The sequence below is a fragment of the Pinus tabuliformis genome, chromosome 2_2, assembly GCF_031772625.1.
Source record: "Pinus tabuliformis cultivar Carrire ecotype Pingquan chromosome 2_2, CPIR1, whole genome shotgun sequence".
Lineage (NCBI taxonomy): Eukaryota > Viridiplantae > Streptophyta > Pinopsida > Pinales > Pinaceae > Pinus > Pinus tabuliformis.
In genome coordinates, this window is record NC_142300.1 from 313,858,358 (window position 1) to 314,002,536 (window position 144,179).

Below are 144,179 nucleotides of genomic sequence, written 5' to 3' on the forward strand. Positions count from 1 at the left end.
TGAACGAAGTGTGACTCGTGTGGAGGCGCTCGTGTGTGGCGACTTGGTTACGACGAGGTGCACCCAACTTGGGCAAACAACACGATCGTGCAACGAGGTGAACAAAGGGTTGGTGAGTCGTGCGGCGTCCGTGCAGAAGCGCCGACGAGCTGGGCAACCAAGTTTGCCGAAAGTTGAAAATTGACTAAGTGTAAATTTGGGGTTTCCCAAGATTTAACTTGTACTTATAAAAAAGATTATATATATTGATTCGAGCAGACTCATATTGCAAGGAGTTGCCCCTCCCTTTACACTGTTGTGCATTTCTATTGTATAATGTTGTTTATGTGAATATTATGGGTTTTCATTGTATAAAGGACAAAGATAACACTTGGTAATGAAAAAATAAACTAAGTATGGAATGTTACGCGTAGTCTACAATCGTAAGTATTGATGAAAAAGAAAACAGTTGGTAGTGCCGCACCTCGCTATAATGCGACTGGAAGAATACCACTAGTGTAGAAGCGTGACAATTTAGACGATACAAGGATTTGAAACGAACCATGGTAAATCGGGCTTGGCCCTTGTAATAACTCAATCTGTAAGTCATCGTTGCAATGGTAATATGTCATATGTCATTGGTGAATAAATGGTTCAATTGTAACATGTAACTCAGGTGGACGTAGCCCTAATATCATTGGTATGTAAGACTTAGAACTTCGCAAAACAATTAGTTCCTTGGTAGAACTTCGCAAAACTCTACCATAAAGCTTGTTAAATTAGCTTCTCAAAGAGTTGATTGAGAAGGTTGTCCTCGTAAGTGTTTAGATTGTACAAGGATTTGAGACGAACCATGGTAAATCAATAGGGCTTGGCCCTGGTAATAACTCAATCTATCATTTTAAACGAGTTTCAGTAGTAACTTAATATTTAGAAAATTGTATGGCAAAAGACTTAGGAACATTTATTATTCATGTAATACAACATGTATTGCACAGATCAAATAAATGTTGCAATAGTGTGTATTGCATGAAAAATATGTTTGTCATTGTAAATTAAGAATTTCAAGACTTAATTGATTTTTTAAAAGAATGGAGAGAATTTTTCATCACACGAAAATATATCTTATTCTGACGATGAACCACACTGGATGGTTCAAAACGCGTCGACAAAACTCTGATGATGTGATTTTTACCGAAAGTTTTCTTACTATTCATTACAGAAGCCTAAATTCAAAGAGATCTTATGTAGCAATATATCACACCAAAATATTGCTAACTCAGTGATTTCTATTGTGATTGATTACAATATCTCAATAGAGTGGCTCCGGCCGAGGAAACATTAGAAGTAGAGAAAAACAATTCTGCAAACATGACACACGCAGCTTAACAAACTTTAGAAGCAAGTTCTGCTAACATGTAAGCTCTCAACCAGAAGCTCACACATTTTCCTTCAGTTCTAATGACCTCTAGATGGTTTTCCTTCTTGTGATTGTAAAATATTTGCGGAAGGTGAAATATTTTACCATTTGCCTGAAACATTGCTTCTTAAATGCTCCTGCTAATGGGATAGAGGGGATATGATTTGAAATTTTGAAGAATTGTTTTATACATCTATGGATGACAGAGATGTGTAAACTCAGATCACTGGGGGGCATTGTTCACCAGTGCTTATTTGACAGAATTTTTAACTGCATTAAAACAAGAACAGAAAACAATGTCCACTAAATCTTGAAAATGCTTTCTTATTAGATGAATAGAGCTAAAAGCTTCAGATTTCCATGAGGAATACTTGAAGAGGCCAAGAGATGTTAACAAACAAAGAATAACAGATAATTTCAAATTAAATATTTACATAATTTATCATTAGCCGTGAGGAGCGATTCTGAGAATCCTATTACTTAAAGCACCATATAGCTTTACGTATTTCTATATTTCTTTCTCCTAAGAGAACACGGAGACAACATTATGATGCCTGGTTCTTTAAAACGGCAAGATGGATTTTGCTTCAATCAACATTTTGACAATTTTATTTCTATTGTACAGCAGGGAAAAACCATACTAAACAAGGACAACATTTCTCCAGGCTATTTTGATTTTTTCTCTTTTTTAGCAGCTTTTGCTGCTTCTTTTGCTGCAGACTTTGCCAACGTTGTGGCCTTCACTGCATTCTTTGGATTTAGAGCATTTCTAAGCTTAGAAATGGTCCAGGCCGTACCAACCACATGGCCTGCAGCAACAAGCCCCTCATTTGTTAACTTGCCAGCCTGCTCTCCAAACCTGTGACAGAAAAATATGTCAGATAATAACAAAATGCAAATATAAATTTGTGACATCCAGCTATTATTTCTCACTTGAAGTGAAACACACAGAAGATGGGAGCAGTATATACTTATGAGAGACGACTTCCGTAGTCACAACAGAAGAAGTTGACAACACACTCTTTCCAGCAACTTCAACAGCATCAAAAATCCTTCCTGTTCACAAGCACGGTAGACATTTCCACTCAATATATACTCTATAATATATTCCCATTTCTCCAAAAATCCTCCATTTAAATCCAATCAATAGGTCTTTAAAGCCAAGGCCTAGATTAAACACCGCAAATAACAGCATTTTACATATAACAGCCCTAGTCATTAAAGAAATGCCATTGCAGAACAATAAGCCAAACTTGAAACGTTTTGCAAGGCTCAAAGACAATTTTGCATTTTTCAAGTTTTCATAAGAAACTACAAATGGCTTGAGGATACATAATATTGCTTTTTTTTGGTGACAGCTTCGGAATGCCTAGTATAGTGTATGAAAAAGTGTTTTGCTACTTTTTCTACTTTAGAATCTCCATAAACAGAGCCACTCTCTTCTATTCCTCCAATATTGCCCAAGATATTGTTAATCCCTGCCTATATCAGAGGACTATAGTACTCTAATTTCAAGCTTATATTAAGTGGACTCCTGGGCATTAATTTTTCTCATATAAGTTCTCCTGAGGTCCTGTAATCTCTACCTATATAAATTTTAATTGTTAATGCTGTCTTCATTGTCATTTCCGGCAACGTAGATCTCTCAGATTTTGCAGTTATTCTTTATTATGTGGCACTTTATGTAAATAAAGACCTCATTTCACTTTTAACTTCACATTTTGTGAATTTAAGTGTATCAAATTTCTTTTGAAGCGTACATACAGTGACTACATTTGTTTTTTCAAATTTTAATTATCGGTTAATACTCAAAGGATTTATATTTGCGTATAGAGATCCAACATTGTGTACTCTGTATAGTGTACTTAAAATGAATATTGGTCGTATAATCCTCACCTATGCTACTGGAATGAGGAAATGGGAACAGGTTTTGGATTTGGCATTTTAAAAAATTTCAGAAACGGGAAAAGAGTGCATGAGTACACACACCAGCAGGCATAAATGTACATATACGTATTTTACTTTAAAAAGTTAAAAAAACAAGAAAGAGAGTGCTATCTTTAAACCAAAGCACTGGTTGGCAATACCCATTACCAATTTATGTACAGTGATAAGCAGATATTTTATTGATGAAAGACCAATGTTCAGCAGTGCTTTGGCCTGGAAATTCTACATACATTGTAGAAATTCCCACCTGTAGATCACCTGATAATGCGATATACTAAAACAAAATACTAGATCTACTTCTACAACCAATTCAACGGAAGCTTAATCGAACATGAGCAACATCAATTGAACACATATAACTGATATGGAGAAATCAATCACACATAACACAGAAGATATAACCAAGGAAAAGCCTCAGCGTAAAACCCCAACTCTATATTATCATACAAGTGGAAATATAGCCAGTATTACAAAAAGAATCTACTCAAAAGCTATCCTGCTCTCTCTGCAATACCTCTGCTGTTCATAGACAATCCGCTTCTATCCAACCTCTAGTCTGCCCTCCAAGCCTCCTATTTCATTGCGCAATTTTGATTGGAGTCTAGTGTAGCCACTTGTGTGAATTGGCCTCTTCACACACTCACTAACCTCTTATCCAACTACGCAGTCTTGAAAGAGATAAATCCTCATCATGGATGAGCTTCCTTTATAGGAAAAATATTCATCCAACTGATAATATATTGTCCCTTCTTTGATCTCAACTAAGTCTCTGTCTAAACTGACATGCATGAGTTATTCATGAGAGAATCTTCAGTTATCTGAAGTGCAGCAGTTATATGCAAGCATGCATTAACTAACTGAACTTACTTAATTTAAACACACTGTTTAAATCAATTATAACGGGATTTGACTCAGTTAACTAAGCCAACTAATTACTACTCAATATAGAACTCATCCTTATCTCTTTAACTGATGGATAAATTCCTCAATTAATAGATAAACTGTTGCATGTCCTCACATAGACTTCATGTTTGATTTTTCACAACTAATTAACTAATGGAGAATTAATTAATTTATTTTCAAACAGCTGTCAATTTCAAATTCGAATTCTACTTCCTATTTCTAGTCCAAGGACTAACTAAAAATAGAAATAAACAGCTGTCAAGTTCAAATTTGAATTCTACTTCTTATTTCTAGTCCAAGGACTGACTAAAACTAGGAATCCATCCTAAACTGCTAAAAATAGAATGCTATTTTTAGCACTTCCATTTTTCATTCCTTGTTGCTCAATCTAACACTGGTACCCAAACTTCTATTTTTAGCACTTCTATTTTTAGCATTTCTTGTTGCCATTTTCAACATACATCAGATAAAATATTTCTACGAATGCCAAAACAAGAAGAAAACTGTGACAAGCAGTTAGAGAAACTGTTCAATCTATCTTTTATTTATTTCATCATCCACGAGTTTCTGGATTAACCACCTCATCTGACCGCTGAGCTGGGATGTTTGTAGGTTCGTAGCTTTGGCTGGCATAAGGCATCCATTATTCCATGGGGTCATAGGAGGGAGGGTCTGAATTCCGAATGTGTGGAAGGATCAGAATCATTTGGAGGAGAGAGCCTCCCTAACCTTTCTAGCGCTCTATGCACTAGAGATAGGCTTCAACTGATAAAGACACATCGCTTGCTACCATTTGTTGAAACTTGAACATCAGTAATCCCTTGAAGTGCTGCCTGGATGGCTTCTGCATGGGATACCAGGGCTTTCCCCTACTCAACCAATATAGCCTCATAGTTTCTTCTGGGCTGATTCAGCATCAAACTTCTTCTACCTCTCTCTGACTGCAACAAGTTGACCTCTGAGTTCCCTTTGATATTGAAGATCTGGGACTGGAGGCAGGCCTTAGCTTGTTCCATTCATCCACATGGACATGCACACAATCCCTTAAAATTTTAAGACTACTTAACTATCCCAAACTGCTTGTTTTTGGGAAAAAAGAGTAAAACAAATGTCTGCCTATACATATTCAAAGACCCACACCTCAGTACATGTCCTGATACACATTAATGCCATAATTATGTTGGTGGGTGTTTCCAGATCTACACAATATAGGACACTTAATATCTCCTGCTTCAAGGTCTCTTAGATCGAATGAGTGTCCTAGGGTGACACTTTTCTATCCCGGAGTAGTACTTTTACCTCCACATTGACACCTCCTAGGCATCTGATGTGAATGAAGTATGCATCTATTAGAAGTGACTGCTAGCTCCCCAGGAAGCAAGGGGTCCATTTCAGTTTTGATATAGACAAAGGAATGGTCCCCGTTTCCCCAACATTCAGTTTGTTTCCCTTTACTTTGTACCTAATTACTCCCTCTGTGATCATTAATGCTCGGTTAGCTTTTCTATCTGCAATGAAGTTGTTTCCTTGGGGGACATGGAAGAAGTTTACCTCTTTAAAGGAATTGAAGTTGACATCTACTACTACTTAAACTCTGGAGATTGACATCTTTGTAGGGAACAACTCTTCTCATTGATCCAATAACCAGGAATATATATTAACCTAGAGAGAAGTCAACTCTTGCCTTGTTATAAGTGAATAAAATCAGGGCCAAAAAAGTTCTGGAACTTCTGCCTTTTCAGAACAAAAATTTTAAGGAGCCAATGATGTATCGGGGTTCCATCTAAAAGCAAATGATTGCTCCTTTAAGGACTGGCTTTGGCTTTTTAAAACAATTGAAAAGAAAATACATGTGTGATGTAACAGTTGGATTTCCATATGTGGAACATTGACCTTGATCAAGATTCAAGATCAAGAGCACGATTGAAGCAATGGCCGTATTGTCGATGTCCATTGCTTATATCCCTAAAGGGATATTGGAAAAAAGCAGAAAGGTTTGCTTCAGATATCGCTGAGCAGGGAAGAAGGACAAAAGTGGTACTCCCTTTGTAACATGGAAGAGAATTCTAAACCCAAAAAATGGGGGAAAATGGGGGAGCTGGAGACTGAAATTACCTATTTTCTCCCAGGCGTTAGCTGCAAAAGGAGTATGGACAATTCCGTCTTCAGCAGGATTTTGGTATTCAGTGATGAATAGATAAATAGAGACCCTAAGTCTGGAAGAGTGGATGCACAGCCCTAGAAGGACAGTTGCAATAGATTCTTTGAATTGGAAAGCTTTGATAACATGGAGGTTCCTAGGCTCTCCAACCACTTAATGGAACATTTATATGCCGAAAATCTCTTTCATTTAGAAGGATATATGACAGAGGACATGAAAATTGGTGGTCAAAAGGATGACAACAACTGAATGTTTTAGGAACCCCATATTATTTGAAAGTGGAATGGGATCATTAATCAGTACATGCATTAAATAAAGTAGGCATAAAACTACGTAATCAGCCCAATAGTATTGTTCAGGCAGCCAACAAAGGAGGAGAGAATAAGGACAGAGGTGGTATTCCCCTTGTAAAATGGGAAAAGATTTCTAAACCCATAAAATGGGGGGCTGGGATCTGGACTGGAGAAGTTCCCTATTTTCTTCATGGCATTGGCTGCAAGCCTGCAAAGGGAGTATGAAGAATTCTGTCTTCAGAGGGATCGTGGCAATCAATAATGAAGAATAAATATATAGAGCCCCAAGTCTCAAAGAGTGGATGCACAGCCCTAGAAAACCAGTTGCAGGAAATTCAATGATTTGGAAAGCTTTGATCACAGCATATCTCTTATAGTTGAATACCGCCTGGCTTGGTAAGCTGGGAATGAACAAAAGGTGCACAATGAAAATGATCTGTGGATCAGGGGATTGGAGATTCGTTGGTTCTCAAACCAATCAATGGAATATTTACATGCCAAAAATCTCATTCATTTACAAGACACAACCGAGGACATGAAAATTGGTAGACAGCAAGATGAAAATAAGTGAATGATTTAGAAATCCCAAATGATTTGACAGTGAAATCAAATCAGTATATTAATGCATTAAATCAAGCAGCCATAAAACTACATAATCAGCCCACTAGTTTGGGCAGGCAATAAGGAAGGAGAGCGGGAGGAAAAAGGTGGTATTGTGGCAATCAGAGATGAAGAATAAATATATATAGCTCCTAAGTCTGGGAAAGTGAATGCACAGCCCTAGAAAAACAGTTGCAGAGAATTCAGTGAGTTGCAAAGCCTTGATGACAGTGTATCACTTGATTGGAGACCACCTAGATTGGTAAGTTGGGAATGGACATAAGGTGTGCAATAAAACTTGTAATCTGCAGGTCAGATGACTGGAGGTTCCGAAACTCTCCAACCAGTTAATGGAATGTTTACATGCCAAAAACCTTTCATCTAGAAGACATATAACCGAGGACTTGAAAATTGTGGACAGAATAATGATAACAAAGAATATTTTAGGAATCCCAAATGATTTGACAGCAGAATGGAAACAGTATATAAATGCATTAAATCAAGCAGCCATAAGACTACATAATCATCCCTGGTATTGTTTGATGAATCATGGAAAAGAATTATGAATTCTTGTGGGGCTGAGAAGATCTTCGTCATTTCTAAAAACCCTAACACATTTGAATGTGGCCCCGGTCAAGGCACAAATAACTCCACAGATATCTAAGCACATACAATTCTTATGGCATTGCCCAGGAAGACAGTATAAATATTTTGAATATCTATTAGGGTTCAACAAATGTGGTGGAAAAGGAAGAGGCAAAGAATCTTGGGATTGGAAGGCAGCCTGCAATTAGCCAAGAAGATAAGAGACACCTTCAAAGACGTACATTTCACCACATATCGTGATCGTAATAAAGAGGAAGATCACTGATCAAAACTGGTTTGAAATAGAGCTCTGGGCACTCTTATCTTTCAGGGTATATTGAAATAAGGATGACAAGATCCTCCAATTGAGATCCATTGGGGTATAATTGATTGGATTTGGGACATGACAGTAGCAAGCAAAATGCATCAAATTCCGGTTTATTCAATTGATGAAGCATTTACAGAAAGGTGAAGAAAGGATTCTCTCCTTTCAGGATGATAAGCTTGTCCAAAGGTGTATGGTATGTCTTGAGCAGATATGTATAGATGCTGGTTAGCATGTTTGTATAGATATAACTCCTTATTTGTATGGATCTCTAGTAACTGGCAAAAGCTTTTTTTGGCTTTATTTGTTCACACAAATGTTACTAGACTCAGAATTGGCATAAATCAGCGAGGCAAAAGAGCGAAGAGTTTTAATCAGATCGGGAAAAAATCGGTGAATTCAATAAATTAAAATATACACATATTGAATTAAAAAACATTTTTCATTGATATTCAATAAAGCAATGTCCAAACAATGTGTAATATCAATAGATGTCCAAAATATCATGAATGAATAACTATCTCATATATGTTATGAGTCCAAACATGATCCAAAGTACTGAGTCCTGACTCCTAACCAGTGACTACATATAACCAGAAGCATCTGCTTCTAAAAGTTTATAAAATACTGCATACTAACAATAAAAAAGCAGTAACTGAAATCTCTTGATTGCTGCTGAAATGATATGATAATGGTTTGCTACTGAAATATCCGACAGAGCACACGCTGACGCGAACGCTGAAGCACACTGCACACTACGACTATATTATGCGGAGTAAACTGAAACTGAAACCATGCCTCTATTACCTTCTTGGCATATGAGTTGTCGAGCCTGAGCAGCTAGTTACAGACCAGCGTAAGTTTTAACCTAACTAAACCACACAACGAACAATGCGACAACCCTAAAAGTGAAAACCCGTGCTGACCGAGTTGAGGGCTAAAAATCATCTCAGTGGCCTAAATCACAATTAATCGGTGGGTCGCGAATCATACTCGCATTGACCACAAGTCAAACTCGGTCAACGGGAGTTTGACTTGCCCAGAGTTGAATCAGATTGTTTGAGGGAAGAGCAGAGTTTGACTCGTGATTAATCGCAAGTAATCAAAGATTCATGTTTCCCTGATTCACACCCATTTGGGTTGTAGGTAATGGCTCTTATGTAGCCTTTTATTTTTCTTAATGCATGACCTTTTTTTTAAACAATATAATATCATGAAGTGAATGAAAATTTGAAATAACAACACTTGAGAACCCTAGATCCATCTTTTTGGAAGTCACATGAGCATCCTAATTATCCAATAAATAGTTTACTGTCATGGGCTCTTTCCTTTCCCAAAGCATAAATTGATGCAATTAGAACCCACCCCTCATCGATACTAACAGCGCAATACGACCGCTCTAGTTCTAGGGCATCATTCACCCCCATAATAAAAGAGGGATCATATGACAAATAGAAATAGTTCCCCCACCCCTCATTGTTGCTCAGTAACTTTTCATCCTCCACGCGGATAGTGGGATCCTATAACAAATTAGGGATGGCTCCTCTTCTTCCTGAGCCTAACTAGATTTTCTTACTTCCTATGTAGCCAAGGCAAGTGACCCAGATGTCGTTGAGAATTTTGGGTTTAAGTCTCATGCACATACCTATCCCACATTATATTGGAAGCAATAAAACCCGTGTGATAAGTACCTATTTCACAATCAAGAAGTCCATATAACTAGAAGGGACCTTGTTATTACAATCAATGTCTGGATGCATGCCGCACTTGATTACCAACCTATTTCATATGAATCTATAGCTCGTGATAGGCATGCATAAGTAAGCATTTTTCCACAACAAAGTGTTAAAGCAAGAACTAATAGCCCAATTTACCAAAACGTTAGATTAGAGCAATCAAACAGGAATGGAAAACAAAGAGAAGTGGTAGCAATTATCTACAATTTAAAAAGTGGTCACAAAAGTATTCATATTTGTCCCTCCAAAGGAATAAAGATGACAAAATGTAAAAGAAATTATTATATAATCAATTTCTTAACCTTTAATCACCATCCCAACATTAGCTGAAGTAGATGTCTAAAAATAGTCAAAGTTTGTAATGTATTAGGGCAATTTTTTTTGTAATATGCTAGGGTTTTACCAAATTTTCCCAATACACAATAATTCTAAGCCATTAGTAGAATCTACACTCAACCTTCTTATTGATGCAACAATCTGAACAAATTCTTAAACAAGCGACAAATATGGCAAACAATAAATATAATTCTTTGTTCCCAAAGCAAAAATCCCACATTAATGTAGCACAGTGATTTCAAAACAACATACTAACCCACACTAATAAAGGTATCACAAATAATTCAAAACACAAATATAATTCAATGCCCAACAAGAACTCGTGACCACGAGTCGCTCTAAATGGATGCCAATGGTTTCGCTACAGAAAATCCTCACGGCTTCAAACTTAGTTACCACGAATTTGCTCAGCTCCTCGAGGAACTTCCACGATGAGTTTGACTATGGAAACGAAGGTTTCTGCTAGTGCAATCCTTCTTCGACTTCCACGTTGAGTTTGTCTCTCGAAACAAGGGTTTCTATTGGTGTAGCCCTTCTCGAGTCACAGCGAGAAATCCTACCACTTTTGAATCATATTCAATACCTGCGTCCAACTCTGCGCTCGATCTTAAAGCTGACCATGTCTTTGTTGATTATAAAATTCTAGATCAACCCGACAACCACAGTAGTCTCATTGTCAATTACGGGTCGATATAATCTGTGACCTTTCTTCTAGATAAAATCTTTGCATGTTTTTCGGGACATGAAAGCACTACCTTTTTGCATTCGATCTGTTCAAAGAAAACCCTCAATGATTTCATAGTGAACTCTACTACTTCAGGAGTTAACCGCAAGCCATAAACAGTGACGTTCCAAATAACCTCGTTGCCCCTGTTGTTTTCGTTTTCAGGCTTACGAGCCACCTTAAATGCAAGGAGTTCACTGCCTTGGATATTTTTGTGCCAAAACCAACGAACCAGTCTTAGACCAAGCACTCGTTTTAGAAAATGATATTGTGCCCAAACAAAACCACAAACAATTCACTATCTCCATAATGATCTCCTGTGCCCATAATAGAATAAGAGAAATGCAAACACTGTCAACTAGGGTGGAATCTTTCACCACCGAAATTGACAAGAAGAAAGGGGTCTTAAAACCCTCAAAGCTAATGCTCAAAATAAGATGAAATGATCCTCACTTGATGATCCAAATGAATTAAATCCTCCTTTATTTATAGACTTCCTTGAAGGGCTTCATCTTCTTAATTGGTTGAGTGCATCTTACTCAAAACCCCAGTTTTGGGTTTTTTTGCCCAGTTAACCCAAAACTTGCCCAACAATGGGTATTTTGGGTTTGTATCCCCTTTATAAAGCACTATAGCCTACGAGGACAGATAGGCTACTAAGTCCATTCGTCCTCAATTTGTAGAGGACATTATAGTTCCCCTGCCCAAAATTGCTTGCCATCAAACAATTGCAAATTTGGGTGCTGCAAAATTCTTTCTCCTTCCCATGTTGCATCCTCCTCTAGTAAATTCTTCCATCTGATGAGGTATTCCGGAATTACTCTTCCCCTTAACTTCTTTTCCCGCACTGCCATGATCGTCTCTGGAATCAATTCCAGTTATCCCTCTTCATCTAATGGTGGCAATTCAATCGAGGTGGTGACCTATTGACCCATAGCCTTCTTTAGGCATGATACATGGAATACATTGTGGATTTTGTTGTCACTAGGTAGCTCCAACTCATTGGCCACTTCACCAATCCTTTGGAGAACTTTGTAGGGCCCATAAAACCTCAGCTTCAGTTTTTCTGCATCGCTCTTCTTGAGTGTAGATTGTCTACATCGCAAGAAAACGAGATATCATACCTCAAAGATGTGTTCTGTTCGATGCTAGTCTACGTACAACTTCTGTCGATTCTGAGAAACCTATATATTTTCCTTGAGTACCCTGAGAATGTCCAGACTCACCTGTATCCAGTCTTTGGTAAGAGGTGCCTTGCTATCACCAAAAACTTTGTCGATGAAGGACGGTGCATCATATCCATACAGAGCTTTGAAGGGTGGCATCCCAAAAGATAAGTGGTAGGTGATGTTGTAACAATGTTCCCCAAGGTACAACCACTTAATGAGTGCCTTCTGCTGACTTGTCACATAGTTGCGCATATACCCTTCAATCCACTTATTCACAATCTATGTCTAACCGTCGGTTTGCGGGTGATAACTAGTGCTAGGGGTCAATTCGATTCCCACTAACTTGAAAAGCTCCTACCAAAATGTTCCCATAAATCTACTATCGTGATTGTTGATTCTATTCTTTGGTAGCCCATGAACATCTTGGAAGAACAGTTTTGCCACTTGTTTGGCCAAGTAATCAGCTGAGATGGCAAAGAAGTGTGTGAATTTAGTCAACCTGTCTACCATTGTTTATATGCAATCCTTTCCTTGGGCTTTAGGTAATCCTGTGATGAAGTCCATCAAGATGCTTTCCTATTTCTATTCTAGAATTGGTATCGATTGGAGGAGACCTGCAGGATATGTACACTCAACCTTATTTTGTTGACATGTCATGCATTTCTTGATGTATTTCATCACATCTTCCTTGACCCCTTTCCACAAGTATCATTCCCGAATCTGGCGATATGTCTTGAAGAATCCTTGATGCCTAGCTGAAAGAATATCATGTGTAACCTTCAATATTTTTTCCTTAAGTGTAGATTCAGGAACCAAATATATCTTGTTTTTATAATAAATGATTTCATCAATTATTTTGTACCTGTCATCTTGAATGATCTTGTCGATTAGGGCGCAAGCAAACTGGTTGTTGACATATTCTGCTGAGAGGTCTGCCTTCCAGTTTTCTACAATTTTCATGAGAGCACATGCAACTGGTTTCAAGGAGAGTGCATCAGCCACAACAATCTTCTTCCCTTTCACATACTCAATGTCAAAGTTGTAGGCTTGGATTTTGCTTACCCATTTCTATTGCCATTCGTTCAGGTCCTTTTGACTCATGAAATGGCGTATAGATTGTTGTGGTATGTCCTGACTACGAATCTGTTGCCCACCAAATACTATCTGAACTTTGCCAATGCGTGCATGATATCTAGCATCTCCTTGTCATATATGGAGTAGAGACTTTCTGAATCTTCTAGTTTTCGGCCTTCGAATGCCATGGGATGGCCCTTTTGCATAAGGAACCCCTATTCCTTCTCTTGACACATCACACTCCAATATGAATGGTTGACCAAAGACAAGAAGAGCTAGTACCAGACATGAGCTCATTTTTTCTTTGAGCTTGTTGAATTCCCTATCAGATTCCTCTGTCCACCTTAATGCTCCCTTATATGAAAATTTCACTACTGAAATTCTATTGCAACAACTAGAATTAGTTCTTCTACCTATAATTAATTATGCAGTTTATTGCTACGGCAATAATGAATTAATCACACTGCAATCTTCACAAATAAAAATATTGAGGAAGATAAGATAAAAACTGAGAAAATATTGGCACACACAAAAATATATAACACCATTATTTTTGAATCAAAGTCCCCAGAAAAACTCAACTTGGGAAAACCAGTGCAACAGCTGAGGGTTTTTATTATTAAGCAACAATGATAAAATTCTAAGTACAATAAATGTCACCAAACTGGCGAATTTATTCAACAGAAATACTAACAAAAATTTACCGAGGGATTTTATCCTCACTCCAAGCAGTCTTGGCACTATCTAACCTCTGAAAGGCTAGTCGTCCAAGTGGTCTATGCAAGCCATGCATCACCCTAGCATTGCCTGCCACACGCACTACCTGAAATAACTGCCAATCTAGTTGTCCTACCTGCTGCTCACTGGAAAATGCTTCTCTGACCCTCTGGAAAATCTTCCAGACTTCTAGAACTGAAAACGTATTCCTCTTCAGCGAAGTCGAATTGCTAACTTGAGGCTCTGCACTGCATCTATGCAACCTCCTAGAGAAAATTTTCGGCCTCCTCTTTCTGACTCTCTGAAACTGGAAAATTTCCTCTGGACTCACTGTCTGTGCCTCTCTTTGTCTCTGCTTCACTTCTTTAGCTCGAACTCTTCTAGCAGAATGTTGTTGCTCTCTGGAAAAATCAAACTACCCAAGGAAATCGATCTCAAGTGGCCTACTCCATCTACCCATTGACTTTTTCTAATAATCTCACTGTGGGACTCCAACGGCCAAGATTAAAACTTAATCAATTGCTGAGATTATTTCCTAGTCGATCCGTGTGAGTTTCTAGAGAAATCTCACCTTCCTCAATTAATTCCTATTAAATAATCATTTTCCCTAAGTTAGACTTGGGAAAAAATCAATTATTGATTAATTAACTTAATTAAAGCATTTCTAGGTGGATTTTCCTTAAACCTTTTTTGGGTTATGGAGTCCTAGTGTTTCTTAGCCTCTCTGACAACTGTCGAGACTAGAACATCATCTGATGCTACAAAAAACTAACACCTTCCCGATTAAGCTCATCATCGGTGCACTTAACTGGGAGAACTCTTTAACGAACCTTCAGTAGTAGCTACAGATCCCAAGGAACCTTCATAATTATGTTAGGGTTTTGGGTGGAGGCCAATCTACTATTGCCTAGATCTTCTCTTAATGAACTTGTACCCCCTTTTCTCTAGTCGTATGTCCCAAATAATGGATTTTGTCAATCTGAACTTGAACTTTGACTCATTATCATAAAGGGATTGTTCTTGCATGATGCTCAAGATTTGATCCAAATGCCCCAAGTGATCATCCCATGTCTTGTTGTAGATGAGAAGATCGTCAAAGAATACCAATAAAAACTTCCTTAGTTACTTGTTGAAGATATTGTTCATGCATGATTGGAAAGTGGCGGGGGTGTTGGTTAGACCAAACGGCATGGCCAAAAAATTCAAAGTGTCTGTAGTTACATCTGAACGTTGCCTTTGGCACTTCTTCCTCTCAAACTCATATTTGATGATACCTAGATCGTAAATCGATCTTCGAAAAGTACATTGCCGCATGGAGTTCATCCAACAATTCATCGATCCTGGGAATGGGGTACCTGTTTTTGATGATTTTTCTTGTTGAGAGCTCGATAATCAATACACATTCTCCACATGCCATCCTCCTTTTTCACCAAGACTACGAATGATGTTGATCTAGGAGGATTCCGTTGATTCAATTGCACAGGTGTTCAAGTGTCGTCGTCAGTGTTCAATGTCGTCATCAATTCAGTTCAGCGTCGACAGTTCGACAGTGTTGGTTATAGATCAGGTTGTTCAGGTAATGCTTATGGTTTTCATGGCCATCAGTTGAGATGGTTTAAGCGCCTGGTTGTCAACATGAGTTCATCGACAGTTCCGCCAGAATTGGTCGACGACATGTGTCTTGTCGTTCGACTCACAAGATTTGGTGTCAACATGGTTATGTCGTCTGTTGCAGAGGTTCAATGTGTCGACATAAGTGTCGTCCATTGCAAAGGTTCGATATGGTTCGCCTTCTCAGGATTTAGGGTGTCGTCGTAAATGCTCTTGTGTCGACGATATGCATGTGGGTTATTGTCGCATTGTGACAAAAGTGATATAAAAACCTCCACTATGTATTGTGAACCCTAAGACTTAATGCACATAAACCTAGAACCTAAATGCAACATACAAAATGAAATCCAAATGCATTATCAACCATAATTCTAAGTCTAAGCCATAAAGCTATAAAATATGCAATGTTAAAAACCATGTATTAATCCTAAGCGTAAGTTCTAACCCACTCTCGGCATATAAACAATAGAACATATAAAACTGTTAACACAGTCCCTAACCGCGGAGGAGACCGCAACAGAACCTTTGTTCATGTGAACAAGCGGAGATCAACCTTGACCACAGCACCCTGACCGCGGGCCTTAACCACGCGGGTATGGAAACCATAGCAGCAGACATGTGACAGAGTTCAACCATCGGGGTTTATAAACAGTCCCCTAACCGCAGCGGTTAGCCGCGTCGGAACCGCGGGTATGTGAACAAGATTTCACCGGGCGGAGGTTAACGTGATAGTCAGGCTATTAAACCGTCGGAGGGATATACAGTGGATGCATGTGAGCACGTTTACCACACCGTCAATTAACCATCGCGGTTACCGCGTTGTTGCCGAAACCGCCGGGGAGATGTGCTGTCACATGGCACGTCGTAGACCACTAGCCGAAACCACCAGGAAATCAGCGTCGGGTGTCAAACTGCGGTTAGACCGCGGCTGGTCACATGTTGACAGTCACCTATTCCGTCGGTTAGCAAATCACCTGCAATCTGCGCTTATCCTATGGTTTTATTATGGGCTTTATTGCACTTTTGGTGCAATAACTAATGCGATGACCATGCACATGAACCCTAAGGTGGCAAATCACAACAAGACCAAGTTTGTAAACCTAATCTGGTACAACCAAATGCATCTACAAACCAGCCCAAGGTGGTTTCATGAACCTGGAGGCCTTTAAAAGGCGAATTTTCCTTCATTAAGGAGAAGGAGTGGTTTTTGACTTTTGCTTGCAGATTCTGGAGGTCATAGGCAATTTTGTTTTCAGTGTTACGAGAGCATCCGGGGTCGGAATTAGAATCCGTAAGAAGTGTTGGAAAGTTGTTTCAGAGGGTTATCTGATGACAGTGATCAAAAGTGCCTACGTGCAAATTCAGACTGATCAAATCTCTGTGTAATCAACTCCTTATTTTCATTCCTAATAAAAATGGTCGCCCATCTTGAAAGCGGACCCCGTAGACGTAGTCCATCAGGAACGAACTCCGTCATCAATCCCGTTGTCTAGTATCGCTGTGTTTTTACTGTTTTCGCTTCTGTTATGCATCTTTATTATGTTTAATCAGCTGTCGTAAAGTCTTCTTCTCACGCAGTTTTCCTCGATTTCCGTGCTTTGAACTAACATTCAAATCATAAATGGCTAATCACTTCTACATCAGTATTAGTTTATGATCATTTCAGATCATATAATTTGGTATCAGAGTAGGTTGCATTTGTAGAATTTTCCATTGAATGTTAACCAGGTCAAAGTCGCAACGAGGAGAAGGAATCCTTGAGAAGATTGATCCAGAGATTGGAAAGCGACGAATCAATCATAAATCGACCATGTAAGGACCTGATGCAGGTGAAAACACCGAAACTAAGATGAGTGAAAAACAGTTTTAGCAAGCATTCTTGACTATGCAACAGATGTTGGGAGAATTGTACGAAGACAAGAAGGCGAGAGATGCAGCTTCTTCTTCAAAGGCATCGAAGAAGGACAAAGGTAAAGGGAAGACTAGCAAACCACCTTCACCTCCATCATCTCCATCATCATCTTCTTCTTCTTCTTCCAATGCAAAATCTGAAACAGAAAAGAAACCTAAGAAAACATCTCTTTTGAAACTTGATGTTAAATTTAAGTTACTTGTTTATGATGGCGAAATGAATAGTGAAAAGTTAGATAACTGGATAAAGCAGTTAGAAGTGTATTGTCGCATTCAGAACATTTCTAGCGATAAATCTAAAATTCAATTAACTACACTTAGAATGGGGGGAACAACTTTAATCTGATGGGAAAGTAAAACTCAGCGAGATGTAAAGCGTAAAGAAAAAGTCATCTCTTCATAGTCTAAGTTTTTAAAAGCTCTTAGGAAACAATTCTATCCTTTAGGATACATGCAGCAAGTTGTTATTGATTGGCAACATCTGAGGCAAGGTAAAGGGCAAAGTGTTCAGGAGTTCAGAAAGAAAGCATTGGCGCTTGATATTTCATTGGATACACGTGAAACTTTGTTAAAATACATCGGCAGTTTACATTCATATTTGCAGCATACTTTATTGATATTTAATCCTGATGATTTTGATGAGGTGTATGTTCAAGCCATACATATTGAATCAAGTGGCAGACCATTCAAGATTTCATCGCAGTCATCCAAAGAGTTGGAAACCAAAGATTCCAGTGATAGTAAGGGGAAGAACAATTCGAAGAGAAAGAAATCAACGATCATTCAGAAGGAAAGACCTACTTGTTCTCATTGCTAGAGAATCGGTCATGATGAATCAAAGTGTTGGAAACTTCATCTAGAACTTAAGCCCAAAAAGTTCCTTAAGGAGAAGGATGAAAAGAAGGCCATTGCAGCAATCCAGCAAGATCTAGGTTCAGATTCAGGTGATGAAAGGAGGATAACCGCCATGGTTACGACAGGTAAAACTTCTGACACTGGTTCAAGTTCGAAAATTATTGCATCTTCATCAAACATAAATCCTTCACATGAGAATAAAAGAATTGAATTGTTCAACATAAGGATAACTTCTAAGCATACAAAGATAGATACAATGTTTGACAATGGATCACAGGCAAATTTAATCTCTGAATATTTAGTTAAAGTTTTGGGTTTGTTAACACGAAATCATCCAAGACCTTACCCATTAGGATGGTTAAATAAATCAACTCAGATAAAAGTCACCAAACAGTGTCGATTAAGATTTGCCATTACAGCTAATTACATTGATGAAGTGGAATTAGATGTGGTTCCAGTAGACATATGTGGAGTTGTCTTAGGGAGTCCTTATCTTTATGACCATGATACAATATTTTACAGGAGAGAGCATAAATATCACCTTAAGAAAGACGTGGTTGAATTTATTGTTATGGCACATCAAAGTAAAAATCACTTGAATTCAATTAATGTTAATCAGATGAAGCGATTAATAAGTTCAAACAAGCGGTTTGTAATCATGTGTGTAAAGGATCAACATAACAATCAACAAGATTCTTGTTTAAGTTATGCAACTCAGCTTAAAGATGGTTTGATTAAAGAGATAGAAACTTGTTCAGTTCTATGTAAAACCAAACATCTTATTCATAAGCAGGGATTACAACATGAATTGCAGTTTGTGCCTAAAGATCCTCTTCCTAATGCCAGAATGAATCAATTCAGTTTAAGTTTGGAACTTGACAGTTGCAGGGATACAGGTCAGTATTGGGGAAAGTCAATGTTCAACTTCTCTTGTATTGTGTCACCATGTCATGTCTCAAACAGTTTGGAAAACTCTTTTCAAGTGGAGAGGAAATCTATTCGTTTTCATATCAAAGCCTTTTCTAAAGCAGTATCAAAGTGTCTAATGGAAACTTATGCATCAGAAGAAAGTGCTAATCAATGGAAATCATTTAAATAAAGGAAAAGCGATTCAAACAAATCAACAACTAAGTCAATACTTTCAACGAAAAACTAAGTCGCAGCAAATTTCACCTTACAGTTGGATAGGTTCAATGCAGCGAGTTCACTTAGTAATCAGGTATCAAGAAAGTATGTTAAAAGAAGTAGTTGGTTTGATGTCCAAAGTATCTTTAATTGTCTCTGTTATTCCACAAAATAGATTGTTTATACATGTTGATGGTATTAAACAACATCCAATAGAGACTGTTTTCAAAGATTATGAATCACTAACTCATGGTTCTTCATGGAAAGGAATCAATTGCCATGTTGATAACAAGTTGTTTGCCCATCATCGCAAGTTGTTTATACTGCAGATGGATGGAACAGGTCACCGACTCAAAAATTACCATGGTCAGCATCATCAAGGTCGTCACTTGCAGGTGATTGATCAAATGTATTGGTATATCATCAGGTCAAGGTGGAAAGAGAGGGAGTTCTACCCTCATCGACTATTTGTTTAGTAAAACTTTTGTGGTCCAAAAGCTTTCAAGTGGAGAGGAATGATCTAGGAGGATTCCGTTGATTCAGTTGCACAGGTGTTCAAGTGTCGTTGTCAGTGCTCAGTGTCGTCGTCAATTCGGTTCAGCTTTGACAGTTCGACAGTGTTGGTTATGGATCAGGTTGTTCAAGTAATGTTTATGGTTTTCATGGCATTCAGTTGAGATGGTTTAAGCGCCTGGTTGTCAACATGAATTCATCGACAGTTTCGCCAGGATTGGTCGACGACATGTGTCTTGTCGTTCGACTCGCAAGATTTGTTATCAACATGGTTATGTCGTCCGTTGCAGAGGTTCGATGTGTCGACATGGGTGTCGTCTGTTGCAAAGGTTCGATATGGTTCACCTTCTTAGGATTTAGGGTGTCGTCGTAAATGCTCGTGTCGACGATATGCATGTGGGTTATTGTCGCATTGTGACAAAAGTGATATAAAAACCTACACTATGTATTGTGAACCCTAAAACCTAATGCACATAAAACTAGAACCTAAATGCAACATACAAAATGAAATCCAAATGCATTATCAACCATAATCCTAACTCTAAGCCATAAAACTATAAAATATGCAATGCTAAAAACCATGTATTAACCCTAAGCCTAAGTTCTAACCCACTCTCGACATATAAACAATAAAACATATAAAATTGTTAACACAATCCCTAACCACGGAGGAGACCGCAGCGGAACCTTTGTTCATGTGAACAAGCAGAGATCAACCATGACTGCAATCCCCTGATCGCGGGCCTTAACCGTGCGAGTATGGAAACCATAGCAATAGACATGTGACAGAGTTCAACCGTCGACGTTTATAAACAGTCCCCTAACCGCAACGGTTAGCCGCGTCGGAACCGCGGGTATGTGAACAAGAGTTCACCGGGCGGAGGTTAACGTGACAGTCAAGCTATTAAATCGTCGGTGGGATATACAGTGGATGCATGTGAGCACATTTACCGCACCGTCAATTAACCATCGCGGTTACTGCATTGTTGCTGAAACCGCCAAGGAGATGTGCTGTCACATGGCACATCACAGACCGCTAGCCGAAACCGCCAAGAAATCAACGTCAAGTGTCAACGTGCGATTAGACCACGGCTAGTCACATGTTGACAGTCACCTATTCCATCGGTTAGCAAACCGCCTGTAGTCTGTGCTTATCCTATGGTTTTATTATGGGTTTTATTGCAGTTTTGGTGCAACGACTGATGCGATGACCATGCACATGAACCCTAAGGTGGCAAATCACAACAAGACCGAGTTTGTAAACCTAATCTGGTACAACCAAATGCATCTACAAACCAGCCCAAGGTGGTTTCATGAACCTGGAGGCCTTCAGAAGGCGAATTTTCCTTCATTAAGCAGAAGGAGTGGTTTTTGACTTTTGCTTGCAGATTCTGGAGGTCATAGGCAATTTTGTTTTCAGTGTCACGGGAGCATCCAGAGTTGGAATTGGAATCTGTAAGTAGCATTGGAAAGCTAGTTCAAAGGGCTATCTGATGACAGTGATCAGAAGTGCCTGCGTGCACATTCAGACTGATCAAATCTCTGTGTAATCAACTCCTTTTCATTCCTAATAAAAACGGTCGCCCATTTTGAAAGCGAACCTAGAGACATAATCCATCAGGGACGAACTCCGTCATCAATCTCATTGTCTGGTATCGTTGTGTTTTTACTGTTTTCGCTTCTGTTATGCATCTTTATTATGTTTAATCAGTTGTTGTAAAGTCTTCTTCTCAAGCAGTTTTCCTCGATTTCCATGCTTTGAGCTAACATTCAAATCATAAATGGCTAATCACTTCTACATCAGTTTTAGTTTATGATCATTTCAGATCAGATGCAAACGAGCTTGAGTCGGGTCTGATATGGCCCATGGCTAACAATTCTTGGATGGTTTTTTCTATCTCATTCTTGAACTTCTTCGGATGTCAGTACGGTGTGGTGATCACAATCCTAGCTCCTTCTTCCAATTTGATAGTATGCTCAAATCCTCTTTTAGGAGGCAATCCTGGAGGAATGTCACCAAACATTGAAGCATGCTTGTCCAGTACTTGTTGAATATCTATCCTGTATTGTGGTTTGTCATTGTTGGTAGTTTTTTGGGTCATGAACTTACATTCTGCCACATATGCTATATCCCCATGCCTAAATAGGGCTTCCATCCTCCTAGCTGACACGACCTGTGGGCCGCCATTTGACATGCCTCTTAATACAACCTTACTGCCATTTGGTGCTCTAAATTCCATTTCCAACGCTTGGTAGTCCATTGTGTGCTTGCCCAACAAATACAACCATTGAACCCCCAATACCATGTTGAGGTCTGCAAGATCTATTACATAGAAATCACTAGTAAAAGTATAGATATCGAGAGTCACACTCAAACCCGGAATCATTCGCGTGCAATCCAAGTTGTACCCATCCGCAACTATCACATCCAATCCCTCGAATTCTTCGGTGGGAAGCCCCCTTTTAGCAACTAGTGTTGCATCAATGAAGTTGTGCATGGATCCACCATCAATTAGGGTTGTGATGTGTTGTCCCTTGATGACTCCCTTAACCCTGAAGGTGTAATACTTGGGCATGCCTGGAAGGGTTGCAATCTTAACCTATGGTCGTGTTTTCTTTTCTTCGCTAGTTATTTCTTCATGTGGCAATTCTTCCTTAGGGTTAGGATTTTCTTCTTCCTTTGCTTCCTTCTGTGGTAGCTCTTCATTGGTACTCAGAGTGGCCTCTTCTTCTTCTTCGTCGTCAGAAAGCACTTCGATGTAATGAATCTTCCCCTTTCCTAAACAGCGATGTCCAGGTTCCCATGGTTCCATGCATGTAAAACATAGCTTTTTCTCCTTAGTTCGCTTCAAGTTTCCTCATCTAGTCTGTCATTCTTGGGCCCATCATGTTGGACAGACTTCTTCTCCTTATCTTTTGGAAGAATGAAAGGCTTGGATGGAGCCTTAGCTTTAGCGGTTGCATTTCCCATGTCTAGAGTCTTCTTGATGGCTTCTTGAAGAGTGGCAAGATTAAATGCCTTTACCCATCCTTATAGGGGCTCAGCTAATGCTTCGGTGAAAAGCATAACTAATCGCTCTTCAAATATATCTGGTACCATAACTCCTGTATGTTCAAATTCTACAATAAACTCTTCTTGCGACTATTATGAATATAATTCATATAAAAATAATAAATTAATGTAAACAACAATAATCATAATGAGGTTAAACTAAATAGTCATTAGTAATGAAAAGAAATGTCTTAAAAAATGTGTCCATTCGTGAGGAGGCACCTCCCTAGGGTATATAAGCAGGCCCTCATATTCATTTACAGTTACCTATCCTACAATGGATGTTTACGTCTCCCAAGTGTTTTGAAGATTATCCCACTGCGTATACGAATTTTGTTCGTTACATTGGTATAAGAGCATATAGTTGAAGTATAGGAACCTTGTTAGTTACATTAGTATCAGAGGCACGATGGCAGATCCCAGCCTTTAGCCATCAACTCCTTGTCAACCTTCTTGTCGTGTCATTGAAGCGTTTCGCTTCACAGTTATTGGGGGTTCTCCAATTTACCCATTAGGCCTTTGGCCATTTAAAAAATAAATAAAAAGAAAGATAGTCATAAAAAAATTTATTAGGAAAGAACGGAGCTAGGAAAAAAAAAATTGAAAAGAAAAGAACCAAAAAAAAAGAAAAAAAAAACAAACAAATTATATTAAAAAAAAAAAGAAAAAAATAATTAATAAACATATATAAAGGATTGAAAAAAAAAGATTATTAAAAATTTATTAAAAAAAATAATTTAAAAATAAAAAATTAATAATTATAAAAAAATAAATACAACTTACCTACAGTCGTCCTATGCTACATTTGAAGAAAACTTATATTAAAAAATAGTAATATAAAACAAACAAAAAAAACATAATACGCGCGACCAACCATTACCTGACATTAGTCGCTAACCCCCGCACAGTGTAGTCATCGTACTTCCTCGCTGAGACCCTGAACAATGCAGTTGTCAACGTCCCTCATTGTTTGTTTCTATACGCTCAACACTACTTGTTTTGCCTCTGCTGCAGCAAGGTATTCTATCACTGCCACTATCTGACGTTGTGCATTTCCCTACCACGAATTATCTCCACAAACAACGTCGTTGCAACCAAGCTACTCACGGCCATTGTCGGCCTGCTCAAGGCTACCTCGTCCAGCCGTTGTGATTGTTATTTGCACCTATCAGTCACTGCTTGCCTCTGTTGCCCCCGTCTTGTGCTCGTTCGCCTTTCTTTCTCCTGGCCAGCCATTTTGCCCTTCATCTGGTGTAATTACCATGCATTTGTGACCATTCGACGAGCCACGATTTGTTCGCTGCCATCCGAGTTCCGTTGACCGTCACCTCTTCAACATTTACACAAACGCTGATAGAAAGATTTCCAGTTTCCTGACCTTGTTTGTTTAAGTAGTGCCAGTTCTTTGAAGTGGATTTCTGGGTTCTTTTTATTAAATATTTCTATCAGCCTTTGTGTAAATTCTAATGAAGAAGTGATGTTGGCATGTCCCAGAGTCACTAGACCATGATACCACCACTCATGTGCTTCCCCTTCTAAATGTAATGTAGCAAATTGGATTGCATTTGCTTCAACCATAGGACTTCGCCTGAAGTAGGTGTCCAATTTTTGCACCTGAGCCCGTGTTGTACATTTAGATGATCCATCAAATGAGGGTAAAGGAAGTTTACTCACCTTGCGAGCTAATTCTCCATTAAGTTGTCCCCGGGGTCTATTCTTGTATCGGAAGTTGCTATACTCATTGAAGGTCATAGTTGCTCAAGTATTTTCTTCCAATCTTGCATAATCCTGAACATAATTGTTAAGAAGTTGATTTGGCTCAACTGCTTCTTGGGCTGCTGGCACATGATTATCTGTGAATTGTGGTAGAAGTGGTTGACTGCTCTTTTTGTTGTTTGCTTGGTTGTTTGGCAGACTAGGATTGTGCTTTCCACTTCCCTCTATGGTAGTTCTATTGGTGGCAACGACATTTGGCTATCCGGTGAGGTGAGGAATCAACAATGCGATTTGTCACTGCCCTTAGGTCAATACCTATGCTATCTGTTGTTGCCCTTGATGATGCAGTTGTTGATGCATCTACTATTATCCATGTATCAATTCCTGAAGTAGAATACTAAGGTCGTGTTCCCCTTGACCAATTCTGTCTCCCATGGCAAAACGGTGGTTATTCCTTTTTTCCTTATAGTGGCATTGCTTATATTCGCATGAAGCATACAAAGCTCATGTACTCACAACTAGCAGGATGTTTTGCGCTCTAATACCACTGTAATGTACTAGGGCAATTTTTTTTTGTAATATGCTAGGGTTTTACCAAATTTTTCCCAACACACAGTAATTCTATGCCATTAGTAGAATCTACACTCAACCTTCTTATTGATGCGACAATCTAAACAAATTCTTAAACAACTGACAAAATATGGCAAACAATAAATATAATTCTTTGTTCACAATGCAAAAATCCCACACTAATATAACACAGCTACTTCAAAGCAACATATTGAACAACACTAATAAAGGTATCACAAATAATTCAAAACACAATTATAATTCAACATCTAACAAGAACTCGTGACCACAAGTTGCTCTAGATTGATGCCAACAATTCTGATACAAAAAATCCTCACAGCTTCAAACTTAGTTGCCACGAATTTACTCGCTTCCTTGAAGGACTTCCACAATGAGTTTGACTTTGGAAACGAAGGTTTTTGCTGGTGCGTTCCTTCTTCGACTTCCATGTTGACTTTGTCTCTAGAAACAAGGGTTTCCACTGGTGCAGCCCGTCTCGAGTCACGGCGAGAAATCCTACCTCTTCTGAATCGTACTCAATACGTACATCCAATTTTTCTCTCGATCTTAAACATGACCCCGTCTTCGTTGATTATAAAATTCCAAATCAAGTCGACAACCACAGTAGTCTTGCTGTCAATTACGGGTCGATATAATTTGCGACCTTTCTTCAAGTTAAAATCTTTGCGTGTTTTTCAGGAAATAACAGAGCTACATTTCTGTGTTCGATCTGTTCAAAGAAAACCCTAGATGATTTCAAAGTTAACCGCAGGCCATAAACCGTGACGTTCTAGATAACCTCCCTACCCCTGTTGTTTCCCGTTTTCAGGCTTACAAGCCACCTTAAACGCAAGGAGTTCATTGCCTTGAACACTTTTGTGCCCAAACCCATGAACCAATCTTAGACCAAGCACTCGTTGTTTTAGAAAATGATCTTGTGCCCAAACAAAACCACAAATAATTCAATGTCTCCATAATGCTCTTGTGCCCTGAACAAAATAAGAGAAATGCAAACGTTGTCAACTAGGGTGGAATCTTTCACCACCGAAATTGACATGAAGAAAGGGGTCTTAAAATACTCAGAGCTAATGCTCAAAATCAGATGAAATGATCCTCACTTGATGATCCAAATGAATTCAATCCTCCTTTATTTATAGACTTCATTAAGGGGCTTCATCTTCTTAATTGGTTGAGTGTATCTTACTCAAAACCCCAATTTTGGGTTTTTTTGCCTAGTTGCCCCAAAACTTGCCCAACAATGCGTACTTTGGGTTCTTCTCCCCTTTATAAAGAACTATAGCCTACAGGGACAGATAGGCTACTAAGTCCATTCGTCCTCAATTTGTAGAGGACATTACAAAGTTGTATAATTTAGTAGAAAGGCCAAAATCGAATTCTATTTATACCACTACTTGAATCTCTTTAATGTTCACTTCACCCCAAAATCATATGTGATATGTGTTGTGGCACATTGACATTAACCACTGTTTAGAAGGACTGTTATTTATAAGATATGGTATATTTATTAATGTCCAACAAATGACCACAATTTATATTTCTAGAAGTTGTTGTCATGTAGGATGACATGTGGCAATGACTGGACAATGACTAGGGAGTGACATGGCTATGACATGGCACCCAGAACGCGCTTCCTTATCCTTATCATCCTACACAAGTGCACACTTCCCTTCCTATTATTGAAGATAACCTTATGCATTTATTTTATCCTCTTATCCTTTTGTTCTTGAAAACCTTATCTCTTGAGATTTAGTCCTATTTTTGGAGTTTTGTGGTCTTTTTGGAGTTAGGAGTGGCATGTGTGAGTTTTTTCTTCAGTTCTCACTTATTTATGGCTGATCGTATCCTTAGTCAACTCTATTATGACTCCAACTCCATTTTTGGTCTAGTTAACTGAAACTAAGGGGGAGTTGTTTTTTTCTTTTTGTATATGGACTAAGGAACTTGAACCTAGTGTGCATTGATCCTCTCTTCTAGAGAGTGTTATAAATATGTACTCATGGCATTCGGTGTAATAACATGAATTCGAGTTGATCCCTTTGGTCTTTCAAGCTTCACTCTATTTTCTATCTCTTATCTCTGTTGTCTCTAGTTGAATTAGTCTCTTATTTTCTCTCTTCTTTCTAATTTGTCTCAAGCTTGCAAGCAGTATTATTGTTTATTTTCCACAACTAGATTCTTGTGTGCTTGTGATCAAAACGTAACATGGTACCAGAGCTTTTCAGATATTCAAAAATCTAACAATGTGATGCACTTTCCACCTCAAACGCACAAGTTATAAATGCTCAAAGCTTCAAGCTAAAAAAACTAATCATTTTAAGGATGTTTCTGCTGATTGGGATTTGTCAATGTAGAAGAAAAATTTAAAAATGATGCAGAATCCCAAGTTTCTTATGGGGTAAGATGATTGCTACTATAAGGAAAGGCAAATGAATTATAAAACCAAGTTTAGGATCAGCTTCAGCAAGCATGGTGTAAGTGGACCATTTTATTGCATTACATCAAGTAGCCAATGAATTGCAATCATTGCTCTAAGTATAAGAAGATTAGAAGGAAAGAGATTTCAGGATTAGGGAGTCTATGCAATGCACGGCAGATAGAGATGAACCTTGTAAATTCTATTTCCAGCATCTACACAGAAAACACAAATCAAAGCAGATATTGGTTCCATGAGATCCTCGTGGAAACGTTATAAAGGATGAAATGTAAATCAGACAAATTTTTCAAGAACACTTCCAAAGAATCTTCACTTAAGTGGGGGTGATATCCACTGCATGGTGCATGCATGGAGCTTGTTAAACAGGCTGTCCTCCAAAAGATTGAAACCCATGAGAGGGATTACCTTTCTAGAGGAAGGGAACTAGAATTATACAAATTGAAGGCAGCTATGAAAAAGCTCTAGAATGACAATCATCAGGCCCCAATAGTCTGCCAGTGGAATTTTACAAGAGGATGTGGGTTTTGGTTAGTCCAGCATATTTGAAGAAGTGTTAGTGATTGATCAACAGTGATAACATGGGGGAACTTGTCAATGCAGGTCGTATCAAGCTTATCCCTAAAGGTGCTACAAGGGATTTTGTAGAAGGTTGGTATCCCTTCAATGTTTCTTACAGAATCTTTGAAAATGCACTGTTCAAGGACTACGTTGTTGATTGCCCGGATAGCCCAGAAGGAGAAAAGTAGTTTTTTATTAAGGTACATTTATTCATACTAATCTTATCACTACCTAGGAAGGGTTTGTGTGGACCTAGGAAGGTTTTGGGTGGACCTAGGAGACTAGTCAAAAGGCACTAATTTTGACAAGGCCTATGAGAAGATCGAATGATACTCCATCATTCAATGGAGACTCTTCTCTTGGGCCCCGACAAGGATGAGTGTGAATGGTGTACTTTTCAATCATATTCTTCTACAGCAGTTTATTCAGCTAGGTTTCCCTCTGTTCCTTATTTGTATGTGATTACAGTAGATGCTCTAGGTTAGCTATTGGAGGCTACTAGAGTACAAGGGAAAATCAAAAGGTATTTCTTTCGCTAATGGCAACCAACTTCTCAATTTTCATTTCACAGATGACTTGGCTTTTACCGCTGAATTGACTGAGCATTCTGTGGAGGGTACTATTATTTGCCTGGACACATAGCAAAAGTTGTTAAGAGTGGCTTTTGGTGAGGATGAAACAAAGATTTTCCTTACTGGTCAAGACGAACCCCCTAGTTGGTTGAATCATAAACAGAATATTATAAATTCTGGAGGGATCATTCATTATTTGGGCATCCCCTTTTGTACATAACTCTCTCTTGTTGATCATAGGAAGTGGATAATGGCCCAGTTGAATAAATACTTCAAGCTTGGAGGTAGCTCGATATTTTGTTTGCTGAGTAAGGTTGCAGTCACTAATAGAGTACATGCAACAGGAACATTTATTATTCCTCATCTTTTCCCTTCTCAAGCAACCTATAAAATACTAGAGAAAGTCCCTAGAATTGTTCGTCTTTTCCCTTCTCAAGCAACCTATAAAATGCTAGAGAAGGTCCTTAGAATTAGAAGTTTTATTTGGTGCAAACACAGGGAGGTCAAAGGAGTTCCTCTAGTGGCTTGGGATATTTGAATTTTGCACTTTGCCAAATGATCAAAGGGGATTGAGCTTTCTTAACATAAGAGCTCAAGCCAATAAATGGTTAGTATGAGCAGCAGAGAGGGATGCCCCTTGGCAATCCTTATGCCATGATTGAATTCAAAGTACTCAGCAAATTCAAGGTATTATAGACTCCTTTCAATTGCATGACATAATTGGTCAGCAACACTTCAAAAGATGTGAGTTGCATGGAAAATAGTACCAGACAGTTCCCAAGCATAAAAACTTGCATTGCTTGCATATTTCAGGATCTGTGATTTGTAGCTTATCATTCTCTTTACTCAGGCTTGGAGAATCAGTGCCATAAATAACTACCAAAAATACATGCCTCATTAATCTTCTTCCAGGTTTCATTTTCCTCCAGCAGCTGATGACAAGTGCAATTCACAAAAGACCAAAGTCATGAATAACTACCAAAAATACACGCCTCATCAATCTTCTTCCAAGTTTCATTTTCCTCCAGCTGCTGATGACAAGTGCACGAAAGACCAAAGTCATAAATAACTACCAAAAATACACACCTCATCAATCTTCGTCCAAGTTTCATTTTCCTCCAGCTGCTGATGACAAGTGCAATTTAGAAAAGAGTAGTTCCCAAAGTCACTTTAGCTAACACTTAATATCTTAGCCTTCTTCAAACTTGATTAGTTCATTAATTTCATTACCACCAAGGAAAACAGAGTCTATTTGAGTGCAAACAAAGTCATATTTCTTATAGCTGCTCCAGATTTCTTTTACCATCTATTGGCTACTTCCATTGCATCTGCAAATTGATAGAACTCTCTGTGTGACACGAAGTTTATTTTAGCTCTGACTTAACTCAGACTAAATTTTAATAAATCTAAACTAGAGACTTAGGTGGTCTTTGATCCTGGGTCAAAATTTTACAAGTTGTAAGGAATAAGACCTGGTTGAAGTACCCTAACAGCATGTCATTTCATTTCCATTTTCGAGTGCCACACCATCTCCTTAAGTTCAAGCTCCCTATAAGACTGCATTCTTAGAATAAAAAACCAAACTGCTACACTCTACATGTACGAAGGATTAAATCTATAAAATGATGTGAATAGCTTACAATGGTGAAATTGGAAAGGTCAAAGAAGAGTCTCACATTGATATTGTTCTGCATTCTTTTAGCATATTTCATCTTGATCTTAACCTCTTCCTAGGACCTAGATATTACTTGATTTAAAAAACTATTTTACAGATCAAGACATCAACAAAGAGAGAGGGCGGAATTAAAAGAAACAGTAGATTGTTTCCACCTACCACACATGACAAGAAAGGATAAAAATTGTAACCCACAAGATTCCCTAGGTTGCACAACTAACATGAAAGAATATGAAATTCTAAAAAGTATAATTCAAACTTACCAAAAGCATCAAGTGAAGCAAGAAGTACTTCCCCTGGCAGAAGGCTGAAAAATTTCTTGCCTGCCTTTGAATTGACTACTGACCCTGTTATATACCCTGTTAATTTGACCACTCCAGACAAAATACCCGCAGCTACATTCTCCGACATCCTTGAAACTCTTTTTGCCCTACACCCAATAAGCATATGTGAGTTCAATTTTCATGACCACTCTAAAAAGTTGGAGAAATTTTGAATCTAAAAGAAATTAACCTACAGAGGAACAACATCACAAATATATTTGTAACTCTCTACTACAGCCTAGAAAACATACTTTAACGAAAAATAGCTTGCAGATTGATCCACTATAAAAAGTTGGAGAAATTTTGAATCTAAAAGAAATTAACCTACAGAGGAACAACATCACAAATATATTTATAACTCTCTACTACAGCCTAGAAAACATACTTTAACGAAAAATACCTTGCAGATTGATCCATAACGATAACCCAAAAATCAAACAAGCTAATGTGGCTTGAATGCAAGAATAAAAAGAGGAAATGTCTTACACATATATCCCTCTAACAAACCTATGAATTTAGTCTCACCGAAGTGAGAAAATTGCCTGACAGATGATACCACGCTTAATAAAGCCAAAATGCTAGTGCAGATTTTTTAAATTTTAAAATAATCCCAGATGAAACGCATGCATCACTGATAGATTTACAACTCGTTAATTGATAAAGTTAAAGTGGCCTAGAAAAACACCCAGATGAGACGCATGATGTTAGGAATCCATAAGAGTAATCTTATGCGACATGGAAGCTTTCTTAGATGAGAAAAATAATGAACAGACGCAGATATTGCAGTATAAAGCAGATAGGTTAATCTGATCACAAAATAGAGGAGGATAAGAAACGTGCTTGACAAACAGATCCATAACACATTATGAAAGCAATCTCACATGGCTTTACAGACAAATTGAAATGACCAACAGACAGCGCAGATTGCTTCATCTGCCTATTCTGCATATCACATATGTTCACCTACAAATTGAACCAGATGACTAATGACTTCAAACATTGATTCAAACAAAAGAAGAAAATTCATCCCTGATGCACCCATGACTCAAGCCAAGTTACCATACTTGTACTTGACCCATACTCGCTGAGGCAGGTGACCTGGCATAGATGGCAGTGTGTAAAAACAGGGAAAAAAAAATTTAATGCATAAAACATTACTTACAAGTGCAACGAGAACTGACTCGGGGTACTCAACATAATCAACAAGTAATTGCCAATACTCATGGCAAGCATTATGTACCAAGGGGTGCAGCATTCAGTGCACTATCACTAACTGTGCACATCCCTCAACATATAGTAAATTTAATGCTGCACTCAGTGCATATTGAACACCCATACTCATAAGCATAGAGAGTATTGACCGGTCAATAGGGGTCAGCCATGTATTAAGCCGAGTCCCAAGTACTCATCCTAGGGTCATACTTGCTAACTCGCAACTACTTGCAGTTATACTAGAGAATATGGCAACAATGAATCGAAACACCTAAATCTTGAGAATTGTCAAAATGAAAGATAACTGATTAAAAACAAAGACCTTATCTAAAAAATTGGACTGCACCTTTTCATCCTTCTCATTGCTTGAGGAGATACCTCACTGGGATTATCATTAGGCTGAAGCCGTTTCTTTAAGAAAGAATTCCCCCATCTCAGCTGCTCAACAGTAACATCTCCACACCACAAAATCCCCCTGATTAACTGCCCCGAGCCTGCAGCAATGGCACGCGCAGCACTACTGCTGTAATCCTCAACATTGGGTGCCAATGTTGTCCAATATGCAGCAGATCTCTCTTCAATAAGTTGTTTCTTCTCATCAGAACTAAGCTCAGTCGGAGCAGTCTCTCGAGCCAGATTATCGTCCAACACACTTGATCCAAGAAGAGACCCACTAGAGATATGGGAAACCTTCTGCTGTGAAAAAGAACTATAAATTTCTAGATGCTTATCCAGCTCTTGCAGAGCAGCAGCCTGACCACGGGCTGCAAAAGTAACACCATAGTTGAGTATGTTATCTGCAATATCAGATGATGTTGCTAAGTTCGAATTATCCTCATCACTGGAACCCCCCTCAAACGCTTCATTGGGTACACTAAGAGAGAAGAAATAATGGCAAGCATCAAGCTTTACAGCTGCTTCGTCCTTGGCTAATGGCCACTGAATATCACCCCCAACCCTGGCAAATACTGCAACGGCATTGCCTCCTTGAACCAATCTCACGAGCATGAAATCACCACTAGCCAACTCCATACTGTCCTGTTTATCTATCAAATGAACTAGAGCTCCTGGGATTCTGATCAGAATCTCCTCTGTGGCCTCATTGGGGGCACTTGGTGAAGGAGATTCAACATTACACTCTTCAATGTTTATTTTATTTGGGATTTCAGGATACAGTCTGTACCCTTCATGCCTGTTGTGCCGCTCGATTTTTCCATGGGTTTCTGATGAGAAAACAGTTGGGTTCTCTACTAGATCACCCATATGCACAGTGGGATATATAGATACAGTTGGGTGGTGCTGTTCAGAGTGAATATCTGGGTATAGAGAGTTTTGCTGTTCAGAGTGAATATCTGGGTATAGAGAGTTTTGCTTTATGGGCTCTGAGAAAACAGAGTCACGGGCAGGATTGGTATCAATTACTGTAGGATACAAGCTCTCTCCAGATTTAGGTTTTGATTTAGTATACTGTTCGTCATGGAATCCAAAACCAGTTTCTAGGGTGGGATAGTTACCTATAGATTCTCCCCCTGATTGAGCGGAGCTGTGAGATGCCGAGCCTCTGTCGGATCTGAGAATAAACGTCGACTTTCCACTGTCTACATCGTTATCTTTTCTTAACGAGTCCATCGTTACAAAGATATTAGAAAACGCTTATGAATCCACAACACTTTGGAGGACGCGTTTGCCAGTGGATATATATAGCTCAGGGCCTCCCGCGTTCAAATCGTGTATATGATTACTTGCAGCGTAGTACATTCAGGTGGGTACAACCAGATTGATACGTGGCAACTTTCTGTTTTCGTGGAACGATGTGATGCGTTAGGAACGTACTTAGTTTTATATTAAATGCAATACCTATACCGACACATTACGCATTTATGTTTAGGAAGTAATTTTTTAAGATTTCTTAGTTAAATTTGACAGGTAACGAGATTGGTTGGAATCACAGGATTGAGTCGTGAACTTTTGGGATGTCAGTGTGTCAGTGTTAAATCTATCCATATCTATCCATATAGGTTCTACAAAAACAAATTTTAGAAAACAAAAAATCAAAATTTTATCTCAAAAATTGTTTCCTCGATTTCCATATAAAAATTTTAAAACCTCTCAGAAAACACAACAGATTTTAACTTAAAAAATCATTAAAAATATTAAAATAGGATTATTGTAATATTTTATTTGTTACTCATATTTTTTATATGAAAATGTTTTTTAAAATATTAAAATATTTCAACGATGAAACATTTTATTTGTTACTCTCTTTTCTATATTAAAATGTTTTTGTTTTTTTAATATGTTTTTATAGATGTCTTATTATGCTGCTATATAGCTTAGATTTTTTATTAATTTATCTTTCACCAAAAATTAAACTAAAATATTTAAGGCTTATTTTATAAAACTTAAATAATTTAATTTTTTAAATATATTAATCTTATTTATTAAATATTTGATTGATTTTTTTAGATTCTCTTACTAGGTAATGATGTTTTTTAGCCGCCATTCGTACCACATATATGACTTACAATAATTAAGGCTCTTGTACGTGTCTTTCAGGTATATTCCGTGGACTTTCAATTAATTTATCCTTTGACCAAAAATTAAACTAAAATACCTAATGTTTACATTATAAAACTTTAATAATTCATTTTCTTAAATATATTAATTTTATTTATTAAATATTTGATTGGTTCGTCTTTAAACCCTCGTATTAGGTAATGATGTCTTTTAGCCGCCATTCGTACGACTTATGACTTACAATAATTAAGGCTCATGTACCCATCATCATGTTTATTAGTTGTAAAACGGCGATTTCTATTTGTTACCCTATAGGAATTTTAATGCGGCCTGACATGGGGCCGCATTAAGGGGATACAACACGCTGCTGTTTTTATTTTCTCTCTCATCACCTAGCGGCGTGTTGTATCGCCTTAATGCGGCCCCATGTCAGGCCGCATTAAAATTCCTATAGGGTAAAAAATAGGAATTGCCGTTGTAAAACACCATTTTCAACACTTATGACTGTATAATAATTACATTATGAATCACCTTTGAAAATGGTGATAAGCTTTTTCTTTAAGTATGGCTCGAGCACCATGATTAAAGCAGAAGCGTTCTCATCTGATTGGTTCGAATATACTTTGATTAAAGTAAAAGCTAGAGACTTAGAATAGTGAAAGCATACGTGTTCTCATCTTATTAGTTCGAATAGACCTTCACCAAAGTAAAGGTTATAATAGTTAAAAACTCAGTCAAGATTTGTTAAGTCGTGAAAATAAATTGCGAAAATACAATTAGATATGTTATCTTATTGGTTTGAAAAGACTTTCATTAAAGTAAAGAGTATAGTAGTTAGAAACTCAGTCAAGATCTGCTTATTTTTAAAAGTCTTGAAAATACAATTATGTAAGTTTATGAATGTGGGTTCTTATCTGGTTATCAATTCATGTGGCACATCAATCTCAATCATAAAGGAAAAAAATATTTATGGCATATTGATTTCCACTCATAAAGAAAAAAATCAGGAGAGCACCAATGTCATTGCGTCGAAATCTAAGCTACATGCTGCCTTTCGCTTTGCCCAACCCACCACTTGTTATTTACAAATAATCCAAAAAAAATCAATGAGAAAAATTTATGTACCAGGATATATTTATTTTAAATACCGTATCAGTCAAGCTTTGTGAATTTTTAAAGGTAGTGAAAATACAGTTAATCAGTTAGTTATGCATGTTAATTTTTAAAATTCATGTAAAGACTGTAGAGGAAGATGAGGCGGCAATCAGATAAGACGAGGAACTAAGCAAAGCATCTGGATCTTGCTATCGCTAAATTCAATCCACTTTTCTCAACGATTCAAACACAGCATCTGCTCTGTAGCCTTTCGTGTCGAAGCTGTAGAATGATATTCCGGTTCTTTAGTTGTTGTTGAGTGTTCAAGGAAAAGATGTTCATCTCTGTGTCATATGTGGTCTTCTACAAGAATCGCTCCATTGGTCTCAGAAAGGAAGAAACTATTTAATAAATTAGTAACTGTAAAATGAAATATAAGGGTATTTTGCCATATTCGCCCTCTGTTTGAGGATGAGGGTGTACCAGCAATAGAATTTCCTGATGATTTTACGATACGTATAAATCTTGGTGGTGATCATGTTACAAGTTCTAAAAAGGATTTTGAATTTGACAGAGTTTATGGACCTCATGTTGGCCAAGGGGATTTCTTTCAAGATGTTCAGCCTTTAGCACGGTCTGCTTTTGATGGATACAACGTCTCTGTATTTGCTTATAGCCAAATGGGCTCTAGGAAAACATATACAATGGAAGGTTCAAGCCATGATCGCGGACTTTATTTTGGGGCATTTGAGGAGCTATTCAATTTTTCTAATGCTAACACATATTCTTCTAAATTCGACTTCCATGTTACAATGTTTGAGCTCCACAATGAGGAGGTTCATGATTTGCTTTTCAACACCAGTGGAAATCCCTCAAAAATATGTATGGGTCCAACAGAGTTTTCTGTTGAACTTGTACAGGAAAAGTTGAAAATCCAACTGACTTTTGAGTGTGCTAAAATTGGGAATACAAAACCGAGGAATGGATGCCATGAATGTTTGAAGAATGCAACTATTCTCATTCGGTTGTTACAATTCATATACAATTGTCTAGCAGCCTCACTGGGGAGTGACAATATAGCAAGCTTTCACTGGTTGATTTAGCTAGAATTGGGTGTTTGCCTAAGGAGGAAGCTAATGGGGACTGCCTCAAAGAGTTGTTGCATGCACATAAATCATTGTCTACATTGGGGGATGTTTTATTTGTTTTGACATCAAAGAAGGACCGCGTCCCTTACGACAACTCAAGGCTCACTCAAACACTCTCAGATTCTCTAAGTGATGATTCCAAGACTTTGATTATTGTTAACATGAGTCCCAGCCATGCAGAAGTACAGGAGACAATATCGTCTCTAAATTTTGCTGCAAGAGCTCGAAATGTTGAACTAAGTCTCTCAAATCATGATACCATGAAATGGAGAGATGTGGCAAATGAAGCTCACAAGGAGATATATGAAAGAAAAGGAATTTTCAGAGGCAAGGCAAGAGGTTATGTGTTTAGAGAAAGCGCTGAAAGAGGTAGATGATCAATCTCTTCTCTTATTCAACGAAGTAAAAAAAAAACTTGGAAAGTTGCATTTGCATTGCAGGTAGATCTAAAAACAAAGAGTGTAATGCTACAAGAGAAACAGAAATATGAAGAAGAACAGAATGCACAACTAAGAATCAAGCAGCACATATTATGAAGGTTGAATAGGAACATAAGATCCAGTTGCCAGAACACACAACTGTGATTCAAATTCTCGAGACCAAAGTTAAAGAACTGGAAAATAAGCTTGCTAAAGCTCAGGCTACTAAGACATTTGGAGGTGTTGATGGTCACTGGAAGGGTGATTCAGCAAAAAAAAAAACAAATGGTAATTCGGAGACCGAAAATTTTGAGATTGGCAACATTTGTTACAGAACCAAACACAAGTCAAGTTGGAGTTGTTCGCAATGGGTCCATTTGGCCATTGGAACAAGTGGTAAACCTATCGGCTAACATTGATACATCTCATATTAACGATATGATAGATGTCATCAATCATTGGGACTTTCTTCACAGTTGTATAAAGCTTGAAGGGCCAGGTATCCCAATAGAAGATGTGAAATTGCTTGCTCCTATGCCTATGCTTTCTGGAGCGATAACGTGTATTGGTAAAAATTATGCTGACCATGTTAAAGAAATTGATACATGGAAAACGACTCCTTCTCCTAATATACCAAAGTATCCCATCGTCAATCAATTATTGGACCAGGAGCTGCAATAAAATATCCTCACTCCATAACAACCCAGGTGGACTATGAAACTGAGCTTGCAGTGCCATATGCGCTAGTTGAATATCCAGATTGAATGTTATAGGCAGTCAACATTGTAACTATTATCGTTTAAAATGGAACGAGTCTTTTCTAAATAATTGATTTTGTTTGAATTGGTAGTTAAGGATAGCAGACCGTGAGAAGCCAATGCATTGAATATATTGAAACAATGACTTATTGAGAGTAAGGTGGAGAAATCATTTCCACATACCTTTTCTTTTTTTTAATTTAGTGGAGATTCGTGTCTAGTGGGTCTTGGGTCTAGATTTCGAACCTGCTCTGATACCACGTGTAAGGTCCCCTCTTAGGGTCCTTTACTAGATCTATATTTTCTAATTTTATATGCAATAAAAGGGCAATTATTTATTTTCTGACAAGACATTTAACGATGATAATTTCCCATTTAAAATTTAATTCCTACAATTTAAATAATGAACATTTTAATTCCATCACTTACATGAATAATCTATGCATAGAGGAATACTTGTACCGATAGCTCGGTGGAGATGCCCTTGAGTTGCTGCTCCTGTTGGAAAGCTCCCCTTGACTACTGATTGGATTTACCTCCCAGCCAACTAGGAAATATTTCCTAGCCCAGGAAACCTCCACAGGTTCCCTAGCCCTCTGAGCCCAAGTCCAACTAGATGTAGTGTGTCCAAGATGAATAATACTCCTCTCCTCTCTCTCAAACAATTCCTCCAAAACCATAGTCAAACCAAAACCAAAAGCAAGACCAAGCATCCCCCTTCCTTCCCTCAGCTCCCCCTTTTATGCCCCATTCTCTTCTCCACCTCAACCACCTCTCATTAATGCCATAACTTCTCCCTCATCCTTACATTTGACTTCTCTTATCCCAAGTAAACATGAGAGGACATTTGAGAATGTGAAATGAATATAAAATTGGGTAATTAATTGGACAGGACCATGTCTTCTCCCAAGTAAATATTTTGGGGATGAGAGATGAATATATAAATTGGTAATTAATTGGAGAGGGCCATGTCTTCTCCCAAGTAAATGTGAGAGGACATTTTGGGGATGAGAGATGAATATATAAATTGATAATTAATTGGAGAGGACCATGTCTTCTCCCAAGTAAATCTGAGAGGACATTTGGGAATGTGATATGAATATAAAATTGGGTAATTAATTGGAGAGGACCATGTCTTCTCCCAAGTAAATGTGAGAGGACATTTTGGGAATGAGAGATGAATATATAAATTGGTAATTAATTGGAGAAGACCATGTCTTCTCCCAAGTAAATCGAGAGGAAATTTTGGAAATGAGGTATGAATATATATATAATTTGGTAATGAATTAGAGAGGACTATGTCTTCTCAAAATTTAAAAATTTGGGGAGGTAAATAACAAAATCTATATCAGTACCAAATTTACAGTTTCACCAATGTAGGTATGTACCAATATTTCTTGATAATTATATGTCCATATTTTAAGGAAATTTAAACACTTAGTAAAATTTACAGGATAAGATTAAATAGGTTATTACATACACTCCTCCTTCAGAAAACTTCGTCCGGAAGTTAGAGTGTAAAAGATACAAGAGTTCGAAGCAATTTGGCAATAAGGCATAACAAATGGAGAGAGAGTTATAGTAGTAAAATTTGATAAGTCAGACAATGACATTCCTTCCCATCAAGAGTCTCCAACTAATTTATATCCTCCTATCCCTCCTGACCTACTTCCGTTCCCACCCTATCCATCCTCTGTTGTTATATACTATGGCATCGACTATACCAATCTAACCACTGATAAAACCAATATGGCGGAAGTGTCGACTATATCGACCTAACTTCCCCAGCAGGCAACTGATAATCGTCATCACACGTCTAGGGGAGCGTGTTCACCACTTCCCTCCCACGATTCCAGGTTTGGAGGTTACACGGTGGGAAATACCTCCACCCCTCCTTACAACTAGGGTCAACACCAACTAGTAATCGTCATCACACGTTTAGGGGAGCATGTACATCATTGCCCTCCCACGATTCCAGGTTTGGAGGTTACATAGTGGGAAGTACCTCCACCCCTCCTTACAACTAGGGTCAAAACCCTAATATGGACCACACTACAACTAAGGTCATCGAATAATCCAGTCAGGTAGTCTTACCACCTGTCATTTACATTTTATCCATGTCATAAGAGTGCATATCAAGTAGATACCATATGTAATAGAACAATGTACTTCATACCTTTCCTCATTGGATGTCTCGACCTTCCCCAATGGAATAGTAGATCTTAGTTATCATACGATTCTTTCCAATCTGCAGGTTAGTTCTCATTCATGCATATATATAACAACAAAATATATATATATATACGTGATATTAAACATCATGTTATTAAGTCTAGTACCCATGTATCAATTTTGTAGTTCATACTGAAAATAAATCTTACATAAGATAAATCATAATTTCACTAAGTCATTCATTAGATAAATCATATCCACTTAAGCCATACATGAAACACAATAACTCTAATAAGTTATGCACTAGATAATCATAACCAAGCAAGTCATACAGTAGGTCATACATCAAACATTTCCATCATCAATACCTAATCCATCTAATGATTTATATAAGTGGTTTCACCTGTCCAACTAAATGCATCAATATTACCTAGCATTCATAAATAAATAACATGGAACTGCAAAATAGAGCCTTAGCATAAGTATTTATCTAAAAAATGGACATCATAAACAGTCAAAAGTGAGGGGTAATTGTGACATATAGTCTATGCATCCTCCCGGGTAGCAGATCTTGGGTTATACTTGTCCCATCGTATCTTAACTTGGTCCACCAAGTGATGCCTGAGCTATCGAACCCTATGGTATAATATGCATATTGGTTTAACCCTTATGGTTCCCACGTCTGAGGCTTATAATTTCCTCCAATCGAGTTTGTGGGATTCATCAAAACATAATGTTATAGGATAGATACATAAAAACATCATGAGTTTTATGCAAGTGGGGTGGTAGTACAAGACAATAGGAAACTTGTCCAATTTTCTCTTTGATTCTAAAAGGTCTTATAAATCGATGTGGTAACTTCACACATTTCTCAAATTGAATAGGAATAGAATAGATGCTTGCATAGTCTGCCATCGCATAATGGTAGACATTTGTACAAATTGCTTTCCCTTTTTCTCTAAATCTTTGTTTGTGGGTCACACAATAAGGAAAGAGATTGTGCCATCACTGATGCCCTTGGCTCTGTTCCAGGTATGGGAAAAGATGTCTTCCTTTGCAGGAAGGAATGGAGAATTTGATCCTATCTTCAAATAATATTTTTGTTCTACTTTTTTATGTCTTTAGAAAGTTGGGAGGTACACATCCCCTGTAACAATGTAAAAAATGTTAGGCACGATCCAGGGTTTGAAATACTTCACTCAAAATCCACCTAGAAACTTTTCAACGAGTCGAATCTGATCACATACACTTCTTACCACTCTTTCAACCCTTCAGCTCTTCAAAGGCAGTGTTGGATTTGTTTGTTTTTTTTTTTTTTTTTGGTTTTTTCTAATCTATTATTGTTAAAATGCTAAAATTAACAATCTACTAAAAAATGCCATTATCTTCCAACTTCATACATTTAAGAGCTAAAACATCAATTGAATACTTGTGAAAACCTGAAGAAAATACTAAAAAAAATAAAGCAAACCCAAGGGGTGGGTTTTTATGTCGTGATAGGGGCCGGTCCAATTAACAATCAACCCAAATGCATCTACAAAAGACAACTTTATCCACACTCATATTGTTTTAAGCCATAAAAATATGTATCCAGCAGTTTCCTTCCTTGCCTTCTATGGTGAAAGGTAGGGTTAAACAGTACAGAATGTTCAAAAGAAAATAAATAAAATCCTTGAATTCTAGGCCATACACACATTTTTAGATGCAAATTTGCGTTTACAAATTCATACTAGGAAAGAAAATAAACAAACTCGTGAAACTAGCAATAGCTAGAATCAAGCAATGGCATCCTGATACTAGCAACATACCTCAGCCAATATAATCATGATCACAACAGTACAATGCAAGACATCGTTTGCATGCTTGACAAGAACCTGTATTCAGTCGTGCAAGATATTTCCATAGCAGTACAAGGTTCATAATATATATGGTATCTAAAAGCTTAGATCTCTGCAGCCTCAACACATACTCTGCAATATAATGAGTATCTCCAAAGGAAGTATCCCTCTTGAAATACGGCTTGCATGCTTCTTTCAGGTCTCGTAAGACAATTAAGGTCATCGAATCAGTCATGTGCAAGTGCAGATGGGATAGTTCATTCAAAGCATAATAGGACAAGAATGTGCCATGTGGTCCCATGCTTCTGTAAATGTGATGAGGTTGTTATCAATTAATCAAGGAATGCTTCATCTACTTCTTTGTTGACTAGTATCATGTCAACAAAATATGTTTCAATGACTTCCTCAAAAGTCTTTCAAGAGAATTTGTTTCATCAACCGAGGCAAACAAACAATCTTCAAATGGTCCCTCACAGATTTTGAAGATACTTAACGTTATGAAATTTGTTATATCAATTCAAAAGCTCCTTGTCTAGTATGGTTGCTAATGGAATTCATATGAATACTTTTCTCTGCAATCCACCCAAATCTCCTTAAACAGACTTTTAAGGTTGCCCAAACAGGCCTGAACGTGAGCCTTTTTTTGGGCCCTGAAGCTTGAATCAATACTGCACCTTTCTTAATGAGACCTGACCCATGTAACAGAATTGTTAATGAGATTCCTTGATTCATTTTTGACCCTGTTGTTAGAATTTCCTAGAACTACTACAAGATTTTGAATGAGAGAGCGACTTCGTGACTTCATTTTTTCATAAGGTTCATTTGTGTAATCACAAGATTAAGGCAAGCTTTACTCCAAAAATCATACCTTGAGATTGCATGCCAAATCACTGCACCACTCTCGCATTCACATCATAAGGTATCAAACCCAGGTCTTGATAGCTTAGAAGAATTGGGTATCCTCTTTTCTGTGTAGAGCATTAAGAAGCCCTTGCATCGATTAGTTCGCCAAAGTCAGGCATAACGATCCATCCATATTACGTTGCAAACCAAAACGTCTTTCAAGCTACACTCGTCTCATTTGCCTTCTCATACGAGATTGGAAGTCATATTAAGTGGGAACTTCATACATCCGATCAACAGAAGAATTATGTTGTTGGATATGGTAGATCCATCAAATATGGTATTTAGACAAGGCAACAGCTTTGCAAAACATGGATGGTACTCTCAGATAATAGTCATGGAACACTTCATATATTTGCAGATCGAATTTTCTTTCGCATTGTCACATTTATAGATGCTAGGACGTTTGATTAACTTGTCTTTAAATTTCTGTTCTTTGATCTCAGACTTATACAAAGATATCAGTCTTTAGAATGACTACAAGGCCCCTGATATTTCAAGTTTGTAACGCTTTGAGGATAAGCTTCTTTTTTTTTTGAATGTTTCAAGTAGGCCTATATTTGGTCTTGCAACTCAACTTTTACACAGAAGACAAATTTGTTGGCTTCTTCATTGATTTGAGGTGTCAGGACCTGCTTCTTAGTCTTTCAAATGTTGGGTTGCTGATTGAGGCATTTTGTATCCCCTTTTTGGCCACCTTTGAGGCTTCTCTCGGCCTCTGTGATATCACCCCTGAGGCCTTTCAAACTTCCACTAACTGAGGCACATCTTCTGTCTCTTCTGCGGCCTAGTTCTGAGGATTTTTGGCTTACAAGAGACAGCTCGAGGCCTTTTTGGCCTTCTTCCTATAATCTAGAACTTTGCTGGCATATTATGAGCTTCGTCTTCCTATGAGACAACAGATACTCGGTGGACTTTGTCGTTATGGTACATGGACTTAGATATGTGGTGGACTTTGTCGTTATGAGTTGGTTTTAGGCTATCTGGTTGGTGGCATCGCCAGGCTTTGTCATTGCATAATTGAGATTGTAGATTGCTTCTAAGTGCGTTGATCCAAGACTATCCTGCCAGTTGCATTACTTTTGTAACTATGGAACCAGTGTTTCAGATCATCCTTGATTTGAAACCTGTAATCGTTGAGGGTTATAGGTTATAAACTGGTGTCTCATCTTTTTTTTGTAGGTCAAAAGCATCTCTATAGACCAACTGCCTGCATATAGATGCTATTTACATTCTCCCCCTCACCTCTTGCTAAAAAAAAGGACAAGTCTGTCTTGGAGGGCATCTATCAATAATGTCTTTATTGTAGGATTACTTCACCTAGGGCCTTCAGCCTCAAAATATTGTTTTAAACTAGATACTTCCTACATCAAAATGGATCTATCCATCTTCCGAGGGTATCTCTATTGGCTTTAGTGACTTAGTCTCATGGACTATGAATTCCTCTGAGACAGAACAAGTCAATGCTCATCAGCTTCACGTTACGATAGATCATCATATTCCAAGAGACTAGCATATTTGTGGGCATTGCTTTAATCTTTATGTAAGAGGAGTCCACAGAATGTTCTGTCCCAATAAGATAAATCAGTACTACCTAAAGATCACCATGCATATCCATATAATTTACTCCTCAAAAGCCAAATCTGGAGACATTTTGTCTTTGGTGTCCAGTTTACTATGAAATCGAAAGTTATGCAGGGACTCAAATAGGTTAGTCTACATCTTTTCATTGTGTTTAGATTTCTTCATTTGGAAGTTGTGCACTCACTGGTGTTACTAGCTCAATATAAGCATCCCATATAGATCCTCTCTTATTTGCTTACTACCCACTGATCCACATCTACAATTGGCCAAAACAGAAACATAGATTGGGTTGACTCTCAGTTACTAGACATTGTCATTAAGCTCAAAACTTTTGACAGAATATACAATATATGTATCCTCTTCAACTTTCCAGGATTTTCATCACACATAGTAAGATTTCTACACAAGCATTAAAATGAAGATCTACCTTGAATATAGGAAAAATACATCTTTATTGTCAAGAGAGTATGCACAAACAATATTGTTCATACCAGCAAACTTACAACCATGGAATGTTGGAGGTTAACCCCATAGTTTGCGAAGGAAAGAGGAAAAATGAAATGTTTACCCCCATATTTGACAATGTAGCACAAAATCACAAAATATTACTCTATCTGTGTAAACTAAAACCTGATGGTCTGCCCATCACTTTGGGTCAAGTATGTTGGAGGTTAACACCATAGTTGATGAAGGAAACCAATAAAGGCTAATTGCTTTTCCAACTAGCCTACAAAAAACTTCAGATCAAGGGTACATTTGTTGAGACATGTATCTTCATAGATTTGTCAAGATGAATAAAAAAAAACTCGAAATGGCAATCTAGTAGAGGTGGAACATTGCTTATGTTGATTTGGTGGAATTCTGCCTTCAGACTGAGGGATAGTACAGTCTAATAGAGCACAAACAATTTTTCAGGATCTGAAGATGAAGTGACACAAATGATTGATGTACTCATGTCACTTTCTTAAAAACCAAAGGGCACTGCTGCTGGTTATCCATGTGCCTCGCTATCTTACTTTATGAGCCAATTTTACGCCAGCCAAATAAATTTGAACAATTTGAACAACAAAGTATTTCAATTAGTAAGACCATTTTGTACAATTTTGAGCTAGTAATTCTACGTTGAGGTAGTAAGTTTTGGTTGTGGCATGGAGTGCCTAGGAGGTTCTGTATGACTAGAAAATCACTTACAAATGCAATGCACTGGTGCATGTGGTATGAAATCATCACATAACTTTACAAACAAAAATCATACTGATCACCATGTTGAACCAAAAAAAAAATTATTGGATAAACCAAAAGAATCAAAACCCATATCTGCCTCTATCACTGTAAAAAAATGGTGAAGTTATATGCCTCAATCAATCCTTACCTCCAGTTTTAGGAAACCCAAAATAATGTGTGGTGCCATTGAACAAGAGAGGATCAATGCAGTAAACAGGTAACCTTCACGAGGAACATAATGGTGTTTATTCAATTGAACAATGTCTGGTTAGAAAATTTTCAAATGAGTTATTAGTAGCAAGATCTGAGATTTATGTATCTGTATCTTGTTGCCAGCTCACTGATGATAATGGATTTCTTCATAGATCTGTGGAAGGATGTATTTCAGTTGATAAAAAAATAGATATTGAGTCACAAGCAAAGTATTGTGGGTTGCCAACTAACAAAATATGTTCTTATGGGAGATCTTCTTCTCAGGTTGAAGCTAAGCTGCCTGTTTCCCACATATTGTGTAAACAAGGGTGTGATCACGGGTTATTTGAACAAGCTTTCGATGTCTCTGCAGGATCTTTTCAGGATAAGCAAGTCCAAAATTCAGACATAAGTTCTGGAATCCAGCCTATGATAGTACCTAGCTTCAGTGATTTGGAATTGGCTTCATGTATAGCTATTGGCATAAGTAATCACCATGGAATCTTTGATATTCCCAATGCAATTACAAGAAAGGAAAACCTGAAGCAGGATAAAATTGTTAATGTTGGATCATATTGCTAGATTACATTGATAGAGATGTTGAACAAAGAATCAAAGGGTATTTGCCCAGTTTTGACTTTTCCAGATGCGCCTCCTTCTACCCTAAAGGCTGAAGTTGTTGAAAACAATGATTTGAGTGCTGGTTCTTTGTTGAAGAAATCAAAGACAGAATGCCCTAGTCAGGATGATATTATAATAAATATAAATGATTATACTAACGGAAATAAAAGAGCAACGGAGTTTATGGAACTTGTAGGTTGCTATGAGCATCCTATTCCGGTTCTTTCCTTGTTGTTGAGTGTTTAGGGAAAAAATGTTCATCTCTATGTCGTATGTGGTCTTCTACAAGAATCGCTCCATTGGTCTCAGAAAGGAAGAAACTATTTAATGAATTAGTAACTGTAAAAGGAAATATAAGGGTATTTTTCTGTGTTCGCCCTCTGTTTGAGGATGAGGGTGTACCAGCAATATAATTTCCTGATGATTTTACGATACGTATAAATCTTGGTGGTGATCCTGTTACAAGTTCTAAAAAGGATTTTGAATTTGACAGAGTTTATGGACCTCATGTTGGCCAAGGGGATTTCTTTCAAGATGTTCAGCCTTTAGCATGGTCTGCTTTTGATGGATACAACGTCTCTGTATTTGCTTATGGCCAAATGGGCTCTAGGAAAACATATACAATGGAAGGTTCAAGCCATGACCGCGGACTTTATTTTAGGGCGTTTGAGGAGCTATTCGATTTTTCTAATGCTAACGCATATTCTTCTAAATTCGACTTCCATGTTACAATGTTTGAGCTCCCCAATGAGGAGGTTCATGATTTGCTTTTCAACACTAGTGAAAATCCCTCAAAAATATGTATGGGTCCGACAGAGTTTTCTGTTGAACTTGTACAGTAAAAATTTGAAAATCCAACTGACTTTTAAGTGTGCTAAAATTGGGAATACAAAACCAAGGGATGGACGCCATGAATGTTTGAAGAATGCAACTATTCTCATTCGATTGTTACAATTCATATACAATTATCTAGCAGCCTCACTGGGGAGTGACAATATAGCAAGCTTTCACTGGTTGATTTAGCTAGAATTGGGTGTTTGCCTAAGGAGGAAGCTAATGGGGACTGCCTCAAAGAGTTGTTGCATGCACATAAATCATTGTCTACGTTGGGGGATGTTTTATGTGTTTTGAAAACAAAGAAGGATTACGTCCCTTACGACAACTCAAGGCTCACTGAAACGCTCTCAAACTCTATAAGTGATGATTCCAAGACTTTGATTATTGTTAACGTGAGTCCTAGCCATGCAGAAGTACAAGAGACAATATCGTCTCTAAATTTTGCTGCAAGAGCTCGAAATGTTGAACTAAGTCTCCGAAATCATGATACCATGAAGAAGTGGAGAGATGTGGCAAATGAATCTCACAAGGAGATATATGAAAGAAAAAGAATTTTCAGAGGCAAGGCAAGAGGTTATGCGTTTAGAGAAAGCGCTGAAAGAGGCAGATGATCAATCTCTTCTCTTATTCAACGAAGTAAAAAAAACTTGGAAAGTTGCATTTGCATTGCAGGTAGATCTAAAAACAGAGAGTGTAATGCTACAAGAGAAACAGAAATATGAAGAAGAACAGAATTCACAACTAAGAATCAAGCAACACATATTATGAAGGCTGAACAAGAACATAAGATCCAGTTGCGAGAACACATAATTGTGATTCAAATTCTCGAGACCAAAGTTAAAGAACTGGAAAATAAGCTTGCTAAAGCTCAGGCTACTAAGACATTTGGAGGTGTTGATGGTCACTGGAAGGGTGATTCAGCGAAAAATAAAAAATAAAAAATGGTAATTCAGAGATCAAAATTTTTGAGATTGGCAACGTTTTTTACAGAACCAAACACAAGTCAAGTTGGAGTTGTTTGCAATGGGTCCATTTGGCCATTGGAACAAGTGGTAAACCTATCGGCTAACATTGATACATCTCATATTAACAATACGATAGATGTCATCAATCATTGGGACTTTCTATGTATAAAGCTTGAAGGGCCATCCCAATCGAAGATGTGAAATTGCTTGCTCCTATGCCTATGCTTTCTGGAGCGATAACGTGTATTGGTAAAAATTATGCTGACCATGTTAAAGAAATTGATACATGGAAAACGACTCCTCCTAATATACCAAAGTATCCCATCGTCTTCACAAGGGCACCACAGTCAGTTATTGGACCGGGAGCTGCTATAAGATATCCTCACTCCATAACAAGCTAGGTGGACTATGAAACTGAGCTTGCAGTGCCATGCAGAAGTACAAGAGACAATATCGTCTCTAAATTTTGCTGCAAGAGCTCGAAATGTTGAACTAAGTCTCTGAAATCATGATACCATGAAGAAGTGGAGAGATGTGGCAAATGAATCTCACAAGGAGATATATGAAAGAAAAAGAATTTTCAGAGGCAAGGCAAGAGGTTATGCGTTTAGAGAAAGCGCTGAAAGAGGCAGATGATCAATCTCTTCTCTTATTCAACGAAGTAAAAAAAAACTTGGAAAGTTGCATTTGCATTGCAGGTAGATCTAAAAACAGAGAGTGTAATGCTACAAGAGAAACAGAAATATGAAGAAGAACAGAATTCACAAATAAGAATCAAGCAACACATATTATGAAGGCTGAACAAGAACATAAGATCCAGTTGCGAGAACACATAATTGTGATTCAAATTCTCGAGACCAAAGTTAAAGAACTGGAAAATAAGCTTGCTAAAGCTCAGGCTACTAAGACATTTGGAGGTGTTGATGGTCACTGGAAGGGTGATTCAGCAAAAAAAAAAAAAAAAAACAAATGGTAATTCAGAGATCAAAATTTTTGAGATTGGCAACGTTTTTTACAGAACCAAACACAAGTCAAGTTGGAGTTGTTTGCAATGGGTCCATTTGGCCATTGGAACAAGTGGTAAACCTATCGGCTAACATTGATACATCTCATATTAACAATACGATAGATGTCATCAATCATTGGGACTTTCTATGTATAAAGTTTGAAGGGCCATCCCAATCGAAGATGTGAAATTGCTTGCTCCTATGCCTATGCTTTCTGGAGCGATAACGTGTATTGGTAAAAATTATGCTGACCATGTTAAAGAAATTGATACATGGAAAACGACTCCTCCTAATATACCAAAGTATCCCATCGTCTTCACAAGGGCACCACAGTCAGTTATTGGACCGGGAGCTGCAATAAGATATCCTCACTCCATAACAACCTAGGTGGACTATGAAACTGAGCTTGCAGTGCCATATGCGCTAGTTGAATATCTAGATTGAATGTTATAGGCAGTCAACATTGTAACTAATGCCGTTTAAAATGGAATGAGTCTTTTCTAAATAATTGATTTTGTTTGAATTGGTAGTTAAGGATAGCAGACCCTGAGAAGCCAATTCATTAAATATATTGAAACAATGACTTATTGAGAGTAAGGTGGAGAAATCATTTCCACATACTTTTTTTTTTTTAGTGGAGATTCGTGTCTAGTGGGTCTTGGGTCTAGATTTCGAACCCGCTCTGATACCACGTGTAAGGTACCCTCTTAGGGTCCTTTACCAGATCTATATTTTCTAATTTTATATGCAATAAAGGGGCAATTATTTATTTTCTGACAAGACATTTAACGATGATAATTTACCATTTAAAATTTAATTCCTACAATTTAAATAACGAACATTTTAATTCCATCACTTACATGAGTAATCTATGCATAGAGGAATACCTATACCAATAGCCCGATGGAGATGCCCTTGAGCTGCTGCTCTTGCTGGATAGCTCCTCTTGACTACCGATTGGATTTACCTCCCAGCCAACTAGGAAATATTTCCTAGCCCTGGAAACCTCCACAGGTTCCCTAGCCCTCCGAGCCCAAGTCCAACCAGATGTAGTGTGTCCAAGATGAATAATACTCCCCTCCTCTCTCTCAAACAATTTCTCAAAAACCACAGCCAAACAAAAACCAAAAGCAAGACCAAGCATCCCCCTTCCTTCCCTCATCTTTCCCCTTTTATGCCCCCTTGTCTCCTCCACCTCAACCACCTCTCATTAATGCCATAACTTTTCCCTCATCCTTACATTTGACTTCTCTTCTCTCAAGTAAACATGAGAGGACATTTGGGAATGTGATATGAATATAAAATTGGGTAATTAATTGGAGAGGACGATGTCTTCTCCCAAGTAAATATTTTGGGGATGAGAGATGAATATATAAATTGGTAATTAATTGGAGAGGACCATGTCTTCTCTCACATGACCATGTTTTCTCTCAAGTAAATGTGAGAGGACATTTTGAGGATGAAAGATGAATATATAAATTGGTAATTAATTGGAGAGGACCATGTCTTCTCCCAAGTAAATCTAAGAGGACATTTGGGAATGTGATATGAATATAAAATTGGGTAATTAATTGGAGAGGACAATGTCTTCTCCCAAGTAAATGTGAGAGGACATTTTGGGAATGAGAAATGAATATATAAATTGGTAATTAATTGGAGAGGACCATGTCTTTTCCCAAGTAAATCTGAGAGGACATTTTGGGAATGAGGTGTATATATATATATATAATTTGGTAATAAATTAGAGAGGACTATGTCTTCTCAAAATTTAAAAATTTGGGGAGGTAAATAACAAAATTTATATTAGTACCAAATTTACAGTTTCACCAATGTAGGTATGTAGCAATATTTCTTGATAATTATAAGTCCATATTTTAAGGAAATTTAAACACTTAGTAAAATTTGCAGGATAAGATTAAATAGGCATTACAAGTATGATTTCGAATTTGCTTTCCTAGTATTTGAAGCAACCATATACAAACTTGTAATGAAAATTGAGTTGTGATGCCAATTACACGAGTAGGAGGAGTACATGCCTACAACGCAAGGGCATACGACAGAAGCGCCATGGTGAGAGAATAGGTGCGTCAATGTTTCAGTCGGCATTGCTTCCAGAAGATGTTTAATCAATAGTGTCGACACCACCCTTTGAGCTTCTCTTTCTTGGTTGTTGTTGTTTTGACTATTGATGATGAAGATGACACTACAACAAAACCAGCGATTAGCGTCCCTTTTTACTTCTTTTTTTGCATCTAGAGCCCATTTTTGGTGCTATTTGCATCCATTTATCAAATATGGTGCAAAACTTGACACAAAATTTGCATCAAGTTTTGCACCAAATCTTACACCAAGTTTAGCACCAGGTATTACAATAGGTTTTGCACCACGTTTTGCACCAAATTTTATGCCAAGTTTTGCGTCATCCTTTACACCAGGTTTTGCATCAAGTTTGGCACCTAATTTTGTTTGACATACTTTTGCGTCCTCATTTGCATCCACTTTTTTCACCTACAATTGCATCAACTTTTGCATCCTTTTTTAAATCATTTTTTGCATCCATTTTTTCATCCATTTGTGCATCCCTTTTGTGCCAAGTTTTACATCGAGTTTTGTGTCTAGTTTTGCATATAATTTTGCATCTACTTTTGTTGCATCCACTTTTGTTGCATCCACTTTTCCATCTTGTTTGGCATCCATATTTACATCCTCTTTTGCATCTATTATTGTACCCACTATTGCATCTAATATTTTTGTGGCACAATTAGCGCCTAGTTTGGCACCTCCTTTTGCACCCACTTTTGATTATAATTTCGCATCCACATTTGCATCCTCATTTGCGTCTAGGTTTTCATCAACTACTACATCTATTTTTGCATCCCTTTTTGTATCCAATTTTGGACCAGGATTTGCATCGGGTTTTGTGTCTCGTTTTGCATCTACTTTTGCATCGACTTCTATTGCATCCACTTTTGCACACAATTTTGCATCCATTGTTGCACCCATTTTAAATTTCACTTTTTGCATCCCTTTTTACATCTTCATTTGCATCATACTTTGATTCTTTTTTTGCATCTATCATTACATCCACTTTTGTTATGCCACAATTTGCACCATGTTTTGCACTCACTGTTATATCCACGTTTGCTTCCAATTTTGCATCCATGTTCGCATCCTCTTTTGCATCAAATATTGCATCTATTTTTGCATCCACTTTTGTGTCAGGTTTATGGATTGGGTTTTGCATCTCGTTTTGTATCTACTTTTGCATCTACTTACATTGTATCCATTTTTTGCATCCAATTTTGTTTTGCCTGTTGCATCAATGTTTGCTTCCACTTTTACATCCATTTTTGCATCTTATTTTGCATATTTTTTGTCTATTGTTACATCCACTTTTGTTGCACCATATCTTGCGCCTACCATTGCAACCACATTTGCTTCCACGTTTGCATCCCCTATTGCATCCACTTTTGTTTCATCCATTTTTTCATCTGCTTTTGTGTCCGTTGTTGCATCCACATTTGTTTCACACAATTTGTGCCAAGTTTTACACCTACCAATGGACCCATGTTTGCTTCCACTTTTGCATTCATGTTTGCATCCAAGTTTGCATTGACAACTGCATCTACTTTTTCATCCACTTTTGTGTCAGGTTTTTCATGTTGTTGTGCATCTACTTATGTTGTATCCACTTTTCATCCAATTTTACTTCTATTGTTGCCCCCATTTCTATGTTCGCTTTTGCATCCCTTTTCCAACACTCTTCATATTTTCTGCATTGATGATATTCCTTATGGCATTGACAATTATGAACAATTGATGACAATGTCAATAATATTGACAATGATGAAAATGAAGATGATGGCGATGACATGAATTGTGATTATGATGATAAAGACGATAGTGGTTACAATGACAATGATGATGATGGCAATGATTATGATGATGACGATGCTAATGACGTTGGCGAATCTTCCCAATCTTAGATGTTGTCATTGTCATAATCATAAGCATTATCTTTAGTGTCATCATCATCATTTTCATCTAGGTCATCATCAAAAACTATAATGGCATGAATGATGATGATGATTACAGCAATGTCGATAGAAATTACATTAATGATGATGATGGGGATGATAAAAATGACAATGACGATGATAATGGTGGTGATGATGATCATCATCGATCATCTCTCAAAAATAGAGTTGTTATTTCTCTTACGTATATCAATGTGTCCTAAACAACCCTTTTCTAGCACTGATCACATTTTTTGGGCTGATGATATTTCTTACAACATCTACAATTATGAACAATTGCAAACAATGTCCATAATGATGATGATGATGGCATGAATGGTGATTATGATGATAATGTAATGATGGCAATAACAATGACAAGGATGTGATGATGATGACAATGATTATGATAATGAGAATGACCTTACAATCTTATGGATTTGTGAACAATTACTAGTTTCAATACCATCTTCTGGATACGTATTACTATCATACTTTTTAGATTTTCTGTCTCTCTTGAGGTATTTTACTATAATGGTGTTGTCAACACTAGAAAGATATCTTGTTGTAATGGTGGTTCTAATGTTAGCACTAGCAAAGTTTTTGTTAAATTTTGGTTAAAAAAAACCGATTTATGCAATTATTTTGACAATCTATGTAAAAAAGTAAATAACATCCAATTATTTTGACTGTAGTCCCATTGATTATCATGAATTCACCAGTCTGAAGACCATCTTCTACATACATATTATTATTAAACTTTTTGCATTATATCCCTCTTATATCTTGTTGTAATGGCAGTATTAGTACTAGAAAAATATCTTGTTGTAATGGTGATGTTAGTATTAGCACCAAAAAAATCACTAAATATAATTCCCTAAGTCCTATATATAAGAAAAATCAAAAGAAAGAAAAATAATGCCCAATGAATGGTAACTCATGTATTCACACCCTCTTTGGAAAACATATGAATACATACACTCCTAGTCACACTTATCACATGTTTGTGATGGTTAAATCATGAAGTCCTCTTTTCCCCTTTCATTTTCACTTCATCATTTAAGCACCTAATTGAGGATCTAGGGAATTTTTCTTGCCTAAGGGTTTCATGTCTACTCTTGGTTTACTTATGTCACACTACGATCAATCATGTGACGGAGTGAAATACTTAAGTTTGTGGAGTTATTAGAACAGTGTATTAAGTTAGTCACCACACACACATGTATTACATGTCATTGATCCACATGTGTGGGTTGGAGACTCATTGCTTGAGAACTTTAATGGATACTACTTTAGGGCCTTGATGGTATATCTTACAAAATTGCTTGGTAAACATTGTGATTCATCCTTTCTTTTCCTCGAGACACTTGATAATATTGAAGTCACTCCCAATAATCCACGGAGATGGGGAGTATAAATTACTTGTGCTGGAAATAGAATTGAGAAATAGAGGTTTTCCATTTGCGATATTGGAGTCATAGACATTGGATACATTGGAGTCTATGATTTGGATATTGGAGTCATAGACATTGGATATTATTGGAGTCATAATGCGAAAATAGGTAAACATATTGGTAACCTTGATGTCTTGATCATTCCAAATAATAACCATTCCACCCAAGTATATCTAATCATCAATCACTACTATTTGGAAATTCCTCCCCCATTTTCTAATTATATGAGGTAGAACCTCACTTAATATTTTTATTTCTTATATCAACATTATTGATGGGTGCTTTGCATGCCATTTTTCTTTTATGAGTATTTGTTTTCCTTTACTATTGAGGTCCCTCATGTTCCATGACACTATTTTCATGGATAATTTACACCGAAAGGAAGTATAATGTGACTAAAAAAAACATGTTCCAAGATTTATGTTATTGGACAATGCCACTTCATGACTCCTACATTTCCTTAACCTGGGACTGAATGGTGAACTTGATAGCCTTAAGGGAAATTAACTAATGAAAATCTCAAAAAGAGGTGACTTTTGACTTTATCACATACAAGTTAATATACTAAAAAAAATATCCATAAAAATTTCATCAATCAATGAATCTTTAAAAAAAATATCCAAAACAATTTCATCAAGCAATGAAGCATTACATTATAAATTACAATCTATAAACCTTTTGGGAACTTTTTGCTAAACCATGTTCAAAACCAACATATTTAATATTAATATTTAACAATAATATGGAAAATAACACATTTTCATAAATTAAATAACATGTTATCAATCCTAAGAAATGTCACTAACATAAAACTAAAAAGCATGCAACTAATTGGAATGACCACTCAAGGCCACCATAAGACAATTAATCTATTAAGACAAGGATTAATGGGGAAAGAAATCTACAAAGGACAAAGGCAAACCTATTTTAACTTTATTGTTTTATTAGGTGCAAGTTGAACATCTCAATATATAATGAAGAGAAGAATTAATTTTGTTGCATTGAGAAAACCCAAGCACATTCTATAACTTAGCAAGGAAGAGATGTATAATACCCATCTCAGTGACACAATGCATGGCATTAAGTTACTTTTTGATATATAATTTAAAGTTATATCATAAAATCACAAATTTAGCATGAATGGATGTTTAAAATTCATTTTTATAAAAAGAAAATATAATTTTTGTTATAAAAAAAAAAAACCAAAAACTAAACATATTTTTTTAGAAAATAAAAAAAAATACTAAACTGAATATATATTAAAAAAAACCTAAAATTAAGCAAATATATATATATATATATATATATATATTTTAAATTTATTTATTTATTTATTTATTTATTTTTTTTTAATTTAAAATAATTTTTAGAATTTTTTGAAACACTTCCCTCCATTCTAAGAAGCAAAAATAATAATAGAAATAAGGACATACCAAAAATATTCCTTTCCTTGGTAAGTTTTTCCCACCATTCATTCCACTCACTTGAGTTATTTCATAAAACAGATATAAGTGTTATTTCACACTCTTTTGGCAAAGCCTATTGAGCTTCTCTTATGATATATCTATTCCTTGATGGAGTCCTTGATATATTGATCAAGTTTTGATTCCTTGGAGATTAATTAGAGCAAAGAAAACATGAGTACTGTTAATTCCAAGTTCAATGCCTCTAATGGTGGACACAAGGCAAGGGAGGGGTTGCTATCGTGGTCATAACTCCAAGTTCATTGTCTCTGATGGTGGACGAGGCAAGGGAGGGGGTTGCGGTCATGGTTCTGGTCATGGAGTTTTCTCTTTTACATTATATGTAGGGAGTTCAAAGCAATTTGAAAGGAATCATTGTCGTCACTAGGTATAATGGATTAAGTGTGATAATGGATAAAATGAAGTAATTATTTGTGAGCATTTTTTCTTGAATGAACATTAGGATCCATCTTATTATAGAGAAAATTACATGCATTAAAAACAACTCAATATTTCATGTGACATTCATATTGTATGCGACTTATTTTTCATTAAACACAATTTACTTTTTCATGTGACATTCTTTTTTTGTTAAAATTTATTCTATTTCTAATCTGAATAGCAATTGTAATTTGAAATAAGGCTTCCAATAAATATTAATTTACCAATTCTGCATGGAAATCATAAGAAACATTCACAATATAATATGAAGAACAAATGGGTACCTACTTCATATGGATTAATAAATGCTTTTACTACTTAATGTGAATTACAAGTGTTATCTTAGTTGGATCTCCAATATATCTTAAGCCATATATTCATTTCATTTTTAGTACTATTAAAGGTTATTATGTCCTACCTCATTTTATTGTTAGCATTGTAATAAAAATATGCATTTTGCTGTAGAATTAGTACTAACATGTAATATTGATTTTTTTTCCAGAACGCTATAGGTAATGACCACAAAGATGATGATATAGACTATGTTTAGATTACATCATATATCAGAGATGATGATGGTTAGGATGGCGATGGCATTGGTGATGATTATGTGGATGATATTATCAGGATGGTCAGGATGATGATCATGGAAATGATCATGAGGATGAGCTTGACTATGATTTTCGTGGTGCTAGCTAGCCATGCGTTATTTTTTATATTTAGTTGGATGTCTTAATATGGTAATCGTACATTTGAATTTTAGTTTATTTGAATAATGATGATGATACTATCGGCACTATCTTGTTACCTTATGAATATGTTGAAAATTGTTTACAATTTTTTTATGAAGAATTATCATGTATGACGAGATTCCTATTTTTTCATGGATGTTGTGAATTTACCTTAGCATAATGATATCTATGAAACATTTTTAGTTGGTAATATTACATTGACTTTTAGTTGATTTGATTAAATATGATGATGATATTATCATTTTTATCTTGTTATTTTATGTATATATTGAAAATTATCAACATTATTTTGATGGAGAATTATTATGTATGATGATATTACTATCTTTTGATGGATGTTGTGAATTTACCTTAGAATGATATGATAATCACACATTTCAATCTTAGTTGATTTGATTAAAGATGATGAGGATATTATTAGTATTATCTTGTTACTTTATATATGTGTTGAAACCTATCAATGCTTTTTTATGGAGAATGATTATGTATGATGATATTACTATTTTTGGATGTAATGTTGTGAATTTACCTTGGAATAATGATATCTACGATAAATGTTGATTTAGTAGTAATATATGTATATTGAAAATTGTCAATGATTTTTTGATGGAGAATTGCTATATATGAGGATACTGCTATATTTTTTATGAATGTTGTCAATTACCCTTAAATTTGTTTACAAATAATAAGTTATGAATTTGAATTGTGATATATTCTTAAATGTGTTATACATGAAAATACCTCCTCATCATCTTGGAGGAGAATACTATGTTGTTGGTTGAAATACCCCTTTCTCCTAAACTATATAAGCCTATAATATAAGTTATGTACGATGAGGACCATGATATCCTAGTCTATAACAAGTTGTCCCCTTCATCTAACTTTTGTTATCAAAATTCTCACATTAGAGGAATTTTCAACTCAAAAAATAACCACTTAAGAAAAAATTAAGAAACTAATAAAATAATGCCATGTAGACAATTTTTTAATATATCATTTTTATTATTCTTTTACCAAAATTACCCAAATAAATGTCACATTTATCAAAATAACTGTATATGTATTTTATATTTAAATTAATATATTAGCACAAGATTTAATAAAATTTAAATTAAAAAAACAAATTTAAATTAAAAAAGCAAATTCAAAATTTAAAGGAAATTTAAATTTAAATTTAAATTACCCAAATAAATGTCACTTTTATCACCATCTACATGTATTTTATATTGAAATTAATTTATTAACACAAGATTTAAGAAAATTTAAATTTCAAAGGAAAATTTAAAATATAAATTTAAGTTACTCAAATAAATGCACTTTTTTCAAAATAACCATATGTTTATATTTTATATTTAAATTAATTTATCAATAGAAGATTTAATAAAATTTAAATTAAGAAAGTAAATTTAAAATTTAAATTAAATTTAGGATTTAGGATTTTATATTTAAATTTATTTATTTAACACGCCATGATTTACTCTTCATTAAAAATATTCTCGATATTCTAATTTGTATAGATTAAGATATTAATTTAATTTTTAATATTTAATATAGTTTTGGGTCACTTGGGCACTATTCACAGTTAAATTAGGTAAGTTATATTATTAAAAAAAATCCACTGCCTAGTCACACTTGTATGTCTTTTAAATTTTAAAGGATTTTGATTGGATTACACATTATGACATGGAAATTCAAAGTTAACATTTTAAAATGAAAATTCCTCTAATGAGAGGAAAAAAGCTCGAGTTAACTAGAATTTGACACTCTTGTTCACTTTTGGAAACTCATATGGTGGAATGTAATCTCTTTATCCTCATCTTTAGCTTTTTCCTAAAAAATAAAAGCATACAAAAGTGGGAAAGAGCCATAAAGCATGGGGAAGCTTTTTCCTAAGCACAAAAGCTTCTAAAAAGTGGAAAATGCCATTTTTATATGAGGAAACATTATTCATCCAAAAGCTTTTGCCAAAATTGAATTAATGAGGAATTTGGGAAATCTTCATAGCCTTCACTTTCCTATATATTGGAGGCTTGGCCATTAAGGAAATGATGGGAGTTCATGAATTGTCACGCTGCTGAGATTTATCCTAAGAGGGAGAGTTTTGGAGCTAGGAATTGGGGGAGGTATTGTTGCAACTGCATCTAATGGTTGTAACTTTCCTCCAACTCCTTTATTAATATAGATTAGTTGTTATTCCTTCCATATGCTACTATTCATTCTTTACTTATCTTATTTAACTAATGAATGTATGGGATTTTGGTTTTTATTTATTTATTCAGTAATATTTATATGTTTATGATAGTTTCAATTATCAAGATATTACGTTGTGAAGTTTTCTTTGTTCTCTCTCTTGTGTGTAGGACCAAGATTTGGAGCTATCTAGGAGCGCTTCCCAGCTACACTAAAAACTCCAACAAGACCTGCATGCCAGGACTCACATGAAATCATTCTTCTTTTCTTAATCTGTACTCTAAATATTGATCTACTAAGAATCCTGAGCCTTAGAACAACCTTTCTCTTAATCAATCTATCTTAGGTTTTTGGGATAAACTGAGAGGGTTTTATGTTCATCTAACTGTACATTAAATCCTACAGCAAAATGATATTTAGAAATTGTAATATATTTCACTATGTAATAAAATTAGTAAAATGGAAGTAAAAGTAAAACTCTAAACAAGAAGCCAGAAGTGGATGTAACCATCGATGCAAAATTGGGAGTAGAATTGGATGTTAAACTAGCCATCAAAACAAGATGAAAACAATGAGACAAAAAGAGATTTAAAGTAGAATTAAAAAAGGGTGCAAAACTAGACACAAAGAAGGGAACAAAATAGGGCATACAAAAAGATACCAAATTGGGTGCAAACAAGGATGTAAAAATGGACACAAAATTGAGGATGCATAGAATGGTGTAAAATTAGGATGCAAAATTGGGTGCAAAAAGGATGTAAGAAAAGACACAAAACAAGAAGCAAAATGGGACTAAAAAAGGGTGAAACTAAGGATGCCAAAAATGATGCATAACTAGATGAAAATTCAAACTAAAATCTAGGTGCAAAATGAGATGCAAATGTGGACACAAAATGTGGCAGAAAAAATGATGCAAATTTGGATGCCAAAAAGGATGCAAAATTAGACACCAAAAAGGATGCAAAATTGGACATAAAAAATGGTGAAAAATTAGACACAAAAGTAGAAAAAATGGTGTGAAAATGGGCATAAAAATGGCTCAAATTTGAATGCAACATTGGATGCAAAATGAGGTGCAAAAAATGATTCAAAACTTGGTGCAAAAACAAATGCAAAAATAACGAAAAAAATGGCTCAAAATTGAACGTAACATTAGACACAAAATGGGATTCAAAGGTGGACACAACACATGGTCCAACATAGGGTAAAAATTTAGATGCTCAAAAGGATGAAAAATTGGATGCAAGAAATGTTGTTAAAAATGATGCTAAATTAGATGCAACAAATGATGCAAAATTAGGTGCAAAATAGGATGCAAAAAAGGGAGACAAATGAAACAAAAAAGTGGATGAAAAAAATGGTGCAAAAATGGATGAAAATTTTGGCACTAAATCGGATTCAACATATGGTGTAAAATTAGATGCAAAAAATGGTGTTAAAAAAGGCAGAAAAATTGATGCAAAAACAGATGTAAAAATAAGTACAAAATTAGAAGCAAAAAATGGCATAAGACTAGATGCAAAAGATGGTGTAAAACTCGATGCAAATTACGACACAAAAATAGAAGCAAAGAATGGCACAAAATAGGGAGCAAAAAATGATGCAAAAATAGATGCAAAAAATGGCACAAAACTAGAAGCAAAAACTGTTGTAAAACCAAATGCAAATCTTGGTGCAAAATATGATGCAAAAAATGATGCAAAATTTGGTGTAGAAAAAAGATGCAAAATTTGGCGCAAAAAAGGACGCTTTAAAAATTGTACAATAGAGCCAGATTTAGCGCCAGGCTGCTCATCCCAATGGAGAGAAAAATACACTAAAATCTGGTGCTAAATCTGGCGTAAATTGCCTGTTTTGTTGTAGTGTGATGAGAGAACTGCCCATCCAAACAGTAATTAAGTAGTTTTAATGGGTGTTATAGATATATTTGGGCACTGCAACCCCAATCACATATGTCAATAAACCAAGGGCTCTCAAACCCCTAAAAGTGTTGTTTCATACCCTAAAGGATCAAGGTCAACTGATTACATCATTTCCCAGAAGTTCTCCCTGAAAAACTGCTCAGAACTGGTTAAAACTGGACCATACAGACTGCTCCATGCTGAGGGTGCGATGCATCTCACCTGCTACACACAAAGGGTGCGATGCATACTGAAAAGCCCTTCTGTAGGGTGCGATGCATACTGAAAAGCCCTTCTGTAGGGTGCGATGAGTGAGAGCAGACAAATGGCAGAGGTAGTTTGCTAGGTGGAAACTCAGAGAATCTTCTAGAAACTGCTCATATGACACTTGCCTCTCTGAATTCGCCCAGGGATGAGTAAGAGATCATGAAATCTTCAAGTGGAACCAAGAACTTTCAGTGAAATGACACTAATCAAAATCACAGAAGCTGACTCACTCCCCTGCAAATATCTATATATGGATCCCTCGTCCTAGAGATCAAAGGGGCTGGAATATTGTAATTTATAAGGAAGTGTTGTTGGTTTCTCTTTGAGACATTGTATTGTTGGGTGATCTAACTTTTCATGAGGTGAAGAGGGATTTCATGCTGGATCAGACAGTTGGGTTGTAATCCTCTCTTCTACTACTTCTATCAATAAAGCTATTTGAGTTTTCCTCCATATACTTGTATATTTCTGAATCTTGTATTTGTGTATGCATTTGTATGGTTAATGTACATCTGATTCTACATTGTTTATGGTTATAGATCTCTATGCTTTGATGGTATTTTGCTGCTTTGACTCTATAGGTGTTCTTTGAAGCGGGACAAGTGAGAAAGGAGTGGTGAAGTTCTATCAAAGGAGAGAGGAAACAAGCAAGGAGCCAAGTGAAAGACTGAGGTTGGTACTCTCTACTTCTCTCTCATCTATCTCTCATAAAGGAAAACACAAGTTACTTTGAATTGTTTGTTTCTAAGATAGCTACCTATCTTAGTGGGACTAACAGCTCTGAATGGAAACTAGTTTTCCCAGAAACAAAATGGCGACTCTACTGGGGAGCGAATAGTTTGTTTATTTGTTATTTTTGTTTGCTTTATAAACTACAGACGGAGCCTGAAGTTAAGCCAGCTAGCCTTCGAACTGCTTTTGCTATGCAACTGCAAAGTAGATCAATGCTGCTTCAGTTAATCTCCGGGTTGGTTTATGAACTGAACGACTTGCAAACATCCTAAGTGCCCTGGTGGTAGCTCAATAACCTCATTAGATTAGCCCCTATACTTTGTGTTTACTGTCTATCATAAGCTCAACCAAAATCCCCGAACTTAGCTGCAAACTGTGGGTGAAAACCAAGCTCAGTCTCGTCCCTGGACCATCACACTGTCTCTCATTGGCAGTCTGGATGCATCGCACCTCCCGTGTTCTGCAGATGAGATGCTCCCTATTTTCCTTAAGGACAGGTGCAATGATTGAATGAGACTGTTTCTGCCTCCAGATTTTGGTTTTTTCTTCATTGTTTTCAGCTCTATTCAGTAGTTTTTCTGTCTATGATCAATATATCACTGTTGAAACCTTCTTCCTTCACATTATTCAGCCTCCATTGATAAGTAATTGTGAATGTTTTTAATGTATTTTTCATCATTTACAATCCTCCTTTGCAAACAATAGCTTAATCGAACTGTCATCTTTTGATTCGAAAGTGTCGTAACTGTCGTTTTCAGTCAAGAAAAAGAGTGTCATAAAGTCTTCCTCTTTTAGATAGTCGATTACACTTTTGCCATTATATTTGATTTGAATTATCAATTATTTGAAGTGTCGAAAACAGTTTTCCATTCGAAAGAGAAAGTGTCGTCTTAGTCTTCCTTTCATTTTTTGAAAAGAAATTGTTAAAGTGTCGCTTCGAAGAAAAGTAGTTCAGATCTGTACTTAGTTTTCTTTTTGTCATTCTCACATTAAGGGAACTGAAAAACAAATACATGCATGTGCATTTGCATTTAGATTGCATGCGGAAATTGATTTAGGAAAAGTGCATTTAGTGTGTGCTCTCTGCTCTATGTTGAAAGAATCATATTTTTCTTTCCTTAGTAGCTAGGATTTTCATTGCTAAAATAAAATAAACGACTGTTTATCATTTTAGATTGCATATTTAGGAGTTGTACATCTACATCATGTGGTGAACCTTGAAAGGCAAACTTCTTAAGAAAGATCAACTATAAAATAAACCTCAATGAACATAAAAATGCTTTGGAACCTAACGCACAACATCTAAAAGTATAGGCTAGAGACGTATTTCAGCGTCGTAAAGCCTGGTAACTATCATTTTCATCATAGGTTGGGTGATTCCTCCTCTTTGATACAACAAGTGCCAATACGGACTTGTGCTCCCACGTATTGTCGAGTATATATTGGGAGACCACAATACGCTGATATCCTTTATCCTTAGGAAGTCGTGTCTACTGCCTTGTCGATCGCAATGCACTGAACACAACATTCGGGAAGATTGACTGCCGTATGTAAAGTCCTCGGTAATTTCTCTATAATTTACCACCGAGGTGTATATTGCAGTTTTGCGATTGGTTTGGTAATCCCTCTGTCTAGATTTCTAGAGTAGTCACTTTCGTTCCTTTTCAGACTCCTTAAAAGAAAAGGTCCATCTGAGCACTTGTCACTTCAGGCTCATTAAAAATCGAAGGCGACTAGAGTCATCTTTAGCTTTTTCTCGACTCTTAAAAATTGAAAAAGAAAGTTGTGTCAAAGCATCATAAAATTCATTTAATTCGGAATAACATTTTCCCCTTTTTATTTTGAGTTGATCGAGTAATCCGCAATCGTGGAAGAAAGTCAATCAAAACCCCATCGTTCGCGAAGACTAACGAGTCAACTGTCTTTGACTCCAGAAATGAAACCATTCCGGGCCAAGCGATCTCGTTTAACTGGGTCGAAGTCTCCTAGTTTATTTGAAACTTGTGTTTCAACATCCTCAGAGACTCCAGTTACTCCAATTATTTATGGTACCCCTGCCTCTACAAAAGAAGTTCCGCAATTACAAGAATACATTAGAACTAATCCTAGTGTAATGGTAAACACTTCTATTCCTGAACCAACTCCATCTAGGGTTGATTTGGAAGGTGTCACCCCTCCAACATCTGTCGCTGCAGAGTCTATACCTTCTTCAGCACCAGAAATATTTTACGGACCTGACGGTCTACCTCTTCCACCCGGACTAATTGCTATAGAAGAAATTGTGGAGGATCTTCCATCCAGTACCCCATTGCATTTTGGAACTGGGATCCACCTATATTCTTCTACCATAGAAGTTAGTTCTTTTGATCACCCTTCATCACAAGTTCCTGTCGAATCGCTAGGAAATCTTTTGGATAGACTCAATATGTCTGAACAACCATCGACATCTAGGACTGTGTCCTTTGATACAGCAGCAACAGAACTTCCTGCCGCTACTCCGACAATGTTCGCTGGTATACCATCTGTCCCAACTAGTTCTCAACCACTAGATGGAGTCCACCCAGGGATTGTTTCGACAACATGGTCTGTTCCTATTTGTTCATCTAGAATCTTATCTAGAGTTTCTTATGTTGAGACTTAGCAAATTGATCCTTCACATCAATATCAATTTGGGCAGTCCAGTCTCCAAAGACCAATTTACCCTTTGAACACTGGATTGCCGCCATATGGGGGGCAATATGCCTTTTCATTGTTCCCTCCGGGGGAGCAACCATATGAGAGTTTACAACAAAGTTCGGGTCAAGCTGGAATTACATCCAGTGGTTGGGTGCCAATACTGCCTCAACAACCAAGAGTTGTATATTCAATACAACAAAATCAACCTATGTCGAACATTCCCACTACATCGGCTATTGTGACGGTGTCGCAAGTACAAGCACTGCATGTTGTATGTCAACCTCAAGTCTCTCAGGTCGTAATACAACAACCTCTTGTCCCCGCGACTCAATCACAATCGTCGATTAGTGGCTTCTTAACTGAAGCAACTCAGGCTCAAATGGGTACTATCACCCCTCATCTTGGTCAAACATCTAGTATTGGACAACAGCAAATGGTCTCACAACCATGGCTGGTGCAATATCAACAACCGCAATTCCAACAAGCTTACCAAGGACTTGAGCAACAAATCTTTGCAGGTAATGGGCAGTCGTATATTCAAAACGGTTACCAACAATCATATTATAATGGTTATGCCCATCAACCTCATCAAAGTTATCAGCATCAAATGCATTATGCTGGCATGCAAAGACCCACTGCTCAGGTGATCCCATCTTATCTTGGGTATACTTCGCCACACCTGAATCAACAGTTGCCCTTCGTAGCAAATTTAGAATTACCAGATCTGAATCGGCTAACAAATGGTCCAATTGCTTACGCCCCTTGGTGGCCAGCGATTCCTCATAAACTTCCGTTAGATATTCCTAAATTCAATAGAAATCCAAGTGAAGATCCATCGAATCATGTGATGACATTTCATCTGTGGTGTTCGTCCAACACCTTCAATGATGATTCGATTAGGCTTCGCCTTTTTCAGCGAACGCTAACTGGTCCGGCAGTGAAATGGTACATTGAATTTCCTATAGCTTCATTCAATAACTTCAGCGCCCTTGCCACCACCTTTTTAACCCTTTTTCAGTTACCCATAAGGTGCAAAACAGGAACGAAACTCGTTACCAATTTTAAACAGACAACAACCACTCACATATCTAATCATATTCATGAGTTGCGACGTTGTCGTCGAATGGTAAAGACATATGTTCCTGATCAGCTTCTAGCTGAATGGTTTATTAAGTCATTGTTACCTTCTATTACAGAAGATGTGGCCAAGGGAGGAGTCGTCACTTAAGAGCAAGTCATTGCTCGTGCACAATATCTAGACATGATCTTTACTCAGTCTGGCACTCTCTATGAAAAAATTCCTGATGCTCCTAGACCAGAATTTTCCGTTCTCCTCCTGCTAAATCCAACAAGGACTCTCATGCCGGTGATGGCGTGATTGGCACCTCAAGTACACAAACCACAAAGGCCCCATCTGGTAAAGCCCTTGCAGTTTCCAATAAAAAGGAAAATGACAAACTTCTTGCCTCGAAGGTTAATGCCGTGTCGACCGACAAAGGCAAAGAACCAAAGCAACCAGGGGGCAAGAAGAAAGGGAAAAACAAAAAGAAGAAACAAGAAGATTTGACTCCTGAAAAATCTTCTGGAAACCCTTTTGGGCAAAAGAAACCTAATCGGCCATGTCTCATATGCGATGAGGACCATTGGACGAAAGATTGTCCGCATAAAGCTAAGATTAAGAAGTTCTTTAAGAGTTCAAATACCTTAGTGGTGGTGATTGATCCGTTTCCAAACCTAGAAACCAATCTGGTTGCTAGCGACAATGCTTCCCCATCCCAAGTGCTTATGTTGTCCATTTCGAAACAACCAAATGATGCTTTGATATCGACAAGGAATAAAAATTATGGGAATCCACAGATATCGAACAACAAGGATACAGATCAACCTAGTAGTTCGACAACAACTTCGACAGAAGTTGTGCCACCCATCATTCCTAAGCTAACAATAAAGCCGCCAAAGGGAGTAGTACATAAATCAACATTTAATCCTCGTGCTCTAGCAGCACATAATTATAATATAGTAGAGGATCTGGCCCAATCGCCATCTGCTATGTCGACGCTTGAATTACTGCAAAATTGCCCCTCCCAAAAGCAGGCTCTATTATCAGCAATAGGTGGGATTGACCCTCCTACTGGGAAGGCCCTGGATTGATGCTATGGCTGCTGTTGGGTCAACATACTTTAGAAAGATTGCATTTCCCTTTCAAGGAGGAATTACAATCGTTAATCAACAAACCTTCCTCCCCAACAATTCACAAGTTACAGGAAGCATTCCAATGATCCATGGAAGCACTCATTCACTTCAAAATGTCGGAGTAGGCCTCCTAAAATACCCTACCTTAATGGGTACTCTTGCCCTACCACCTCCGAGTAATCTAGCAAAAGTGGCCATGGTGGAAACCTGCAATATGATATCTTCAATATCTACACGGATTCAAAAGATTTATGAACATTTTGTTAGCATGGATCATCAACAGGTATTGCCTCCAAGCCCAATAGAAATTTTGTAGCAATCAATTTTCTTGGCTTGGGCGGCAAACCCAAATCAACGCTCATCGAGTGTTTGGATAGATAGGTCTAAGGAATATGGCACCTCTTCAGATCCTTGGTCACATGTACATTCTACAGACGAAGGAATTATTCAGTCGATGATGATAGGAGAGGCACCATGGGAAGATTACCACCATCGTTCCCATCTTCCGGATTACAACGAAGATTATTCCAACGACCTTAATCATCCTTCAGTTTTTTATTTTCTATCAAATACTGTAAATACGGTGGATTCCGAGCGAAATCTATCCAATATTGAAGAAACTATCGCCATAAATATCTTGACCAAACCTAATGTTGTAGAGAATATTCATGTCGGCAAATATTGTTCTTCTGCAGAACTGGAAATATATTGTGCTCTCTTTCACGAATTCAGAGATGTCTTTGCATGGTCATATGAAGAAATGCCAGGCATAGACTTGAGTATAGTTGAACACGAAATCAAGATGTATCCAGATGTCAAACCGGTACGACAACGACTTCGGTAGGTACACCCAAAGAAAGCCGCTGCCATCAAGGTAGAAGTTGAAAAACTTTTACATGCTTGTTTCATTTACCCAGTTGTTATAGACATTTTTGTGCCTTACAGCATGAAGCATGAAATGTCAATAATCTGAGGGATCCAAAGTCCCTAAACATGTTGTTCCTACCCCTAGAGGAACAAGGTCAGCAAACCACAGCACTGAATATCAGTTCTCCACCTGAAAACACTCAGAAACAAGCTAATTCTGGATCATGTCAACTGCTCCACTGAGCATCTGCGCTGAATGTCAAGAGCTACACTGTCTACCTGCGCTGAATGTCAACTGCAAGGAAGGCTACCTGCGCTGGGCGAGTTGGGACATGTGGCACAGTCATTCCTCAAGGTGTCAATGCCCAGGAAGCTTCCAAAATGACACTTGGATCAGGGAATTCGACTTGTGATGAGTAAGAGGGTCTAGATCTCCAAGTGGAAGCAAGAACCTCCAAGTGGACTCAAGAACTGAAGAATAACTGAAGTGGGAGAGGACACTAGTCAGCTTCATGCCAGCTACAAACTGACTCATCCTTTCTCCAAATCTCCTATATATAGAGCTCTCTCATGAGGTCTATGGAGGCTGGAATCTTGTGAATGTAAGGAAGTGTTGTTGGTTTGAGTATAGAACTATTGGGTGATTTGCTTGAAGGAGGCGAAGAGGAGATTTCTTTCTGCTGGGAGGTGATGCTGGATTGGGCCTTTTATGGTTGTATCACTTCCTGAACTTTACTTCTTCCATTAATAAAGCATTTGAGGTTCTTCTATATGCATGTGTCTCAATAGTGTATTGTTATGCTTGTGTATTTGATTTATTCTAATCCTTGAATCAATTATGTATGTATGCTTCTTGTAGTTTCCCTCTCTTGCCATTTTGCAGGATCTTGGTGTAGCTGGGCCAGTGAAAGAGCAAGGAGCTGGGAGCAAGCAGCAAAGAGAGAAGATTGGATCAATCATTAGCGGAAGACAACGGTTAGTGGATCTCTTTCTCCCCTCTCTTACATCTCATAAAGAAGTAATCTCGAATAGCTTTGCTTTGATTGTTGCTGAGGTACTATCACCCTTAGAGTGGGATAGGGTCATTCCGTATTGGATACTTTTCCCAACAACACCAGTTCCTCTAACTGATTGGGTATCGAATATTGTTCCTGTGATGAAAAAGCAAGGAACGATTAGAGTGTGTGTCGATTACAGGGATGTAAATCAAGCTTGTCCAAAGGACAACTACCCTACACCCTTCATCGACCAGATAATTGATGAATGCACTGGATGCAAAATCTTTTCATTCATGGATGGATTTTCTGGGTATAATCAAATAAATATCCACCCACAGGACTAGTCGAAGACTACATTTATATGTCCGTGGGGCACATTCGCGTACTACAAACTACCTTTCAGTTTAAAGAACGCAGGGGCAACTTTTCAGAGGGCTATGAACTACGCCTTCCATGACATCAAGAACATCATTCAACCATATCTCGATGATCTACTGACTCATTCGCGAAAGCGGACTGACCATCCGCAGCATTTGAGAGCTATATTTCTACGTTGCCGACACTACAAGATACGACTCAATCTGCACAAGTGTGTGTTTTGTGTTGGTTCTGGTCATTTACTTGGTTTTGTGGTTTCTAAGGATGGGATTTGACTCGACTGATGTAAGGTTCAGGTGATCATCGACATGCCTCCACCTTCAAATTTGCTTCAGATTCAGAAACTCCAAGGGAAAGCAAACTTTCTGAGGAGGTTCATTCCAAATTACGCCGAACTTGCTAAAGGTTATACGCGTCTTTTGAAAAAAAAAGTGCCCTTTAACTGGGATTAGGTTGCGCAAGCTTCCTTTGATGCTCTAAAGGAACCCCTAAGAAAAGCATCATTAATGTACACTCCTGACTATCAAAAATACTTTAACCTGTATCTAGCTGCAGCAGATACGACCATCACAATGGTTTTAGTTCAAGAAGACAATGGAATCAAACATCCTATCTATTATTTAATTCGAAACTTAAATGATATAGAAAGCAAGTACTCCTATGTTGAAAAGCTGGCTCTTTCAGCTGTTCAAGCAGTACAGAGATTTCAACACTATATCCTCTTTCGGAAAACTACCATTTTGTCAAATTGCAACCCTATGACTTACATTCTGCCGCGTCAGTTACTTGGGGGCAAATATTCAAAATGGATATCCATTTTGCAAGAGTTTGATTTGGAATTCATAAAATCCAAATCAAAGAAATCTCTAGTATTCGTGGATTTACTATGCGACTTACCATCGTCGTCCAACGATTTAACATCCAAAGCATCAATCATGGATGAATCTTTGTTTCTGATATCGTCAAGCGATCCGTGGTATGGAGATATATTGATATATATCCAAACCCAAACATTTATGCCTAATACCTCTTGCTCTGAACAACGACGTACTCGATACCAAGCAAAAGACTACATGATTGTCGGTGATACACTTTACCAACGTGGTATCGATACAGTTCTACGAAGGTGCCTCACCCATGAGGAGGCCGAAAAAGTCCTGAATGATTTCCATTCAGGCGCATGTGGGGGCCATCAATCTGGTTATGCTACGGCACAAAAGATCTTACGAGCAGGTTACTTCTGGCCTACTATGTTCAAAGATTGCATAATCGCAGTCAGAAGTTGCCATGCTTGTCAAATCTTCGACCATAAAACCAGACTACCACCCGCACCTCTGCATCCAGTAGTTGTTGTTGGGCCATTCACCAAATGGGGCATAGATTTCATGACATGTAACCCCACCTCGGCTGGGGGGCATGGGTATATCATAGTCGCAGTTGACTATTTTACAAAATGGGCCAAGGCGATGCCTACATTAAACAACAGCGGTGAAACGGCTGCTCTTTTCTTTTTCAATCATGTAGTCTCTAGATTTGGTATTCCACAAGCTATAGTCACAGATCATGGATCGCACTTTCGCAATCACATGATGGTTGAATTGGCTACCAAATTAGGACTGTCCCACGACAGTTCTACTTCGTATTATCCGCAAGCTAACGGACAAGTTGAGGCCATCAACAAAGTCCTGAAGCGCATGCTGCAAAGGATGATTGGAGTCCACAAATGGAGTTGGCACCTAATCCTGTACTCAGCCTTGTGGGCATATAGGACATCGGTGAGAAATGCAACCGGATTTACACCCTTTCAGCTGGTGTATGGCCTGGAAGCAGTCTTACTAGTTCAGTGTGAAATTTCATCTCTCAAGCTCGCAGTCGACCTTCTCCCCGGAACTTCAGAGGAAGAGGCTCGTTTCTTGGAACTAATCCAACTGGATGAAACTCATCGTGACGCCGCCTTGGCTAACGAAGCTCATAAGAAATGAGTCAAGGCACAATTTGACAAAAATGTCAAACCCCGTGTCTTCTCAGAAGGTGACCTGGTCTTATTTTACGATCAGGAATCCGATAAATTAGGAGCAAGTAAATTCCAATCATTCTGGATGGGTCCCTACACTGTTAAGCGAGTATTAGCAAAAGGAGCCTACTAGCTAGTAGATTAAATGGGATTCCACTGTCGCAATTCCGAAACGGGTTGTACCTTAAGCGTTACTATGGTTGACTAAGTGTAGTAATCTCTTTATATGCTTTTGTTACGTTTTTGTTTTTGTCAAGAGTGATCGTTTTGGTTAGGTAATCCACTTTTGCATTTGTTGCAGATGTCGAACCTATTGGAATTATTTGTTGGATATGCTGACGGAGCTAGTCGTAGTACGCAGAACCTATCTTCTGCAGCGTGGACCATTTTTTATCCAAGCGGCGAGTTAGTGAGTTTCAAAGGGGTATGTATTGGTCGGTCAATGAACAACAACGTTGAATACAACGCATTGATAGAGATTCTCTCTAATGCCATCGCACATGGCATACGCCGACTTGTTGTCAGGCTAGACTCACAACTCGTCATCCTACAGCTTACTGGCATCTATTCCATTCAGAATCCAGCTATCTATCGTATGTTCCTAAGGGTCAGGATTTTGGAAAGGCAGTTTGATTCTATTCAATATCGACACATTTCTAGAAACTTAAACACATTAACTGATTCATTAGCGAATTATGTGTTGGATAAACATTTGCAGCATTATAAAAGAAAAAGCATGTCAATCAACATTTGCATCAGGATCATATAACTTAACCAAAATGAAGCTTCGAAAATAAAAAATATATATAACTGAATTTCTGATCGGAGAACCCACAGTAATGGAGTTTTTACACCAACGTTTCGAATCCCAAATGGGATCCATCATCAGGGAAAAGAGAAAGATGAAGAGAAAGATGATAAAAGAAGAGCCAGATGGAGGAAATAAATACTCATGAGGGTAGAATGATAGAGGCAAAGCACAGGTCGGCTGGAAATAAATAATGAAACCTAATTTTAATTTTAATTTTATTTATTGATTTTAATTTTAATAAATTAATCTTATTTATTTAATAACTTTAAAACAAAATCTTTAAACTAAACATTTTAAAATAATCTTAAAATAATATAATTATCTAGATACTAATATATATAATGATAAAAATATCAAATTTTTTTAAAAAACTTGAAACCCTAATGGTAATAATATCTAAAAACTAGAATACATATTTTAATATTTTAATATTTAAATCATAAACCTGATAACATTAATAATTTATATAACCTAAAGACATAACTAATGTTGGAGAGAAATATCGAGAACAGAAGGTTTAATTCGACCAGCATTTCAGGTATTAATATTGAAAGCGCAGGTGAGACAGATGGAAATTCTAATAATAATTTAATTGGTAACTCCAATAAGAATAATGAGTATGACATTATAAGCGCAGAGGTGTTTTGTGGTAAACCTAATCCAGAAGCATCGAATAGGATCATCATAGATAATGATTATTCCCTGGGCAAGGCCGAGAATAAAAACAATGTGGAGAGTTTCGAAAGGGTGCACGTCTCCAGAAATGATGCGCATGACAGAAAATTCTATGAGGGTGTAAAAAGGCTAGAATTAAACACTAATAATGCCAGTTTCCAAAAAGATAAAATGCAGGGAAGCACCCTAGACTAATGGTGCTGGTGATAACAAGTCACCGCCTGTGCGATCATACGTAAGAGCCTAGTCCATCGACTCGGCATGCCAGTGGTATGGCGCTGTAATCTTAGAGGTAACTCGTCGGTCCTCACATCCTAAATACCAAGGGTGAGACCCTCGATCTGATCCTGCAATACTGCAAGGGTCTCTGCTATGTCCAGATCACGAAGGACAACCCTCCCTACAGCCTCTCCTGCTAGAACGACAGCTGCTACCCTCAGGCGCGCTGCTGGTCGCACTGGTCCAATATCTGCACAAATATATGGGTTTGATTAGTCTTGATAACATTTAAAATACACAAGAACATTATAAAAGCAATAAGCAGAGATATGGTCAGATCTTTTACCTATAACACCCCACTGCTTGCCAGCCGACAACACCAAATCTGGGTCACCCCGGAAATCCATCCCAACATATGGGTACTTGGCAAAGACCATCTCCTGACGGTCGAACCACTCAAAGAAGGCATCAGAGAATGAAATCTGCGACTGACTAGCATGTTTGGCCATGAGATCGACCCATCTCTGCATCCATGGTTCCCTCGGTGCTGGCAGTCCGAGTGAAATGTACTGTGGCTGCATCAGTGGTATCCTCTCCAAAGCGAAAGCGGTCAAAATGGAACCATAACCAAAGTTCTTGGATCTTCCATTCTTCACCTTGGAAAGTTGTTCTTTTATAACCGGAAGTACTGCATCACACCAATTGAATACCTTTGGTTCAAGGCATTCTAGAGCATACTGCATATAGGACCTGTTGGCCAAATGAAGAGCCACACTACTAGCCAATCTAGCAAAGTTGAATAAGATAGTCCTCAAGGACCAGTCAGTGACATCTCGAATACTGATCTTGCCGTCTCTGCTCAGCTGAGATCCATCTCTATAGAATCGACGAATATAATCGCTCACGGATTCACCCCCACGGGCAGATCCTGATAGTGAGAGAGGGGCACCACGCCTCGATAAAGCGGTCAAGAAGTAGATATCCTCAATTGTCAAAGGGATGGATTTACCTCGAATCTGGAACACTTGGTTGGTAGGATCCCATGCATCGAGAAAATATTGCAACAAATTGATTTGTTGCCTCATACTGGATATGCGAAAGAATTTGAGCAAGCCACAGCTCCGCAATGCAGTCACCATACCCGGATCATGTAAGGCAACCATATCCTCTTCTTCATGCTTGTGTTCACTCCATGTAACAACCATCTTGATCCGATGAATCTCTGAAAAACAAACAAGAGAAGAATTAAGATCCTGATTTGGGAAAAAACAGGCAAAAATTCCATGAAAAAATAGTGCATAAACTCTCCTCCTTGTGCCCATCGCACCCTAGCTGTGTACTGGGTGGGATGCATATTGCCTGGCCAATGGCCAGCTCAGTATGCATCACACCTTTCGATGTATACTAAGTGCGATGGGGAGAGAACAAATTGTTCAAACCCCTGAGGCCCAAAAAAACAGGAAAAGATGCTCAGAATTAGAAAAGGAAAGAATGCAATTGAAGAGCTCAGGGTTAGCTCCTACTTGGTCCAGATGGCGCCGAAAATAGTCCACCGAATCTCCTGGAATCAGTTGATGAAAATCGAGGGGGAAAACACCTCCAGAGCTCCAACAATCCCAAATTTGAATGAAATGGTAAAAATGAGAGGTAAAAACTACTTTTATGTTACTATTCACGTAATTCAAGTAAGATGTTGGTGTTTAACTCATTTTTCAAGCATGTATTTACATTTCTAATCAATTTGATGGAGCAATTGAACAGGCAGTACGACCGTCAAGAGAACATAGTGTTAATGGTGAATTGAACATCTCTGACTATTATCACGAGCAATGTTTCCGCAAAGTTCAAGCTTGTTAAAAAATAAACCCAGCAATGAGCATATGTTCCCCTAGAGTTCAAGCTCATTAAAAAATGAACCCACCTTCGGTAAATAACCTTTGTGATCGCATTGCTATCAGCTTTTGAGCCTTGGTCGTGCTCTTACCATCACCTCTACCTTTTTAGCCGATCATACGCCTACACTTGATTGTTTACCCTTTTGAAGGACAGCTGCGACGAGTGATTCTATTAGTCACCTTATTTACATTGTCGTGATTGAAAAGTTCCAAACTTACCTGGAACCAGTTGCTATCCGAAAACATCACTCGTTCGTCAAAAACGAGTCTCCTTCAAGCTCTTTTTAGACTCGTAAAATATGAAAAGATTGCCGAGAAATTGGCCTCTCCAGCTTGTTAAAGTGATTGGAAGTGCCATCCCTCCTCTATATTTTAATCTTTTTGGACCTGAGGGATCATTACACAAAATATCGAGCGCTTGTCTTTTTCGGCTCGCTAAAGTGATCGGAAAAGTAATCCCTTTCGTATTATTTTATACTTTTTCGGACTTAAGGGATTATACTACGAAAAAGGACTACTGGAGTTTCCTTTCCGTCTCTTTTTAGACTCTCTAAAACTGAAAAGGACTGAGTTATCTTTGTCGTTAAACTCGTTAAAACAATAGCGACAAACTTGTCCATACGGACAAGAATGAGTTTCACTATCGCTAGGCTCGCTAAAACATAGCGACAGGTTTGCCCGAAGGGAAAATTATAGAACAAGCATATGTTATCCTCCTCAAGCTTGACAAAAATAAAGAGGTATTGGTCATCAATGACTAGGGAAAAATGGAAGAAAACTTGAAAAACTTCATTGGTAGCAGGTCGCTCTTGAACATGACACTTTCACTCCATCACCATGATTGAGTCGGGTTGGGTTATTCCGTTCACCAGTCATATCACCATTGGTCCTTCGTACCATTCATTTTGGGGTTAACACTACTAATCCATTCTAGTGTCGCTGATATGTTCAAGAGAAGTCGCTTAGAGAATTCACAAACCCAGCTAACACCTCATCCGCTGCAATACCTTCGCGCTCCATTTTTCATGACCGCCACCCTGAACCTTGTATCATCAGATCGTTTTCACCTCCACAAAATCATTTGCTCCGTTCCTTGTCGTAGATGTGGGATTCATTAAGGACCTCCTACGACATGTCACTTCTTGTCTGTTAGCCTCCTGTTGCAGCAGGGTTTCATTTTTAATGATTGCCATTTTTACATGCCAAATATGTCATACTTTGCAAGCTGCAGTGTTCCATATTTCCAGAAGAGACCAAAGAAGAAACCATGAGAGTGTGCTGATCCAAATGCCACTGCTGAGATTCCATTTTGTTGAGTTGTCCCAGTTTTGGAGAGTTTTCATTTAAGGGAGGTCCAAACAGTCTAATCTTGGTCTCCCTAGGTTTCAATTTCCTGCTTTAGAATATAGAGAATGCATCTGTCCAAACAGTTTAATCTTGGCAGATTTGTAGATAGGTAGAGAATCAAAGGGACCCAACTGTTTAATCTGGGCCCTGGCAGAAATAAGTGCAGATCTAGATAGGAAAATTCAAAAGAAAAATTGTGAATCTGGGTCTGCAAGTCTAAGTGCACCCAAAACAAAAAGAAGAAAAAATGTTAGGAGAGTAGGCTGGGTAAGTAGCTGTTCGGTGGCAGAGTGATGACTGATAATCAATTTTGTATCTCACAATGTTATCTTTTCAGATCACAGTTTTCAGGCAGTCTTGCATTCAAAGGAGGTACTCAAGCTGGAATTCACTAACCTCCCCTCTCCTCATTTCCCCCAAATCACTTACTAACATCCCCCAAGAGTTTAAGATCTGCTTGAGCCTCTCAGTTTCATCATTTCCATGACATTCGCCTTGGTGAGGATTTGCTTCACTCAAGGACTGCTCACTCATCATCTGTGAGCCTTCTTTTCCCCAACAAAGCCTAAGGTCTCATACCTTAGCGCCCTCTTTTCATCTCCATATTAACTATTAACTTTATTATATAACTCGCTAACAATTTTCCCCTTCCCCTATTAAAATCATGTATATAAAACTCCCCTATGTAAATACCCCTCCCTGGCAATATAGCCATATTTCCCATAAGTCTGGGAAATCACAGTCCATCTGGGGCTGTTTTTAGCCCATCCGAGTCATTAAGGAGCTAGTCTGACATCTGGTCAGCTAGTAACCTCTTCCCTAGCCCAAAACCCTCAAAAACCTTCAAAAAACCCATTTTTGCACCTTTTGCCCAAGTTCTGTGCATAAAACACTAACCCCGCTTGGCAAAAATCCATATTTCGCCCCTATCCCTAAAAACCCAAGTGTAAATATGCCAACCCGCGCTCATAATATTCATACAACACGCAAATCCCGCCATTCCCTATGTTTAAACCCACCGCCGCGATATATTAAAAAGGGAATATTCCCGCGAATATCCCCACCCACTAACCCGCCGTCGTTACCCATCTACCGCCAGCCGTTAGATCTGGCCCGCCACAGATCTACGGTGGGCGGGCTTTTCTATATGCAACACGCCCGGGCTTTAGCGTCCGGGAGTTCGGCGGTTTTGTCGTCGTACTCCCGCCACGCGTCAAGCTCTGGGGTGTGGCGGAGCCCCCTCCCCCGAGACCGCCTTTGCCCATAAGCGGTGCGCCACAAAACCGCTTACCACCCGTGACGTCACATCCCACGTCACCCTCTGCCCTGTCACTGCTTACGTCACCCCCTTTGTCCAGTCACCCGATGAGTCACCTGCCTGCGTGGCCTCCTGCCACGTCACTGCCACGTGTCCCTGCCACCGTACCTGCCACGTCACCATCCGTACATGATGACGTCATGCTGATGTCATCCCGCCATGTCGTCCTGCTGACGTCATCCGCCGTACAATGTCACATCATGCTGATGTCATCAGCACTTTTTTGGGTGCAAAGGCGCGAAAGTCGCACTTCGGAGCCCCAGAATCCAATTCTGAGGCAGTTTTTGATGAGCGATTTGCGCCAGGATTTTTTAGGCCGAAATGGAGAATCTTCAGGGAATCTTCTCATCATGCAGCCCCAGGAAGCCCGAAAAGACGCAAAAATGACCCGTTTTCTTCACAGAGCATACCGAAAGGAGCAGAAAACAATTCCAGTTGATACAGAGGCCGAACATCGGCCATTTACTAGTGATTAGACCCGCAGCACATCAGATCAGTAGTCCAGATTGCGTCAAAGAGTATCAGTGGAAGAAAAGACGCCAAAGAGTGTCAGCAAAGATTTGTTTAGGGGCTCGAAGCACCTGCACATTGATGAAGCCCCCAGAAAGTCAAATCAATAAGCATCAGCCCATCCTTGCCTTCAAATCACCATTAAGGCATTCAAAGCACCAGGACAGTAAGGAAGCAGGAACCCATGCATATTTATTTCAGAAGACACTGCCCCAAGGCACCCAAGACTACATCACTTATTCATTTCTGTTTATGGTCGCCCCAGCGCAGCCCGAGTTATTTCATGCATTTATTTCTGGTAGGGTTAGGTCAGTTAATTATGACCTGATTAGGTCAAAATGTAATAAAAACAGTAGATAGAAAGTTTTGCCCTATATATACCACCCTCTACATAGTTTTAAGGATTGGTAAATTGAGAATTCTTCACTAGAGACTCGCTGTGTATACCTGAATTTTTCTGTGATCAAAGATTGCCGAAAGCTTGGAGAGCAAACTGTATGTTGTTGATAAATGCTTTTGGAGACTGACGATGGAATTCTTGTGCTACGGCCTGAAGCAATAAGTGCCTCTTATCTTTGTTTATGTGTTTGCCATTATCTAAATAGCACGAAAAAAGAATAGCCTAGAATTAGTTTAAATACTCTCTATGCTCGATTCCTGCTGTTTTTTGATGTTTTCCTCTGAATGAATTGGTTATGAATATTGAATTCCTTCTGGCTCATGTTTACCCCAATTCACCTGTGTTGGCCAATTATCTAGGGATTCTTAACTACCCTTAGGTAGCGCCTTGTTACTTTCTCTGCTAATCTGTTGGAGAGATTCTTAACTGCCTCTCTTTCTTTAGCATTCATTTCATCCTTTAAACCTGAAAGTTGCTTCAACCTTAGCTATCTTGCTCCATGTTCCCTCATTGTTATTAGGGAGACGCACCTGCAGTTCCCCTCCTCGACTCCACGCCCAATGGTTTGAAACATTCAGACTATACCCTGCCTCTCTACCTGAAAGTGTCAATTTTCCCACCAAAACAAAACAAAGAACCCCCTGAACCCAAGACCTAGCCTAAAATCCTTTCAAACAAAGCTAAATCTAAAAGAGAGAGCCCTCTCTGATTGCAGGTTGGCTGGAACCTGCAGTCCAAAGTTGGTTTGTGGTTACCTCGGCCGTATCCCTTTCTTAACCTTCAGGGACAGCCTGAGTGAAAACATAATGGCGACTCCACTGGGGAACTTCCTCAGTTAATTTTACAAAGTTTCACGAAGAAGGTTAAAAATCCCCCGTAGAAATCGATTTTCTAATTGCTGTATATTTCCTAAAACTACAGATGAAGCCTGAATGTCAGCCATGAAGCCTTTGAAACTGTTTTTGTCTTACATTAACAGGTTTAGATAAAAGCTGCTTCAGTCAATCTTCATGCTAGTTTTAAGATATACACAGCCATTCCAAAATCTTATCTGGCCCTTGTAAATACAAAAAATATTCGCAAAAATAAAAATAAAAAACAATTCGGAAGCTGGCTCCCAAGAAAAGTTCACGATATACAAGGTCAAACCCAGACCCAGATCCTCCAGTTGTTTTTGAAAACCCTAACATAATCCCTAAAATCCTTAGGAAGCAACAAAGACAGGAAAATTTTGCTGATAAAACCCCTGAAACATCTTGCCCTAGCTGTATTCCGACTCCTGTCAAGGTTTTGTTCCGTTCCACCCCTATTTCCATTAGTTCATCATCTACGTCCCCTGGTACTCCTTCCACACCTTCATCCACTGCGCCTGCTAACACTACTGTTGTTTCCACTATTCCAGTTACTCCTATTGTCCCGGTAATCCCTGTTGTTCCTGTTATCCCCACCAATATGGCTAATAGATATGCACCCCTGCAATTACCTGCTAACGCTGCGGCTTTACCTCAAGATTACCAATCGAAAATCTCATATTTTGATTCCACTGGTCCCTTCACAGCCATTCAGCATGCCAAAAAGATGCAAGACTATTTCGAGAACTATGAAATAGATGATGACAACGTGAGAATGAGAATTTTTGTTCAGAGTCTAACAGGTGATGTAAGAACTTGGTTCAGATCACTTGCTGCAAATTCTATAACCACCCCTGATGAGCTTTACCTATCCTTTACCAACAGATGGGAGAAAAAGAAAGACCCCTTGCACATACTAGCTGAATATGACACAATTAAACGAGGTCCTCAAGAGACTATTTTGGAGTACTGTGCAAGATTCAATAACGTCTACAACGCAATACCACAGAATTTAAGGCCTCCACCTGATCTGGCCTTGTACAAATTTCCTGATGGTTTTGACCCGGATATGGCATATCAGTTGAAAGAAAGAGCCCCTACAACTCTTGAAGACGCGCAAAAGGTTGCTGTCACGATAGAGGCTAACGTAATTGCCAAGAGAAACAGAGCGAGAATGGAAAAGAGAACCACCTTTAAGGAAGAACCCTCAGCCTTTGACCAAAAGCTTGATGCTATCATTAATGGCCTGCAAAGACTAGGAGAAAGAGTAGAAAATGTTGAGAGAAAAGCATCATGGGAAGGAAAGCAGTCCAACACCATAAGAAACCCGAATTTTAGGAAAACACAGAACATAAATGCTGGTAGGCCTAACCAAGACCATGACATTAGACCCCCTTTTCAAGATAACTTTGTAGAAGGATCTACTTCTAGTCAACCCATAGAAGACGATCACATGAATTTAATGGATCTAAAGGGTGAGCATCAAACTTTCCTGACACAAGAAGACCAAAATGAACATGATTGCAATCAATTTCAGACTAAAACTGGCGAGTCTTTTGATTTCAAACAGGGTTATGATACTGCTGTGTATGAAGTACACAAACAGTATAAGCTCAGAACTAGGACCATTGACATCTCTGAGCCCAGCAAGACAAAGGAAAGTAAACATCCCAACAAGATTAAAAACAAAGCTGTTGTAATAGAACCAGCTGATATAACTGTCCCAAACTCAAATCAAGTGACTGTAGAGGACATAACAGACACGCAACCTGCTGTTGAGCAGCCTCAGCCACCTCCTTTCTCAAAACAAAATTCAAACAGCGTCCCAAGAAGTACTCCTGAAGTTGCCAAACCGCAAGCAAATATTTCCAGTAACACTGATAAGCAAGAGAAAGTCGCTGAAAATTCAAATGAAAAGGAAAAAACCGCCAATGCCAATACTAAGACTCCATTGGAGAAGCCTTTTAATTTAGAAACAGAGATCGGAAAACTCAAGATAGCCATTCCTCTTTCAGAATTGGCTAAACACGATGTATATAGGCAACAGATTCAAAGGTCACTTCAACTCCCAGAAAACAAAGATGATGTAAATGTTTTGGATGATTCCCCTGAACTATTGTTTGGTCCAGAAGTTAATGGAAAGTCAACACAAGGACCTGTTCCACCCTTTTATGTCAGTCTGCATATACATGACAAAGTCTTACACAACGCTATGTTTGACTCAGGGGCATCGCACAATCTTATGCCCAAAGCAGTTATGGAAAAACTGAACCTCGACATCACAAGACCTTACAAAGATTTATACTCATTTGACTCAAGTCAAGTGAAATGTTTAGGCCTCATTAAAGATCTATGTGTCTCCTTAGTCCAATATCCCAACAAAACCATCCTCATGGATGTAGTGGTGGCTGATATCCCACCAAAGTATGGTATGCTCCTCTCGAGATCATGGGGAGCAAAGCTCCAAGGATCCCTCCAATTAGACCTTTCCTATGCTACTATTTCAGTCTTTGGGCAACCAAAGAGATTGTACAGAGAAACGCTCATGAAGTATGTAGTAAGTAGTGAAAGCAAGCCTGAAAATTTTCCCATTTATTCAATTCATTCCGATATGGATTCCTTCATTTTATTTAATGATGAAATAAATCTGCCCACTGATGATAAACCGCTGGTTTTAGAAACAAACACACCTATCAATGAGGAATCGGTTACCAACATGAACGAAAATGTCACAACAGCAAATGCAACGAGCAGGTTACAAGAACCTCCCCAAACAGAAATTTTAGATCTGCCCCGTCCTGAAACAGCTCAAACTCCTAGCATTGTCAACAAGCAAGAAATCACATGGTTCTTAGAGTTTGATGGTTCTGTTAACAAGTTAGGAGCAGGGGCAGGTGTCTGGATTCATAACACACACAATAACCATGCAGAAGGACATGCCTACAGACTGAACTTTAAATGCACAAATAACATGGCAGAGTATGAGGCTTTGCTGTCAGGCCTTAAACTGCTAAAAACTCTAGGAGCTGTTAAAATATCTATCCTGGGTGACTCTGATCTAGTTATACAACAGATGAAAGGTAATTTTGTTACCAATGACAATAGAATGAGAGCCTACAGAACTGCTACTGACATACTCCAGTCATTCACTGAATTCAAGCTTGACAAGATTTCTAGAAATCACAACATCCATGCACACAGCCTAGCCACCTTTGCTAGTACATGCAAGCTTCCTTTTGACCCAAGCCACCACTTCACGGCTGAAATAAAACATAGGCCCACTGTCCCAAATAATGTCAGAGATTGGCAAGTGTTCGAGAACGATGCCCAGATTAATAATTTCCTTACCCTTGCGCATGAATTTTCAAACATCAACATTGATATGGATGCTATGACAGATCCACAACAGCAAACAGCTGAAAATCAGCAAACTCTAAACGCTGCAACAGCCAAACAGATCCTGAAACCAACTATTTTTGACAATGAAAACATTGAACAACTGAAACAAACGCAGGTAGAAGAAATAGACAAAACAGAGGCAGAAATCATTGACCTGAAAGATAATTTTTTGCCTGCTGGTCTAACCCCGCTAGAAGACATGTTTGACTCTAATGACGTTCCCAGAAAACCAAAACTGCAACCAATAAACACCGAAATAGAAGAACACAACATCGGGACAGCAGAGAATCCAAAAATGATCAAACTGTCCAAAAATCTACCACCTGATCAAAAGCCCAAGTACATTGATCTATTCAAAGAATTCCAAGATGTATTTGCTTGGAGCTATGAGGATTTGAAATCCTACGACACATCGGTGATTCAGCACACCATTCCTTTAAAACCAAACCAGAAACCCTTCAAGCAGAAACTTAGAAGAATTAACCCCCTACTTCTTCCCCCGATTGAGAAGGAAGTAAAAAGGATGTGGGAAGCAGGCATCATAACACCTATCAGATTTTCTGAGTGGGTGTCCAATCTTGTTCCTACAAGAAAAAAGACAGGTGAAATCAGACTTTGTGTAGATCTCAGAAACTTAAACCAAGTCTCCTTAAAAGACCACTATCCTTTGCCCAAAATGGACCACATATTGCAGAGAGTAGTGGGATCATCTAGAATCTCTTTACTAGATGGATTTTCAGGTTTCAACCAAATACTTGTTCACCCAGATGACCAAGACAAAACAACTTTTACCACACCCTGGGGAACATTCAAGTATGTAAAGATGCCATTTGGACTTAAAAACGCTGGTGCTACTTTTCAACGAGCAATGGATATTGCTTTCACCAAAGAAATACATGACTTCCTGGTTGTGTACCTTGATGATTTAACCCCATTTTCCAAATCTGATGAAGAACATCTCAAGCACCTCAGGCAAATTTTCATGACATGCAGAAAATATGGAATTTCCTTGAATCCTAAGAAGTCCTTATTTGGCCTTGAAGAAGGAAAATTACTTGGCCACATTATATCAAAGGATGGGATCAGAATTGATCCTGAGAGAATACAAGCCATCCTCCAAATTCCATACCCCAGAAACATAAAAGAGCTACAAGCATTCCTTGGAAAAATCAACTTTTTGAGAAGATTCCTTCCAAATCTGGCTAAATTAATAAGACTGTTAAGCAACATGTTAAAGAAGGATGCCAAGGTAAGATGGTCCCTAGAAGCTAAGCAAGCATTTGAGAGTATCAAATCTGCCTTAACTCAAACCCCTGTCCTAACTAGTCCACAGTTCAATAAAGATTTTATCATATTTTCGTTTGCATCCGAACATACAATAGCTACTGTCCTGCTGCAGAAGGATGAACAGGGAGCTGAAAAGCCAATTGCTTTTTTCAGCTGAGCCTTGAGAGACGCCCCATTGAAGTACCCGATAATGGAAAAACAGGCCTACGCACTTGTCAATGCCATCAAGGATTTTAGAGTGTACATACTGTATTCACACGTAATTGCCTACGTCCCACACGCTGCTGTAAAAGACATACTGACTCAAGACGGATTAGAAGGCAAAAGAGGTAAGTGGATTGCAAGTATCCTCGAATATGACATTGAAATAAAACCAACCAAGCTGATAAAGGGACAAGGTTTAGCTAAACTGATGTCTGAAACAAACTTTCAGGCCTTAGACATTAACCAGCTGGACAATGAACCGGAGCTGGCGACTCCACAGATCAGTGAAATATTTCTGCAATGCCCCTGGTACACTGATATTTGCTTTGTATTGTTAAACCTGTGTGCTCCCCCAGGATTGTCCAGAACGAAGAAAAGATTTTTGAAAATGAAGGCTTTAAAGTTTTGTGTTATAGATGGTGCATTATTTTGGAGAAATCATGAAGGTATATTGTTAAATTGTTTAACCATGAATGAAACTAACAAGGTCATGAAAGAATTCCATGCAGGTGATTGTGGAGGACATCTCTACTGGAAGTCCACGGCTGACAAGATTCTGAGGGCTGGTTTCTACTGGCCCACTCTTTTTGCAGATGTAAAAAAGTTTTCCACGTCATGTCACAAATGCCAAATTTTTGAGGGCAAGAGAAAATTGTTGCCCCTGCCCCTTAAACCAATCTCCACCGAAAAACCTTTTCAACAATGGGGCCTTGACTTCATTGGAGAAATTCATCCCTCTTCCTCAGGCCAGCACAAATGGATCCTAACAGCCACTGACTATTTCACTAAGTGGGTTGAAGCCATTCCTTGTAGACAAGCCAATGATACCATCATTATCCAATTCCTTGAATGCAACATCCTTTCCAGATTTGGCTGCCCCGAGAAAATCATCACTTACAATGCCGCTGCCTTTAAGTCCAAAAAGCTGATCAGTTTCTGCCACAGATTCCATATTACACTGGGCCACTCCACAACTTATTACCGTCAAGGTAATGGATTGGCCGAATCATCTAACAAGAGCCTCATCGACATCATAAAGAAGGTACTAGAAGAAAACAAGAAGAACTGGCACAAGAAGCTAGTGAATGCCCTATGGGCAGACAGACTTTCAAACAAAAGATCCATTGGGATGAGCCCTTATGAGCTGGTATATGGCATGGAGGCTAGATTTCCTTCATCCCTGGGCATTCCTACTATCAAGCTGTTACAAGAGATTCAGGCTGAACCAAATGACATTCAAAGAAGGATTAATCAGACAATTCACCTTCAGCAAACCAGAGAACAAGTTTATGATAGAGCTCAAATCTTACAAGAAAAGCTCAAAAAGATGTTTGATAAGAGAGCTAAAGCTGAAGATTTCAGAATCGGTGACAAAGTTTTGAAGTGGGACTCAAGAAGAGAAGACAAGGGCAAACATGCCAAGTTCGACTTTCTGTGGAAAGGTCCATTTGAAATTTCTGTTGTTCAAGGAAACAACACTTATTTTCTCAGATTTATGGAGGACAGCACCTTGGAAGAAGGCCCTGTGAATGGCAGAATGTTGAAACATTATCATGATCCTTGTTGCTGAAACAATGCAAGTTCTGTAAATACCTTTTGTACAATATTATTTGTATATATCAGCATTCAGTTTAATTTGTGTAAACAGGCCGATTGTTAAGGAATAGCAGTAAATTTGAAAAGGACGCAGCCGATGCAAATTCTTCAAATCTCAAAAGCATCAAAACAGAGCAAGAACTTTCAGTTTATATCAGCATAGTTGCTCAAGGATTGTACATAAAAATCAAGCACGCAGAAGAAAGCAGGCGGTGCTGTACAATTCACAGTAACTCAGATGAGAAGAGAAAGTGGTTCATATTTTCAAAGTTTCATACTTTAACAGTCAGAACAAAGAAGAATTTCCCAGTCCACAGCAACAAACAGAAGATCAAGGCAGTCTGACCTGCTGTTCTTGACTTTTCACAAGGAAAAGCCATCCCCAAGTGGAGCCACTGTTAGCCTCCTGTTGCAACAGGGTTTCATTTTTCATGATTGACATTTTTACATGCCAAATATGTCATACTTTGCAAGCTGCAGTGTTCCATATTTCCAGAAGAGACCAAAGAAGAAACCATGAGAGTGTGCTGATCCAAATGCCACTGCTGAGATTCCATTTTGTTGAGTTGTCCCAGTTTTGGAGAGTTTTCATTTAAGGGAGGTCCAAACAGTCTAATCTTGGTCTCCCTAGGTTTCAATTTCACGCTTTAGAATATAGAGAATGCATCTGTCCAAACAGTTTAATCTTGGCAGATTTGTAGATAGGTAGAGAATCAAAGGGACCCAACTGTTTAATCTGGGCCCTGGCAGAAATAAGTGCAGATCTAGATAGGAAAATTCAAAAGAAAATTGTGAATCTGGGTCTGCAAGTCTAAGTGCACCCAAAACAAAAAGAAGAAAAAATGTTAGGACAGTAGGTTGGGTAGGTAGCTGTTCGGTGGCAGAGTGATGACTAATGATCAATTTTGTATCTCACAATGTTACCTTTTCAGATCACAGTTTTCAGGCAGTCTTGCATTCAAAGGAGATACTCAAGCTGGAATTCACTAACCTCCCCTCTCCTCATTTCCCCCAAATCACTTACTAACATCCCCCAAGAGGTCAAGATCTGCTTGAGCCTCTCAGTTTCATCATTTCCATGACATTCACCTTGGTGAGGATCTGCTTCACTCAAGGACTGCTCACTTATCATCTGTGAGCCTTCTTTTCCCCAACAAAGCCTAAGGTCTCATACCTTAGCGCCCTCTTTTCATCTCCATATTAACTATTAACTTTATTATATAACTCCCTAACAATTTTCCCCTTCCCCTATTAAAATCATGTATATAAAACTCCCCTATGTAAATACCCCTCCCTGGCAATATAGCCATATTTCCCATAAGTCCGGGAAATCACAGTCCATCTGGGGCTGTTTTTAGCCCATCCGAGTCATTAAGGAGCTAGTCTGACATCTGGTCAGCTAGTAACCTCTTCGCTAGCCCAAAACCCTCAAAAACCTTCAAAAAACCCATTTTTGCACCTTTTGCCCAAGTTCTGTGCATAAAACACTAACCCCGCTTGGAAAAAATCCATATTTCGCCCCTATCCCTAAAAACCCAAGTGTAAATATGCCAACCCACGCTCATAATATTCATACAACACGCAAATTCCGCCATTCCCTATGTTTAAACCCACCGCCGCGATATATTAAAAAGGGAATATTCCCACGAATATCCCCACCCACTAACCCGTCGTCGTTACCCATCTACCGCTAGCCGTTAGATCTGGCCCGCCACAGATCTACGGTGGGCGGGCTTTTCTATATGCAACACGCCCGGGCTTTAGCGTCCGGGAGTTCGGCGATTTTGCCATCGTACTCCCGCCACACGTCAAGCTCTGGGGTGTGGCGGAGCCCCCTCCCCCGAGACTGCCTTTGCCCATAAGCGGTGCGCCACAAAACCGCTTACCGCCCGTGACATCACATCCCACGTCACCCTCTGCCCTGTCACTGCTTACGTCACCTGCTTGCGTGGCCTCCTGCCACGTCACTGCCACGTGTCCCTGCCACCGTACCTGCTACGTCACCATCCGTACATGATGACGTCATGCTGATGTCATCCTGCCACGTCGTCCTGCTGACGTCATCCGCCGTACAATGTCACATCTTGATGACGTCATGCTGACGTCATCAACTCTTTTTTTGGGCGCAAAGGCGCGAAAGTCGCACTTCGGAGCTCCGGAATCCAATTCTGAGGCAGTTTTTGATGAGCGATTTGCGCCAGGATTTTTTAGGCCGAAATGGAGAATCTTCAGGGAATCTTTAGGGAATCTTCTCATCATGCAGCCCCAGGAAGCCCGAAAAGACGCAAAAATGACCCGTTTTCTTCACAGAGCATACCGGAAGGAGCAGAAAAGAATTCCAGTTGATACAGAGGCCGAACAGCGGCCATTTACTAGTGATTAGACCCGCAGCACATCAGATCAGTAGTCAAGATTGTGTCAAAGAGTATCAGTGGAAGAAAAGACGCCAAAGAGTGTCAGCAAAGATTTGTTTAGGGGCTCGAAGCACCTGCACATTGATGAATCCCCCAGAAAGTCAAATCAATAAGCATCAGCCCATCCTTGCCTTCAAATCACCATTAAGGCATTCAAAGCACCAGGACAGTAAGGAAGCAGGAACCCATGCATATTTATTTCAGAAGACACTGCCCCAAGGCACCCAAGACTACATCACTTATTCATTTCTGTTTACGGCCGCCCCAGCGCAGCCCGAGTTATTTCATGCATTTATTTCTGGTAGAGTTAGGTCAGTTAATTATGACCTGATTAGGTCAAGATGTAATAAAAACAGTAGATAGAAAGTTTTGCCCTATATATACCACCCTCTACATAGTTTTAAGGGTTGGTAAATTGAGAATTCTTCACTAGAGACTCACTGTGTATACCTGAATTTTCTGTGATCAAAGATTGTCGAAAGCTTGGAGAGCAAACTGTCTGTTGTTGATAAATGCTTTTGGAGACTGACGATGGAATTCTTGTGCTGCGGCCTGAAGCAATAAGTGTCTCTTATCTTTGTTTATGTGTTTGCCATTATCTAAATAGCAGGAAAAAAGAATAGCCTAGAATTAGTTTAAATACTCTCTATGCTCGATTCTTGCTGTTTTTTGATGTTTTCCTCTGAATGAATTGGTTATGAATATTGAATTCCTTCTGGCTCATGTTTACCCCAATTCACCTGTGTTGGCCAATTATCTAGGGATTCTTAACTGCCCTTAGGTAGCGCCTTGTTACTTTCTCTGCTAATTTGTTGGAGAGATTCTTAACTGCCTCTCTTTCTTTAGCATTCATTTCATCCTTTAAACCTGAAAATTGCTTCAACCTCAGCTATCTTGCTCCATGTTCCCTCACTGTTATTAAGGAGACGCACCTGCAGTTCCCCTCCTCGACTCCACGCCCAATGGTTTGAAACATTCAGACTATACCCTGCCTCTCTACCTGAAAGTGTCAATTTTCCCACCAAAACAAAACAAAGAACCCGTTGAACCCAAGACCTAGCCTAAAATCCTTTCAAACAAAACTAAATCTAAAAGAGAGAGCCCTCTCTGATTGCAGGTTGGCTGGAACCTGCAGTCCAAAGTTGGTTTGTGGTTACCTCGGCCGTATCCCTTTCTTAACCTTCAGGGACAACCTGAGTGATAACATTGTCGACATCAGCTCATTATCCAAGAAGTCGACTTAAGAACAACCCTTTCAGTACTTTGAAGCTTGCATGCCTCAATGGAAAGTTTCTCACTTCCGGCGACATGTTTACATCAATGGCCTTCGACCAAAAGATTTTACGCGGTGTTCGACATCGAATCATGTATTCACACCACGTGAATTGTACTGCAGTACCTTGAGGGTCATTATCATTATTGGTGATTCCTCTCACGCCTGTCAATAGCTTACATCAATGGCTGGTAATCAGGCGATGTCTTTCCATGTTCGACACCAGAACATCTTTTCACATGGATCGACTTGTACATCGGACGAAGATTGAACGAGTTTGAAGACCCTGGATCTAGTTTCATCCATCCGGGCTGCGATACATTCAGGAAAATAAAAACATCAAATGTACTCCATGGATGCACAGATAATCATCCAAGCTAAGGGATGATGGCTCTACTAGAATCATTAGTCTACCACACAGACGATTGTCTGTCCTATGTACATGAAAATGAATTTATAAAACTGAGCATGGGAATGCCCGCCTTAGCTAGATCATGAAAATAATATGAAGATAATGTATTGTATTGTATTTTATACAGGTCACCTTTCAGTTCGAAAAACCTCGAATCCTCATGATAAAGCATTTCACTCGACATCATAAGATTTACGACCTCATGCTTTAGGGGGCAACTATTATAGACATATGTGGGCACTGCAACCCCAATCACATATGTCAATAAACCAAGGGCTCTCAAACCCCTAAAAGTGTTGTTTCATAGCCTAAAGGATCAAGGTCAACTGATTACATCATTTCCCGGAAGTTCTCCCTGAAAAACTGCTTAGAACTGGTCAGAACTGGACCATACAGACTGCTCCATGCTGAGGGTGTGATGCATCTCACCTACTACACACAAAGGATGCGATGCATACTGAAAATATCTTCTGTAGGGTGCTATGCATACTGAAAATCCCTTCTATAGGGTGTGATGAGTGAGAGCAGACAAATGGTAGAGGCAGTTTGCTAGGTGGAAACTCAGAGAATCTTCTAGAAACTGCTCATATGACAATTGCCTCTTTGAATTCGCCCAGGGATGAGTAAGAGATCATGAAATCTCCAAGTGAAACCAAGAACTATCAGTGAAATGACACTAATCAAAATTCCAAAAGCTGACTCACTCCCCTGCAAATATCTATATATGGATCCCTCATCCTAGAGATCCAGGGGGCTGGAATTTTGTAATTTGTAAGGAAGTGTTGTTGGTTTCTCTTTGAGACATTGTATTGTTGGGTGATCTAGCTGTTCATGAGGTGAATAGGGCTTTCATGCTGGGAGGATGATGCTGGATCAGACAGCTGGGTTGTAATCCTCTCTTCTACTACTTCTATCAATAAAGCTATTTGAGTTTTCCTCCATGTACTTGTATATTTCTGAATCTTGTATCTGTGTATGCATTTGTATGGTTAATGTACATCTAATTCTACATTGTTTATGGTTATAGATCTCTATGCTTTGATGGTATTTTGCTGCTTTGACTCCACATGTGTTCTTTGAAGCGGGACAAGTGAGAAAGGAGTGGCGAAGTTCTATCAAAGGAGAGAGGAAACAAGCAAGGAGCCAAGCGAAAGACTGAGGTTGGTACTCTCTGCTTCAATCTCATCTATCTCTCATAAAGGAAAACACAAGTTACTTTGAATTGTTTGTTTCTAAGATAGCTACCCGTCTTAGTGGGACTAGTAGCTCTGAATGGACACTAGTTTTCCCGGAAACAATGGGTGTTTATATGAGTAGTTTAATAATTTTTTTAATTAAAATTTATTTATTTATTTAGCCATATTACAATTTATGACGTGATTAAATAAATTTAAGAAAAATATTTAATGATCAAAGTACTAATATTTCGTTTTACTTAATACATTGATAAATGATCAATTATGGCTTAGTATATTTAGTAATAAGAAATAGAATTGACAATTATTATTTATGATTAACTACTATTAATCATTAATAATTATGTTAGCCACATTAACCATTTTTTTAATTAATTAATATAATATATTAACTTATTACATCTGATAATATGATTAAATAATTCATTAATAATGTATTAATGATATTATTAATAAGAACAATGTTAATATTAATTAAACCTCCTCCAAGTTTATTCTTCCCAGGCTCTTTGGAACAACATTCTTGCAGCACACTGCCTTTACTGTGCACAGAGAATTCAGTTTAGCCATACGCAATGGCGAGAAACGAGGACTTCTTACACTGTGCCGATCCGCAGGCAGAACTGGAGCAAATCCAAGCTCACCAGAAGATTTTGGACACCAAAATCGACACCCAAGCCCAAACCACTATGGAAAAGCATGAGGCCGACCTCAATCTCTTTCTCCACATAGTTTCTTCCCTTCAGGAGCACTTCAATGACCTTTTAAATAGATGCAGTCATGTCCAAGAGTCCATTGACATTCTGAAGTTCATCATGGAAAAAAGTAACACTCCCAGCACCAGCTCTTCAAATTTAAGGAATGCAGGTGTTGAAGGCAATCTTGAAGATTCTACAGCCCACCAAATCAGTCATATAAACATTGACTAAGCATGACTTGCAAATTATGTTTCTTACTGTTTAAGTTTATTAGAATCTATACTAGTTCAGGTTTTCCTAAAGTCAAGAATGACAGAAGCAAAGGGGAATTTTGTCCTCCCTGTAATATTTCCTTACTTTGCTTCCCGGGCATAACGCCTTGTAACAATGGAGCTTAGCCTCTCCAATCTTTTTTTGGAATACAAACAACAACCGATTATGTAAAAAAAAAACAATGTTAATATTAATATTATTATTAAACATAATATTATTAATTAAAATAATACTAAAACTGTTGGAAATAATACTGAGAGGGGGGGGGGGGGGGGGGGGTTGAATCAGTATTATCTAATCAATACAACTTTTTCATTTCCAAATTCAATTTCATATACGCTACTTCAGTTAAGGAAAACCGCATGTATACGCAACTGTGTGAAATGCAACAAGCGTATATCTAGTAAACTTATACTTCAGTTAGTTGCTTCTTAATGAGCGCATCAGAACATTATTAACCATATGAACAACAAACAGAAGCAGTAAAGTAGAACAAATCACAACACACATGAACAACAAGATGTAAGGTGGAAACCCAATGTGGGTGAAAACCACATGCTGCAATTCGTCTCTATCTACTTTTAATTAGAAACTTCTTTTTACAATGATTCTGTACTAATGCAGTCTTATACTAGTACGCAGACTGCTACCTGTAGAAGGCTACAACCTTCTCTCGTTCTCCAGCTTCTCTTGGAAGGGAGCTACAACCCCCTTAACTCTTGTACTAGCTGAGGTACTAGTATGTAGGTACTGACCTACAGAAGGCTACAACCTTCTCTTTTCTTCCAGGGACCACGTTTCATAAATTTTCAGACTGGATCCATGAATAACATCAATCAAACATCGAGTATATTTGCATCAACCAATCTCTTTTGCAGCAAACAAACTGAATCAAATAATCACTTCTCTGAATGTTGTACCCAGAAAGCAGTAACAGTAACCAAACACCAATTCTGAACCCAGAACCCTGCAGCAACAGAAGTAGCTAAAACATATTTCAAGAGACGTACGATACTTCAATGTGTACAACCTGCGTGCATACGCTTCTAAATTAAGGCCAACCAGCGTATACGTTGTTTTTTCTTACTGAACCGGCATGTATACGCGCCTCTGATGTGCCGAACTTGCATACAGATCTATAAAAGATAGTTCACTCTTTCAAATATTCAGATATCAGTTATTACCCAGATTATCAGATCTATGGATCAAGTCATGCGCCAAATATAACAGATCAAAAACACACAAAGATACTACTATTCAAGTCTTGAGTTTTGACCCATCAATAGAACTTATCCATCTTCTTGTGCTTAGGTTCCTCCTTGATTTAGATTCAACTATGCACCATAAACCATTCACCAGTATTTCAGATCTTGCTCTTCATAAGATATTCAATACTTCCGTCCAAAGTACCTTTGCCAAATGATCTCCTCCTTTTTTATAGTCTTAGGCCTTACTCAAACCATGGTCCAAAACCATAGAGAACCAATACTAGGGACCCAAAACCTGGGTTCAATACTTCGGACACAATACCAAGGTCCAAAACCATAGGTCCAAATAACATGGTCCTAAAAATAAGCTTTCCACATGTACGCACTTTTCCGTGCATGAAAGTGCGTGCATACGCATACACGACTTTTGATCGGCAATCCCGCGTGTATACGCTACTTCGTCAAAGGAAACCTGTGTATACCTCTTTTTCTTTCATTCTGAGAGCCTGAACAGTGATCTGCCATCTGAGTGAGTTTCCATCAAGGACAACACCTGTGCCATAGTGCCAAACCTGTGTCATAATGCCAACAATCTCCCCCTTTGGACTTGATGGAAACCCAAAATCATTCAAAGTCATTCTCCCCCTTTGACATCAAGGGAAAAGGGTTATGCTCCCACTGAGTACATGATGAAATTTCTGCTCTGCTGTGCTGTCCATGCTCCCCCTGACTATAGGCAAGGTCTGCAGAAAAATGATCTATAAGAAAGACCATGACTCTATACATCATAAGCGACCTTCCTATCACCAAAGACACATACATACATACATACATCTCCCAACCAAGTAGGGATATACCAATATTGACTCATCCACCCAACCAAGTGGGGATACACCAAAAGTTTACACAAGATAAAACAAGAACATTACATCAACCATCCCAGGCATAGTGGGGAAATCAAAGAAGGTCATTACATGACCTTGATAAGAAAAGAAATACATGACATAGAGACAAAATATCTATAACCAGACTATGATAGTTATCAACAACTATCATCAGCAACATCTGTCAATCATCATTCAGACCAGCAACCATGTTCTCCTTCTACACTTGTTCCCCCTGAAACCAAAACACTGTGATCTTGAACCAAGATCTTCTTGGATAATGCCAACAATGCATTATTAGAAGAATATATATGCTCCCCCTGAACCTGTGCCAGATGGTCTCTATCAGACCCATATCAGACTCCTTTCATCCTGAGCCTGGCCCACTGTTTGTCTTCAAACCAACATATACGTGACTGTACCCACATAAACCGGCGTATGTACGCGGATCCTCCTCATGAAACTCGCGTACACCCACTTTTCTCTGAAACAGACAAGTTTCAACAGCAAGATGATGCATCGACTACTCCCAGCTTTTGTCTGAGGTATTCAAATGTTTCCCTGGGTAGTGGTTTGGTGAGTATATCAACAACTTGTTCCTTGGAGGGAACATACTCTAATTTGACCTTTTGTTCAAGCACTTGTTCCCGGAGAAAATGATATTTGATAGGTATGTGCTTGGTCTTTGAATGCATGATAGGATTCTTTGAAATACTGATTGCACTTGTATTATCACAAAAAATGGAGATAGGTGGAGTACAAGTGATTTGCATGTCTTGCAATGTTTGCATCATCCAAAGGAGTTGTGTGCAGCAAGATGCAACAACTACATATTCTGCTTCAGCTGTAGATAATGCAATTGAACTCTGTTTCTTGCTGAACCAAGATACTAATCTAGGACCCATGAAGAATGCACCACCACTAGTGCTTTTTCTGTCATCCACGCTTCCTGCCCAATCTGCATCTGTATATGCATGAAGTGTGGGACCTGTACTTCTAGGATACCATAAGCCATAGTTTTGAGTTCCTTGAAGATACTTGAAAATTCTCTTAACTCCCTGAAAATGAGTTTCCTTTGGATTTGCCTAAAACCTTCCAACTATTCCCACTGCATGCATAATGTCTGGTCGGGTACCTGTTAGATAGAGAAGACTACCAATCATGGATCTATAGGTTGGTTGATGCACTGCTGCTGATTCATCATTTGCGCTGAGGCTGCATCCTGTTACCATAGGGGTACATACTGGTTTCAAATCCTCCATCCCATAGTTCTTCAAGATATGCTTGAGATACTTGGTTTGTGATAGAAAAATACCGTCTTTGTTTTGTTGGACTTGTAAACCAAGAAAATATCTGAGCTCACTAAGCAGGGACATTTCAAATTCTTTTTGCATCACCAAGGCAAAGTTTTGACTCATGTCTTCTTCATTGCTACCAAAGATGATATCATCAACATATACAACAAGTATTAACAACTTATCATTGTCAATTTTTATATATAGATTGCTATCTGTTGATCCTTTTGTAAAACCTTGTTGATGAAGATACTAATCCACATGATAATACCAAGCCCTTGGAGCCTGTTTAAGGCCATAGAGAGCCTTTTTGAGTCTACATACAAGCTTTGGATCATTTCCAAGGATAAACCCATCTGGTTGCTCAATATACACTTCTTCATCCAAGTCTCCATTTAGAAAAGCAGATTTGACGTCCATTTGAAATACTTTGAACTTCTGAAAGCTAGAAGGAGCAAGGAACATTCTTATGGCCTCAAGTCTAGCAACTGGTGCAAAAGTTTCTTCAAATTCTATGCCTTCTTGTTGAGAATACCCTTTACAAACAAGTCTTTCCTTTTTTCTAATAACATCTCCATTTTCATTCAGTTTGTTTTTGAATATCCATTTTGTGCCTATTACATTTTTATCGTTTGGTCTAGGAACCAACTCCCAAGTGTTATTCTTTTCAATCTGCTCCAGTTCTTCATTCATGGCCTTGACCCAGCATTCATCTTTGCATGCTTCACTTACATTTTGTGGTTCAGTGGAGGAGAGCAATGCTAGGTAGCTTGAAGCTTCTGAAATAGTTCTTCTTGTTTGTACACTTGCCTCTTTCTGCCCCAAAATTTGAGTTTCTGGATGATTCTTCTGAACGTACCTGGATGGAGTCTTTTCTTCTATCCTTATCTGTTCTTCTGGTGCCTCATGGGTTTCTTCTTCATCATGAGTCTGATTTGTTGTTGAAGGATAGTCCTCATCATCTTCAAAATCTTCAGATTTTACTTGCCTTGGAATGTTTCCTTCTTCATCAACCACTACATCAATACTTTCAACAAATTTTCCAAGTCTTTTATTGTAACACTTATATGCTTTTCTGTGGGGAGAGTAACCAAGAAGAATGCCTTCATCTGCTCTAGGTTCAAACTTACCAAGGTTTTCATCAGTATTTTTGATGTAACATTTGCTTCCAAAAATTTTGAAGTATTTTACTGTGGGAGTCTTACCATACCAAATTTCATGAGGAGTTTGAGTGTTGTTCACCCGGATGTTTGTCTTGTTGAGAATAGTGACGACAGCAAATGTAGCTTCACCCTGGAAGGTTGCAGGAGTCCCAGACTCATCAAGCATTGCTCGAGCCATTTGTTGAACTGTTTTGTTCATCCTTTCTACTACATTTTGCTGAGGAGTCCTAGCAGTAGAGAATTCCCTTCTTATTCCATGTTCTTCACAAAAATCGAAAAATTCATTCGAGGTAAATTCCCCACCTTTATCAGACCTGAGGCATTTGATTCTGCGATTTGATTTGTTTTCAACCAAGGTTTTGAATGCTTTGAACTTTTCGAAAGCTTCATCTTTATGCTTCATAAGTCCTATCCAACACATCCTGGAAAAGTCGTCAATGAACAATATAAAGTATTCTTCTCCTCGAGGTGACCTTTTCCTAGATGGACCACATACATCAGTATGGACAAGTTCAAGTGGCCTACTATATGATCCTTCCTTCTCAGGGAAATTAGTTCTGGTTTGCTTCCCAAACTGACATGATTTGCATATTGTGTTTTCTGGAATTTTGATGTCAGGGAGATCACGAACCGCCCGATATTTACATGCTTTCCTTATCTGAGAGAAGCTTAGATGCCCCAATCTTCTGTGCCATAGCCAGTGTTCATCATTCTTGCTAAGATAGCATTGCTGTTGTCCTCCCTTGAGTATGTATAAATTATTTGGAGTTCTTATGCCTTTAATCACAGTTTCTCCTGTATCAAGCTCACGAACAATACATCCATTTGATCAAAATATTACCTCATTTCCTTGATCACACATATGACTGACACTTAATAGATTATGCTTTAAGCCATCAACATACATAACATTCCTAGCTTTTACCTTTTCTTTTAAAAGAACATAACCTTTACCTTTTATGAATGCAGGGGTGTCATTTCCAAATGAGACCTTCTTTTCCTTTTCTAAGGCACTATATGATTGAATTTTTTCTTTATCACTTGTCATATGTTTCGAGCATCCACTGTCGATGTACCATTGATTTTCCTGCCCTTCCGCATATAAGGCTATGCCACATCTTTCTGGTTGCGGTTCTTTCTTCCTCCATGTTTTGGGGCTCAATGAAGCATGCTCCTTCTGAGTTGTTTGCCGAAACCTACTCCTACATTCAGAATCTTCATGACCAAAGTTGTTACAGATAGAACATTCTATTTCATTTTCAAGAGCAGAAAATTTATTGTAGGTTCTTTTCATGATTCCAGTCACACTCCTTTGATTTCGTGCTTCTTTGGTCATGATGGTCTTGTAGGCAACACATTGAGCTGCTTTATGTCCAAAGTTATGACACGAGAAACATTGGCCATTGAAGAAATTCCTGCGATCATCAAACCTTCCATTGTAATAGCCATTTGTTCTTGAGGTAAATTGAGAATGATTTACCTGTGGTTGGTTGTAGCTTCTGTTCATCCTTGAAGTAGATTGCCCTCAATTTACTTGGTGATTTCTGTTCATTCTTGAAGTAAATTGTCCCTGATTTACTTGGTGATATTCATTGTGCCTTTGCTGTCTATTGTCAACCTGTTCATTTCTCCTTGCAGCTTCAAGATAACTTTTGGAGGTAGATGGCTTCTGTGCTTGAGATGTTTCTTCAGTATACCCAAGACCTGTCTTGATTAGAGGAGAACGCTGCACTTTGATAATCTCATCTAAAGTTTCAGATCCTTTAGCAAATCTAAGATTAAGAGCTTTTGTTTTCTCAATGTCCTTTCTAAGTCCCACAATTTCACATTCTAACTTTTCATTGTGTTTCTCCATTTCAGCAAGTTGGAATGTCAGAGTATCTATAATCATATTCTTTTCTTCTAAGCAAATTTTGAGTTTAGAAATTTCTTCATAAAGACCTTCTTCATCTATAGCATCCAAGAAATCATCATCTTCAAAAGCCATCAAAAGTCTATAATCATTACCTTGTTCATCTTCATCACTATTTGAAAATCCATCACTGTCTTCATGTGTGTAATAGCTCTTCTTACTTACATTCTGTTTTCTGTTCCATCTAACTGATTCCTTACCTTTGTCAAGCTTATCTTTATGAGGACACTTGGCAGCATAGTGACCGACTCTTCCACAAGCAAAACATTTGAAAGGTAGCTTACCTCTGAATCTTCTAGAACCCCATTGAAGGTTCTTGACAAAATTTGATTCTTCCTCTTCTTCCGACATATGTCCTGAGTCATTGTAATCTCCTTTTCACGAGGCTTTGAATGCGGCTTCTCTCTTGTCTGATGGTCCCCCTTTTCTCATTTCGTAAGCAGTTAGGATTCCGTGTAGCTGTGACATGGTAAGGCTCCGTAGATTTTGTTTTTCTTCTATGGCAAAAACTTTTGATTCAAAATTAGAAGACAAAGATCTTAGAACCTTTTCAACCAAAACAACTTCTTTTATTTCTTCACCCAAATTTTTCATACAATTAACAATCTCATCTATACGTAGGAAATAGTTAGCCACACTTTCATCATTGTACATTCTGAGATTTTCATATTGAATTCTGAGAGTTTGTAGTTTTGCTCGTTTTACCTGATCATCTCCTTCATAGCTCAGAACGATCTTGTCCCATATTTCTTTTGCGGTTTTGAGCTGCATAACCTTGACGAATTCTGATTGAGATAGACTCCCTAATAGAGTATTGACAGCCTTTGAAATTGTTTCATCATGCTTCTTACCAGCCGTATCTGTAGGAGTTGCTGATGGAAATGTGTATCCTGTTTCCACGATATCCCAAACTTTTGTACCAAGAGATTGAAGATATGTTGTGATTCTTACCTTCCAATAGACGAAGTTGCTCCCATCAAAAATTGGTGGCCTGATCGATGCTTCTTTCTCGTAATTGCTCATGATGATAGATCTTCCTTCAAGCGATCAAGCTTCTTCTGAAGGACCTGCTCTGATTCCAATTCTTGGAAATAATACTGAGAAGGGGGGGGGTGAATCAATATTATCTAATCAATATAGCTTTTTCATTTCCAAATTCAGTTTCATATACGCTACTTCAGTTAAGGAAAACTGTGTGTATACGCAACTATGTGAAATGCAACAAGCGTATATCTAGTAAACTTATACTTCAGTTAGTTGCTTCTTAATGAGTGCATCAGAACATTATTAACCATATGAACAGTAAACAGGAGCAGTAAAGCAGAACAAATCACAACACACATGAACACCAGGATGTAAGCTGGAAACCCAATGTGGGTGAAAACCACCTGCTGCAGTTCGTCTCTATCTACTTTTAATTAGAAACTTCTTTTTACAATGATTCTATACTGGTGCAGTCTTATACTAGTACACAGGCTGCTACCTGCAGAAGGCTACAACCTTCTATCATTCTCCAGCTTCTCCTGGAAGGGAGCTACAACCCCCTTAGCTCTTGTATTAGTTGAGGTACTAGTATGTAGGTACTGAACTACAGAAGGCTACAACCTTCTCTTTTCTTCCAGGGACCATGTTTCATAAATTTTCAGACTGGATCCATAAATAACATCAATCAAACATCAGGTATATCTGCATCAACCAATCTCTTTTGCAGCAAACAAACTGAATCAAATAATCACTTCTCTGAATGTTGTACCCAGAAAGCAGTAACAGTAACCAAACTCCAATTCTGAACCCAGAACCCTGCAGCAACAGAAGTAGCTAAAACATATTTCAAGAGACGTACGATACTTCAATGTGTACAACCTGCGTGCATACGCTTCTAAAATAAGGCCAACAAGCGGATACGCTATTTTTACTTACTGAACCAGCGTGTATACGTGCCTCTGATGTGCCGAACTTGTGTACAGATCTATAAAGATAGTTCACTCTTTCAAATATTCAGACATCAGTTATACCCAGATTATCAGATTTATAGATCAAGTCATGCGCCAAATATAACAGATCAAAAACACACAAAGATACTACTATTCAAGTCTTGAGTTTTGACCCATCAATAGAACTTATCCATCTTCTTGCGCTTAGGTTCCTCCTTGATTCAGATTCAGCTATGCACCATAAACCAATCACTAGTATTCCAGATGTTGCTCTTCATAAGATATTCAATACTTCCGTCCAAAGTACCTTTTCCAAATGATCTCCTCCTTTTTTATAGTCTTAGGCCTTACTCAAACCATGGTCCAAAACCATAGAGAACCAATACTAGGGACCCAAAACCTGGGTTCAATACTTCAGATGCAATACCAAGGTCCAAATACCATGGTCCTAAAAATAAGCTTTCCACATGTACGTGCTTTTCCGTGCATGAAAGTGCGTGCATACGCATACGCGAATTTTGATCGGCAATCCCGCATGTATACGCTACTTCGTCAAAGGAAACCTGCGTATACCTCTTCTTCTTTCATTCTGAGAGCATGAACAGTGATCTGCCATCTGAGTGAGTTTCCATCAAGGACAACACCTGTGCCATAGTGCCAAACCTGTGTCATAATGCCAACAAAAGCTTAATATTAAAAAGAAATAGTATTATTAAATAATTCATTAAAAATGTATTAATGATATTATTAATAATAACAACGTTAATATTAATATTATTATTAACCCTAATATTATTATTTAAAATAATAATAAAACTTAATATTAAAACATAAACGTCGTAATCTATTTTAGTTTACACGCTAAACTAATATTAAAATCTAAAATTAATATTGAAATAATAGTTTTAACAATAAAACAATTATTACTTTTAAGATATTAAAACGAGAATTAATATTATTTTTAAATTTAAAATTAATATTATAATATTAACTTTAAAATCTAAAATTAATATTAAAATATTTTAATTGTAATATTAATATTTTACCTTTAAAAATGCAACCAAATCTACATAGCAAATGATGGAATATACCGGTTGGATTGACAAAGCTAGACACAAATGACAAAATAGACATCTATTTAGTTGTTTCATACTTTTTAAATTTCAATAATTAAACAAAGCGGCAAGAACGCTAGCTATGCAGACTTGTTCATATTAGAAAGCACAAATTTATGTGATAGGATTTTTCTTTCTATATATAGATTGCTAGATATTTAAATTGAATTTTTTTTGTTATTTATATTGTTTACAAATGTTACATGTCAATTTCATGTTGAAGGAATTACAAATCTTTGGCAGGACCTATCAATAGAATAAAATTTTTTTGTCTCTCTAAAAATTGCAAATCTCTAGCATGCCCTTTTAATAGAATAAGAAATTTATGTCTCTATGAATATAATATTGAAAGAATTACAAATCTCTAGCATGCCTATTTCTTATTCTCTAGAAATTGCAAATCTCTAACATGCCATTTTAATAGAATAAGAAATCTCTTCTCTCTCTCCATATAGTATTAAAGCAATTATAAATCTCTAGCATGCCCTATTTCTTATTCTATTGATAGGGCATGCCAGAGATTTGTAATTCCTTCAATACTATATATCTAGAGAGACGTATATTTCTTATTCTCTTCATAGTGTGTGCCATAGATTTGTAATTCCTTCAATATTTAACATAAAGTTGACATGTAACAAACATACATATATACTGTTATTAATATATATATTTTTTAATTTCATATGTCAACTCCATATTAAGCATTGAAGGAATTACAAATCTCCCTCATACCTTGAATTAGAAAACTTATCATTGTAATAAGAAATTTCTCCCCTCTCTCTTTATATATAAATACATACATACATACATTGAATTAATATATATATATATATATATTTTTATTTATTTATATATATTATTTTATTTTTATTTTTAATTCTAACTCGATATTAATTATTGAAGAAATTATAAATCTCTCTTGTTTTTCGCCACATCTCTATACCTTCCATCTCTCTTTCTTTGAGATATTGCATTAATAGTCTTATGGCTTGTGCACCCATAAGTGTATCAAAGCCCGACCCCATGTCCTTATTTTCAATAATGTCAAATATCATTAACGCAACTATATTTCAAGTGTTTCATTCTATAAAGCATCTAAGGTTTGAAAATCATGATAGTTGGGAGGAGACACCAAGAAAAAATCCATTCATTTTAAAGGTTTGTGTGGCCTAGGTCAAGAGCAAACTTCAGTGATTTTGGTAGCTTAGATGCCCCTGGGTCATGGTTTCTTAAACCACGAGCTAGTTTTGCAAGTCATGGACTCGCTAGCAAACAAAAATAATAATAACGTGTGGTTGAACCTAGAGATATTATATAATTGTCTCGTGACCCATTGGGCTCTTTTAAAAGAAGACACGGGGTTGGGCTTTGATCCACCCATGCCCAATTTTCACCATTGGATCCAACCCATTGGGCTCTTTTAAAAGAAGACACGGGGTTGGGCTTTGATCCACTCATGTGTGCATGGGTCACGAGACAATTATATAGTATCTCTAGGTGCAACCACAAATTATTATTTTTTTGTTTGCTAGCATGTCTATGACTTGCAAGACTAGCCTATGTTTAATTCTCGTGAGGGATACCTACCTTGGAACCCATGGGGACACCTTGAGGTACTTGTCAAACATGTGATTGCACATAGAGAGATTATGTTAATGGTATCGCGACCCATACACACATAATTGGATTAAATCACACCCACATGTCCTTATTTTCAAGAATTTCAAATCCCACAAGTGCAGTTGGATTTTGAGGGTTTCATTTTGTAAGGCAACCAAGTAATGAAACACATGGTAGTTGAGAGGAGACACCAAAAAAATATTCCATGTTAAGGGGTGGTGTGGTCCGGGGAAGGTGCAATCCTCGGGTGATTTTGATAGCTTATATGCCCCTAGGTCACAAGTTCTTAATTAATGGGCTATCCCTGCAACTCACACACATACTACCAAACCAAAAAAAATAAAGCTTTTAATTGGTCATTATGAATGTTAACATTCATTTAATTTGTGTGTGTGTGTGTATTCTTGGGGGCAGAGTCATCTCTCATTGTTATCTACTAATCCACCTGGACTTATCATTGTCATTCAAGGAAAAACAACACCTAAAAGGATCTACTAGTGGTCTATAAAGGGTTAGAATTTCATTCATTCCTGTTGGCATTGATGTCAACATGGTCATGATGTTGCTTGTCATATGTCTTATGTCAACCTGATGATGTTGGTAGTCCTCCTCATGCTGTGTGATGATTTTTTGATTGTAGCGGTAGTCAATTTGTTAGTCTTGTTGATTGGCGTTGATATTAACTTGGTTGTGGCATGACTTAGTGCAGGATTTGGAGGCTGAGTAGAGATGGTTGCAGGGCATGTTATGATGGCTTGTTACAAGTTAGTGTTGCTACAAGTATTGGAGGTGCCTCTACTGGTGTTGGGGGAAGTTGGATGACTTGATGTTGTTGTTTCAGGTGTTGGAGATGCTACTACATGTGTTGGAGATGCTTCTACAAGTCTTGGAAGCATTGGAGATGTTGCTACATGTGTTGGAGATGTGTTGGAAACATTGGAGGTGTTGCTATAAGAGATGTTTCTATAGGTATTGGAGACTTCTTGATGGCTTGATGGTGTTTCTATAGGTGTTGGAGGTGTTTGGATATGCATTGGTTATGCATACAATTGTTTGGTTATATAGTGTTACCAAGGATGACTCCCATGGTATTTGGCATGTCAACTAATTTGTATTACCATGGTACAAGTGCCCTTGGTATTGGTATTACCATAGTATTCGCACGTGGTATTTTGGCTTGCACAACATTATGCCCTTGGTATTGGATTCCAAATTGATGAGGATAGTTAGCTATTGAGTTATATATATATATATATATAAATTAAATAAATAAATAATTGGTTGGATGAGTTATGTGTTGAGTGAGAGTGATAGTGCAGCAAAGCGTGTGCAAGCTGTGTGAGGGTTGTTGCATATTTTTTGAAGCAGTTTGCAGGTGTAGCAATAGATAACAGGAGTATGGTTCAACCAACATTTTGTGTAGTGAGTGAGGAAATGAAGTAGAGTTTTGTTGCAAGTCTTTTTGGTGATTGGACGTAGCAGTGTGTGATTGCTACAGTTTGTTGTTTAGAGCGGCATTTGTTTTGTGAGAAGTTTTATCTATAGCAAAGAGGGCTTTGTTGATGCATTATTCAGATCTTTTTATGCAGCGTTTGTGTAGATTCATTTGATTTTGGGTTTTTGATTTTATTCCTTGAAGATATCGTTGTTATGGTGGTCATGTTGTGCAATTTGCAATTCTAATCTAAAAATGTATGAAATGAGGACCACATAAATGAGTGGAGTTGGAGAACTCTGGTGAAATCAATATAAGTGAGTAATTTTCTCAATCCAATGGTAATTGGATAGTTCAAAAGAAACTGGGTGAGTCTCGTTGGTTGTGGTGGCTTCCAGCAGATAGGAGTCTGTAGAGTTGTTTGATAGTTTAGGAGTAATTGGGTGAGGATCATTGGTTATGGTGGCTTCTTGCGGATGGTTGTTCGTAGACTTGCATGATAAATAGATCTCCATTTGATAGTAGCCAGTTGAATCTCTATGTAAAGAATTGTTTGACATAATAAAATATTTTGAGCAGCACAACAACAACAAGGGTGGTTTTCTTCTCGAAGAAGGGTTTTCCACTATAAATACTTGTCTTCCATGTGTTGAATGTTTTAATGGTTTCTGGTTTACATTTGATGCTCTAATCTTCATTTATATGCTTTTGTTTATGCATGGTTTAAAAGAATAATATTTACAAGTGCCTTCACCACTAATTCACCCCCCCCTCGCCCAGTAGATCTAGTTTCCAACAATTTGTATCAGAGTCAGGCCTCCCGATTGCAACTTGATTGCTGGAGAGTGGATTTGAGGAGTATTGGTAGAAATTTTGCATTCTTTTTTCAAAAATGGATCAGCAAGGAATTCCAGTTATTCACAAAGGTAAATTTGCAACTTGGAGAGCGAAATTGGATTCATATTTTGTGTCCCTTAATGAGAATATTTTTCTATCAGTAGAGTATGGAGTTAAAGATGAATTTAATAATTTGGCTAAAAAGATTATCTTGCGTGGGACTTCAATATCTGATAAATTTTATGTGAGATATTGTGAGGCCGCAAAAGAGATGTTAAATAGGTTGCAAAATTTATATCTCGGAGGAAAATTGCAGATTTAAGAGATGGAGAAAAACGCAAAGGATTCAACACATATTGTAGTGGTAAACCAAGCCTCCTCACAAGAAGAAGATGGAAGTCCCAATCTTTCACAAGATGACGATGAAAGCCCTATAGATAGAAGTGATAGATCAAGCATCAATCTAGAGGGACAACAAGATGATATCAGTAGAAAATATGAAGAGTTATCCAAGAGAAGTGTCTTAGAAGCAGAGATCAAGATGCTCACAACTGAAAATAAAGATCAACGAATGCTGCTGCAAATTTTTTATGATAAAGGGTGTGTCTTCAAAGAAGAAATTTTGGATCTAAAAAATCAGCTAGAAGAAGGAAGAAAAATAGAAAATGGAATGAGGAAGCAGTATAAGGAGCTAGAGGATGAAAGCCAAAAAATGATGGCTAAAGCAATTTTTGCAAGAAAAGAATTAGAGCAGTTCAGATCTAGTGCTCAAGCATCAATAAGCAAATCCTAAATTGTTGGAGTAGTTAGTAGTAGTGAAAAAAAAGGAGAATCAACAGTTGTGCAAGAAGCATAAGAACAAACGACGAGGGTCAAACAAGAATAACAAAAATAACAGATGTTATATTATGGAGAACATGTACATATAGTTGCAAATTGTGACAAAGAGATAAAATCCTCCAACCTAATAGTGTAACACCCTCCTCCCACATCTACCCAAGCAACCGGTCAGTTGGGGTAAACATGTGACGAGAGGCCACTATGATATGATTCGACCTCCTAAGTAGCATTAAGGAAGTGGAACCAATGGAAACATCCCATACAGACATTCAACATCAACACTAGGGCCCTCAAGAACCAATCCAACCTTTTTGCCAACCAGCCCCTGGGTTCCACTGAGCTTTTGGACCACTTTACCTCTGGACGCTCTTGTGCTATGGGCATGCCAACGTCCAGGGACCTTTGGATGCTCTCATAGGCATGCAAGCCAGTGTCCAGGGACCTATGGATGCTCTCACAGGCTTGCAAGCCAGCATCCAGGGACCTTTTTGCATAGTGTTGTGCCAACGTCCTCGGGATTTGAGCCACTTTTTCAGACCCAAAGCCTAGGTCACTGCCCAGAATAGAATGACATCTTCAGAATAGTAATATAATAGGGAAATGACAGTGCAAAAGCAATTACTTGAATAAAACCTTGAGTGGACCCCTACTAGCCATGGCAGACATTTCGTTAAACATATCACGAATATGTAATATGCAGGTGTAAATAACATATCTGAGCATAGGGGTCTCATACTTAGCTAAGAATTGCTAAAAGACATTGATGCCTCAATACATTAGCAACCATTTCATCCATTAGGTCATAGATACATTATTCATTCATTTACAAGTAAAAACATGATGAGAGCCATACATAGCCACTATCATAAACATATATATAACCAACATAATAACAACAGAAATACCAATGAAATCACAACCATATAAACCACATATAATCCAGTATAATACTCATAGAAATACAAGGAGAAATAACCTCATATTGATGATGCAAAATCCAAACTCAGGATGGGACTTCCACATTCCACCCGACCGTAGAATGGTTGAGCCACATCTCTCTTCAACCATTCACCCCTGTGCCATATTCCAAGCATGATTGTGGGATCTCATAGACACATCAATCCAAAACCATCCAGGGCTTCCAGAGGCCATCCACCTCAACCCATCCAATAGTGATTCCACCTCACGGTCAGACATCACAAAACCATCATCAGATTGATCACTATCCAAGCCTTCCAGGGCTTCTAGAGTGTTTGTTCCAACCAAGGATTCCAGGACTAGTAACTTAACCCATAACTGTTGTCGGGTTTCCAGAGACTTTGTCCAACCAAGGCTTCCAAAACTAGTAACTCAACCCACCAAGGGTTTTAAGACCATTTGTCCAACCATGGCTTCTATGATTAGTAACTCAACCCAAGTTGTTATAGCGCTTCCAGAATGTTTATCCAACCAGGGCTTCCAGGAACTAATAACTCAACCCAAGCTAAGGAAACATGAGAACCAACTAAAACAAAACAAGGAAATAAACCCACAATCTCCATGGTTATCCAAAAAATGGTAAGTCTATGCAATCCACTGTCAATCCAGGCAATCATCCATGCCAGTGACAGATCATGACCAAAAACCCACATGCATATGCCATGCATGCCAAAACTAGTGAGGAAAACATACATACAACTCGGTACCTGCAAGAAAATCTCGATGTAGCTTCTGATCCCGATGTCCTCTTGTGCTTTCCTGCTCTTCCTTTGCCTTCTTTCTCCAAAAATACAAGTATGCCACATCCTCCAAGAGTGCTCCAAGAAAACTCTATCCAAGAGTATGAGAGAGAGAGAATAATAAGAGAGCTCCAATACTGAACTAACAAAAAGGTTACCAACTAATCCTCAAAAGTCTTTTTATGAGTGAGGCCTCTATTTTCTTCATTTTCCATTATTTTCCTTCATTTTCCTCCTCACATGCAACTTGTGACCTTTCACCACCCTTTTCTCCTAATTTCCATTATTTTCATAAATAAATGTGTCAAAAATGACAGTTTTCTTTTCTAAAGCCTTTGCCATTGCCTTTGCCAGCCATAATAAACCAAATGAACATCCACTAGGATGTTTTGCCCAACACTAAGCTTGGAATATGTGTCCCATCAACTGTGGTCTTATATATTTTTACATGAATTTTTAACGAAGGTTGTTACAATAAGAGTAGTCAAAAGAAGATTAAGAAGGAGGAAATGCTACAACTATTGAAAACGTCGACATATGGCAACAAATTGCAAAAGTGATGAAATCAAACCCTGTCAACAAAAGGAGCAGCTAAAGGAGAAGCAACCTCAAGCATGCATGCAAAGAAGATCACCATCTGTCAGGTTTAATAGTCCTTTTTATGGTTATTGTTTCTCATGTAATGATTTTGACCATAAGGATATTGACTGTAACACACATGCATGGAATAAAAATAAGTTTAGTAGGAGATATCAGTCTTTTCCTCAGTTCTTTGGTCACATAAGATGTTTTCTATGTGACAATTTTGGCCATAAGGCAAAGGATTGCAAGTTACCCATGTGCTACAGGTGATTCAATCAAAGAAACAAGAACATACAAGGACAACCACATAAAAAGAAAGAAGAACAACATATGAAACTTTAGAGGAGAAAGGAGCAACAATGGACTCTCACCAAAAACTAAGGCCCACATGGTCTCAGGGGGAGAATATGGCTACATCTTGAGTTGCATGTAGATCTTTGGAGGTGTAGCCATATCAGAAAGGTTGCATGAAGACAAATCTGCATATGAAAGAGATGCTTGTGTTCAGGGGGATTTCATGAGGTTTTAAGTATTAATTTTTATTTCTTATCTATTCTTACTTTCAGCTTGTCATCATTCAGATCAACCACATAAGTTTTGTTGTTAGCATTGGAGCAGTTGCATGTTGAGTTTTTATTGATTTTTTGGAGGTATAACAACCACATGGTTGTCTTATGTGCATGGTCAAGGTGTGATGGAGATCACACATTCAAGAGGAGCATAATTACTTCCTAATAGAGTTGCAGATTGTTGGCATTGTGCACAGTATGGAGGAGCTTGTTGTCCTTATTGGACATGATTTTGTTACAGGAAATATGTTGAGAATAAATGTGTCATTGTTGCCATACATATTGCTAGTAGGATGAGATGAATGCTTGCATGACATAGTTGGTATATTGACGATGCTCATACTACTAGATCATATTTTTGTCATGTGTTGTCATGCATGTGTTTTTTCTATGGAGATTGGATGATGTGTTAGAGTTGGCTCATCTAGAGTATGCACTTTATTGCTCATGTTTTCTATTCTAGATGTATCATGTTGTTGCTGATATGTATTTGGATGGCTGAGTTGTGATGTTGTTGTTGCATGGAGAGAGTATATGTTGTTTCCTATGATGTGTTGGATATTATGCATTCATATGGTTGAGTCATGATGATTTATATTGTTGCTCATACATGGAGAGAATACATTGTTGCACATATTTATGGACCAATTTACTGATGTGTTGGTTTATGCTTCTACTACTTGGCTTTTTCTCTCATAAGCGAATGATTTGATGGCTTGAGGTTGAGGAGATGATGAGTTTTTTGCTGAAAATAGTGCTATAGTGCTAGATCTTATGCTATTATTGCTCCTATCTAGTGCTTCTTGGATACATTGTTTACTTGGATACACATTGATGATATAGGAGATATTTCATGTATTGGTTCATATGCTCCTAGTGTTGTTGTTGTTGTTTGTTGATGTGCTCCTCATGGCTTGAGTTGATGATATATTATTGTTGGTTGATGAGCATCATGGACGCTTTGTTATGATGAGGATATGTATTTGTTGTTGCTTCTATGACATATTGCTATGTTGTTGTTGTCAATTGATTTTGTTGTTAATGCCTATGTGGAGCACGGTGGTTGCTGGTGATTATCATGTTATTGTTGTAGGATCTTCATTATTTGGATGGTGATGGCCAAGGTGTTGAATGGCCATGTAATAACATATGTTTTCGATAGTACTTCTATTGTTGTTGCTACATATAGAAAGCATATGTCATTGCTCATGGAGGCCTTGTATTTGATGGATATGCCATGTAATGTATGGATGTGCCATGTATGGAGCATATATCATTGCTCATTGATGTCATGTACTCATGGTCATTTCATATTTTGGGCATGCATAGAGGAAAGCACTTTTATGTGCAGTTGTAAAAGCCATGTATTATTAATGTTTCATCTTTTGGGTGTATTTGTCATGAAGAGACCCATAGTGTCAATTAGCTATGTATGGGCTAATGGGTGTCATATTTTGTTTTGTATACCATTGATGTAGCCCTAGTTCATTAGGTAAATGATGTAAAAGTGGGTCCATAGAGTCATGGTTGGTGATAGGTGTGCTTATAGAGGAGTCATTTATCGGTTCTATGTATTTGTCACAACCATGTATTTGCTCCATGAAGCATTGTATATGTTTGGTACTTCATTGTACACCATTGTAGTTCAGAGTGACACAATGGATATGTTGCCACAACAACAACGAGAGAGTGTTTGTAGCTCCATTACATGCCTAGGGGGGCATGTTCAGTTTCATAGATTGCATGGTACTGGCTAGAGACATCTTTGGTTTGCATTAGCATGGTGTTGAGTTTGACAGGGGGAGTACTTCTCTCATTTGGCACATTACTGGCATTGTTCTTCAGTGTCAGTATAACCCTTTGCCATTGATGTCAAAGGGGTAAAGAATTTGGTAGCTTCAAAGTTAAAGAGTGTATGGAGTTCAGCCTCAAATGTTGGAGATCAGGTTGAGGTTGACATCAATGCCAAAGGGGGAGCTTGTTGGCATTGTAGTGTTGGCATTGATGTCAATAGGGTCATGATGTTGCTTGACATATGTCTTATGCCAACCTGATGATGTTGGTAGTTCTCCTCATGATGTGTGATGATTTTTGGGTTATTACAGTGGTCAGATTGTTGGTTGGCATTGATCTCAACTTGGTTGTGGCATGAAGTAGTGTAGGATTTGGAGGCTAAGTAGAGATGGATGTGGGGCATGTTATGATGACTTGTTACAAGTTGATGTTGCTACAAGTATTGGAGGTGCCTCTATAGGTGTTGGAGGCAGTTTGATGACTTTATGTTGTTTTTGTAGGTGTTGGATATGTTGCTACATGTGTTGGAGATGCTTCTACAAGTGTTGGAAGCATTGGAGATGTTTCTACATGTGTTTGAGATGTGTTGTAAGCATTGGAGACGTTGCTACAGGTGTTGGAGGTGTTTGGCTATGCATTAGTTATGCATATGATTGTTTGGTTATACACTGTTACCAAGGATGGTTCCCATGGTATTTGGTATGGCAGCTAATTGGTATTACCATGGTACAAGCACCTTTGGTATTGGTATTACCATGGTACAGGTGCACTTGGTATTGGTATCACCATAGTACAAGTGCCCTTGGTATTTGTATTACCATGGTATTCACACGTGGTATTTTGGCTTGTTGCTTTGATATTGGTATAGGTGCCCTTGGTATTGGTATTACCATGGTACATGTGCACTTGGTATTGGTATTACCATGGTACAGGTGCCCTTGGTATTGGTATTACTACGGTATTCACATTTGGTATTTTGGCTTACACACCATTACACTAGTATTTACACTTGGTATTGGTATTACCTTAATATTTTCCCTTGGTATTGGATTCAAGATTGATGAGGATAGTTTGCTAAAAAAAAAAAAAAAATGGTTGGATGAGTTATGTGTTGAGTGAGAGTGAGAATGTAGCAGCGGCTGTGCAATTTGTGTGAGGGTTGTGTTGTAGATTTTATAAAGCAATTTGCAGATGTAGCAACATATAACAAGAGTATGTTTCAGACAAAAATTTGTGCATTGAGCGAGGAAATTAAGTAGAGTTTTGTTGCAGGTCTTTTTGGTGATTGGTAGCAGTTTGTTGTTGAGAGCAACATTTGTTTTGTGAAAAATTTTATCTATTGGAGAGAGGGTTTTGTTGATGCATTTTTCAGATAATTTTATGCAATGTTTGTGTTGATTCATTTTATTTTGGAGTTTTTATTTTATTTCTTGAAGATATTGTTGTTTTGGTGTTCATGTTGAGCGGTTTTCAGTTCCAGTCTAAAAATGTATGAAACGAGAAGCACATAGAGGAGTGGAGTTGAGGACTTCGGTGAAATCAATATAAGTGAATAATTTTCTCAATCCAATGGTAGTTGGATAGTTCAGAAGAAATTGGGTGAGGCTCGTTGGTCATGGTGGCTTCCAACAGATAGGAGTCTGTAGAGTCATTTGATGGTTCAAGAGTAATTGGGCAAGGATCGTTGGTTGTGGTGGCTTCCAGCAGATGGTTGTCCATAGATTCACAGGAGAAAGAGATCTCCATTTGATAGTAGCTAGTTGAATCTCTATGTAAAGAATTTTTTGACATAATAAAATATTTTGAGCAGCGCAGTAGCAACAAGGGTGGTTGAATGTTTTCATGGTTTTTGGCTTATGTTTGATAATCTGATCTATGTTTATGTGCTTCTATTTATGCATGGTTTAAAAGAATAATAATTTGGAGAAAAATTTATAAGTGCCTTCACTACTGATTCACACCCCCCTTACCCCAATATTGATCTAGTTTCCAACAATTCCGTATTCCTCTAGGTCTTGGGCCATTAACCTATTTCCTTATGTTCACGCAAGATGAGCACTTAGCTAATTATAAGTAGTTTTAGGTCTTTACTCTAGGACATGTTACCTACCAATGTGTAGGGTAACTCTAGAAAGGTCAAACTATGTAGGTGAAATCCTAATTCAAAAAATCAAAAAATAAGGGAAGATTCATCAAAGCTTGAAACAAGGAGATCTAGAAAATTCACACTTGAAGTTCAAAGGGTGGCCTAAAGATTATTGAGAATAACACACACTTAGTAGGAGCTTTCATTGAAATAGGTCATGGAATGTAGCACATGGTTCAAGGAACGATTGTAATCGAACATTAGTCAGTGCATGGTGCTATGATAGTTTGGTGTCTCTCATGTATAAGCGTAGATTAAATAAAACAAGGATTATGCATGTTCTCACTGAGAACAAGAGATACATGTTTGCATTGGAGGGAATTCACCTTGACAAAAATGATAAAGAAATGAATGCTTCAAAATTTGGAATCTTGTAGCAAAGGCAAACATAATGGATATGTGATTTTTATCTCTTTTACAATTGATTTTATAATAGAAAAGTAATTACAAGTTGCTATTAAACCCCAGAGTTTCTATATATTACCAAATCCTTAAGACATTTGCATTGTCCAAGAATTCCACTATGACAGTTGCATAAGTATGTGAATTGGTCATTAACAAAGCATCCAACAAGTTACATCAAAGGATAATGAGTAAAACACTTGAAATTTATACATATTATGTGGCACTAAAATGATATTGATGGGATGACATGTACAATATGTGGATAGATTATAATTCTAATTTTGAGGGCTAAGATGACCTATTTAGGATCAAGAATTGATTTAAATAAGGTTTACTTTGGGATGATCTTTACAACCCCTCAATAAATGATTGTTATTGGGCCAATATTACAGTCATGGAGGCTGAAGCATACCTTGAAGGCCGCATAGCCACTTGGTTAATAGAATTTGGAGCCCTTGTGGCCACTTTAGAGGTTTTTAATGGATATATTTGAAGACTTCTTGGATAAGTTACATTGTTGAAGAGCCTTTGGAGGTTCAATGCCACATTAAACCCCATTTCTACCCCCCTTTGTTGGATATGGGTCAATTTTGAGGGCTTGTTCCCCTTAATATTTGTACATATGTCATGAATGCTTATAATTTCATTAGTTTGGATTATCTAATTGTTGAAGAGAGCCTTTGCCCTTACATATGCTAGAATATGGGATTTTATGCTAGAAAATTAATATTTTAAAGTGGGGGAAGTTGAGCACCTCCTCTATAAATAGAGGTGCACTTCCTCTCATTTTCTCATGGTGGATTTGGGGAAGAAATCCTCATGAGGTGTGAAATTTCTATGATTTTTCTCTCCTATAATTTGGCTATGGATGGATAAGTTGAGCGACTTTTCTTAGGTGGAATTATGATGTGATGTGATGTGATATCTTTTCATGGATGCTTATGGTGGATCTTTGAAGATGCATGGTGAAGTAAGTTAGTTTATTTGTTTTATCTTAGTATTATGTTCCATGGGATGTATGATCATGTGCTAAGTTAGTTTATTTGGTATTTTTTCATTGTCCCTTGTTGAGCTAAACCCTTTTTTAAAGTATTTTAAGAATAGAAATAGCTTTTTCTTTCCCTGAATCTTCTAAAAAAATTGAGACCCTGGATCTTAAACCCTAGGCTAAGTTAGTTTATTTGCCCTAGGTTCTTTGGATCTAGTTATTGGTTCAAGGAAACCATAGAATCATTTAATTCCTTGATCTGCATGTGTGTGTGTGTGTATTTTTACCCCAAGGAAAAATCGTAATTTTCATTATAAAAGGAAAAAATTACATTTTGTAGATGCATTGTCATGCATTCAAAAACATGTCATAAAAAAACCAACCATCCATCATAAATTGTCCCAAAAAAGAGTCAAGCCCGAAGGCCTTCGCAGTTCTACATTCTAGGATAATCAAAACACATGCATATCATCTAAGAAGCACCAAAACATATAACCTCCATTGACAGAGAGAGGATAAAAAATATAGATATGAAATATTATAATAAAACAAAAGTTTAAGCCTACAACTGGTCCATCCTCAAGCCTTTTATGAAAGGCCTATGGTAAAACTCAAAATGTGCATCTCCATTCTGCTCTATAATCTTCCACATACCATGGGCTTACTGCGCCCTTGCTTTAGAAAGGTCATCTGCCATAGAGTTCCTTTCCCTGTAAATGTGAGAACATGAGATTTGGTCAAAACTACCTTTCAACTGTAAAAATTCCTCCAACATGGGAATGAGTGTGTGCACATGACATCTAGCAGCTTCATTAAACCAATTAATAACAATGAGGGAATCACCAAAAATCTGGAGTTGTCCGCATTCTTTTTCGATAGCAAATAATAACGAAAGCTTTAGACTATACAATTCAACAAAATTGTTTGAGCCTTGTCACAAGCCACTTTGTAGTTTGAAAAAATGGTTTTCATGTAAATACAAAACTACACCTCCCCCACATTTGCCATCAACTTGAGAAGCACCACCAAAGTATGCCTAAGGACAAGATTTATCCACCACTTCAGGATAAGTATGCCTCGACATATGTGATTTAGGTCAATTTGGAATCACATCATATATGGCTAATGAGTTTGCAACCACTTTGTCATGGAATACAGTCTTATTCTAAAAAATAACATGATTTTGGGCTAACCAAATCCCCTAGTTAATGATGAGCAGAAGATTTCTAAGCTTCTTGGGAGAAACATTTTCCCACTAGGAGTGCTAAGCATCTAAACATGATAAACCCTAAAAAATTAAATTCATAGATAAAGAAATGTGAATAGTACTCCACTCAATACTCGCGAAGGGGAATTCTAAAAAGTGAGGGTTCACTGATTCTTTTATTGCTTTATAGAGAGGGAACCAACTTGGCCTAGGGAAGCATATTTTTTTCTTTTCTTTTTTTTCACATGTAGGAAGCTTATTTTAAAAAATACAACATTGAAAAAGTTGGGATTTCACTGGACATTTTAGCTTCCATGACTTCTTCCACCACCAAGCTAATTCTCTAGGTTCTTTATCTGCCATGATAAAAAGATATCCTGAGTTGGAGGTATATTCTCTATGGGACGAATGGACCAACAAAGATTTTGCTCAATCGTATGTGGGATGCATTGAGAGAGGTAGCATAGATCTTCCACAACTCTATCCAGACAACTGGAAATTTCAGTTGACCCACATACATTCAACCCTGTGCCTAGATGGACATTCTGTTTGGATCTGCCACCTGATTAAGTGTTACAATCCCCCTTTTGATGCAAAAAATTCACCATCACCTATGGAAAAGTGTAATGTGCCCCACAACTAACCCAAACACCTTGACCAATTCTAACATGTTCCCAAAATTGACTTTCCAAGCTAAACCTTGTTCAATCACACCAAAATACTCAATAATCGCCTTCCAAACAACTAATACATTTAGCTTATGGTTGTTAGGGGATCTGATCCAATATTCAAGGGAAAATGATCAATCCAACCACCTGATTTGATCCAAATTAAACTCCAATTTTTCCCTTGAAATAATCCTCATAGTTTGAAACTCCAAATTTTGAGCCTTTTTTCTATCTTAGCCAACAACTAATGTCAATTCACCTTCCTATGATAAATGGGTTTAAGATAAAATCCCAAATATTTATGTATGATATTAATAGAATTAATTTAAAAATGGAATAGGTTTTGTGCATTGTAAGTTCATCTCTAAACAACCCTGCCACATTGAAAGAAGACTTTTGCATGTTTACCAACATACTTGCGGTTTTTTCAAATAAATAATGTGTCGATTTAATTGAGATTAAGTCCCTCCTAGATCCATCACAGAACAACAAAATATCGTTAACAAACAATAAATGTGTGATGAACAAATCTCCAGTAATATCCCTAAGGAAAATTAATAGTAATTATGCAAAGAAAAATAGACAAAAACACCATGAAACAATAACAAGCAATTAGTCGAGAAAGTGACACCCAAAAACTGCACTGTGTACTCTTTTATTAATGGAAAGAGGTGTAAAAATAGGTGTTGGAATGAGTGCACCTGGGCTTTCTCTAGGAAAGATAGCAAAGCCCAAAAAGACACGTGAGACACCCTCCTCCAAAATGTTGTTATGATGCCCAAGTACAACATTGTAGATGCCAAAAAATGTGTTGTTACCTGAAAGGATCTGCTACTAGGGCCCTCTCATTGGTCAAAAAATTCTGGGAAATTAACCCCCACCTCTTCTCAACAGACCTAGAATAACCCACGAAGGGTTAGGCCAAAGCTTGACCCCAAAAATTCGACCCTCTTTGGCTTGAGTGGCTCTGCTACTAGGAAAATCGACCCACATGTAGAATCTGCTGCTAAATGCTCCAAAGATGATGGAAATCCCTATTAGAAGGATCCCCAAGCCTTCCCTCCGAGTGTCCACCTCAAATTCCATTCACTCCCCAACCTCCCGCAGTGTCTCTACCCAAGACTGTGCAGTCCGTGCGTTGTGGTAGCTTTCCCCGTTGCTGTAAAATGACCTCACTATTACTAGTACGATAGTAGAACTCCCTCCTTGGGCTGGCACTCGAAGTCCACCAAAGCAAGGACTGAGATCTCCACTTGGAAACACCCTTGTGATGAATGTAGACTTGGCTCACTGCTCAAGTGTGCTATGTCAAGAGACAAATTCTGAAATGATAGATGAATGAGAAAAATGAGATTCCCTCCTTCCTTTTGTCAAACTTCCTCCAAGATTTCCCATATGGGCCCACATCGAGTTCCTCTCACCAATTCCGCTCCAATGAGAGCGTAATCTCCATGTGGGCCAAAATTCCCCTATGGGCCCACATCGAGTTCCTCTCACCATTTCCGCTCCAATGAGAGCGTACTCTCCATGTGGGCCAAAATTCCCTTGTGGTGGCCCCAATGCTCCACCAAGGCCACATTCTTTCATCAAACTCTAATGTTGGAGTGCCTCCTACGCCAAAAATCAAATTTGGGTCCCCTAATCCCACTTATCCTAAGTGTAACTATGTAATAAGCCAAAACTGAGAACAATTGATATTTACTTAGTAAAATATTAAGTAGGAATTTCACAGTCCTCCTTGCCAAAACATTGCTTGTCCTCAAGCAGCTGCAATGAAGGATGTTGTAGTATATGCTCCCCCTCCCACGTGGCATCCTCATTCAGAAAATTCCTCCTTCAGATCAAAACTCCTTGATGACCCTGTTACGCAGATGCCTCTCCCTGGTATCCAAAATGGCTTCCACTTCCAGCACCAAATGCCCCTGATCGTCCATCGGGGTAACTCTGTAGCTAATGTAACCTGTTGTCCCAGTTCCTTTTTCAGGAAAGACACATGAAAAATTTTGTGCACCCGACTCCCCGAGGTAGCTCCATCTCATATGCTACTTCCCCCACTCTTCAAGTGACACGATAAGGCCCATAGAAGCGGGGTTTGAGCTTCTCGGCCCCCTTTCGTTTGAGTGTGGACTACCAGTACGGTTGGAGCCTCAAAAACACCAAGTCCCCTACTTCAAACTGCCTCTCAACTCTGACCCTATGTGCATAAATATTCTGCTGGTTTTGGGCCATCTGTAGGTTGTATTTTAGAGCCCTCAAGATATCTCGGCTCTCATATATCCAGTCCCTTGCCCTTGGGCCCCTACTCTCTCCAAACATATTGTCAACGAAAGACAATGTGTCATAACCATACAGAGCTAGGAATGATAACATACCTATGGACATGTGGTGCGTGGTGTTGTAGTAGTATTCACCCAAGTGTGGCCACCGTATCCATGCCTTCTGCTGACCTGTCACATAGTTACGCAAGTAGCCCTCCAACCACTTGTTAACTATCTCTGTTTTTTGGTCTATCTGAGGGTGGTAACTGGTACTCGAGGTGAGCTCAGTACCCACCAACCGAAATAGCTTTTGCCAAAATCCACCCATAAATTGGCTGTCTTGGTCACTGAAAATGGTCATCGGGAGACCATGTAGCCGAAACACCTCCCTGAAGAATAATTCGGCCACCTGTGAGGTCGAGTACTAAGTTGGGATGGTAAAGAAGTGAGCATACTTTTTCAAGCGGTCCACCACTACATCAATGCAATCTTTGCCCTGTACTGTGGGCAACCTGATAATGAAATACATTGATATGCTCTCCCATTTCCCCTCCAGAATGGGAAGCGCCTGCAATATGCATGCGGGGTGTGTCTGCTCTCCCTTGTTCCGCTGGCATGTGTCACACTCCTGGATGTGCCCCAGAACATCATCCTTGAGGCCCTTCCACTCAAGGCGCTATCTAATAGCCCGATATATCTTCGTGAACCCATGGTGCCCCGCTAATGGTGAATCGTGGGTAGCCTGTAGAATCTTCTCCCTTAGTGGGGTACATTGTGCTTCCCTTTGACATACTCAATGTCAAAGTCATATGGTTGGAGCTTGCTCACCCACTTCTGCTTCCTCTCCTGCAACTATTTCTGCTCCAAGAAGAACTTGAGGTTGTTGTGATCAATCTTGACTTTAAACCTGTTCCCCACCAAATACTACCTGAACTTGGCCAACGCATGCATGATGGCCAACATCTCCTTATCATAGATGGAGTATAGTATATCATGGGGAAATAGCTTCCAACTCTCAAAAGCTATGGGGTGCCCTCCCTGCATCAACACGACCCCCACACCCACTCCTAATGCATCACACTCCAACACAAAAGGTTGGGTGAATTCAGGAAGTGCCAACACCAGACAACTACTCATGACCTCCTTGAGGCGGTCACATTCCGAGGATCTGGCCAATCCAAGATAGCCCTGATCTTCTCCTCATGTACTCTAACACTAGCCACCCTAATGAATGTGCCCTAGGTAGAGCATCTCAGTCAACCCAAACTCGCACTTGGATAGTTTAGCATAGAACTATTGCTCCTCCATAATGCACAATACTTTCTCAAGGTGCTGTAAATGCTCCTCCAAAGTCCGGCTATAAATCAGTATGTCATCAAATAACACTTGCAAAAACTTCCTCAACTGCCCACGAAACACGTGGTTCATGTATGACTGGAATGTAGCTAGTGCGTTGGTAAGTTCAAAGGGCATAAACAAAAACTCAAAGTGCCCATAATGGCACCAAAATGTTGTCTTCGGGACATCTTGGTCCCTCACCCGGAACTGGTGGTACCTCGACCACAGATCAATCTTCGAAAATAACTTAGCTCCCCTCAACTCATCTATCAACTCATATATGTGTGGGATGGGGTAGTGGTTCTTCAATGCCTTCTTATTGAGGGCCCAGTAATCGATGCACATCTGTAAGGATCCATCCTTCTTCTTCACCAACACAATTGATGAAACAAAAGGGATAGAGTTGGGCCTGATATGACCAAGTGCCAATAGTTCATGTATGGCCCTCTATATCTCATCCCGATATGCCTTGGTATGTCAATAGGGAGTGGTGATGACGTCCTACACTCTCGGCTTCAGCTTGATAGTGTATTGAAACCCCCGGTTAGGTGGTTGACCTGGTGGTATGTCCCTAAAAAAAACTTGATACTTGTCAATAACAACTTGTATCTCTAGATGTGGTGCCTTAGGCTTGCCCCCAACCTTTGAGATCCTCAACTCCACAACCCACTTAATGTCTCCATGTCTCAAGTCAGCCTCCATCTTATGGGTTGAAACAGTCTGTGGTGGGTATGATTGCATTCCTCGAATCAACACGGTCTTGCCATCTGGCCCTATAAACTCCATATCCAACTTCCTCTAGTCTGTTGTGACTTTGCCAAGTGCATAGAGCAACTGGACTCCCAACATCACGTTGGTGTCTGGTACATCCACTACAAAGAAATGATCTGTCATTATTGGCTTGAGGGGGCCTACCCAAGTTCAACATTAATTAGCTAAACAAATCCCTACACTACTGGCCCTTTCGGCATCAGCCCGCAGAGTGCGGACCAAAGTCTCACCCGAAGCAGTATGGGGGGATGCTGGAACCAAGTTTCCACACCCTGAGATGCTCGTGATGTCGTTTTATTCCCTTTATTCCTGCCTTCGCGCAAGTCACTTCGCTCTAGGGCTTGCCAGATGAGCCTTTTATTTTTTCCTTCAATACCTCCGCGAAAGGGTACCACTGACCTTTGTGCAGCCCTAACCCTCGATTTAGACACTTTCGCGTTACTAAGGCAACGCACCGTGCAGATTCCTAAACTATTCTAAGTGTCTTACTTATCTTATTAGATACTCACAGTTAGCACCGCGTAAACAGTTCTTATATGCGTTCAATTATCCAACATAGTCATACACATTCGCGCATCACATAAGCATTATAAAGGAAATTCATACATAAAATGATAAGATGCATTAATCGGAAAAAGACACAGAAATTGGAGAATATTTCTCTTTATTAATATCTTCTAAGTGATTACAGACTCTATTCACCCTGTGCACACAGCTGCAGGGTCCGCACACTCAGCTACTGACTTCCACCCTAGGCCTCTACGCACTCAGCTGCAGAGCCTCTACCTACGTTACGACCCGAAACTTAGACTTCTTACTTCGGAGCTATGACTCTCTTACATGATCGATCACTCTAACTACTTAGAGATTAGCTCTTTTTATACAATCCCATGATCTTTGGACCATGGGTAGATCTCTTACAACCGACTTTACTTTACAAAACTAAGGGTGGACAACGCTTTATGACTTATGATGCCTACGTGCTCTGCGACCACAAAATGCGGAGTCTTTACAAGTTTCTTACAAAAATTGACCAAAACATGGGCTTTTAGGCCCAAAACTGTCCTTTGGGGTATCCCGTTCCCAATAGGCCCCCAACACAAACATCGTGACTCGCCCTTGAGTCACTCGGTTGATCCAAAATGGATCCTGGATAAACCTCTTAAGTCTTCAATTGTATTTAAAATGGGAAAAAAATGTTTCAAAGTCCCGCATCGCAGCCTTTTATCGCACCGGAGAAATATATGTTTAAACCATGAAAAACAGAGTATAGTAGCAAAACCTTCATCGCATTCAATTGACATCTCTCTCTCTCTCTCTCTCTCTCTCTCTCTCTCTCTCTCTCTCTCTCTCTCTATATATATATATATATATATATATATATATATATATATATTTCAATGGAGCTTCATTATCGCATCGAGGAAAAACCAAAGCGAAGTGTTAAAAGACCGTGGCCTTGAGGAATTGCGACAGCGATCAACGCAATTTAACGAGGACCGTTGATCAAGCGCGCAGATCAATGGTCCAGATCAACTACCAATATCGCATCGCATGGAACCAAAGGGAAGTTAAAACGTGTGTATGTTGAATACCCGCAGACCACAGGATCGAGAGATCTCATCATCCAACGGATATCAGGTGCTAAAGTAATCAGACTTTAATTAAGAAATCAGACCTGAACTTTAATAGATTGGGAGTTTATAATTCCCATCGGGTCCGTAAAGTTGGTTAAGTGTCGGGCAAGTTGTTCACCCGAAATCGCTGTGGACCATCGGATCCACTAAGTGTAGATCAACGACAAAGGACTATCGAGCAAGTTTTGTTTGATTGGGAAGACATCAGTCGTCGATCTGATGGCGGAAGACCAATGACGAAGATTTATTCGCATCACAAATGTTAAATGGGGTTGTAACGGGCATGAATGAATGCGACATGCGATGTATGCTGCAACTGAAAGGATTATAAACATTGTTTCATAGGATATTTGAGTTGCGATAAAATGTTTTTTTGTTGGGTTTTTCAATGTTTTCAATATATTTCTTTGTATTTCCGATAAAACGAAATAAGGCCCAAATATGTATTATATCGGGGGATTTGTGCGGAGGAAGACCGAACGGTCGGTTTCACCGCGCCCGCCGATCCTTCCGTTTCTAAAAGAAATTGTTCTTGTGCCTTAAGCGTTTTTAACAAAACGTGTCCACACCAAAAAGGGAGGTGAATATATAGGGCTGAGAGGCTTAAAAACCACTCTATGGCAGACAAAAAGAGAGCGGAAGAGAAAGTAGAAGACAGAGAGCAAGAAGGAGCAGCTGTGTACTCTTGTAGACTTGAGGAATTCGAGGGAATCCCCTGCATTTTGTCACTGTTGTATTGAGACTCTATTCGAGCTCACACTTGTAATCATCTACTCTTGAAGACATAATATAGAGGTTGACATTGAAAGCTTGGACCAAGAGACGTAGCCATGAATTCTAGTGAACTCCTTGATTATTTACTGTGTTGATGTGTTGAATTATTATGTTTTCCAATTGTTAAATGTCTGTATTATTCACAGTATTTTGGATCCATTACTCTAAATAATATAGGCATTCTTGCACATGAGTCTGTAATACCTCAGTATTGATTTAAGATCGCATTTTCAGATCAAGTGGTATCAGAGCTTAAGGTTTTGTTAAGGTTAGACAAGCATTTGTTGGAATTTGAATGCTAACTAGATTGAAGCTCAGACGTGGAGAAGGAGAACTTGTTGAGGCCAATCCAGAGATTGGAATAGTCTTTTATCAGAGAAGAATGGCAAAAGACACTCCATTGGGATCATAATCTCAGTTCATGGACAGTCTTATGGCCATGCGAGCCATGGTGGAAGAGATGTATCTGGAGTTCAAGAAGGGACGAGGTGAAGGCACTTCAACACCTACCCCAGACCAATGAGTGAAGGATTTTCTAATTGCTCCACCAGAAGGAAAAGCAAAAGGAGAAATGTTTCCTCCACCATCTCCTCCATCATCACCATCATCACCATTGTCATCCTCTTCACATGAAACTAACTCTTCTAAGAAGAAGAAGAAAACTTCCTTAATCAAATTAGATGTGAAGTTTGATTTGCCAATTTATGATGGAGAACTCAATGCAGAAAAGCTAGATAATTGGATAAGAAAAATTGATGTATATTGCAGGGTACAGAACGTTGATTCAGAAAGGAAGAAGATTCAGCTGGCTAGCCTTCGACTTGGAGGAACTGCACTAGTATGGTGGGAAGGCAAGACACAAGATGATTTGAAAAAACATGGTAAAATCATTTCTACCTGGAATGAATTTGTTTTTGCTATCAAAAAGAAATTCTATCCTTTAGCTTACATGCAGCAGGCAATGATGAGTTGGCAAACTCTTCGCCAGTTGAAGGGTCAGAGTGTACAAAGTTATACTCAGGAATTCAGAAAGAGAGCTTTAACTCTAGGTATATCATTAGATTCACCTGAGACTTTATTAAAGTATATAGGTGGTCTTCATAGCTATTTAAAGCATACTATTCTCATGTTTAATCCCACTAGCTTAGATGATGTATCAGTTCAAGCCACACATCTAGAAGCTAGAGGTAAGAATGTAAACCTAGAGGTTGGGGGATCATCTAAATATTCTGTAAGCAAAAGCAAGGAAAAAAAGAAACTTAAATGGAAGGAGAGGAAAGTAAACACTGTAAAGAAGGATAAACCTTCATGCACTCATTGCAAGAAAGGACACGATGAGGCACACTGCTAATTTTTGCATGTAGAACTGAAACCTAAGAAGTTCAGTGGAAAGGAGAAGAAGAATGCTGCTACTATTTAGAAGGACTTGGGATCAGATTCAAGCGATGAAACAACAGTTACAACCACAGGTATCAAAGGTAAAGATTCTGAAGCATCCACAAGTAATTCTGCACAATCTGTTGATAATGAAAATAATGAGAGAGAAAGAAATGAGCTTTTTCGTATTAGAGTGATTTCCAAGCACAATAATATTGATACTTTGTTTTATAGTGGATCACAAGTAAATTTGATTTCTGAAACAATTGTAAAGAAGTTGGGATTACAAACAAAACCTCATGAGAAGACATATCCATTAGGTTGGGTGTGTGAAAAAACAAAGCTACAAGTAACAAGACAATAAACTCAGGTTTGCTATTGGATCAACATTTGTAGATGAGGTTGAGTTAGATATAGTTCCATTGGATATATGTGGTATTGTTTTGGGAAGTCCATACTTGTATGATAGGAGAGCTATTTTCTATAGAGCTGAGAATAAGTATCAACTCACTAAAGATGGAATAGAATATATTGTAAGAGCTCATAAACTCAAAGGTAATTATTCTCTCATAAATTCAGGACAGATGAAAAGAATCGTGAATTCAATTAAGCAGTTTTTACTAGTGGTTGTAAAGGCAAAGGATCCTGAAAAATCCAATGCATTTGAAGGCTGTGATTCTAAACAGAAAGCTAATTTAGTTAAAGTTGTTTCAGAGTATGATGTTCTATTTTCAGAACCAAAAGGTTTGCCACCCAAGCGAGAAATAGTACATGATCTTTATTTGCAGCAAGATGCTCCATTACCTAACATTGGAATGTACAGGTTGTCAGCTTTAGAGAATGCAGAGATAAAGAACCAGGTATAAGAGTTGCTCGATAAAGGGTTTATACGACCAAGCACATCACCATGTGGATCTCCAATCGTGTTGGTGAGAAAGAAAGATGGTTCGTGGAGAATGTGCATTGATTATAGAGCACTAAATAAAATAACGATCAAGAATTGTTATCCTCTTCCTCGTATTGATGATTTATTAGATCAATTGAAAGAAGCAGTTTACTTTTCTAAGTTAGACTTGTGAAGTGGTTATCATCAGGTCAGAGTTGCAAAACAAGATGCATGGAAGACTGCTTTCAAGACAAAGCAAGGACTTTATGAATGGTTGGTTATGCCTTTTGGCTTAACTAATGCTCCTGCTACATTTATGAGAGTCATGAATGATGTACTCAGACCATTTATTGATGACTTTGTAATTGTTTATTTAGATGACATTCTTGTTTTTAGTAAGACATGGGAAGACCATGTAAAGCATGTAAAGCAGACTTTAGATGTTTTAAAAAGAGAAAATCTCTATGTAAAACTGTCAAAATGTGAATTTGGCAGAACATCTTTAAATTATTTGGGTCATATTGTAGGGGGTGGTGAATTAAAGATAGATCCCTCTAAGGTTGAAGTCATTGTGAACTAGCCTAAACCGAAATCTGCTACAGAGGTTAGGAGTTTCCTAGGGGCAACACAATACTGGAGAAAGTTTATTGCTAACTTTTCATTGATTGCAGCTCCATTACATGCTTTAACAAGATTGAAACAGGTGTTTAAGTGGGGAGGTAAACAATAGAAAGCCTTCGACACCTTAAAAGAGAAAATCAGTACAACACCAGTACTAGCACTGCCAGATCTTCAACATCCATTTGAGATTGAGATAGATGTCAGTGACTATGCCATAGGAGCAGTGTTGATGCAACACGGAAAACCCATATGATATCATTCTGAAACATTTACTTCTGCAGTAGTAAATTATCCCACATATGATAATGAATTGTATGCATTAGTACAAAGTGTGAAAAAGTGGAAACATTACCTAATGGGTAAAGAAACAATCATACATACAAGTCATCAACCAATTCAATATTTGCACTCACAAACTAAATTGCAGCAATCAACACATTATAGGTGGATGGGTTTTCTAAAACAATTTCATCTTGTCATCAGATATAAGAAGGGAATACACAATAAGGTTGCAGACATGTTATCAAGATCAATCATAAATGCATCTACTATACTTAAGCATAACTTAGTAATGCATGAAAGTTACATTGAACAATATGCTCAAGATGTAGATTTTAAGGATGTATATGCAACTTTAAGCCATGGCAAGCAAGTAGAAGAATTGGATTATTATGTGAAGGACCAACTCTTATATCATTTGGGAAAGTTATGCATTCCACAAACTGAAAGATTTAACATAATTAGAGAAGCACATACTTCTCTCATATCAGGTCATTTTGGTGTAAGTAAAACAGTTGCACAATTGCAAAGGTTTTGTTATTGGCCAAGAATGCATGAGACAGTTTCTAGATATATCAAAGGATGTACAATGTGTGCTACAAGCAAACCAAGTAATAGTAAATTAGGCTTGTAAACTCCAATTCCAATTCCTTCTCGTCCTTGGGAAAGTGTTTCCATGGATTTTATTAAGGGATTTCCAAAGTCTAGGAAAGGTCATGATTATTTGTATGTTGTTGTGGATAGGTTCAGTAAAATGTGTATTTTGATACCATGTAACAAGTAGGTTATAGCTGAACAAACAACAAAGTTGTTCTTTCAGAATGTATGGGTTCATTTTGGGTTACCCACTTCTATTGTATCTGATTGAGATTCTCGATTTGTTGGGAAGTTTTGGTCAAGTTTATGGGAATTGATGGGCACCAAGTTGAAGAAGAGCACAACATTTCATCCACAAACATATGGTCAACAGGACAGTAATCCAGTTGCTTTGAGGCTATTGCAACAAGCATCCCAAGCTTTGGGATGAGCATTTGTGTTATGTGTAGCATGCTTACAACCGTGCCAAGCACTCTTCTACTCAGAAATCTCCTTTTGATACTTGTTTTGGTTTTATACCAAAGTCTTCCTTGGATTTTGTCTTTGGTAAAGACATAGCAGTTGATGGACACAATGATGTGGACAAAGCAACCAAGTTCATTGAAAAAATCCAGGATATTCACCAGGCAGTGCAGAAACAACTGAAAAGAAGTCAAGCGAAGTACAAGGCAAGACATGACAAGCATCGAATTGAGCATAGTTTTCAAGTTGGTGATCAAGTCTGGCTGTACATTAGCAAAGACAGAATGCAAGGTGAAGGTAAGAAGCTAAAACCAATAAGGTATGGACCTTTCAAAATATTTGATAAAATTGGTGAAAATGCTTTTCGCCTTGATTTTCCAGCTTATATGCAGATCTATTCAATCGTTAATGTAGAAAACTTGAGATTGTATGAACCTTCATTGATTGAAGATCCTGAAGTGCAAAGTCAGTTGCCTTCTATTGGGGATTTTTTGCTTGAGTAGCTCAATGAGTTACAGGAGGACACAGTTCTAGATAGGAAGGTAAGAACTACGCATCAAGGGGATGTTGAGTACTTGAGAGTGGGACTCAAAGGTTCAAATCCAGGCAAAGCACGATGGATAGAAGTTAAACAAGTGAGGGAGTTGTATCCTCATTTGATCGATGCTTAAAAACCAACTTTTGGTGGTCCAAAAGCTTTTCTGTGGGAAGGCGTGATCCAAAATGGATCCTGGATAAACATCTTAAGTATTCAATTGTATTTAAAATGGGAAAAAAATGTTTCAAAGTCCCACGTCGCAGCCTTTTATTGCACCAGAGAAATATATGTTTTAACCATGAAAAACAGAGTATAGCAACAAAACCTTCATCACATTCCATATATATATATTTTACAATGGAGCTTCATTATCGCATCGGGGAAAAACCAAAGCGAAGTGTTAAAAGACCGTGGCCTTGAGGAATTGTGACATCGATCAACACGATTTAATGAGGACTGTTGATCGAGCGCACAGATCAACTGTCCAGATCAACTACCAATATTGCATTGCATGGAACCAAAGGGAAGTTAAAACATGTGTATGTTGAATACTCACCAACCGCTCGATCGAGAGATCTCATCATCCAATGGATATCGAGTGCTAAAGTAATCAGACTTTAATTAAGAAATCGGACCCGAACTTTAATAGATAGTGAGTTTATAATTCCCATCGGGTCCATAAAGCTGGTTAAGTGTTGGGAAAGTTGCTCACCCGAAATTGCTGTGGACCGTCGAATCCACTAAGTGTAGATCAACGACAAAGGACTATCGAGCAAGTTTTGTTTTGATCGGGAAGACATCAGTCGTTGATCTGATGGCAAAAGACCAATGACAGAGATTTATTTGCATTGCAAATGTTAAATGAGGTTATAACAGGCGTGAATGAATGCGACATGCGATGTATGCCAGACCTGAAAGGATTATAAACATCGTTTCATAGGATGTATGCTAGACTGATAAAATGTTTGCTTGTTTGTTTTTTTTTTTGCTTGTTTGTTTGTTTTTGTTTGTTTTTTGTTTTTGTTTGTTTTTTTGTTTTGTTTTGTTTTGTTTGTTTGTTTGTTTTGTTTTGTTTTGTTTTGTTTTTTGTTTTGTTTTGTTTTTTTTTTGTTTGTTTTTGTTTTTTGTTTGTTTTTGTCTTTATTTTTGTTTTTGTTTTTGTTTTTGTTTGTTTGTTTGTTTGTTTTGTTTGTTGTTGTTGTTGTTGTTTTTTTTGTTTGTTTGTTGTTGTTGTTGGTTTTTTTTTGTTTTTTGTTTTTTTGTTTTTTGTTTTTGTTTTTTTGTTTTTTGTTTTGTTTTTTGTTTTTTGTTTTTTGTTGTTGTTGTTGTTTTTTTTTTTTGTTTTTGTTTTTTGTTTTTTGTTTTTTTTTGTTTTTTTGCTTTGTTTTTTTGTTTTGTTTTGTTTTTGTTTTTGTTTTTGTTTTTTTTTTTGTTTTTTTTTTTTTCCCGGGTTTTTTCGATGTAATAAAATGAAATAAGACCCAAATATGTATTATATCAGGGGATTTGTGCGGAGGAAGACTGAACAGTTGGTTTCACTGCGCCCGCCGATCCTTCCGTTTATAAAAGAAACTGTTCTTGTGCCTTAAGGGTCTTTAACAAAACGTGTCCACACCGAAAAGGGAGGTTAATAGACAGGGCCGAGAGGCTTAAAAACCACTCTATGGCAGACAAGAAGAGAGCGAAGAGAAAGCAGAAGACAGAGAGCTATAAGGAGCAGTTGTGTACTCTTGTAGACTTGAGGAATTCGAGGGAATCCCCTGTGTTTTGTCATTGTTGTGTTGAGACTCTATTCGAGCTCAAACTTGTACTCATTTGCTCCTGAAGACATAATATAGAGGTCGACACTGAAAGCTTGGACCAGGAGACGTAGCCAGGAAGTCTGGTGAACTCCTTGATTATTTACTGTGTTGATGTGTTGAATTGTTATGTTTTCCAATTGTTAAATGTCTGTATTATTCATAGTCTTTTCGACGCATTGCACTAAATAATATAGGCATTCCTGCACATGAGTTTGTAATACCTTAATATTGATTTAAGATCACATTTTCAGATAATCGGTAGGCGCGAAGATCTTTGTGTGAATCCCTTCCAACTCAACTCGTATGATCGCAACCTCAGCCATGCACTGTGCTACCACCTGCTTCACGTCTTTCACTGTTTGCTCAGTCACGGCCTGAAGCTTTTGTTGTGTCGCTTGCAGAGCCGTAAGCTTGCCTTTGATATTTCCTGTCACTGCATACGCCTCATCCAGCCAGGGCTTTAGTCTTGCCTTAAGCATTGCTTCCTTGTGCAGCGTTGTGTCCACTTGTTCCTTCAGCTGCTTGGCCTTGTGCAGCGTTGTGTCCACCTGTTCCTTCAGTTGCTTGGCCTCCTACAGCTTGGCTAGTCTCTGTGTTAATGTGACGGTTCGCGTTGTGCCCTTATCCTCAGCATAGCGCTACTGTAGCTTGCACGCTTCCGTCTCTAGCCTCTGTACATTTGGGTTCTCCTGCAAGCTGGTTAGGACCTCAAATGAATGTTCAAACAATTGCGTGCAGTCTACTACTGCACTTTCCACATCCACTACTGCTTCTGTGACAGTGGTCGCCCATTATTCCTTCACTTCTGGCGGAGTTGAAGGCTGGGATCTCAACTGTAACTCTGTAATTTGCAGGTTAAACTCCAACTGAACCCATGCCATCTTAGTCTGAGTGTCGCGCACCCTTATGGCTAACTTGCAGATGCATACCTTGATTGGCTCCTCCTCCACAATGACCAATTCTGGGACCATTTGACATGCCTCCTCAACCATTTGCATAATCTGCTTAGTCTGATTGGTCGCCTCGGTCTTAGCGGCGATGGCAACATTTATCTGTAGGGCCACCTACTCGTTGTAATCCATTGTTCACTGATCACCTGGAGGGCACAATGCTCATGGCCCTCATTTCTGTAATTACTCCATCCTGCAAGAGGTGGAGTGCTTCTCGCGGGAGCATTGCCAGGTTCAACCCTACTCCTTTTAGGGTGCTGACAGTGGGCTTGTCAGCCTCATTCTCTGTGGTCAGTGCTCCATCAGGCAGCACTATCGCACTGGAGGCCTTCGCGCGCAGCATATCGACAGCCTCTGAAGTGCCGATAGCCAGGTTGGTAGACACCGTGCCAACTTGCGACACGCGGGTCTACAGCTCCTGCAACCCTGTCTGGATAGCCCCCAAGATGATCTGCTGCTGTTGCTCAAATTGTTGCAGGGCCTCCGCGGTGACATCCCTCACTGTGTCACCGATATCATGCAAGTCGCCCTCTGTTAATGTGATGGGGTCCAGTGAGGTCTTAGTCGCCTTTGATTTCTTCTTGGGCCCTCCCTTCTCCAGCTCCCTTGGGCGTTTGATGTGGGCAGACATCTCTTGAGGGTCCGCGCCGTGTTTCTCATCTCTCTCCTTCTCGGTCTTAGGTGAAGGCGACCTTGCGCCTTTATCAGAGCCTCGCTATGTCCTACATGTCTATTTCCCTACCTGCTGTGCGGCCTCGCGCTCCACCTTACCCTTATCAACTACCTCCTTCTTCCTCATTTCGGCCAACTATTTCATCTTAAGCTTGGACTCTTCCTTTTTCTTATGCGTGGAAGACTTGCTTCCACCTACCGCAAAATCTATGGTAGTGCGCCACTCCGTCGGCCATTGATCAAGCACTGCATCAATGGCATAATCCATTGCTAGATACGACAAGTCGTACCATTTCTGTGTAGGGTCCTTCTGTGCCTTAATGGATACTCAATGGAAGTCGGCGTACCCCTGCAGGTTGGAATACACCATAGGTGAAAATCGTGGCTTGCGATTGATGGCCATTCATATGTTCATCTCCATCAAGATCCAAAAGATCTTGCTATCCCTGACTCTCTGCGCGTCCTTTGTCGCCCAAAGTGAAGCATACTTCGCTGCTTCTGGGAGGTCTGGCGTGACCGAAGGGAACTGACTATCCTTTGGCAACTCCCATGCTACCAGCACAATTGACAACAAGAGCCACGCGTAGTGGAACGTCTTGCTGAGCTCTTGCACTTCATGAAAGTTCACGAGGAACTCTCCGCGAAGGTAGTCCGACCAGTTGAACTGGACTCCTTCAGTGCACTGTGCTACTAGCGCAAAGATATGCATCGGCACCTCATTGACGCGACAATTCATCATTACTTTCCCTGCGAGGATCTACGTGGCTACCTTCACAGCAGGGTCACAGATGTTGGATATAGCGTACCTGCGTGACTTCTTCACCAGTTTAAATTTTTCTTTCATTGATTCTGCGAGAGCCTGCTCGCCACCTTTTCCACCAAAGATCATGGCTGGATTCTCTCCTGTATATGACAGTCATGTTATCCAGTGAATCAACCTATTCGTGATGGGTATCGGCTCCTCCAGCCACAGACACCCATCATGCACCAAGCACAACAGCTGCTTGATGACCAAAACTGTCATCGGGGTGCAGTTGTAGTGTGACACCCAAAGCAGGTTGAGAAACCCTGCTGTTTTCTACTCCCTTGAGCCACCTCCGCGGCTCCAATGTGGTCATTCCTGTATTTGTATCAATGATGCGGCGCATCAGCTGGTTGGTCGCCAGGTGTGGGAACTTCTCTTTATCCGCCAAGTCCCAGTCTTCAATTTTTAGCAGCGGCACTCGTGCCAAGCGTGGAATATCGAAAACAATTCTGTCCGGCAGTAGAGGAGTTTGCAGGGGAGTCTTGCTCTCATCAATATCCTTCGACACCTTGGTCTTGGGCTTGCGCGGAGGGACATACTCCGACAACTGAGTAATAGGGTTCGCGCCCTGGGTTTCAACCTCCTCTACTTCGACTCCCACATCCTCATCGTCCATAGGGATGTCTTCAATGTCTTCCTTCTCCGACTGCAAATTTATAGCTTTTCCCTTCTCATGCGCGGTAGGCTTCGGTGGGTTTCTTCTTAGCGATTCGTGCACCGGTATAGCAGGTTACTTTCCCTTCTTGTCCTTCATGGTCTCTTTGGTTGGGGTTGGCTTTGGTCTCGACATTTTCAGTGATTTAGGGACCTCTACCAATACTTCAGCTACTGCTAGAGCAGCTTCCTCTGCCTCCATCTCAACTTCTGGCACTGGATCCTCTACTATGTCTTTTGTATTTATAATCTCTGTAGGAGCTGACATAATGCTCTCCAACAGTACTCGTGATGTCTCGGGTAAGTTTGCAAATGCTGGAGTCTCTTTCAAATCTTCAAAGAATTCTCGGTTCATGAGTGCCTGAAAGCTCAACAACTCAATTATCAAAATGCCAAGTGTTTTTCGCTGGATAGACACTTGTAATTTATACTGCATTTTGAATTCAAATCTGACTGTTCCCCCCAAATTCGGTTCATTAATGCCAGATTGGCGGCAGATTTTCAAGGATATGAGCCATAAATTTTGTCTTAAATGCCGGCCGCCGCCTCCATTTAGCCGCATTTCAACAGTCAAATCATGAATAGTGACTTTAACAGTCACTTTCCAGCCGACCTGTGCGATTTCTCTTTGGGTAGCGCAACTCCCTTCGTGCTGCCGCAAACCCTGTGACACTTCCTTGCTTCACGCAATCCTCCAATCTTGCAGCTCCCCAACTCAGGCGGTGTAGTTTATAGTCTCGTGCCTCCTTTCAGCTGCCTGGAGCGCTAAGACTGTGATACCTTCATTTAGTCACATAGTTGGACCGCCGGTGTATGGCTTCAATTGACAATCATTCACCTTGCCTGGGAAGGGATCTCCATTCAATTTGACCAGCTGTATTGCTCCTCCATCGGTGATCTCCTTAATGACATAGGGCCCTAACCAGTGCATCCTGAATTTCCCTGGCAATTTATCAAACTTGCTATCATATAACAAAACCAGGTCATTTACCTTAAATGTGCGCAGCTTAATGTGTCGATCATGCCATGCCTTTTTCGCGCTGGGTTTGGACCTATTGGTGAAATCCAGCCAGAAATATCTCTTCCTCAAGTTCATCTAGCTATGCGAGCCTTTCCTCCAGGGCTTCGCGATCCGTCATACCTGTGAGCACCGCTATGCGCAGACTAGGCACAATATATTCCATAGGCATTACCGCTTCAACACCATATACAAGCCTAAAGGGGGTTTGTCCAGTCAACTTCTTGCATGTCGTTCGATAAGCCCATAGTACTACAGGTATGCGTAGGTCCCAATCACTTCGCTGGGTGTTGCAAACCTTGGTTAGCATGTTTTCAAGCACTTTATTAAATGCTTCCACTATCCCGTTAGCCTGTAGGTGATAAGGTGTACTATTCTGGTGATATACCTGAAATTCCTCCATTAGCGCGTTGATCGTCTCATTCAGAAAGTGTGTATTGCGATCAATCATCAAGACCTTTGGACAACCAAATCGCGCTAGTACATGCTAAAAGAGGAATTTCACATCAATCGCACCTGTGAAATCCTTCACAGGTTGTGCCTCCGCCCAACGAGTCAAATACTCCATCGCAGTGATAATGTACCTCGCTCCCGTCTTTCCTTGGGGCTGAATGGGTCCCACAAAATCTATCGCCCATTTCTCAAAGGGTTGCAACGTCATATGTGGATTCAAAGGCATCTCATCCCTCCGTGATGGCCTTCCAGTCCTTTGACACACATCACACGCTTTGCAATACGATTTTGAGTCCTGATGGAGGGTTGGCCACCACAACCCTGCGCATAGAATCTTCTGCGTAGTTGCTCTCCTTGCATAATGTCCTCCCGCAGTGCCCCCATGAGCATTTGTGAGGATGCTGCTTCTTTCAAACTTAGGTACATATCATCACAGTATCTCATCAGACCCCATTTTGTATAGATTCCTGGCAATGACAGAGAAATTTGCCACGCGCACCACTAATTCCTTCTTCTGCTAGACAGTGTATCCTTCCAGGGCAGTTCCTGTTGTGAGGAAGTGTATTATATCCTCAAAATGACCATCCACGACACACACTACAAATAGCTACACATCAGGCAATCCTTCCTCCAAATTAGTGGACTCTTCCCTTGTTTCGATGTGCGACAGATGGTATGGTCTCACCTTCAGTCATCCAGGCTTCACAATAACTTCAAAATCATATTCCTGGAATAGTAACAACCATTTGTAGATTCTCCCCCCCAAGACAGGCTTAGTGACCAGGTACTTCAGCTCAAAATGATCTGTGTACATCTTAAAATGGCCTCCCAGCAAGTAGTGCCTAAACTTCTGGAGCGCATATACCATAGCTAACCCTTCACACTCAATGGTGGAATAGTTCTTCTCTACTTTAGATAACCTTCTGCTGGCGAACGTGATAGGGTGGTCGAGGCCTTCTCCACCAGCCTATGTCAGTACTGCTCCCAACACTATACCTGATGTGTCGACATGTACATAAACTCATTCTTCTAGTTTGGGAAGACTAGAATCGTTTCAGTGACCATCTTTTCTTTCAATACATCCAAGCTCTTCTTACAATCCTCGTTCTAGCAGAATGTAATATCCTTCTTCAACAATTTCTCCATAAGCGCGGTGATCTGGGCATAGCCTTTGATAAACTTTCTGTAATATCCCGTGTGTCCTAGGGTAGCGCGCAGATGTTTCACACTCCTTGGCGCCTCCAAGTTTAATATCACCATGATCTTCGCAAGATCTACCATCAGTCCCTATCTGCAAACCACGTGACCCAACAGGGTCCCAAAAGGAATGCAAAACAGACACTTCTTTAGATTGAGTGCGATCTGGTATCTTAGACACGTATATAACATCAGGCGCAAGCTTGCTACATGGCGTTTTACCAACCCAAACACAGTCCAATCATCAAAGTATACATCCAGGAACTTATGAATAAATTCCTTGAACGCAGCAATGACTACGTGCGAGAAGATCGCAGGCGCATTTTTCAATCCAAATGGTATTACAGTGTACTGAAAACAACCCCACTCAGTTGCGAAGGTTGTCTTGCTCCTATCCTCCAGTGCGATTTTGATATGGTGGTACCCAGAGAACCCATTAGTGAAGGAATATGCTTCATGGCCATCTACATTGTCCAACACTTCATCAATGAACGGAGTCGGGAAAGGATCATTTACACAAGCATCATTCAGCTTTCTAAGATCCACGCATATCCTTATTTCATCCTTCTGCTTCTTCTCTTGTACCACCATTGGGCTTACCCAATCATATTCTTCCATAGGCTTAATGATGCATGAGTGAGCATCTTGTCTAGCTCTAAGTGGACCTTTTCCTTATACTTTGGATTGAGATGGTAAGGCCTCTACTTAACCGGCTTCATGTCAGGCTTCAATGTGATCTTCATAACACCTAGCTCCATGATTATCCCTTTTAGATCCATAAACTTGGTAGGGAATAAGTCCTGGTATTCGCAGAGCAATTCAGCGACCTTATACATCATCGCGTCATCCTAGTAGTCTCCAATCTTTGCGAATCTGGGCTCTGCCTCCGTACCGATGTTTACTTGTTTCGTTTTTAGCAACGCGGTTATATCCGGATTCTCAACCTATGGTCCTTCAACTTCACGGTGACCTTTTGTTTTAGGGATGTTAATCTTTCGCAGATCCTCATCTTCTTCTTTAGTGGTTACATTATAGCATTCTAGCACGTGACTCAGCTGAGTAGCCCACTCAGGCTGAATCAGGTCTAAAGGATCCTGCGGTATCCTAAAGATTGCTGCTTTCACCTCTTGTAGTGCTTCATCAATATTATCAAACCCGTCTTCAAAACTGAATGTCATTATGGATCCTTCGCGCATAGTATCCCATTCACGTGTACCATGGCGGAGCTCTATTTTTTCATGCCAGTTCATCGGGACAATATCCAGCGTGCGACAAAACAAGTGCACCCATTCAGGTTGGGGCTTCTCTCCATAAGACTGGGCCCATTTGGCCAAGTGCGTGTGCGAATCATCCTGCCCATCATACTTTTTTGTTATTTGCATCTTCGTCTTTCCAAAGTGAGTTCTCATCTTTCTCCTACATTCGCACCAATCATCAAAGCTTCCCTTGTGCGTACCCCACCACCTTTCGGGCATAGCGCGCAGTGCCCAGTCCAATGCCTGGAAGTGCTACTTTTCTAGTCCCTCCCTCTCAAATGAATCCAAAAGGGTATCTACATCATTCAGGCCATCATAATTAGGCAAATTTCTTACCTCTGACGACACACAGCGCAGCGACCGGTTCATCATGTTACAGCTCAGCGTAGTCACCTCATGTAGCCGATTCTGTTAGCGCTCTAATTCTTCATCAGAGTCTGAGGTACAGGAACTCTTGCAATCCCACGTAATTCATCCATCTGCTGTTGGATTCATCTAGTCTTGGTCTCACACTATTATCTTATAGATACATTCCAGATCATCATCACTCTCATAATTGCAGACCGGTTCAGTATAACATGATCCTTTAGCAGGATCTAGGGGTACAATTACGTGGAGCAATTTCTTCTCAAATATCATCTTTCACTTCTTTAGGTTGATTACCTTGTTCATATCAGTAGCCCAGTCAATTCCAAGGAGTGCAGGATAGGGGTTGCTGTCATCCACAATTTCTATTACTTAAAAATCAGTGAGCGTGCTCGCATCTTCAATATCTACAGTCACCCCCTGCAACCGCCCCATGGGGATGATCTTTAGTTGATTCACCATCCTTAGCTGAATCAGAGACCACTACAGTGCAGGTCTCCCCATCCATTCCTAAGTCTATTTAGGTAGGACGTTCACGTCTGACCCTAGGTCCAAGATAACCTGATCCATCTCATACTCTCCTATTTGTGCAGTCAATCTCATCTCTCGTCCCATCCTTGTTTTATGCTTACCTATCTTTCGCACTACGTGCGGCTCACTCGGGGTGTTTCCGGTGCATCTATTTATAAGCTTTTGTAGCCCTTTTACAACCTTGTTATCGTGCAGTAACTTCATGCAGGTCTCCAGGAAAGTTGTAAGCATAGAAGGGTCCATCTCCTGATCAGGCTTATCGTTGCTTCCTGAGGTGGAGGCCTCAACGAAGCTCTTCTTCACTTCCATGAAGGTTTCACGTGTGCGCCCCAAATCGAACTCAACCTCCTTCACCAGAGCTTTGTGAAACCATGTATTGTCTTTTGGCTCTTTCCCCTTATCATCTCTTGTTGTGATTCCACTTCGGAGCACTACATTCACGTTCGGATCCTCTTCATCACGCGGCTTAGACCTCATCATCTGTAGGTTCTGAGTCGGTGGAGGTGGTAGCACCCCTTTGTCACGTATCCTTGCTATCAGCGTAGGACAATCTTCTGTTTCATGATCAAACAACGTGTAATACTTGCATGAAAGACGGGTTTGGTTAGTGCAATCGCGGGCATAGTGTCATGGTCCTCTGCAACTGTAGCAGATCAATTGTCCTTGACCTCTGCCAGGTCCTCCTCCACCTCAGCCTCGTCCGTGCCCCTGAAATCCTATTCGTGCCATCCTCGTGCTCTGGTCAGGGGTTCACGTTTCGGCTTGAACCCTATAGGCGGGATTTCTATCCATCATTAATTCATAACTCCTGCAATTACGCTCATCATGCCCTACCTACCTACATAAGTTGCAAAAACGTTGCTGCGGTGTTTGTACAAACTTCTGCAACAAATGACAGTTATCTGTGGCATGTTTTCCTGCTACCTGATAGATAGCGCACCATAATGCAGGCCCCGTGCTCGGTTCTGCCTGAGCTTCTGGCCTTAAGGGCATTGGCCCTCCTCCTTCCAAGTAGTTCGCAAAGACCAGGCAATGGTCTTTGTCATGCCCCTGACCCTTGCATTTCAGAAACCACACCTCTTCGCGCACCTCTGGCTGAACCGTTTTTTCCTGCTTCAAGCTTTGCATCTCAAGGAAAATATTTTTCAACTGTGCATGGATTTGCTGAACCCCTAAATTTGGATCCTGCATTGGTGTTTCATGCAGCCTCATTGTGATCTCCAAGGCCTCTGCCTGAGTTGTTATCTTTTGCTGCGACAACGCAACCCTTAAGTGTGGTAGGAGCAAAGCCACAAACCACTCGTGATGATGTTCGTCTGTTAGGTTCATGCTAGCTTCGCGAATTGTACACTTCAACCTCTGATCGAGTTCCCAAGGTGTCTCGCCTAGTTGCATCGCGATTTCTTTGAAACCTACAATAGACTATGCTTCAGATTTAGGCCTACTGGATTCTCTATTAAGTGCTGTTTGGATGTCTGCCACTCCAGCATTCGATTTATCATTAGTGTACTTGATATGCCATATTAGCACACGATCCTGCAGAGCACTAACCAATGTCGCCTTATTCATGTTATCATCTGTAACACTTTGAGCTTCCCATACAACTTTTACAACGAACCAAAATTGGTCCAGGTCCTCATTCCCTAAGCCTTTGAACAAAGGCAGCTTCACTTAATTTTCCATACTGAACTACGGTGGAGGTGGAGGTGGTATGGGTGAAGTTGCAGGTGATGGTGGTGAAGTTGGAGGTGGTGTGGGTGGAGGTGGTATTCACAGGAATCCTTGCCTTATTAACTGAATAGCACTTTGCAGAGAAACCTGCACTATTCCCTCTTCGTCACCTCACGGAGATGAAATCAATGGAGTATATTCAAGACCCTTTTTTCCTTTGTTTCTGTAAGTTTTTCCGCTTTTGGTTAGCACCAAACATCAAGGTAGCTGCATAACCCATTTTTCACACAATAACATTTTAACCCAGGTATTCAAATATTTCACGTACTTACCTCGTGGTCCTTTGAAAAAGAGCCACTCTGCCTCACTGTAGCTGACTGAGGTGTCGACTGAGAATTCAATCACAAATGCTCCTATGACACAATCGAGCCAATGATCAACAGCGCGGGTGATCTTATCCTCAGATGCTTCCAACCTCTGTACTAGCTCCAGGGTCCACACAATAGGACTGTCAAGTTTCCACCTTCCTTAGTTATTTGCTAGCTTCGCAATCCACTCGTATAGCTCAATCGGAAAGGAGCAGAAAAAGGCCTCATGGATCTCTATATACAGGTACCTGTCTAACCACTGTTCCTTTGTCAGTCTCGAGTTTTTGTTCTCCTGCGCCACGAATTCATGGATCTTCCTATCCAACCAATCTCCAATCTCTTTCTTAGTCGGATTCTAGTGATACAACATCACACATCTCTTATGCAGATTCCGGTCCTAGCAACAGAACCATTTATTGGCTTGAGGGGGCATGACCTAGGTTCAACGTTAATTAGCCAAATAAATCCCTACACTATTGGCCCTTTCGACATCAGCCCACAGAGCGCAGACCGAAGTGTCACCCGAAGTAGTATGGGGGGATGCTGGAACCAAGTTTCCGCACCCTAAGATGGTCGTGCTGTCATTTTATTCCCTTTATTCCTGCCTTTGCGCAGGCCACTTCGCTTTAGGGCTTGCCAGACGAGCCCTTTATTTCATCCTTTAATACCTTCGCGAAAGGGTACGGTTGACCTTCGTGCAACCCTAACCCTTGATCTAGACACTTTCGCACTATTAAGGCAACACACAGTGCAGATTCCTAAACTAGTCTAAGTGTCTTACTTATCTTATTAGATACTCACAGTTAGCACCGCGTAAACAGTTCTTATATGCGTTCAGTTATCCAACATAATCATACACATTTGTGCATCACATAAGAATTATAAAGGAAATTCATACATAAAATGATAAGATGCATTAATCGGAACAAAGACACAGAAATTGCAAAATACTTCTCTTTATTAATATCTTCCAAGTGATTACAGACTCTATTCACCCTGCGCACACAGTTGCAGGGGTCCGCGCACTCAGCTGCAGACTTCCACCCTAGGCCTTTGTACACTCAGCTGCAGAGCCTCTACCTATGTTACGACCCAAAACTTAGACTTCTTACTGAAGAGCTATGACTCTCTTACATGATCGATCACTCTAACTACTTAGAGCTTAGCTCTTTTTATACAATCCATGGTTCGCGGACCATGGGTAGATCTCTTATAGCTGAATTTACTTTACAAAACTAAGGGTAGAAAACCCTTTATGACTTATGATGCCTAGGTGATCCACGACCACAAAATGCGGGGTCTTTACAAGTTTCTTACAAAATTTGACCAAAACATGGGCTTTTAGCTCCAAAACTATCCTTTGGGGGATCCCGTTCCCAATGGTCATGGAGTAGTTCCCCATGGTCACTATCAAAGGTGGCACATAGCGAGCGCACTTCATGGTTCTGTCCCCAAGCACAAGAACTGAGAATCCCTCAAACTCCTCAGTGGTGATGCCTCTCCTTTGAACCAACTAAGCATCAATGAAATTGTGGGTAGCCCCACTATCCACCAAAACTGATACACACTGCCCCTTAATAGTGCCTTTGATCCTCAAAGTAAAAAATTTGGATACCCCACGCAGTGATGCAAGGACCCCTCCAAAAGGTGCAAAGGAAACTCCCCCTACTGTTGCTACTACTACTGGTGGTCCTCCCTCCTCAGGTGTTGCATTGTCATCTCCACCCATCTCAAAATAGGTCTCATCCTTTGCATCGCTATCAGAGAAGATCTCAATGTAGTGGGCCTTGTCTGTTGCACATCTGTGGCCTGGTGCCCATGGCTCCTGACAAGTGAAGCACAATTTCCGCCTCATGAGGTCTCTCCAGGTCTCCTCATCTAGCTACCCACGCCCTTGGTTGACCCTCAGTGGTGGAGCCCTGGTGTCTTTCCCCCTCTGTTGGGAACCCTGTCTAGGGGGCAATGGTGCTCAAGCCCTAAGTAGGGAATCCTGTAAATCTCAGGCTCTCCTGACTACATCCTGTAATGTAGTGGGCTTGTTGGACCTCACTAACTGACGCAATGGCTCTGCTATCCCATCTACAAACATGTAGATCCTCCTAGACTCTAACAAGTTAGGCATCTTCACAGAAAATCGCATAAACTTTGAAATGTACGTTTTTTTTTTTTTTTCTCCCGGTCTGCTTGAGCCTTGTCGCCTCACTAAAATACTCCTCCAAATCTTTCTTGTTAAACCACTCCAACACCCTCCCGGTGAAATCATCATAAGCAGTTACTCTTGTATGCCCCAATGTGGTCAGCCCATGGAACCACCAGTCATGGGCTTTCCCCTCCAAATGCAACGTGGCAATCTTGATTACCTTTCCTTCCGTCATTTGATTCAGCTGGAAATATACATCTAGCTCTTCGACCCATGCCTTGGCTGAGCTCTTGGAGGACCCATAAAAGGTTGGGAGAAACAACCTCCCCACAGTGCGTTGCAAGTCCATCCCTTGCATGTAGCCTCCTCCACTCCGTCTCTTGGGCCTGTTGTTTCCCTTTACATGGCAGAAGTATTGAAAGTAATGGCCCTCCCAAAATCAGGTCCATAGGACTGATACTCCATAAAATAGTCCCCATAAGGTGCCTCCTCCTGATCCAGTTTCCCACCAGCTCCAAATTGTAGGAATGTGGGAATGGTAGACCTAGGGGGTGTGTTTGGGATCAGTGGCATGTTGGAATTAAGAGATGTGTGGTGTTGCAAAGTTCCAGACCCTTCTCCATAGTGGAAATCCCCTTAGACTCTCTTACCCTTGTTTCCATTGCCATTTCGTTGTCGCATTCCCTCAATGTTCCGGGTTAAGTCCTACGCTACCTTTAGTAGGATTTGGGAAAACTCCTTTTCCTCGTTCACTTTGTCTCCTCCATTGTCGCCCATGTTGGATTCTTCTACCTCAGGCTCTGTAATCACATGATCAGAGGTAATTTCCAACTTTCTTTCCTTGATTTTGTACCTTTTCCTTTGGTACATCACGTTCTGCTTATCCTCTGGTGTCATAGACTGTGCTGCTCCCATAGGCAGTGCCAAGTCTATGAGATCTGTTACCACTGTAATATCCCTAAGGAAAATTAACAGTAAATACACAGAAAAATAGACAAAAACACCATGAAACAATAACAAGTAATCAACCCACAAAGTGACACCCAAAAACTACGTTGTCTACTCTTTTATTAATGGAAAGAGGTGTACAAATAGGTGTTGGAATGGGTGCACCTGGGCTTGCTCTAGGCAAGCTAGCAAAGCCCAAAAAGACATGTGAGACACCCTCCTCCAAACTGCTATTATGTTGCCCAAGTACAACGTTGTAGATGCCCAAAAATGTGCTGCTACCTGAAAATGCTATTAGGGCCCTCTCAATTTCTCAGAAAATTCTTGGAAATTAACCCCGACCTCTCCTCAACAAACCTAGAATAAACCACGAAGGGTTTGGACAAAGTTCTTAGCTTGACCCCAGAAATTCGACCCTCTTTGGCTTGAGTGGATCTACTACTGGGAAAATCGACCCACCTATATAATATGTTGCTAAATGCTCCAAAAATGCTGGCAATCCTTGTTAGAAGGCTCCCTAGGCCTTCCCTGCACGTTTCCACCTCAAACTCCACTCACTCCTCAACCTCCCGGAATATCTCTACCTAAGACTGCGCAGTCCCTACACTTCTATAGCTTTCACCGCTACGGCCTCACTGCTGCTTGTACGATTTGGGACTAAGTAGAACTCCCTCCTTGGGCTGGCACTCGAAGTTCACCGAAGCAAGGGCTGGGATCTTTGCTTGGAAACACCCTTGTGCTAAACAACACATGTAGACTTGGTTCACTGCTCAAGCATGCTATGTCAAGAGACAAATTCTGAAATGATAGATGAATGAGCAAAATGAGAGTCCCTCCTTCCTATTGTCAAATTTCCTCCAAGATTGCCCATGTGGGTCCACATCGAATTCCTCTCACCAATTCCGCTCCAATGAGAGTGTACTCTCCATGTGGGCCGAAATTCCCTTATGGTGGCCCCCATGCTCCACCAAGA

At 38.9% G+C, this 144,179-nt stretch overlaps 1 protein-coding gene and 2 pseudogenes across 1 annotated transcript; 2 read left to right on the forward strand and 1 right to left on the reverse strand.

The window, feature by feature from the left end:
* Window positions 1-1,789: 1,789 nt before the first annotated feature.
* On the reverse strand, window positions 1,790-33,869 carry LOC149192549 (protein EARLY-RESPONSIVE TO DEHYDRATION 7, chloroplastic-like). Its single transcript, XM_089404643.1, has 4 exons — window positions 32,464-33,869; window positions 30,846-31,012; window positions 2,371-2,455; window positions 1,790-2,258 (listed from the first exon to the last, which is right to left on the reverse strand). Exons 1-4 carry the CDS (start codon window positions 33,744-33,746, stop codon window positions 2,066-2,068), a joined length of 1,728 nt encoding a protein of 575 aa, XP_089260769.1. The 5' UTR covers window positions 33,747-33,869; the 3' UTR covers window positions 1,790-2,065.
* Window positions 33,870-36,082: 2,213 nt separating this feature from the next.
* LOC149192550 (kinesin-like protein KIN-14L pseudogene) lies at window positions 36,083-46,549 on the forward strand (annotated as a pseudogene).
* Window positions 46,550-46,860: 311 nt separating this feature from the next.
* On the forward strand, window positions 46,861-104,602 carry LOC149192551 (kinesin-like protein KIN-14L pseudogene; annotated as a pseudogene).
* Window positions 104,603-144,179: the final 39,577 nt, after the last annotated feature.

Bases quoted from the DNA above. Each gene is read 5' to 3' on its own strand.
- LOC149192549 (XM_089404643.1), bottom strand. From the start codon at position 33,746: ATGGACTCGTTAAGAAAAGATAACGATGTAGACAGTGGAAAGTCGACG. The intron at 31,013-32,463 runs GTGCAGTCCAAT...TATTGGGTGTAG, and splicing joins GCAATGAGAAGGATGAAAAG to GGCAAAAAGAGTTTCAAGGA. The intron at 2,259-2,370 runs GTATATACTGCT...TTTCTGTCACAG, and splicing joins ACGGAAGTCGTCTCTCATAA to GTTTGGAGAGCAGGCTGGCA.